Source organism: Ochotona princeps, chromosome 8 (assembly GCF_030435755.1).
Source record: "Ochotona princeps isolate mOchPri1 chromosome 8, mOchPri1.hap1, whole genome shotgun sequence".
NCBI classification, from domain to species: Eukaryota; Metazoa; Chordata; class Mammalia; order Lagomorpha; family Ochotonidae; genus Ochotona; species Ochotona princeps.
Genome location: NC_080839.1, coordinates 76,723,680 through 76,867,858, shown reverse-complemented (window position 1 = coordinate 76,867,858; position 144,179 = coordinate 76,723,680). Strand labels below are relative to the sequence as shown.

Sequence of the window (144,179 nt, the reverse complement as noted above, 5' to 3'; positions counted from 1 at the left end):
TTTTTATATTTTAATGCATTTTTTGAATGAATTTATACATTAATTACATTGTATTACGTGACAGTTTCATAGGTACTGGGATTTTCCCCACCCCTCCCCAAACCCTCCTCCCATGGTGGATTCCTCCACCCCGTTGCATAACCACAGCTCAAGTTCATTTGGGATTCCCTCACTGCCAGCATATAACAAACATATAGTCCAGCGTCCCATTGTCCAGTCAAGTTCAACACCTTTTCAGGGAGACCCCCTCTGGTCTGAAGGCAGAGGCAGCAGAGTATCATCCTGCTCCGTCAAAAGCTCCAACATACCATCAGCAGCAATCCAGGTACAATGAGGCTGGTGCAGAGTCCACTGATTGACATATTAAAGCATAACTTAAACAACTTTTACAAAGGACAAAATGTTAAGACACACATGTATGCGTGCACACACACACAGACACACACACACACTTTTGGAGACTTAAAAATACTATTCTCAACCAAGCTTAGTAGTAGTGTTCACCAGAAACCAGTAAGTGAAACGCCATTAAATCAATAGTTTTGAATCAAGAAACTCAGAATAAAAGCTTTTCAGGGAGATTCTTAACCCAATTTAAACTTTGCAGTTTATAGTGATCAAGCACAGTGATTACACAGTGATTACATCTTCTGTAGCCTTTGTACACAGTTCCCCTCCCACCAGCAGGTGCCGGCTGCAGGAGAGAGTGTGGGGGTCCAGGCCTCTACTCCTCTGTGACTGGATTGCTCCCTGAGGCTCCGAGGTGCCCAGCCACATGTCCGCTCAGCTGGCTGATCTGCATGCCAGCATCTTACAGGGACCCGTGGCTGGGAAGTGGGTCACGGCCATGGCCAGCTCCCCGGAAGCATGAGTCACCCTGTGCGTTACAGGAGTGGCGTGCGCTGCAGGGCCTCAGCTGGAACTTCCTGAGCTGCGGCCCTGCCTGTGGCCCTGCCCACTGAGCAGCTGCTCCCACAGGTATCGTTCTGGGCGGGTTTCCACCATGCAGAACGCTCTGGAGCAGGGGCTGCCCTCGAAGCATCCAGGGACGCCTCCTGGGCCCCTCCCCAGGGTCTCAGAGGGCTCATAGGCTGAAAGAGGTCAAGACCTCCCCTCCCAAACCATGCTGGGCTTTCTCTCCCACCTCAGCCCTTCTGATCCACAGATGCACAGACAGATCATGCCCTGGGCAGTCGGGGGGCAGGGAGCACCTCTGCTTTCTTCCTCTGCCCTGGGATGGCCAGCTTCTGCAGCCAGGACAGCCAAAGGTGACAGGGCTGCCATGGCCTGGCTCACAGCTGTGAGGAGGATGGGTCAGTCTCACGCAGCCCACAAGTTCACGTGTCTTTCGGGGAGCCAAGAGGGAGCTTGGTGACATCACCCTCGGGTGCAGGTGCACGGCCCGCCCGTCCCTCCCTGGGGAAGCTTCATTGTGAAAGGCTGGAGGTGGAAGACAGGTCAACAAAGACAGGCTGAGTCAGTAAGGAGTCCCCAGGGGTCGGCGCCTCCCCGCGAGGGTGGGCCAGGTGACTCACAGCAGAGATCCTTTCACTTTTCGGTGACCAACCTGGCTTACCCCAGGACAGAGCCATGAGTCAGGGCGGGCCGTCACAGTTGTGTAACCTGTGCTGTTCTGCTCTGTGGAGCTATGTTGGCCCTAGAAAGCCTTGCTGCATCTCCTTAGCATGCACCTGCATCTCCTTAGCATGCACGGATGCTGGCAACAAAACCTAGGGAACAGAATCTGTCTGAGAAGAGATGGGCTGAACAGCGATCCAGGCCCTGAGCCTGGAACAGGGAGACTCCCAGCTAGGCCCTGCCTGTTGCTGATGGCGCCCGAAGGTCTTACCATCCCCAGGCCCTCCATCTTAGTGCGAGACAGGGTGGGGATAAGGGTGGGGGCTCAGATCTAAGTGCTAAAATGCAAAGTATCGGCAAGAGGGAGTTTTCCTGGCGAATCTGTATGCTGAGTAAACGTGCAGGCAGGCTTCCCTTTCCTCCCTAAGTACACAGCAGTTTATAGGCAGATGTGGGGCCTGACTTACAGCCTGGGGCAGAGATCTGTGCTCAGATGTGGCCGGCCTTGGGGTGGGGGTTGGCCACCTTTTCCCCATCCTTCCTGTGCTATAAGGACAACAGAGTCCACAGTGACTGGAACCTTGCTCAGATTGCGGCCAGCATGGCCTGGCACTGTGGAGGATCGTGATTGCTCCCAGCACTCCCAGAGCCATGCTGGCCCCTGGACACGTCACTGGGCCATGCAGCTGCCAGACCAACCCTAGTTTCACCTTTGGTGTTTTGTCCTTCGCTTTGTGGCACCTGTCAGATATCTATGGGGACCTATTTACAGCAGTTCCTAAAAATCTCACAATGTCCCTCCAAAGAATACCTTTGTCCCACCGCTGTCACTTCAATCGCTTTGTCCAGCCTGTCTTTAACCTTAATTCACAATTTTTATCCTTTGTGTGATCTGGATAATTTCCTCCATCCCTTCTTCCAATTCACCAGTTCTCTCCTTATCTACATCTAACCTTCCATTGAACTTATTTACTTAATTTAAAATTGTAGTTACTGTGGTTTTTATGACTACAAGGAGTATCTATCGAGTCTTTACAAAAATATAGAAGAGACATTTCCTTGAAACATGACACATGACATTCACCTGCACTGTGACATCTAATACAGCTGATACTTGCGCGGAATGAATAACCTGGAACCATAAAAAGCACAAAAACAACCTGAGAAAATTTGAGGGGTTTTAGATGTACAAGTTCAGTGAACTAGAATTTCTTTCACTGCACCTAACTCAAATGTGACCAAAGGGCCTCTTGCTCTCACTTATACCAACTGTGGAGAAAGTAAAGGGGACCAATAGGGCCCTACTACACGTGCAGGGTCAGAGTACTCACACATGTACAGGGTCACAGTGCTCACACATGTACAGGGTCACAGTGCTCATACATGTACAGGGTCACATTGCTCATGCATGTACAGGGTCACAGTACTCACACATGTACAAGGTCACAGTGCTCATACATGTACAGGGTCACACTGCTCACACATGTACAGGGTCACAGTGCTCACACGTGTATGGGATCACAGTGCTCACACACGTAGGGTCGCAGTGGTCACACGTGTACGGGGATACAGAGCTCACACAGGTACAGGGTCACAGTGTTCATACATGTACAAGGTCACACTGCTCACACATGTACAAGGTCACAATACTCACACATGTAGGGTCACAGTGGTCACACGTGTACAGGGATACAGTGCTCACACATGTGCTGTCACAATGCTGACACATGTACAAGGTCACAGTGCTCACACGTGTGCCTGAGGTTTGAGAACTACAGCTGCCAGGCTCTGCTTTGTGGCCCTGTGTCTACTTTTCCATAATTGAGTGTGCTGGCCAGTGCCCCAGGGACGGGCAGTTGTGGGGTGTCGCAGCAGAATCCTGCCCCTCACGGTTCTCCTGGAGGGAGCTGGTCTATCCTCTGCTGGCTGTAACAGATTTTTTTTAAAGAGAGATTTATTGATTGATTTGAAAGACAGAGTTACAGAGAGAAAGGCTTCCTTTTGCTTATTTACTCATCAACTGACCACAAAGGCCAGTGCTGGGTCAGCCTGAGCCCAGGAGCCTGGAACTCCATCTGGGTCTCCCACGTGGGTGGCAAGAGCCCAAGTACTTGGAGTATCTTCTGCTGTTTTTCCAGGCTGTTTAGCAGGGAGTGGTTTGGAAGTGGAGTAACCAGTAACAGTGCCATAGGGAATGCCAGTGGTACAGGCAGTTGCTTGGCCTGCTGTGCCACAACACTGTCCCCACATTAGTCTCCTTGTTTCTCTTTGTCTTGCCTTCCCCCTGACCAGGGCCCTTGCACACGCTACTCTGCCTCACACGCTACCTTCCAGTCACCTACTTCAGCTCTGACAGGGCTGGAATTTCTTATGGGCTCTCCCGTCGTTGGTCCCGGTACGCCTACACTTCTCCGTCACAGCCAGCCAGGCACCCTGTCAGATCAGGAGCTGCGGAGCGCTGGACCACACCTGTTCAGCTGCTGGCTTGACAGTCACAGCCTGGCACATACAGCATGGGTTCTGGACTCACGTGAGCTGAGGGAGTGAGAAGGGAGGACTCTCAATCCATGAGCAAGACTGATCATGGCCTGTGAAACTCTCATGGTTCCAAGGTCATGTCAATAGAAGAACAAACATAATAGAAAAACAAAACAAAAAACACTTAAATGCATACATAGTTGGGAGGCACAAAATTATGCACAGGAAGGTGTATCATGAAAAAACCAGGCATGGAGTTCAAATTTTTTTTTAATTTAGTAATCATACTAAGCTTATCTTTTGATTCCATTTTTCAGGGAGCTTTTTGAAGTGTCTTTGTCCACACAATAGAACAGCACTTTAGGAAAAAAGCTCACAGGAAAACACCGGAGGAAAACGGAAAGAAACACAAACACTGGCCGCGAAGATCTGAATCACGGGCGTGCGTGTGGCTCTAGTGTGTCTGGAACTCCGCAGGTCCCAGTCTCTGCCTTGTGCTTTTCTGCTATGAAAACATAACCAGTGCGTGCAGCTTTCAGCAAAGAACAGACAACGAAAGGCCCCAGTGGTTAATGTGGCGGGCATTTGTTGCTAACTGGGGTTACTGTGGGTGGAGAGGAGCGTCAGAGGAGGGCTGGGGGCCCAGGGGACAGTGGCGGCAAGGTCAGGGGCTGTGAGGTCCCTGACAGTCTGTCCAGCAGGTTTCCCTGCTGCTGGCCCGGGCCTGGGCCTGGGGCCAGGGAAGCCAGGTGGAGAGAAAGGGTGAAACCTACATGGCTGCTTCTGAGTGTGGCTTCAGAGGGGAGTGGGCACCAGAAGGGAATGCCCTGGGTGGGGGCCAGGCGGGCAGCAGGGCCTGTCTGTCCAGATCCCTCCAGGCCCCTGCACTGCCCTTCCTTCCCCCACTCCCTGCCCTGCTACACTGTGGGATGCTGGTCACAGCGCCTCTCCTGCCAGTTCTGCACAGCAGGGCAGGGCAGGTGAGCATGGCTGAGGATCTGCCTGAGGGGTGGGATTGAGCCATGGGCAGGGGGAGGGGGTGAGGGGTGCAAGAAGAGCACTTCTGTGCAGGAGACTCCCTGTAGCTGTTTCCCTGAGCTCCAGGGGTGTGCAGTAGGTGGTAGGCGCCTCCTCACTGTGTCGGCTGCACATGGAGGAACCAGCAGCTACAGACCCATCCCAGGGAGTCTGCATGCTGGCTTACAGACAACAGAGATAGAGATAGAGAGAGAGAGAGAGAGAGAGAGAGAGAGAGAGAGAGAGAGAGAGAGAAGCTTCTCTTCCTAAGGAGACTGTCCCATCACAGGGGCCCCAGCTCACCCAGTACCTCCCGAAGGCCCAGGGTTCAAGGACATCTCATGGCAGTTAGGGCTCTCCCACGTGAGCTCTGGTGACAGTGCACGGTCACCTGCGTGCCCACAAATGGGAATGTCCTGGGGCCTGTCCACCTCCCCTCACTCTCCCTGCACTGTGTCTCTGTGCAGCGAAGCAGGGCAGGGGCAGGGAGGGTCTGCTCTGAGCACCCAGTGACAATGAGCCTGAGATCTCCAGCCAGGGTCTCTTCTCAGCCCCGCTTCTGTGTCCCTGCTCCACCAGGTCCTCTGGGCCACTCACACACCTGACCCACCGACGCTTTCTCTGATTTCAGCTTTGGACCTACCTGGTTCCTCTTAATGTGGTCTTTGTCTTGGGGAAGTGGCACAGCCTGGCCCCATAGCTGTTACTGATTCCACAGTGGAAGAGGGCAGAGGGCAACCGCAGGGACAGCGACAAGAACAGCCTGGGCGGCAGCGTGGCAGGGGTGGAGGCGGGCTGGAGCCGGGGTCAAAGAGCTCTGACAGCCAAGCTGGGGAATCTGGAACCTGGACACGGAGGGGAGGGTCAAGTGTATCTGGACACTGTGGGTCATTGTACCTGGACACGGGTGGATCAGGTGTACCTGGACACAGTGGGTCAGGGTACCTGGACATGGTGGGTCAGGTGTACCTGGGGTGCAGGTGGGTTGGGTTTCCAAGTGACCAGGAGGACATAGGGGAGGCAGGGGAAGCAAGGCTGAGACTAAAGTGACCAGCTAGGGGTCTCGGGACCCTGGAGTCCTCACTGTCCCTGGCTTCTCTGGGTCTGTTCCATACCATGAGACAGCTCGGAATGGGTGCTTTCGGGCCAGAACAGAGCAAGTCACTCTCCACGCCAGCCCAGCTTCACTGCCCCGAGCCACAAGCACCAGGCCCTGGATCTCTTCTGTGACAAGGCTACACGTGATAGTTCCTGGAGGAGGCCGAAGGCTGCTCAGGCCATGTGAGGCTGCGCGAGAGCGGCCACCCCTTGGATGGGGTACAGTGGGGAATGGGTTGAGAATGTGTCCTGGCTGTGCGGGAAGGCCAGTCAAGGCCAGAGCCAGGCTGAAGGCTGGAGGACTGGCCATGGGGCCCAGTGGGGGTGGCACTGGTGTGTGTGGCAGCGACAGTGGTGTAAAGGCAGCAAGCTGAAGCTAGAAATGAGGAGTGAAAGAGTTCCCCAAACAGAGGAGGGGGAGGAGATGGGCTGGGTGTGGTGGGAGCATGGGGGCAGGGATGAGCCAGGTCCCTGCGTGGGGGTCATTCCCTGCTGAGTGACGGCAGCTCAGGAGCTGGGTCCCAGCTGTGGAATGATTGGGGGGGGGGGTCCCAAGTGCATTTCTCCGGCCGTGCAACTGTCAGGTGGGTGACGCCATCGTGGCACTCCCTGGAGAGCCTAGACATGGAAATCTGGGGGTGTTGAGCTGACAGAGGCTACAGCCAGCAGCATCTGGGGGCAAAGGGCACAAGAGGGGCAGGGGCTGGCCCTCAGGCAGGAGCTGGGGAAAACAGAGGTGCTGGGCAGCTGGGCGTGGGCAGGAGAACAAGCAAAGGGCACAGCCACAAGGCCCAGGGAGCATTGTGCTCCCAGCCGCTCACCTGCTGCGCTGCCTCGAGCAGCCTGCTCAGGCTCTCAGTTTCTGCAAAGGTGCCAGATATGGCCATTAAAGCTTCAGGTAAGAGTGTTCAAGGATAAACCTTTGACACTGCAGGCTGGCCCAAAGCAGGTGTGTGTGCTGTCCGCACGCATGTCCAGCAAGCAGAATCCTCCTCCGACATGGCCCAGCTCCCAGGCCTGGCACCTTGCCCTTGGCCTCCTCCTGTGAGCCCTCCAGCCTGCGTATTCATGGAGGGAGTGATGGGCAAGCTTGGGGATGCCCCAGTGACTCGCCTGTCCCCTTCCTGGGTGTCTCTCTCCGCGCAGGTGGAGCTGTTGTGCGCAGGCACTGATGGGCCCCGCCCGCCCTGCTGTGCCTGGTGCAGGGAGCTCAGGCACAATGACACAGGACTCTCCTCCAGGGCAGCACAGGGAGACCCTGCTGGGGACACCCTTTAGTCCCCCAAGACAGCAACACACACCCAGGTAAAAACAACAGAAAGTAGAGCTTGAAATCTGACAGGAAAGAGCTGGCGTGGATTGGCTCATGCCTTGCTGGGTGGGACACAAAGATTAGGCACTCCTCACCATGGTGTCGAGGATTTTCCTGCACCCCCCCGCAAAAAAAAAATGTTCTGCACCTTAAATGTCGACAAATATCTTGTTAGAGTTACAAGCCAGTCTGGATTATCCCAAAATCTGTCAAGATCAACAAAATTATACTTCAACACAACAAATGGCTAAATACTAAAATGAAATAGGCATGAGACAGCTGAATGGTACCCTATAGCCATTTTAAGGTATATAGCAGCCGGTCCGGTCCTGTATATAAACTAAAATTGAGATGTCAATGAGCTAATCATAGGTTGTAGTTAGGACTTTTTTTTTTTTAATTTTTTTTTTTAACATACTGGTTACTCAAAACCATGTCAATTCCATAATATTGCAAATTGCTGTTGATGTTATATTGGGACTGTTAATTGACTGGGATGATATTATACCAGCTCTAACTTCGGACCAGAAATGGTCTCCCCAAGAAACTATTCAACCCATCTGGACAATAAGTAGCTGGACTCCATGCTTAGTATATGTTTGCAAGGAAAGAATCTTGATTGAATTTGAACTGTAATACTGCATCAAGGTGGAGGAATTTACCAGGGGGGAGGGGAGGGGGAGGGGTGGGGGGATCCCCAGAGCCTATGAAACTGTCACATAATGCAAAATATGAATAAAAATATAAAAAAATTATCTGAATAACTAAAAAAAAATCTTGCCTGTAAACTTTCCCACGGAATCACCTGTGACCCCTGCAACTGAGGGAGGGAAGCCAGCTCATGGCCCGGGCACGTCGGGTGGTATCTCTGAGCCATCATGAGGGGGGAGGCACTGGCGCGGAGTGGATCACACATGACACTGTGCATGGTCACCCCACTTATCTGAGGAGTCCAAAACAGGCAAATTCCACAGACACAGGAAATAGATTAGCAGTGGACTGGGGAGTATGGGGCATGAAGGCTAAAATTTATGGAGTTTCTGGGGGAGCCGGGTGCTGAGGACTGAGAGTAAAAGCCACAGTGGCTAGTGCTGTGGCATAGTAGGTAAAGCCACCGCCTGAGGCAGTACATCCAATCAGAGCACCACTTGGCACCCAGATGCCCAGCTCCTGGTGTAGCTCCTTGCTAACACAGCTGAGAAAGCAGCGGAAGACAGCCCGAGTGCTTGTGGCCCTGTACCCACATGGGAGACCCGGGGGAAACTCCTGGCTTTGACCCAGCCCACCCTGGCTTTCCCATCCTTTGGGGAGTGAGTCAGCAGATGGGTGGGTTTCTCTCCCTCTCTCATGGAGTTCACATGAGAGGTCAACAGGTGCATGGCGTGATGAGTGTCAAGTTTTTCTCAACCAAGCTGCGTTTCAGGGTTTTGCTTTATTTTTGACAGCTGATGCCACTGTTGTCCTGAGCTGGAAGCAGTCAGAAGGGCAGAGTGGGAGGGGCTGCCCACCCCGCCGCGCCCAAGGCAATGCACCTGCTCAGACTGGGTCTGGGATGGTCCCCCAGGAAGCAGCCCCAGTCTGGCTCCTGCCCCTCTGGACCCCCTCCTCCAAGGCTCCTCCAAAGCAGCCAGTGGGGGGTGCCAGGACTGGGGGCAAGAGCCTTCTCCCACCACCCTGCCTTCTCTTTCCCATAATGACCCCCTGCGCTCTGTGGGCCCCACCGAGCCTGGGTCTCCAAGGCCCTGCTGTTCTGACCAGCTCAGGCGCCCCCACTGTGCCAGGAGCCCCTTGGGGGAGCCCAGCTGAGCATTTCTGCCTTCCTTGGATTAGCACCAGTAAGACCTCATCCTGCTCACCCAAGAACAAGGTCAGACAGAACTGGTTTGGACAAAGGGCAGGCCAACCCCAGCCCAGGGCGCTCAGCCCTCGGCAGTGAGCTGGCAGTGAGCTCCCCCTGCCTGGCCCGGCCTCCTCCCTCGGAGCTATGGAGCCTCGGACCCTGGGGCCATCTGCCCTTCAGGAACTCAGCTAACATTGTCAGGTCACGCAGGGCAGCAGGCTGAAGTTAGGAGCTTTTTCCGGCTCCTGCACGGGCGGCAGGAACCCAGTCTCTTGGCTGTCTTTGGCTGTCTCTCTGAGGTGCATTAGCAGAGCGCTGGATTGCAAGTACAGTGACCAAGACGCAAACCAGCACTCAAACGAGATGTCAGGGTGGCAGGTCGCGGTCCCCGCTCCCCTAGCCCAGCCCTGGCCATTGCAGTCAGCTGGGGATGGAAGCTCGCTTGCTCTCTCTTTCCCTCCCTTTCCCTCCAGAATTCTTTCTAAATAAATAAATCTTGGGAAAATAGAGAGGCCTGGACTTCCATCTGGGTCTCCCCCGAGTGGCAGAAGTCCAAGCACTTGGGCCACTTTCTGCTGCCTTCCCCAGACCACCAGCAGGGCCAGGATGTCAACCAGTGCTCCGACCCGGGATGCTGGCATTCCAGGTAGTGGCTTACTGTGCTGCACCACAACACTGGCCCCAGGAAAGTAGCACTGAGGTGACCAACCCGCGGTTGCACTTTCATGCACTGTTTTCTGTCTATGAGGCCAACCCCAGCTGCTCAGCCAGGAAACACTGCTGCTGGCTTAGGAAATGGGGTGCTGTTGGATCCCCAAATGAAAGATGAGGCTGAACAGGAGGGTGAAACCAAACCACTGTTTCCTCTCACAGGAACCCCGGGCAGTGCCAAGTGAGGGGGAGTCAGAGAAGGCTGACACCCAGGGAGGTACCTCCTGGGCGTATGGGTAGTTCTAAGCCAAGGCCACAGAGGGCCTGCAGAAGCAGAAAAAAAAAAACAAATAAACAAACAGGCAAAACATAAAAGCCAGAACCCCTGTTCTTGGCAGACGGAATGAACACTTCCCAAGAGGAGGACGCAGCATCCTTTCCCCCTAGGGAGTCCCCAGGTCCCACGGCTGCGGGGAGGGGCTCAAGATGCTACCCAGGCCTCAGTCTGGCTGTGGGGCACCCTCGCTTCTCGTCTGCCTGTTATGGGTCTGCCTTGCTGGGTGGCAGGTGGGGAAGCTAAGGGGAGAAGAGATTTCTCCTCCTCCGCTAAGTTGGGTGATGCTGATGACGCACCTGTCAGAAAAAAGACCCCGGAATGAAGCCAAGACCTGGTACTTTGGGCCAAAGCCAGGGATAGGGGTGCAGGCCTGTGGAGCACGCTCGTTCCCCAGCACCTGCTGGGATCCTGGGACCTTGGCATTCAGGACTGTGGGCCTGGGGCCCTGCACCCTCCCCAGGGGACCGAGCGCTCCAGTGACAACTTGGGCAGACCCTAGAGGGGCCAGGATGTGGATGGGCCCCTGTGCCACCCAGGGCCACTGCACCTGGCCTGGTTTCATGGCGTGAGGCTCCATCACCCTGACCTGTCCCTCCGGCACATTGATGGGGAACTGCTTGGCACCCAGGGCAAGCTTTAGTGTTGGCTGGGTCTGGGAGCCTGCCTGTGGCCCTGCAGTGGCCAGCGCTGGCAGAGTTAGAGCAGAGAAACCAGGGGAGCAAATCTCGCAGGCGGAAGTGGGTAGCGAGCAGAGGGTAGCGTTGTCCTTCTACCCTCGCCCAGCAGCAGGGTGGGAGGTGAGCATGGAAACCTCAGGTCCAACGGCAAGGGCAGAGAATGCTTCACACATGAACATGGATGGAATGCTGAGGAAAGCTGGTCAGGGAGCTGTGGGGGGCACCCCGGGGGCAGAGGATGTACCCTGGGGCCGCCCTGGCCTCACCCCACACACATCCTCTGGCCATATCCATGGCACTTTCATGAGTCCTGTGTCATGTGGGGGGAGGGAAGAGAGAGCCAGGGAATCATTGAGGGCCCAGAGTGTGTGGTCAGCAGGCCCACCCTTAGCCTGCAGCTGGCGTCTGGCAAGGTCGCTGGTGTGAGGCTTGTGTCCTTTACCTTGACACTGCCTCCAGGGAGCCTCTCTGCCCAAGCCCTGTGGGGGAAGCCAAAGCTGCTTGGCCGGTGCGTGGGACCTGTGGCAGGGGCGCTGGTGACCTCCCCTCTGCTGGCTGCCACCGTGGGCAGCTGGGGCTGTTTGGGCTGCTTGCTGCACCGCTGCATCCTACGCCAGCTCAGCCTCCAGCATGACCTTCAGCGTCCAGCCACAGGCATCCCTTCCTCCGGGAAGCACGTCTCAGCTGGTTTCCTGTGACTCAGGCCTGGGCCGCCCCCACACACCCTCTGGTGGCCTTGCTCGTGTGGCCTCCGGGTGGACGTCTAAGCTGTGGGTTCCCCAAGGCCCCAGACAGCGTCAGCCTGTGGAGACCAGGACAAAGCGGGGAGCCAGTCACCCCAGTCTTCCAGGACTCGGTTTCCCCGGAGAGGAAGATGTACAAATATGTAGCCCACTTGGCCAGGGATCAGGGGGGCCCACTGGGCTGCGGCAGCCAGAGGTGCTAGTGGCACAGCTCATCCCTGCACGGTAGAATCCTGCTCCCATGCAGGACCCTCGGCTTCAGAACTGTATAGCCAAAGAATCAAAAAATCTTTTTTTTTTTTAAAGATTTATTTATTTTTATTGGAAAGGCAGATATATATAGCGAGGAGGAGTGACAGAGAGAAATATTTTCCATCCAATGATTCACTCCCCAAGTGACCACAATGGCCGGTGCTCGCCGATCTGAAGCTAGGAGCCAGGAAACTCCTCCAGGTCTCCCACATGGGTGCAGGCTCCCAAAGCTCTGGGCCGTCCTCGACTGCTTTCTCAGGCCACAAGCAGGGAGCTGGGTGGGAAGCAGGGCCGCCAGGATTAGAACCAGTGCCCATATGGGATCCTGGTGTGTTCAAGGTGAGGACTTTGTCTGCTAGACTACAGCGCCAGGCCCAAATCCAAAAATCTTAAAATAATTGCGAGTAAACGACAGGTGTGGCTGAAAGTTTTATGTTCAGGCTTCAGTTCTGGTACGGAGCTTCCAAAAGCTTCCAAAAGCTTCTGTCCCAAGTGACAGAGGTATTTTTGGTGCCACTTAGGTGACCTGCAGCGGGAGAGGTTCCTGAAATCCCCAGAACAGGGACGGGGCTGGGAATAAGACTGGGTGGACACATGGGGAGTGAACCAGAATACAAACAATTTCTCTGTCTTTCCAACAAATTAACAACAACAAAAAAATTACTACTCAATTCTTTGCAGGCTCCTAAAACAAAATCGAATGGAAATGATGTTCAGAAAGTTCTCTTGAGGTCTATTTTTCTGCGTGCCTATGTGTGAATGTGCTAATAGGAAGCGCCTAAGAGGCAATACCAGTGTGCAAATGCTCAAGTGGCTTAAAATTAAGCCCAGACCACAGCAAGCCAGAACACGGCCCTTTGTCAGCAAACACTGGAAGGCCGTGCCTAGAAATCACTGGTGGAATCTGGAAGCTTGCTGAGAACCAATCAGTCAGTGGGAAGTTTCTGTGCTGCTGGAGACAATCCCAGGCATTGTGACTGCGTCCCAAGAGGCTGAATTTCAATGGTCAAGTGCAGAAAGCACCCCTTGTTAAGGAGCACCTCTGGAGGGGTTACGGAGGTCTTTTCTCAGCTGTCAGGGACCTCTTTGCTGCAAACAGTGAATGACTGAGGAACTCTGTGCATGCTGGAGTGGCTTTGTGCTCTCAACTGAAAAGGAAAAGAAAAGAGTCAGGGTCAGGTTGCCCAGATAGCCAAGTCAGGCATGAAGTCCCCATTCCAGAGGCAGGCTGAGGCTGGGCGGCAGGGCGGTGGCCATTTCCAACCACAGCACACCCAGAGTACAGTCTTCAGCTGTGGGGTCAGTAGAGGCCACCACTCCCAGGTGAGCCGGTGATAGAGGGGCCCAAACTTGCACCACTTCCCGTCCAGCTCTCTGCTAATGTTCCTGGAAAAACAGTAGAAGATGGGCAAAGTGCTTGGGCCCCTGCACGCCCATGGGCGACGCAGGGAAAACTCCAGGCCCCTGGCTTTTTGGACTAGCCCAACTCCAGCTGCTGTGGACATGTGGAAAGAGAACCAATGGATGGGTGTTCTCTCTCTCCCTTACTCTGCCCTTCAAATAAATAAAACAAATCCTTTCAAAAGATCCATTGTGCTAAAAACAAACAGGAAACCAATGTTCTACACTCAACCTTTCTGGGCTAGCAGATGCCAGAACAGATGTACACACAACCTGCCTTCATGGTGGGGAAGCGACACCTTGGTGGGCTGGGGAAAGCAGCTACCGCAGCCCAGGAGAGCCACCTGAACCCCGGCCTGGCGCTTTCGCTGTGGCTGCGGGGTTGTCTGCAGGGAGCGACCTTCATCAGCTGTGCTGTAAACCACAGGAAGACGGGCAAGCTTGGGACACGCTGCTTCTGCTTGGTTAAAAGTCATCAAAGTGGGGAAAGCTAATGGCTCTGGGGTGTGTTTATTTATTTACTTTTAAAACAGTTATGTATTTTTATTTGAAAGGCAGAGAGAGAACAGAGAGAAAAAGAGAGAGGAGAGATGAGAGAGAGATCTTTTTTTCATCTGCTGGTTCACTCCTAAGTGGCTGATGGCTGGTGCTACTGCCGGTCCGAAGGCAGGAGCCAGGAGCTCCTTCCAGGTATCTTCCGTGGGTACAAGGGCCCAAGAAATTGAGCCACTTTTTTTTTCTGTTTTCCCAGGTGTATTAGCAAGGAGCTGAACTGGAAGTGGAACAGCCAGGACTCAAACTGGCACCCCTACGGGATACAACATCTTAGGTAGGGGCTTAATCTACTATGCCATGACTCTGGCCACTAGCCTAATTTTAAAGTCAACCAACAGATCCTCAGCATAGCAGGCAGATTTGGAAGAGATACATAGTTTCATCTGATTGGACAATCCACCCCTTCTTTCTCTTCCAGCTGTGACAGCCACCAAATGAATTCAACAATGTACAAGCCCCTCAGGTTGCTAGGCTCATTCCAACTGCAGAGGTTTTAAAGGAATAAGCCACGTGCAACTGCTTTGCTTTCCCTCTGAAAAGGCTGTGACTGCGATGGCCCCAGGAACAAGGTTGCCTTTGTGATGTGTGTGAAAGCAGGAATAGTAATCATTTCAAAGGGCCGCTATGTTGAGGCTCCATCCCATTGGTGAGCGTGGAACAGAGGAGTCTGACCATGGGTGAGCTTGCACACGAGCTCAGAGCCAACACAGCCAAGGGGCTCTGAGAGTAATCCGTGTGTCACCTGTTCCATTGTAAAGCTACCATGCTGTGTGTCCATCCCTTTGAACTTGAGCCCATGTTGACTGTGAGACTGTGGGGCAAAAGATGCCAACGAGGAACAAAGGGCTGTAACAGACAGGTGGCTGTAGCTTGGTCACCTGTTGCCTGAGTTTGCTTTCTGTTACTGTAACAGAATACTGCAGGTAGTCTACTTTGTAAGCCAAGAAGGTTATGTTGGCTCCTAGTTCTAGAGATATCTGACCCTGCTAGGCTGCAGGAGGCTCCTATCTCCCTCTCCCTCTCTTTCTCTCTCTCTCTGCAGGCTCACTCCCTAGATGCCTACAGTGGGGTAGGCATTATCAGGGCTGGAAGCCAGAAACTCCCCAGTCTCTCAAATTGGGGGCAGGGACCCAACTCCCTGAGCTGCTGCCACTGCTGCCCAGGGAGCTGGAAGTAGAGGTGGGACTTGAACCCAAGCATCTGCAACCCAGCTGGAGCTGTGGGCACCAGGTGGGGAGCCCTGGAAGATGCCCAGTGCGCTGGGCTGCTGAGACCGTCAGTGCTGTCTGCTGGACCGGATTGCAGGATAGTTGAATAGCAGCTGAGACCCTGTTCCTGTCTGTCCAGCGGGCAGAGTACAGGAATTCCTGGGACCTGTGTTCAGGAGCCAATGTCTCCGATGAGCCTCTTGTCACTGGTTCCTACTGCTTCCAGCGGCTGCCATCACCCAAGGCGGAGGGCAGGTCTCCCTGCCTGTCCTGTCCTGTCCCTTAACCATGTGGCTGACCCTGGTTGGGTCTTGCACAGTGGCTACAGGCGCCGATGGAACAGGCCCAGACCACAGAACCTCAGACATCCCCGCAGCTTCTCCACGCTTCGATGTGCGCTGCAGCTGCTGGCTCCCTCCACGTCCAACCTTCCAACCCTGCTCGGTTTCACAGAAACAAAGCTGAGGGCTGGGTTCGGATGTCAGTCACATGCAGGGCCCTGGGCGGTTGCCCTTTCCCAGTAGAGCTGCGGCTGCTGTTTTGATCCCAACACGCGTCCCCAAAGCCACGACTTTTCTAGGGGACATCACTGTCTGATCTCAGAAGGCTGTGTGTTGGGTAATCCTGGGGTTTTCTTTCTGTTCACCACTGGCTGTTTTCTTTTTAAATGCTTATTTAATTTCATGTATTTGAAAGGCAGCGCAAGGGAGGGAGGGAGAATCTTTCGCGTACCGGTTCTCTCCCCAGATGTTTGCCATATCTGGGCCTGAGTCAGGCTAAATCCAGAGGCCTGGAACTCGATCCGTGCAGGGGACAGTGGCCCGAGCACCCGAGCATCATCTGCCACCTCCCTGGCTGCCTCAGCGGGCAGCTGGGGTGGGAGCAGAGGCAGAGGTACAACCCCATGCCAGGCACTCTGATGGGGGGTGCGGGCGTCCCAAGCTGCAGCTTAACCTGCTGAATCGCAGGACCTCCTCAACAGCTTTTTTCTTTTTTAATTTTCCTTCCTTCCTTTCTTTTTTCTTTTTTTTTGAATATTTGTTTATTTTTATTTTAAAGGCAGATCTATAGAGAGGACAAGATCTATCTACTGGTTCAGTCCTCTGTCTGCAATAGCTGGAGCTGAACCCATCCAAAATCAAAAGCCTTGAGTCTCTCCTGAGTCCCCCACGTGGGTGAGGGTCCCAAGGCTTTGGGCCAACCTCGGCTGCTTTCCAAGGCCACAGCAGAGAGCTGGATGGGAAGTGAGCAGCTGGAATACGAATCAATGCACATGTAAGATACTGGTGGTGCTTGCAGGTGGAGGATTAGCCATTTGAGCCATTTGCATCCCCTCCCCCCCCCCCCCCCCCCCGCAATAGCTGCTTTCTTAAGCATCTGTTTAAAATGCTGCATTTGAAGTGACAGCCTTTGTAAAACCATAAATACGGATTATCAAGACAAAGACAAAGTGGCCTTCCATCCCTGTCCGGCCCAGCAACCTGGTGGGGGGGTGGAGGTCGGGGGCGGGGCGGACCTGAGAGGGGAGGCAGGTGAACCCAGGCCAGGGAGGAACCAGCGGGGCCATAGAAGAGCAGTGCTACTTTTCCACCTCTGGATTCCACCCAAATCCTGTTGGCCAGTGGCCCCGTGGCTGCTGTCCTGTTCCCCACCCTTCCCCATTGATGTCCTCACTGCCGAGTGGGTGTGGCCACCAGCAACGCCCGCGGTGTTGTGGATGGAGTCAGCTTTGTGGCCTGTGCTGCCCACTGAGGGCACTCTGCTGCTTCATCATGTCTCACAGGTGATGCCATCTCGGGAGAAAGGGCAGAAAGCCGCCATGTGGAATTCTGTCCCTCCCGGAGTCGCAGGCCTAATCTAGTCTCAAAGCTCAGCGAGCTGGGTGCAGGCAAGACCACAAAGCTCTCCCACAGAGGGAACTGTGGCCACCTGCCACTCATTTGGGTGGATTTTTAAAAAAAATATTTATTTTGATTAGAAAGACAAATGTACAGAAAGAAGATGAGACAGAGAGAAACATCTTTTGTCCTCTGGCTCACTCCCCAAGTGGCTACTGTGGCCAGAGCTGAGCCAATCTGAAACCAGGAACCAGGAGCTCTTCCAGGTCTCCCATGCAGGTGCAGGGCCTTGGGCCGTCCTCCACTGCTTTTCCAGGTCTCCCATGCAGGTGCAGGGCCTTGGGCCATTCTCATCTGCTTTTCCAGGTCTCCCATGCAGGTGCAGGGCCTTGGGCCATTCTCATCTGCTTTTCCAGGTCTCCCATGCAGGTGCAGGGCCTTGGGCCATCCTCCGCTGCTTTCCCAGGCCACAAGCAGGGAGCTGGATGGGAAGCAGAGCAGCTGGGACAGGAAGCAGCACCCATCAGGGATCCTGGTGCGTGCAAGGTGAGGACTTTAGCCACTAGGCTGCTGTGCTGGGCCCCATTTGGGAGTTTTAATAGCCAGATGTGGCCTCTTGTCCAGCAGTTCAGGCTACTTTCTCCTAGCTCTGGGGCTGGAGTGACTGGGAGGAGGCTCCTCCTAGCTCTCCAGGCGTCTTCCCTGGAGTGCAGGCCTTGTCCTTGTAGCCCAAGATGGCTGCTGGAGCTCAGGCCATTGCATGGAGATTCCGTAAGAGCCAGGCAGGCTCCCCTGGCTTGAGGGAGGCTGGGATTCAGTCACTGGCTAGGCAGGGCACATATACTCCAGTTGGATGACTGCAGGAAGAAGGGGAGAGGTATGTGGGACATGACAGGCATTGCCAGTAATACAGCGTACCCTCAACCAGACCTGGCAAGTGTGGAGGGCACAGCTGGCGCCGGGGAAACATGGCTGCACTCAGTGACAAAGCCAGCTGTGGTCCCAGTGTCCAGAGCCCTAGAAGGCTGTTGTGTGCCATGCCTGTGTGACCCGATCCCCTCCCCAGGCAGGGCTGTGTCCCAGTCCTGTTTTTAGAAACTGAGGAACGATCTTCTGTGGTGTTGCTGTGTGTTTGAGCTTGGATCTCCCCCTGCTGCCAGGTGAGGGTGAGGGGGGCCGTCCTGAGCTAAGCACCTGTCCCATGGAACCTGCGGGAGACCTGAGAAGGACTCTCCATCCCAACAGCACGCTCCCACGGGATGGCGGGACGGTAGGTGCAAGGAGTTCTTAGAATACCCCACCCTGAACCAGGCGCCATTTCATCTTCCTCACAGCTCACGAACTCTGCGAGCTGTCTACCAATCAGATGTAAACCAGCATTTCACCTGAGAATCCCACCCCCAATCTCCCAGCCCCTTCCCCAACTTCACCTGCTTACCAATCATCCTTAGGCAATCACCTGTGACAGTCTCAGGCACCAATCCCCTGGAGCCTGCCCTCAATCCCTCCCAATCCCCGCCCCCACACCTTGCAGGCTCACCTGAGTGACAGAAAGGCCTCCAGGTGCGGCTCTGTCTCTTTCCTTCTGGCTTTCTCTCTCTCCTCCCCCCACATCTCCCATCACCTCCACCCCGTTCCTGCCCCGCTGGAATAAACCTCCTAAGATGCCTCATTGCATCTGGTGTTTTCAGCTTATGGTAAAGAACCAGGTTGCCGGAATTAGCTGCACATAATAATAACAACGTAAAACCAGAACTTTAACTTTTTAAAATAATTAACAGTAGGTGGCACAGCAACTGGGCCACAGGCGGAGGTGCCCCCTTCCCATTTCAGGGTGCCTGGTTGAGGTCCCCAGCTCCACTGCCAATCCAGTTTCCTGCTAATGCCCACCCTGAGAGGGAGCAGGGGGTGTCTCGGGGACTTGGGCCCCTGCTGTCCGTGTGGAGATCTGATTCGGCCCAACCAAGCCCTGGTTGTGGCAGGCACTTGGGAGAATGAAGCAGTAGATGGAAGGTTTTTCTATGCCTTGCAAACAACACAAAAATAATAATATGCTTTTAAAATTAAACTAATTGCCGCAGGATGGTGACGAATGGCAAACGAATGGCACTGGACCTGGGGACACTGTGTGCCCTGTGGTGGACAGCACAGACAGCCAGGTCCCTGCAGCCACACCCAGTATCGCCTTGTGGGGGTTGGTGAGGATGCTGCCTTGGTACAGCCCGACAGGGCTCCAGTGCTCTGGGCACAGAGGCCAGGCCTGAGGTGAAGGCCCTAGGGAGCTAGGGGCTGTGCCCAAGGCTGGTGACATAGCTGCCATACCCACCAGCAGGGGCTGTGCCCAAGGTGGGTGACATGGCCATGTGCTCCAGCAGTGGGCTGAATGACATGGCCGCCATGCCCCCTGGCAGTGGGCTGCCGCCCCCATGCGTCAGGCTTTTTCCATATTTTTTGGCAACCTAGGCTATGAACAATGAAAAGGAAGTACTCCCCGGCCCAGCTGGCCCGGATGCACGTATCTGCTGGCCTTCCAGACAGAGGGCAGCCCCGGGAAGAGGCCTGCCCGCCCCATTCAGGAAGCAATCAGCCAGGTCCCCGGCCGCCTCGTGTCCTGACACTGGTGTGGAGGGGGTGGCATGTCTTTGGGCTGGCTGATGTACCAGACCAGGGCCTCTGCCACTTAGGGGCTTCCTCCCGCTTCTTCCAAAGGCCCAGGAGGGACATGGGGCCTTCAGGGCATCAGTGTTGGGGTCCCAGACCCAGAGAAGGGCCTGAGCAGAGAATGCCCAGCCCTGGCCGTACCCTCTGAGCTCCTGCAGAACAAATCATGCATTTGCATGTGAGGTAGTTGGAGCGAGACAACCCGGACAGGCACTTGAACATCAGCACCCCGGGGCCGCATCCTGGAGGATCGAGACCCAGGGCTTGGCAGGGCTCAGCTTTTCCTAATGTCATCGTCTGATTTTATTTCTATTTATTTATTTTGAAAGGCAGAATTATAAGGACATCTTCCATCTGCTGGTTCACTCCCCAGATGACACTGGCCAGGGCCGGACCAAGCAAAGCTAGGAGTTTCCTTCAGGTGTCCCACATGGGGGCAGGGCTCAAGCACTTGAGCCACCTTCTGCTGCTTCTCCCAGGCCATTTGCAGGGAGCTAGAAGGGAAGTGGAGCAGCCAGGACCTGAATCAGTGCCGTAATGGAATTTTACCCACTGTGCATTGGCCCCAGAACCACCTTCCAAAGGGAGACGTGGGTTTTGGTTCTCAGCCTAAATGCAAGAGTCTCCAGTGGCTCCGGCGTCTGGATAGGCTGGAGGATGGGGATGGGAGGAAGCCAGGAGGGCACAGGGAGCACACATGGCCCACCTAACCAAGCCTTCGCCAGTCACTCCCCAGGGCCCGCATCTGTAGCCCTGACAGGGGTCAGGCGTCTGTACTCGCTGTACTCATGCTTGTCCAACCGCCAGGAGCCCTTTGCCGGTGGTGTCCCTGCAGAGGAGACTCTGAGGTGTGCAAGGTCCAGGATGGCCAGGGTGAGTCAAAAAGTCCTGAGAGGACGGGAAGGTGGCCAAGCCTGGCTCTAGAACTTTCTGAGCAGCAGGACAACCTCGACAAATCACCTGCCCGCCTGAGCCTGGGTTTTCTCACTGTCAGTGTGCCTGGAGACCTATACTCTCATCCCCCTGACCCTCTGGGGTGAAGGCAAGAGGAAGAGGGCTGCAAGACACATGGCCAGTGACAGGGAGAGGGCATGGAGACAGGGGACAGGCGAGTGGCGCGGGGAGGGATGCCCAGGCTGGGGAGGGGAGACAGTGCTCCAGGACCATTGGGATGTGTGGCTGCAGGTCCCAGGGTTCGCTTCCTCTGGTGAGGGGCCTCCAGCTGCCCAGTGGCCTGGAGTTTTGTCTGGATGGCACCAGGAGGACCACATCCATGACAAGTTGATTCTGAATTTCTGGGCACCTACTGGGGAGCAGAGCATGGCAGTTGGCGAGACAAGATGCAGCTAAAACCCAGAGTTTCCCTGTGCCGTTGCGGGTGTGACACTTGGGAGTGGTGCCTATCAGGTGGGCCCCCTGTGGCAATGAGCAGCACCAAGCAGAAGCTCATGGGACAACAGGGTTCCCACCCAGCCTGATGCCAGCCCTCCTCGGCCCCCTCCTGCTGGTTCTTGGGGGCTGAGCAGGCAGACAGAGTGGGGGCTGGTACACATGCCTGACAGCCATAGGGGCCCTATGGCACCTGCATGCTGGAGTGAGCGCCACTCTCCATCCCAGCATGGGGGGGTCCATTGCCCGCAGCTCACCACTTCTCCCCACCTGACTCCCTGGAGTCTAGAGTGTTAGATCAGAGAGAGCTCGAAGGCCTTGGTGTGGGCACACGGCTCCACCATGGCTGGAAGCCAGCAGGCCTGATGCTGCAGCCCAGCTGACCTCATGGGTCTCCTGTACCAGAGTGCTTGGGACCAGGCCCTAGCTCTGCTCTTTTATTATTATTATTATTATTATTATTATTATTTTAACTTGAAAATTGGAATTAAATAGAGAGGGAGATGCTAGGGTCCATGCAGTGGGTGTGGAGGACATGAAGGTGTGAAGAGTATTGTTCCATTGCAGGCAGGGCCGCAAGGAATTTCCTGCTGCATGGCAGGGCCCGCGGATGCCTCTGCGACCACCTGAATGCAGCTCCACCTCCCTGTGCATGGGCACCGGACCGCCCTGCGGAAGAAATCTGTAATCCGTTCAGGCCCTGTTTGCTGCTGTGAAGTTGGCTTTTTACTACCAATGTGAGCTTGGAGGGCCTTTTATTACATTGGCTCGGCTGTCCCCACTGACCTTGCACTGATCAAGGGACCTGTGTTTAGAGTTTCGTTCTTTCCTTGATCTTTGGGTTCTTCTTTTCTTTGTGATGCATTTCCTCCCTTAACTGATTCAAGATCAAGTTGTAGAATAAGAATTGTGGTAGGAATGTGTAGCTGCTTGATATGCACCTTCTATTGAGAAACTTCTATGGAGAATTTTTAGGTGAAATTATTCTTGGGTACACCCACTTGACCATGACGTCAAAAGTCTGTGCCAGAGCTCGTGAGAGTTTCTGTATAAAGGGGACCGCTTTCTTGCATTTGCCCATTATGATCCTGAAATTATAGAGGTCCATTTCTTTCTCTACGCCTATTCCACGCACCCTTCTTGAGTTTTGAACTGGCCTCCCGGCCTCCGGCAGGGAGAGAGAAAGAGAATCTTCCACCTACTGGTTCACTCCCCAAGAGCCAGTGATGGGTGGAGCTGGATCAGTCTGAAGTTGAGAGCCCGGAGCATCTGTCAGGTCTCCCAAGTGGGTGCAAGTTCCCAAACACTTGGGCCATCCTCTGCTGCATTTTTAGACCATGAGCAAATATCTGAATAGGAAGTGGAGCAGCTGGGACCTGTGCCCATAGGGATGCTGGCGCCCCAGGTGAAGGACTAGCTTGATAAGCTTCCCCCATCCCTGCAGCTCCACTCCTGATTCCATCTGCATGCTGATGCTCATCCTGGGAGGCGGCAGGCGGTAACTCCAATAGGTGGGTCCCTGGCCATCCATGTGGCAGGCCTAGATTAAGTTTCTGGTCCCTCAGCATTTGGAGGAGCAAATCAATGGATGAGAAATCTGTCTACCTCCTAAATAGTACATACATACATATATAAAGATTCATTTATTTTTATTGGAAAGGCAAATCAGATTTACAGAGAGACAAAGATTTTCCAGCCACTGGTTCACTTCTCAAACTGCCACAATGGCCAGAGCTGCGCTGATCTGAAGCCAGGAACCAGGAGCTTCTTCCAGATCTCCCATGCAGGTGTGGGGTCCCAAGACTTTGGGCCGTCCTCAACTGCTCTCCCAGGCCACAAGCAGGGAACTGGGTGGAAAGTAGAGCAGCTGGAACATGAACTGGGACCCATATGGGATCCCGGCATGTGCAAGGAAAGGATTTTAGCCACTGAGCCATCATGCTGGGCTCTCTTTCTGTCTCTGTCTTTGTCTCTCTCTATATAGATAGATAGGTATAGATATTAGATATAGATATAGATATAGATATAGATATAGATAGGCAAGTGAGGCTGTTGATGTGTTAGAATGAGTTAAGCCACCCCCTGTGATGCTGGCATCCCATATGAGCATCAGTCAGAGTCCCGGCTGCTTTATTTCCAACCCGGTTTCCTGCTGATGCACCTGGGAAAGCAGCAGAAGATGGCACAAAGTGCTTGGGTCCCTGCACCCATGAGGGAGACCCAGATGAAGATCCAAACTCCTGGCTCCAGCCTGGGCCAGGTGCTGCAGCCATTTGGAAAGTGAACCAATGGATGGAAGAGTCTGTTGTTGTTGTTGTTATTGCTACAGAAAAGTTTATTTGCAAAAGGCCCAGGTGAGCAGGTAAAGAGGGAAGAGGAAAACACCTCTTGGGGGCTGGAAGGTGGAGTGCCTCTTGAAAGGAGAGAGGGAGAGACGCCATGAATGGAGGATTTTTGCTTTGGCTGTCCTCTGTCCATCTGTAACTCTGCTTTTCAAATAAATAGAAGTTTTTCAAAATATGGGTATGGGTAAAGGACATGAATAGACAACTCTCCAGAAAAGTTGTTTTTAAAGATTTATTTATTTTATTGCAAAGTCAGAGAGGAGGAAAGATAGAGAGCAAGAGAGACAGAGAGGAAGATCTTCCATCCGATGATTCACTCCCCAAGTGACTGCACTGCAATGGCCGGTGCTGTGCCGATCCGAAGCCAGGAGCCAGGAACCTCCTCCAGGTCTCCCACATGGATGCAGGCTCCCAAGGCTTAGGGCCGGCTTCGACTGCTTTCCCAGGCCACAAGCAGGGAGCTGGACGGGAAGTGGGGTTGCCAGGTCTAGAAACAGTGTCCATATGGGATCCCAGTGTGTTCAAGGCGAAGACTTTGGCCGCCAGGCCACGGCGCCAGAATCCCAGAAAAGATTTATAAGCAAGCAATGAATGCATGAAAAGACACTGCACAGCCATGTATGGGGATGAGGGGGCTGTATGGGAAAATCACCATGACGTGCCACTTTAAACTCACCGGGATGATTACCACCAAAACTGTTCATGGTGATAGAGAAAAACAACGCAGCAATGCCTAGCAAGATCCAGAGAGACCAGCAGCCTGTGCATTGTCTGGGCTGCGGAGCAGTGGGCCTAGCCTCCTCTTGAGACATCCACCTGCCATAGGGAAGGATGTGGGATCCAGTGGCAGACCCTCCGCTGCCTATCCGATTCCCTACTAGTGCGAACTCTGGCTGCAGCACTTGGGTCCCTGGCACCCACATGGGAGAAGGGGCTCTTGGCTTTAGCCTGGCCCAGCTTTGGTTGTTGTGAGCATTGGAGAAGCAAATTAGCAGCAGTGGATGAAAGAGCTTTGTCTCCGTGTGTCTCTCTCTCCATGTGGCTCTGCCTTTCCAATAAATAAGTCAGCATTTTTTAAAGGGTGCAAGGGCTGTAGGAAATAACTGGTTCCTCAAAAATTTCAACATGGATTGACCCTGCCATTTCCTCAGTAGGTGTAGTGAACCCCAAATCTGGGAGACAGGGGTCCACCAGATATGGCACACCCTGCTCATGGCAGCCAGCGACAGCCACACCTTTCATGGCTAGTGACAGCTGTAGTTCTTGCACAAACAGCAACAGCCGCAACCCTTGCATGCATTGCTGAGGCAAGGCAGTCCCAAGGGATTCTTCCCTGCTGTGAAACAGGCCCAGCCAGAGGCACAAAGGAGAGTGGAACCCGTGCTGCCCCTGGATGAATCTTACAAAGCCCATGAGGTGAGGCACAGACAAAGGGCAAAGGTGGCGCAGCCTGCACTGGATGCGCCCGGAATGGCAGGTGCATGGCGACAGGGGTGGATCTTCTATCTGCTGGTTAACTGCTGCAACACCCATAAGAGGCAGGGTTAGATTAGGTACAAACCAGGAGCTAGGAACTCCTCCAGGGTGTCCTGCGTGGGTGGCAGGATCCCTGTATGCAGGCCATTGTCAGCTGCTTCCTAGGTACATCAGAGGGGAGCTGGATTGAGGAGACAGCTGGGGCTTGAAGCAGGCACTGATAGGGCATGGGGGAGTCCCAAGATCGCAGTTTAGCTTGCTGTGCCAAGTGTGTACTCCTGGAAGGCAGTGGTTGCTGGACAGGTCAATAGGAGAGGAGCACAGCCTGTTCTAGCGGTGGGGGTGATGGTGGCTGCCAATGATGCACCTGTGCATTGAGTTGGTGCTACCCAAAAACAATGGGAGATGGACAGTGCTCCCCCGTGTCTAGTGAGAGGCCTTGGTAGCAGACCAGATGCCCCAGCCATCAGCATGCGGCTCACTGAGCCCAGGCCTAGGCAGGGCCAGTGTCATTATAGGGCGGGGGCCAGTAGCTGCATCCTCGAGTGCCAGCCTCCTGCATGGAAACCCTGCCCGTGTGTTAGGAGGGCCCTTCCTCCTGGAGTCCTGGACAGGATGTGGGAAGCGGGCAGGCCCTCCCAACTTGGCAGGCTGGGAGGAAGCAGTTTGATTTTCTTTCAGCCTCTCATGGAACCCAGACGCTCACCTGGGACTCAGCTTCCTGTTTCCAGACTTGACACAACATCTCTCACGAGGACCTTTGCAAACACACCGGGACAGAACCAGGGCCCTCATGAGGGACATAGGACAACTGGGCCGACTGGGCTAGTGGGGGAGCCAGGGAAACCACAGGCCTCTCAGAGCTGATTTCCTGAACTTGGTCTCAGGCAATTAAGATAGCAAAATAGGAAAATGAAATGTGGGAGAATCAAGATGGTGGAATAGGGTAAAGACACGTTTAAACGGACAGAAAAACATTTAATCAGGATGAAGCAGAGAGGGCATATTCCAGGAAATAGGAAAGGACAGAACAACAGCAGAGGGGTACCTGGAAACTGACAGACACAGGAAAGCAGCAAAAACAACGGTGTGGTGTTGCAGTGGCTGATACTCCAGCAGCATTCAGCTAACGGCCATCTGAACTCCACCAGCAGCCAGAACTCCACCAGCAACCAGGTGGGAAGGGACTTTCACTGGGAGCTTGGGAGGTGAACCCAGACAAAGAACTATCCATCCTGCTAGTCCGTTTGATTTGACCAGGAGCAGAGACAGAGCAGCAGATCCCAGATGGGCAGTGCGAGAACAGGGTGGATTTCACAGCCCAGTCAGACCCCTAGAGCTGAATTTGGCGCCATTTTGCATAAGAAGGCAAGAAGGCAAGGGCTTTAGGACTGAGCATATGCTGAGCTGGGAGTGAGCTCATTTCAGACTAGTGAACTGCAGCAACGTGTCATTCTACAGGTTCCACCCAAGACAGGTCTGGGTAGCCCTAAGACCTGACAGCCAGCAGATCAAGAACTCTAGTAGTGGTACGTCAGGCGCCATTTTGTACACTGTGGCAGTAGCTTTAGGACTGCAGGGGACAACAGTGAACTGCGCATGTGCTGAGCTCGCGAGAACTCACTGAGGTCCGTGGATTGCACTGGTCCCACAGGAAAATAATACCAACTGTGGCATCGTATGGGTCAAAATAGGTCCGTGTAGCACCAGACCTAACGTCCAACAGGTTCCGACAAGATCAGTGCCACCAACAACCTAACTATATAGGACGCCTGGTGTCTCCCTAATCCTGGTACCTGCTCCAACCGAAAGTGGGAGAAAGGTTGCAGAGACATGGTGCAGCCTCAGCACAGTATCACAGGAGGTAGAGAGTGGTGAGCCAGGAGCTGTGGCTGTAGAGACCACGGTGGAAATCTAACATAAGAACCCAGACCTGGAACTTGCTGGAGGTTGTGGCACAAGTGGCTGCAAGAAAAGTTGTGTACCAACCGCAATAAGTAAAATCACATTGTAGACCTGTGGGTGACACAGCTTAGAAACCTGCCCCAAGGAGAAGACTCTGCTAACCACAAGTTCAATGACCAAGAGCAAAAGAACAGACAAAGACACAATGAATATTACTGAAAACTCCCCTGCAAAGGAACAAAACCCTATGCCAACTCCAGAGTTAACTGAGGAAGACATCGAGAAAATGGGGCACACAGAATTCAGAAAACTCATTTTAAAGCTTCTGATCAACAATGAGAAGCACATGCAAGAGTTCAAAGAATTTAAGGAAGCAATAAAACAAATCAAGGCTGATATATCAGAAATTAAGAACACAGTAGAACAAATTAAAAGTATAGTGGAGAGTCTCCAAAATAGAATGAAGCAAGCAGAAGAAAGAATCTCAGAATTGGAAGATATTTCCTGCCATCAGGGGGAAGCAAACAAAAAGCTGGAAGCAGAGCTGGATCAGGCCAAAAAAAGTATTCAAGAATTGAAAGACACTATTAAGAGGCCAAATATAAGAGTTATGGGAGTCCCAGAAGGTGCAGAAAGAGAAGCTGAGTTTGCAAATGTATTTAATGAAATAATAAAGGAAAATTTCTCTATCTAGAGAAAGAATTGGGAAACAAGATCCAGGAGGGGCACAGAACTCCCAACAGGCTTGATCAAAAGCGATCTTCACCAAGACACATGATCACCAAGCTCTCTTCAATGAACATAAGCAAAAGATCCTTAAATGTGCATGTGAAAAAAATCAATTGACGTATAAAGGAATGCCAATTAAACTCATAGGAGATCTGTCACAGGAAACTCTACAGGCAAGAAGAGAATGGAGTGACATATTCCAGATTCTAAAAGCAAAAAACTGTCGGGCTAGGATAACATATCCAGCAAAGCTTTCTTTTGTCTTTGAAAATGAAATAAAATTCTTCCACAGTCAAGAAAAGTTAAAAGAATTTGCCTCTTCCAAACCTGCCCTACAAATGATACTTCAAGACGTTCTCTTGACAGAGAAGAGGAATAGCACCCACCAAAACCAAAGGCGAATGGGAACAGGATCCCAGTAAAATGACAACAGAAGACTAAACCAATGAACAACGCATTCCTAAAATGACAGGACCAAAGTACTCTCCATATATATTAACCCTGAATGTAAATGGCTTATGCTGAATCAAACGTCATAGATTAGTAGATTGGATCAAAAAACAAAACCCATATATTTATTGTCTAGAAGAGACAAACTTCACCAACAAAAAGCAGTGGAAACTATATCGCATGGGTTTTGTTGTTTTCTGTTAGTTTCATCTCTTCAAAACACTTATCTTCTGATTAAATCATTCAAGGTTCTTGATTTTCATTTCTTCAGCTACACGTTAATCATTTAATAGCTTGTTATTTAACTTCATGGCATTGTAAATTTCTATTTTTCTTTCTATTGTTGATTTTGTGTTATGACTTTTCATTTAAGGGGATGTACAGTAGCTGTGAAATGGAGACTGACATCCAGATGTGAGGATACAATGTAGTATGCATTTCTACTTCCAGACAAAGATGGACTTACAATGAAACTGTTTACTATATCTTGACAGTAGGATGCTGGACTCTCTGCCATTGTCTATGCCCGCAATGATGGACATATGACTGTGTATGAAGAACTATATTTTAGTAATGAACTAGGCAGGGGGGTAATTGGGGAGGGGATAAGGGAAATGCCAGAAGCCTATGGAACTGTATCATAAAATGATAGTAATAATAATAAAATATAAAAAAAAGGAAAATGAAATGTAAAATAGGAGCTTATTTTGATGTAATTTTTTGGCATACATGCATAATGTTTTCATCATATGCATTTTCCATGAATAATGATAATTATTCTGTGCCAAAATAATCTTTTTTTAATTTTTAATTTTTATTATTTTTTAAGATTTATTATTATTTTTTTAAAGATTTAGTTATTTTATTACAAAGTCAGATATACAGAGAGGAGGAGAGACAGAGAGGAAGATCGTCCGTCCAATGATTCACTCCCCAGATGAGCCGCAACGGCCGGTGCTGTGCCAATCCGAAGCTGGGAACCAGGAACCTCTTCCGGGTCTCCCATGCGGGTGCAGGGTCCCAATGCATTGGGCCGTCCTCGACTGCTTTCCCAGGCCACAAGCAGGGAGCTGGATGGGAAGTGGAGCTGCCGGGATTAGAACCAGAGCCTATATGGGATCCTGGTGTGTTCAAGGCGAGGACTTTGTCTGCTAGGCCACGCTGCCGGGCCCCAAAATAATCTTATATGTCTGTATACAGAGTGTTTATCTGAGTGGCAGAAAGACAATGAGGGGTTTCCCAACTACTGTTCCCTTCGCCCCAGATGCCTGCAATAGGTGGGACTGGGCCAGGCTGAAGTCAGGAGCCAGGAACTCAACAGAGATCTCTCCCGTGGTGAGCAGGGCCCAGTAGTTTCAGCCCTCACCTGCTGCCTCCCAGGGTGTGCATCAGCAGGAAACTGGTATGGAGAGCAGGGCCAGGGCTCAAACCAGGCACCAACAGGGATCTGGCATCTTAGATGTTCCACCAGACACCCACCCCTAAACCCATTTTCATGAACTTTCTGAAGTTTATAGAAACTCCACAGAGTAGGTGTTCCATCTGCATTGGCCTGAGGGGGTGGGGGTGCTACTTGTCCTGGCTGGGTGGTAGGTCATGCTGTTGCTCTCCCAGTGTGTTACCCATCTGCGGGTCGTGTGCCCCCTCGGATGGCTAGCAGCATCAGGTCCAGCCTTGGCCCCTGTGCACCTGCTGGCGCTCTCCTCTGTCCCATGGCATTTCCTAGCTCCAGGTGCTGCTCCCTGGCCAGGGCCCTGTGGGAGGGGCGGGCTGTACGTACCTACAGGGGGTTCAGGTCAGGGTCCCTGAGCGGCCACTCATTTTCTTTCCCTCATGTAGCTGGGAAGATGCTACCATGGCCATCACCCTCCTGGGCCTTGAGTGTGACTGGGGGGGTCCAGCCTGAGAGCAGAGGTCACAGTGGACGCCCAGGCCCAGCCTCTCCTCCCCAACAAACCTTGCCTGTATGCCCTATCTCACATCTTCAAAAGCAACTTTTTCTGTAAACTTATCACAGCAGGTTTGGGGCATCTAGGCGGTGCCATCACCCCATACCACTTCCACATTCTTGGCATCCTGCATTAGTATGGTCATAGGAACCCATGCTGGGGCATTCCCACTACCTTCATGGCTTCCTACAGATCCCCAAGTCCCTGCTGAAGCCACCCCTGCCCAGCCCCAGAACCGGCTGGACTCCACATCCCACCCGGGGCCCCAGGGGTGGGTAGGCCGCCTAGCCTCTCTCCCTGCGCCTCCCTGCTTGCACAAAAGGCAAAGAGTCACATCTCCCCAAGAGACTCGTGTGCACATGTTGTGTTTTAGTTGCTGGGCCTCAGTGCAATGAAAAGCAGTCCACAGACCAAGCCAAAGACCCCGGGGCTGGCCTTGCTGGCTTGGGATTGGCAGGCTGGAGATCAGCGTGAGGTCAGCTGTTGTCTCAATTTCATTATGAACCCCAGGGAGACGCCTGCAGAGGGGACCCCAGGATGCTAATCACACTGAGAAGAGAAAGACAGAAAGAGAGAGAGAGAGAGAGGTAGGGAGAGGTCCTGGAACTCTATCCAGACCTCCCACGTATGTGCGGGGGCCCAAGCATTGGGGTTGTCCTCTGCAGTATCTCATGCACATCCACAGCAAGCTGAAGCAGAAACAGAGCAGCCATATGGGATGCAGGCGTCACAGGCTATGACTTAACATGCTGCGCCACAACAACAGCCCCTCCAGTCTTCTTTTGAAGTAGTAATGCCAGCCAGTGGACAGATCAGGAAATCCAGCTAGCGTTAGGAGCAGCAGGGCTGTGATTCAGGGTGTCCTGCCTAAGTGCTAAGCCCGGGCTGCTTTCCTGGGCCATGCGGCATCCCGCACCTGCGGTCATCCCAGCCCCTGAATTCCACTGGGCCAAGCTAGGTGTGTATGTGGCTTGTGGTTGAATGTGTTGTCATCTTGGTTACAGGAAGTGGCCCGGGGTTCTCACCCTACTACCCGCTTGGTCCAGTTCACCAAGATCAGACCAGCAGGCAGACACTCAGCTCCTTGAGGGTAGTACCCTGCTCTGCCTTGCCCATGGCCACCAATGTCACCAGTGTGTGCTGGGCAGAGCACTCCAGCCACCCCCCTCCCAGCTGAAGCCTCAGCAGATAGAAAGCAGCTTGGCCTGCGACCTGCCAGGACCGGAGGTGGCTAAGCTGAGGGTTAAGGGTCACGTCACAGGCCTTAGGAACAGAGGAGCAAAGATGCAAAAATAGCAATAAAAGCAGAGGAAGGACAGGGCGGAGAACTGGGCCAGGGCTGTGGGATGCATGTGGCCACCTCTGGGGATGAGCAGCTGTCTTCCCCGCATTGCACGTGGCACCAGCCACGCAGCTGGCTTCCCCTGGCTGTGAAGAGGGGCGCGGTCCTCCCTGCCAGCATCCTTCTCCAGCAGAAACCCGCAGCTCCTGTTCTGGGCAGGAGTGGGGCAAGAGCAAGGTGCTGGCCTGGGGCATCCCTGCCACTCAGTCGTGGCCCAGCCTGCTGTCCAGCCCCAGGGGCCCTGCTTGCCACCCAGAGGGTTGTCACCTTGTTTCTGCATTTCAGATTTTCCTGCCCCAGCTGTGCCCCAATTTCTGGTCTTCAGCAAAATCCCAGTGCTGGGAAAACCTGCTGAAACTCCATGCTCAACTCGGCCCATTTTGCCCCCTCTTGCCTTCTGTAGTTTTGTCAGTCGCCAGCCCTGGAGGGACCCAGCTATCATCAATTGGTGACAATCCCAGGGCTGGCAGTGTACCCCACTGCCTTCAAATCCCGGCTCTGTTCCCAGCTGGCTCTCTGTCTCCACTGGGCTTGCTGTGCAGGGTCCTAGCCACCTTCAGAGGGTAGGGCCATGGGTCAATGAAGCCACCTCCGAGCACAGGTGGATTTGCTCTTGGCACCCAGCTGGCCTTGGCCACGGGTGGCCCGTGTCCTTGTCTTTCCTGCACACAGCCAGACTCCTGAGTCTCCAGTCCGCCCTGCTCCTGCTGCATCCTGAGGAGCTGCTCACCTTGTGGCTCTCCTTGCCTTTGCAGCCTGTGCAGTGGCTGGGCCCTCGCTCATGTGTCACCACGTGCCTACGTGGGCAGGACACCTGCTGTGTGCAGGACGCCACTGTGCATTCTGGACCCCTCTTCCTGTGAGAATGCAGAGCCCCAGGCCCACAGCCCTGCGGCCAAGGGCACCGAGCATCTCAGCTGCTTACAGAGGAGCTGGACAGTGGTAGGGCATGGCTTGGGCCCCATGGACACAGATAGTCTTGCAACCACAGTTCCAGAGCAGGGGGAGCCAGTGGGACTTGACTTTCTCATTTGAGGTTCATTTCCTGTTCAAGAAGGGAAACCCAGCCCACAGCAAGGCAGGTGCTCAGAGCTGGGGTACCCCGTGGCCCCCCAGCTCACCTGCGCCCACCCAGCCCAGACTCCTGAATGTGACCTCCAGCCACGACCTCCAGCCATGACCTCCAGCCGTGGCTTCCGCCATCCTCTTTTATCTCTGCAGTCTTTAGGTTTCATCCAAGTGGCTTCTGAGTCCTAGCTGGTCGCTCAGAATCTTCCCTGGTGACCCCAAGTAGCCCCCAGCATTTGGCTGAGCCCAGTGTGTGTCCACGGGTCCATTTATTCAGCGATGATCTGCTCATTCATTCCTTTATTCATCCAATAAGGCTAGATGGACTGAGGACCTGCCATAGGCTCCAGCCTGGGGATTGTGCAGGGGCCAGAGCAAAGGCAGGGAAGGAGACAGCCCAGAAGGACACATGGTCCGTGCTCCAGAAACCCTGTGATGCCAGGATTGTTCTCCACCCATCCCTAGCTGTTTTCACTCTAGGTCATCTCAAGGAAGCTGTCTAAAGGCTTCCTGGTATAAGGAATATCTGCCAGGGCCTGGTGCTGTGGCACAGTAGGTAAAGCTGTTTCCTGCGATGCCAGCATCCCATGTTGGCTTTTCCACTTCGGATCCAGCTCCCTGCTAATGCACCTGGGAAAGCAACAGAAGATTGGGCCCCTGTATCCACATGGGAGACCTGGATGGGATGTAGTTCTTGGCTCCTGGCTTTAGCCTGGCCCAAATCCCAGTTAAAAACCAGCAGATGGAAGCGCGTTCTTTCTTCCTCTTTCTTTGTATCTCTGCTTTTCAAATAAATACATCCTAAAAAATAATAATAGCAGAAAAGTCTGCCAACCCTACATCGAGACTGACTTAATCTGACTTGGTCATGCCAATGATCCCATTCATATGGATTTACTGTGGAGGTCATAGGGCCGCGGGTCCCTGGTCCAGCTATGTGGCTTTGAGGCCTCATGGCGACAAGTATAGATGCTTGATCCAAATACTGGAATAAGTCGTGGCTCACTCCTGACACCGGGCACAAGCAAGGGCATCGTGGGGCTCCCGGTAGACCCTGGAGACAGCAGCAGTCTCGTGGGCTATAGCAGGATGTGTGCACCTCAGTTTGTGGACCTGGGGCAGGCCCTGAATCTCCCCTTAGAGATGTAGATAATAATCCCCATGGGTCCCGTGCTGCCTGGCATGATGGCCAGGTGGCCAGTGCCAAGCCTTGGCAGCACATTTTCTCTTAGATTTAATGACTTGGGAGGCAGGCACCCTCGGCCCGGAACTGGCAGATGGAGCTTGACGCAAAACCGTGGGCCAGGTGAGGAGATGCTCCACAGTGGGGCTGGCACATGCTAATGTGACGGGCAACTGTGCGCATCAGCTGGGCATGGTTGTGTTCAGAGACGGAGCAAAGCATACTGGTGCCCCTTGAGGTGCCTGCTTGGCTGCACTGAAGGCCGGGGCAGAAGGCGTGCTGGCGTGAGGGGTGTCTGCTGCCCACCTGCCTCACACTCTCCTGCAACTTGAACAAGGGGGTTCTGCTTGGATCTGGATCTTTCCAGCTTCAGATGCACACGCAGCCTACGCCCTGGGCTCTCCTGGCTCTGGCCATAGATCTGCAAGTTCTCAGTACCCATGGTCTCACTTCTTTGCATGTACTCTCCATGTGTGTGCACACATCCCATTGGCCTATGAGTTGGCACTGGCCATCCCAGTCCCAGGTGTTGGGTACTGCGACCTCATCCATTTGGCGATGCTCGCTGCCCACTGGCTCCAGGACTGGGGGAGTCACCGTGTGGGCCTGGCCTCTGATAGTTGGTTGTCACTATAGGACTTGATAGAGGTCGCTCAGCACCCAGTTACGACCAAAGCCAGCAAGAGAGTCCACTTGGTCTGGTGAGAATGATGCTGGGCCTTTTGCTCCTGAGCTTGTCAAGCAAGCCAGTCACCATGGCAACCCTCTTAAAATAAGACATGACCTGGCACGGAGAAGCGGGAGGTAATTACAACGGTGCTGGGCACTTGGCAGCTCCTCTCTGCTGAGGTGGTTAATGGACCTCACTCATTAAGGCCCCCAGACAGCCTCTCAAGTCCTCAGGGGACAGATCCTAGTAAACCCACTTTACACACGCAGACAGCGAGGCATGGACGGGTTAAGTGACTCGGCCACTAACTGGCAGCTTCATCGTGGGCAAGTCAGGGCCGGCCGCCGTGCTCTCTTGCCTCCCAGCTCTGTGCTGGTCTTCCAGCCTGGGCTGTGAGGAGCCCTGCGGTGTGAAGGCCACAGAATCTGTTGCAGCCTGTCCTGGGCAGGAGGGGTGAGGGTGGGTCCCCACATGCTGTCGCCCTTGGATCCCATGCAGTGAAGCAGGAGAGGTGGCGGCCGCTGCAGGGGACATGGACTGGGGAGGTCTCCACAGAGGGGGCTCAGGACTGCAGGGCCAGTGGCCAGGAACTAGCCTGGGCCCTCACCCAGCCTGAGGGCTGGCCCTTAGCATGCAAGCAGTCATGCCATGGGGCCTCTACCCTAGCCCCTCAGGCCCTCTGCTTGCAGGGCTCCTCCCCAGGCTGTGGCCAGCTCACTCCTCCATCTTTGCAGCAACTTCAGCTTCACCAGGGGAGGGGGACGTCCAGTCCCCTGGCCTTCCCACCTCTCTTCACTTCCCATCCCAAGCACATCTGTGTCACACACTTGGAGAGCAGCTATCTCCCTGGGGAAGATGCGAACGAGGATGGGGCAGTTCCCACAGCAAGCTCGAGCGACAGTGACCCAGTGACCAAACAAACCACAGCTGTAGCCTTGGTCAGATAGCTGGAGGCCTGGGGAGGCGTTGCAGCCAGGAGTTGGGTGGATGGGACACATGAGTCTGCCCCCAGCACGCTGGACTTGGAGTGTCAGAGAACTGGCACTCGGTGGGAAGGTAGCTGGGGAAGAGAGCAAATGGGAGACGGGCAAGGCAAGGTTTAAGGCAGAAAGCCTGGGGCATGTTGGGGGTCCCCATGGGAGTGCTGCAAGGAGCCAGTGGAGAGATGCCCCTCAGAGTGGCCAGGGGCAGGAGTAGCCACAGGGAATGGGAACTCCTCTGCAGCACCCTGGGAGACCAAGCAGAGAAGAGGAGGGGAGAGGAGGGGGCTGAAGGCTTCAGATCCCAATCCAAGTTCCTGGAAGGAGAGCCAAGCTTGGCGATTGATCGGGTGTGTGAGCGGAAGCTGGGCAGCCGAGCTGAGCGACAGGCTGGGGAACCCAATCAGCAGGTGTTCCGGGCAGGAGTCCGGAGTCCGTCCGGCATCCGAGGGGAACCCACGGCTGGCTTTCCGCCCGCCTGCAACTTTGAAGTCCCACCTGGGTTTAAAAAATAGTTGCAAACAGGGTCAGGGCAGGCTGCCGACAGAGAATAATGACTTCCTCCTCTGCCCTGATGCGTACGGGAACTCTCACTAGGCAGGAAGCCCACTGAGCATGGGTGGGAGGGGGGCGTCCTCTACGCAGCTGCAGGAGAGGGGGCCCAGGAGGCTGGCCCAGCCCAGGACCCATGGCCCTCCTGCGGTCCCTGCTCTGTGACGGCACCATGACTGGCCCAGACTTCACAGCTGGCAGCTCCTTCTGCGCACCGACTGTGCTCACTGTGAGCAGGAAACACAGCAAGCAGCAGGCAGCACGCAGATCCCACTCAGGGCAATTGGAGAATTTTTAATTCTCAAGTTGGCATTGATGCCAACTTGGTATGTAGGAATGTTTTAGTGACGTTGAAATCTCCAAATCTGTAATCACGGTGCTTCACACTGCAGCAGGTGCAGTGGCACAGTGTGCCAAGCTGCCTCAGGCGAAGGTGGTTCCTCCATTGTGGATACATCCTGGCGGCCAGCACAACCTGTGTATGGGCCCCTCCACCCACGTGGGAAACCCAGATGTTCCGGGCTCCTGGCTGTGACCTGACCCAGGCCCAGCTGCCGGAAGCATTAGGGGAGTGAACCAGACGATGGGTGATCTCTCCCCAGACCTTGCCTCTCTGATTCTGCTATTTATTCTAAAGGCAGAAACCCAAACACTCATCTTCCACTGCTCCCCCAGGAGCATTAGCAGGGAGCTGTATTGGAAGTGGAGCAGCCAGGACTCAAACCAGCGTTCACATCCGACTAGCACCGCAGGCTGTAGCATAACTTGCATACCACAACAGCCTGCTAAAAATTCGGACACTTTTACATAAGCTTTACTTTTTTTTTTTCCTTTATCTTCCTGCCTGCCTTTCTCCCTCTTTCATAAAATACACTGTGCTACCTTTCTGTCACTGTAACGAAACACCTGAGGCAGGCTTCGTTCACAAAGAAAAGGGTTGGATGGGCTTACGGTTCTGCAGGTGTGTGGTCCAGGGCCAGGCAGGTATCCCGGGTTCAGTCCCTGGAGCCTGACTTGGCAGGGTACCCTGTGGCAACAGAGGGCCTGACTGTCCCTGGGAGTTCCCTCTCCTCCTCCTCCTAGCACAGCCAACAGGGGCCTCCCAATTCTACCTCACCTGAGCGCCTCACTTCCCCAAGGCTGTCGGCAACGCCCGTGTCGCTGCGTACCCCGAGCTGAGCGGAGGGACTAGGGTTACAAAAAGACAACACACAAGACAACACAAGACAACATGCAGTGGGTCACTCTTGTAAACAGAATGCCATTTATTTGGGGTAAGCAAGCCTCTTTTATAGTCTTCCTAGTTCCTCCCAGTATTATTCCAATGCTCAGGCAACTCCTAAGCTCCCCTGGGGGCATCTTAAAAAAGAGAAGCAGGGAAGAGGAACTTGGGTCAAGCGGGGGGGGGGGGGGGGGGGGGGGGGGGGGGGCTAAAATGCCTTAGGCCAAGATTGCCCATTCTGTTACCCCTTAGAAACAAGCTAAGCTGTGGGGTTAACCCTTGGGAGACCGGGGCCTGCACAAGGCCTTACCTAAAAACACCACAGCTCCAGTAACTCTCTGACCCTCTTAATACTGTTGACATGAGGCACTGGGATTAACTAACCACTGCCAAGTTCAGAGGGCTGACTTATATCCACACAGAATGGGCAGGTGCGTTGGGTTCCGTTCGACGCACAGGACAATTCTTCTGTGTGTTAGATTGAAGGTACTGGTGCACCAGCCGTCTCCCTGGCTGCTCACAAACCACGCACTGTGGGAGCAACTTCAGGGCTACTGGGCCAAGCGAGGCCGGAAAAACCACTTCAGAACCAAATTCATCAACTGACACCCAGCCGGGTCCTCAGGACACGGACAGTTCATCTATTCACACATCCCTATAGCCAACATTCCTCTCACGGGCCGCATTAACTATATTCCTGCCTCTCTTCCTCAACTCTCAATGATGGTTCTCATAGAACCATCGTCTGGAATGAAATCCACACCCTTGGGCATGAAGGAGGGTCAGTTTCCGGTCCACATGCAGCCTGGTGTGTTCTGACATGTTCACTCATTTAGGAAATGTTCTTTGCAGCTGTTCTGGACGCTGCACATAGAGCAGTGGGCACACGGACGCACACACACGCCCTCTGAGTGTACGCTCTGGTTTGTGTGTGTGTGCAAGGGTGCTGGTGGGAAACAATAACCGGGTGGTAGTGACCATGTTGGGGATCAAATATCTCAAAACACTAAGGTGGTGGAGAGGAAGCGAGTGGTTGATGAGGCCAGATGTGGGGCCCACAGTTCACTGAGCTCTTCCTGGCTTGGGTGGACATTTATCATGTTCCATGCTGAAAGGTTTCTTTTATTTATTTATTATAAAGATTTATTTATATTTTATTGGAATGTCAGATATACAGAGAGGAGAGACAGAGAGGAAGATCTTCTGTCTGCTGATTCACTTGACAAGTGGCCGCAACAGTTGGAGCTGTGCCAATGCGAAGCCAGGAGCCTAGAGCCTCTTCCAGGTCTCCCACATGGGTGCAGGGTCCCAAGGCCTTGGGCCATCCTTAACTACTTTCCCAGGCCACAAGCAGGGAGCTGGATGGGAAGTGGGGCCACTGAGACATGAGCCAGCACCTACATGGGATTCTGGCACATGCAAGGCGAGAACTTTAGCCACTAGGCTACTGCACCAGGCCCTCTTTCTTTAGATTTTTAAGCCACATCACCAAGGCAACTTGTTTGTGGGAGCCGGCCTGTCCAGAGGGACAGAGGCTGCTGGGGCAATGGCAGGGAGAAGGAAGCTGAGGGGAGACCTGAAGAGATAGGAGGAGGAGGAGCAGGGTGAGGCTGTGAGCTGGCCCTTCCTGGGTGCAGCAGATGAACCTGTGCTCTACGCCTTAGGCCAATAGCATTTCTGGAGAGATCCGACACTCAGCCCAGAGTTACATTCTCAATAATTGTACATAGACTTTAAAACCCTATAAATGGGGGCTGGTGTGGTGGCAAGCCATATGGGACGTTGGTTCCTGTCCCAGCGGCTCCACTTCCATCCAGGTCCCTGCTTGGGGCCTGAGAAAGCAGCTAACAGGCTGTGTCTTGGGGCCTCTGTGCCCCGGAGCAGCCTGAAAGAAGCTCCAGCTCACGACTTCCGCCCAGCGCAGTCCTGCCAGCGTGGCAATTCGGGGATGGAAACATTGTTTGTTCTCAAGAGGCATCCAAACATATTAATCGCCACCTTTCCTCCAGCAAGATTCTCTCTATCGCCTTTAAGCAGGAGAAGGTCTGTGGCAGGCCGAGGGAATGGCCAGCAGCTTCCGTCCGGTGCGTCACCACTGACACACCCTCTTTGGTGCCACACTGCTTTGGGACAACCCGCCGACCTGTGACCGAATCTGGATCAACTCTGAAAGCTAGGCCAACACATGCAGTGGCACAACAGGGAGATTTCCGGGGGCTTTAATTGTGAATGGCAGCAGACACTGCAGGTAAAGAAAGTCCCGAGGTGTCAGGCTTCCAAATAGGTGTTCACTTCAGCACCTATTCTAAGTAAGCCCGGGCAAAGCATCATGTTTACGGGGACCACAGGACCCTGAGCAGCCCTGGCACTGTGCAACGGGCAGCTGCGGCACCCAGGTCACGAATCCTGCCTTCACCCACAAGCGCCAGGTGGAGCGTTAAGTGTGGGTTCCGCTGTCCTGAGACACGATGACTCGGCGGGGGACGCAGTCTCCCCTGCTTTCCGCAGGTCACTCTCTGCTCAGTGGAAGGGCCGGCCTCTCCGGTGGCGTGACCTCAGGTGGCCAGCTGACCGCCGGAGTTTTTTCCTCTCCTGTCGGTGCAGTTTCTCAGCCTCCTGCTGCTTCTTCTGCTGTTCAGACTGAAAGAAAAAATTCTGTGAGACGAGGCAGAGGGCAAGAAAACACCAGCACCTCCTTTACTGCGGAATGTTACCTACATTAGCAGCCACCGTGACCCAGAAATGTGACCCTGGGCTCAGAGCAGTGGGCTGGCTGGCCGGCCCACTGCTCTGGCCCTGTGGCCCTGCCTGGCCTGGCAGGACGAAGGCCAGCTTTCCTCATGACTTCCGGAGAAGCAAGCTGACCCGTCTGGGCAGAAGTAGCCTGACCACCCTGCTGATCATGAAGAAGGAAGGAAGGCAGGTTTGCAACCGAAGCACACACATCAGTGGGCAGCCTCAGGCGGCCACCTGCAGGAGGACACGGCCTGCTTACAGACGTTCACACTTCGTGCTGAGCAAAGATGTGGCTCGAAGATCTCCGTGCTGCTTGGGGGTGGGATATGGGAGCTGGCATTCGTTTTTGTAATTAATGTATTCGTGTGGTAAGAAATCATGATCGCCTTAAATGCATTAACTTGTTAGGAATCAGAACCCAGTCAGAGTGCCAGACATGATGATGTTCTGGGATGGGCATTCTGGTGGAGCGAATTAAGCCACCACCTGTGACACCAGCATCCATATGGGCCGCTGACTGGGTCCTGGCTGCTAAACTTCCAACTCTACTAATGCACCTGGGAAAGCAGAGAAAGATGGCCTAAGTGCTTGGGCTCCTGTCACCCACACGGCAGACCCAGGAGCTCGGAGCTCGTGGCTTCAGCCTGGCCCAGCCTCAGCCTTCGCAAACGTTGGGGGAGTGAACCAGTGGATAGAAAAAAATCTCTCCTTGTGTGGCTCTCCCTCGCTCTGTTTTTCAGATACATACATATGTATATGTATTTAAAAAGAAATAATAAAGACATCTTCAGCAGAAAAATCACGTCCATGCATCTTGCACAAGGCTTCTGTTTATAAGCCAGGACTACTGCTTTATACACATTGTTTTAAAAACACAAACATCCTGAGGCACACACAACGTGTATTATTACCCATGCTTGACTCAGCACGTTCCCCAGAAGTGGTTCCAAAGAATTTTTAGTTCTTTCCACAAAAAAAAAACCCCACCCCCCTGGAAAGCAGAGCCCTGCCATCGATAAGCACCGCTAAGAAGGCGTGGGAGCAGACGAGCAGGCCTGGCTCACACAGAACCGGCGCTCTTCCTGCGGACCCTGGCCCCAAGTCCAGAGGCCTCAGAACAGAAGCTGTGCAGGGACATGCAGTGTGGCTCAAGGGCTTATACTGTTACTTGTAACAACCCATGTTGGAGCAGTGGTCCATTCCAGCAAGCTGTGCTGCTTCCTGTGTCCTGCTATCGCACCTGGGAGGAGAGGCGGCCCTGGCCCTTGGGCCCCTGCCACCTGTACGGGACTTCCGCATGGGGCTCCTGGCTCCTGACTGGCCTGGCCCCACCCTGGCTGTTGAGGACGGTGGGTGTGATACTGAGGATGGTCAATGTCTGCCTCTCCTTTTCAGTCTACTAAAAAATCTAAAGACTCAGCACAGATTTCACTAGGAAGGGAAGAGCTACAGGACAATATCAACTCAGGACAATGGCTGCTGGTGTGACTGTAGGACTGGAAACTGTGAAGATGCCTTGAGTGGGCACTGTGGAGCGCCAGCAAGGGAGGGAAGGCACGGCCAGGCTGACCTGGTGCACCTGCTAGCTCAGGCCTGCACCCTCACAACAGTCACCCGTATTTGACTCTTGAAGACAAACCTCCACAATGACCTCCCACGGGTTTTGCTGTCTCCTCTCAATTAAGGAGGTGGGGTGAGGAATATGGGGAGGGAGAGAGGGCAAAATGTGACACCCAGGAAGGATTCAGGCCCCCCAGCTACAAAGCCCCTTACTAGGTTTCTAGTGTCTGCTGGTGGGAAGCCCACAGGACGTTATAAGCTCCTGAGGCTTCATGCTCCCGGCAGTACCTGCCCTCGCCCAGCTCCGTCCCTGCCTCCACCAGGCAGGAGGGCTTGCCCCCCTGAGCCCCAGGAATGAAGGGGCATCAGACTGCCCTCCTTTTGGTGGCTAGCACGGCACCATGTGGGGAGGCGCACACTGCTTCCCACTGACCTGCTCCTGAGAGTCAGTGGGATGCTTCCTCTGCAGTGGGGGGCATGAAATGCCCAGGTGGGCAAACCGAGGAGACAGATGGAGAGGAGTGGCTGCAGGGGCTAAGAGCTGGTGGGGCTGCAGCTGCTAAAGGGTATGGGAATGGGAGTCTTTCTGAACGATAAAATGCTCTAAAATAAGATTGTGTGGTGGTTACAAAACTCAGCAAGACAAACTAAAAGTCACCAAGTGGTATATTTTAAAAGGATGAAGTTTATGTTAGTAAATTATACCTCTGTTTAAAAAAAGCAATGGGTAAAATTTGTAATTTTTTTCTACTTGTTGCCTATATTGAAAACTGACTACAAGTGAAAACAAAAAATGAGAAATAAAACCACGCTGCTTCAGTTATAAGCTCACAGCATACTCTTCCTGCGAAGTGTGTCGGCCAGCACTGCAGCTGGCCAAAGAAGCAGGTACTACAAACGGATGAGAGCAGGGCGGCCACTGACATGGCTGCTGGCCTTCACAGAGGCGCAGGACCCGCCAGGCCCCGGTCTCCTTCAAGGGCCATGTAAGTGCAGGACATTCTTTCACACCCTTGGATGGTCAGCCCTTCTGCTCTATGAGCCAGCACCTCACTCAGGCCACACAGTGACCCAGAAAGCGGGGCGGCTGGCCCAGCAGCATGGAGGCCCTGCAACATCCTGGCTCAGGCCCGCCAGGGGCTCTGGCCACAGGGACCAGGCCAGCCTTCCCTACGGCTGGGGTCCACACAGCCAGTCTCTCCTTTGAGCTGACCAGTGACTTTAAGAGAACGACTTACCCTCTTTAACGTGAATGTCAACTGCTTGCTGCCAACAGTTGTGTCTGATACACTCAACGTCCCATTTTTCGCTTCAAGTTTCAAACGATCTTCAAGGGTTTTACTGTAGGGAATTTAGGAGAATGACATTAGTTAGCAGTATGTCCTCAAAAATTTTTATTTGAGAAGCAAAAAAGGGAGAGACAGAGAGCTCCCACTTGCTGGTTCAGTCCCCAAATGGCTGCAGTGGCTAGAGCCAGAGCCAGGTACTCGATTCAGGCTCTGCGTGGGGAGGGGACGGGAACCAGGAGCTGCAGGTGGGGCTTGGAGCTGCGGACTGCGACAGGGAACACAGGCGGACCCCGGCACCATCACTGCCCTACACTGTGCTCTGACTGACCACCTGAAGTACAAGTTTTGATGAGGACTCACCACATGAAGAAACATAATTTACAGCTGTGATAAACCCAGAAAACATCAGTCACTTAACCCAAGGAGCGAAAGAATTCATGTGAACCCAGTTGTTCCTCATGTAAGCAGGTGCTTGGTAAGAAGCACGGTCGGTAGAAACAGCCCCACACTGGACACTGAAGAGTCAGTATCTCCGACTATTGCCCTCGTTAAATCCCGTTTCTGAAGCCATGGAGCAATATATTCCTGAAGCCTGTCATTTACTGCAATGGCCGAGGGAGTTTGACTTGAAGGCACTTTCCGTGTGGACCATGCCTGAGCGAGCACGTGGGCCTTTGCAGAGGAGTGCACAGACGAAGCCCCTGGGTCAGGCCATGGAGGACAGCGCTAAGGCTGTCATTTCTCGTCATCTAAGCAGGATGAACAACGTGAACCATGAAGCGGTGTGATCACATGCAGGAGGGAGGGAACACAAGCTGCTGCACTCCAGAACATTCTGCCTGTGTCAGCTGGGTCACTGCCCTCTCTCCAGGCAGCATGCCTTTCAACTTCTGACACGCTACGTGTCACATGTCTGTCTCACCACACTCCTGATCATGCTTCCCAGCATTGCGAGGGTCCCTTACACATTGGTGTCTCTGTTAGTCTACTGTAACTGACAAGAGCCCACCTCTGCTTCTGAGCATGATGTTCCATCAACTTGTGGGCATGTCACAGAGTACTTCATTGCGGACTGTTACCACAGTGTTCTATACCAACCACAACCCTGGCCCTTTTTGTGAACTTGCTTAGCGGGCAACAGTATCTGAATTAAGCCTAAAGAGAAATACCTTCAGTACGTCTCAGCAGTGAGCTCTAACTCTTGTAGAAATGGCTGAGGCAACATACTGCTTCTCTCCCTGATGAGACGGGAGAGGAGAGAGCGTTAGCAGCCAAACCTAACATACCCCGTTAGCGTCAGGCCCAAAGCTTTTGGTTGAATAAAAACTGAAACAAAGGCCTTTTTTCCCCTGAAAGCTGAGCTCTATAATAATTATGGCATGGAACACAGCTCCTGAGCCACCCCCATGACAATGAGATGTGTCTTTGAAATCCTGAAGCTCGTGTTTGATGTTCACACCGTGAGATTTACCCCTGCTCTATAACTATCAGTAAGGCACTAAACCTACCTGCTTTCTGTAATTTGGGACATAAAGTGGTTAGCATAAAAGCTGTACTCTTTTCTAAGCAATAATGTGATTAAGAAGCACTTTTAAAATGTGCTTCATCTTCAAAGCCTTTTACAGACCAACTAATTAATCCTTTCAACATCCCTGAGACACAGTATTTATCCTTTATAAAGGGAGAAGAGGAGGCAGGGTGCCCCACAGCTCGCTCACCCAGGCCCGGGGTCCCGGTCTAACGCCCTGGGCCCTGCTCTGGAGTCTGTGGTTGACACTTCAGTTCAGGAACTTGGCTGTTAAGTACTCTCAATGACCAGCTTTTACATGATAAGCTGGATGACATTAAGATTTAGCTTAGTTAAAACAAACAAAAAAACCCAAGAATTTAAAAGTGGAGTGTAAGCCAACTCCAGCATGTGTGTGACTTAACATTAGCTGAAGTAAATTCCTCAACATGCTCATTTCATTTTTGTTCTTTCCTCTCTGAGTTACAAACTCGGGGCTGACAGCTGGAGTCTGGATAACCACAGAGCCGCTGAGACAAGGCAGATGGGGAGGACAGTCATTTGGGAACAGAAGGACTTTTCAAGTCAATTATGGGAAATGACTCCTCCGACATGACCTATCCTCTTCCACGACACACTCTGGGCTGCCGCACTCTCCGCGGGCACCTGTGAGGGCTTGTCCGTCTCGGCAGCCTGCAGACACCAGCGGGCCGAGGACGGGCAGGGCACGAGATCAGACACGGCTGGGGACTGTGCGTGCCCGGCTCCACATGAAAGCAGCTTCCGCTTCCCGCCCTCTGGAAGGCGGCTCTCGGCGCGGGCCGCTGCCCGGCAGGCCCACCATGAGCTCTGTCAGACAGCACTTTGGCAGCTGGAGCCGGCTGCAGTGACCAGGGACAGGGAGCTGTGCCTGCCCCGCAGAGAGCAGCCACAAAGCCCCCGATGCGTCCCTGCCCCAGACCAAGCTCTCCTCCTCGCCCTCCCCTGGACTTCCATCTGCGAGGCTCGGAAACTTTCCCCCTTGAAGCCAAGTGTTGTAGAGAAAAATCTAAGTGAGACAAGACGAACAGCAAGACAATCGCCGAAGCTGTGGTGACTGCTAAGAAACGAGATTGAGGCTCTTGAGGGTATGGAAGGGGGCTCAGCTCTGAGGGCAGGGTCTGCAGGAAGCAGGGATTAGCATTGGGCCCACACCACAAATGGAAGCTGGCAGACTACAAGGGGAGACTCCAGCTGCATCACTTCTTGGGGGCTCCAGGAACATGGGACACTTTATTTCTTTGAGCCCTTAAAATCCACAAATGCTGAAATGTCTTTAATGAGAAAGACTGCTCCAGAATGCAGTTTCCAGCAGCCATGCCCGGAGGGGAAGCAGAGCGAAGGGGCACGTGCCACGGGGTTTTCAAAGGACGAACAGGAAGACTGGAATTAACAGGCCCAGAGGCGCATCAGTCCTTAGACAAGCAGCTCTGGTCGTGTCTGTGAGACCCTGAGACTGGCCCCACCACCCTGGACTCAGGGTCACTTTGAATACCTTGAATGCTGGCTTACCCAGCACTGTCTTAAATCCCCTAGGTCTTGGCCCCCTTGAATACCTCTTTACCCAGCACTACCGTAAATCCCCTAGGTCTTGGCCCCCTTAAGTCCCACTTGCCTAAGTAAGCTTAATGACCTTCAGGTTCAACCGTGGGCTCCACCAATCCCCTGGGCATTTATCCCTGGGGTCCACCTACAGCTGCATCTGCCAGTCCCAGACCCCACACTCCCCACACCCACCTCTAAAGGTGCCCCTTCCCTTTGTGCTCTCTCCTCCTGCTCTCTGTCTCTCTCTGCTCCCACTCTATCCCTGCCCCTTGCATACCTCCCCTGCTGAAATAGACCTCTGTGAGTGACTTGTTTTGTCTGGCTAGCAGTATCTGCATCAATGTGGGCTGTACAGGGTACGAGGCAGCAAGCCCAGGGTTGGCCTGTGCTGCAGCAGAGACCCTAAGTGAAGACATACATTTAAAAAGAGAGAAAACAAAAAACCACCTGTACATGCACAAGTGGGGCAAAGTCACGTGACGTGTTGCAATCCACCTCGAGGAGCGCTCCCATGGCCATAGTAGACCGGCTGTCCTTCTCCGCACAGGCAAGGCCCGGCAGCCCAGCAAAGGGAGCAAGTTCAACGACACGACCAGAGCCACCCACTCATGGCAAGGACATGAGTGCAGGCAGAAACGGCACCTTAAAAAGGATGCCCACTGGGGGCACATGCAGGCGCACCCAGCTGGGACCCAAGAGTTGGCTGAGACACACTTCTCCCCATACTGTTAAACACTACAGGGATATGATGCTTATGTGTTCTTGCATATGCATGCTTGAGAAAGAAAAGGTCACTTAGAATTAAATTACCTTCACAATTAGAAAGATTTTTAAATACCTCCATTGGAACCAAGTTAGCTGCAGAGTAGACTGGTCAGCTCTCCAAGTGGAGAATGCTGCAGACACGTTAAGTGGCTCACACTGGGCTGCAAAATTCACTTCTTCAAGGCATCTGTGCATCTCTCTCAAATAAACAAACCTTAACAACAACAACAACGACAAAGGCCCTCGCATAGTAACCTAGTGGCTGACATCCTCACCTTACATGTGCCGAGATCCCATATTGGTGCCGGTCCATGTTCCGGCTACTCTACTTCCCTTCCAGTTCCCTGCTTGCGGCCTGGGAAAGCAGTGGAGGATGGCTCAAAGCCTTAGGACCCTGCACCTGCGTGGGAGATCTGGAAGAAGCTCTAGGCTCCTGGCTTTGGATCAGCTCAGCTCAGCTCAGCTCTGGCCACTGCGGCCATTTGAAGAGTGAACCAGCAGTTCTGTATCTCCTCTCTATAAATCTCCCTTTCCAATAAAAGATAAATAAAACTTAAAAAAAAGAAAAAGAAAAAAACTTAACCAAAAAAAGAAAAAATAAAGGAGGATACTAGCATTGTTGCAAAGCAACTTAAGCCTCTACTTGCGATGCCAACACCTCATATGGGTGCTAGTTCAAGTTCCGAACCAGTTTTCCCACAATGTGCCTGGGAAAGCAGCAGGAAGATGGACCAAGTCCTTGGGCTCCTGCTGTCCACATGGGAGACCTGGATGAACTCCTGGCTCCTGGCTTCAGCCTGGACCAGGTATGCTGTCTTGCCACTTGAGGAGTGAGTCAGCTGACAGAGTTCTCAGTTTCTTTCTATCCCTGTAATTCTGCTTTTCAGAGAAGTAAATAACAAATAAACGAACTGTGCATTGGGCCCACCACTGGGCAGGCACACCGGAGAACACTTCCTTCAAGGCACTGGAGAGGCACCTGTCAGCTAGCATTTCCAGGGCCCCCTCAGTGAACTCGGGGGTCTCTGTTCTATGGGTCCCCTCCCCAGGGGTATGCTACCCAGCCTCTGGGAGGCCAGTGAGCAGGGACACCCGCACACATTTCCTCTTCCCCCACTCTCTGGAGCTCTTTCAAACAGGTACCCTGAGGCTCTCTCCACCTCACCAAGGACTCCGCCCTCCCATTGCTCTACTGCTCCGATTTGGGGCTGGCTCTTCTCTGCCCATTAACAAACTAGCTTCCCCAGCCCACATCCTCTGCCCCAGCCCTGGCCCTAGGCTCCTCACCTTCCCCACCGAGCTCCTTGGAAGTCCCACCCCCAAGATCTGTGTGGTCACCCTCAGCCTGGCTGCAGGTCTCCCCTGCCCAGAGCATCTCCCCCAGTCGGCACCCTCTCCAAGGGCAGCGTCCCCCAGTCTCCTCTACTTCGCTGACAGCGCCTCACTGTTTCCCACCACTTGTCTTCTCCTTTGAGTCCTGGCTGACTGATATATCTGTGATGTCTCTATATTTCTGGGACTACTTTGTACACATCTGTAGTTTTCTAAATACAACTTTTTAAAAAATCACACACTCAAGAAAAACCCTGATTTTCCACTGTGAGTCCTTGTCTTCCCCTACATGGTGATAGCCAACCTTTCCCATTCTGTGGACTGACCCACACAGTACTGCGAGCCTGCGCCCATGGATGCCTCTAACCCCCTGCTCATGGCCTACCCACACTGCTCAAGGAGGGTTCCAAGCTGACCTTCCCAGGCCCAGTCTTCCCCAACATCACCTTTCTAAACCTGAGAAGCTCTCTCTATCAGCAGGCTTCTGGGAAGCATGTTTTTATTTTCTACAACTACAAATGTGCTATTTTTTTTATGAAGCATTGAGATTATTGGGAGGATAGACTGGATCACCATGACCTTGGCTTAAACATCAGTCTTCCAGCCTGGGCAGGAGCTCCCCCACACTGCACATGGGCCCCGGAAGCAGTTCCGAAATGGCCTCCCCCAAGGCTGCCTGAAGTTTCACCCCACCCTCATTCAGGCCCCCTGCCTGTCCCATGCTTCTTCCTGCCCTGTGCACCTGTTAGAATGTGGGGACAGTGGCACAGGGGCCATGGCGCCCCTCCCCTGCATGAGGTCAGGACACCAGGTACCGGGGAATGGTGAGTGAGTGGACAGACAGCCGAGGTGAGGGATAAACTCACAAGTAATGCTAGCATGCTATAAGGCATAAACAGACACTCAGCCAGAGCCAGAGGACTTCGCCAGGCAAAGTGGCCAGCTCTCTCAGGCACTGGGCTATCTCTCTATTTACGCTTCCTTAGACAAAAATAAGATTCAAAGTTAGGCCAAGGCCAAGTGATTTTAAACATTATACACTCCATTTTGATGCTGTCCCTGGTTGATTGCCTTGTGGTTAGCTCGGAATCAACATGAGGAGTCACGCTGGTCCTCTGGAGGGGGAAGGCTCAACGCTTTGTTAGAATAGTCTCAGGACACTGCAAGCCTAGGATGTCATGACTGGGATCCCATAGGCAGTCAGTGCCAAACACCAGCAGGCTGGGAGCTGGCCACACCAGGTGGGCATGACTGAACAGCAGGGCTCTGCTTTGAAGCATGATGATTTACACAGCTCTGTTTCTTGAAGACAATGTTTAACTTACAAGAAAGCTTCGCTGCAGTGTGTTTACTTAGCTTTTGCTTATTCTTGAATACGAAGTCTTTCATCCCTTTTGTTTTTCACATTAATATCCTGTTGCAGCCCACAGCAGCAGAGGAATGTTGAGGGCATTTGTCTCAGCCCCTACCCCCAGATCATGGTCTTTTATTGCCATGGTTACACGCACAACAGCAGCACCTGGATCTTCCTCATCAGTGGGGTACTGGGAAATCAAGTCTTTTGCAGCAGACCTTGGAGGGGTGGCTTCCGGAGCTGCATGCTGTCTGGCCAAGGCATAAAATATTCAGATTTTTCAACCAGTATCTAACAGGTGTCTGCTGTATTCTAAGTACTGATTCAGGAGCCAGATATTACAGGGCCAGCCTAAACGAGAACATGTGCAGGCAAAGATGTAGGTACGAATATTCTACACAGCAACATTATTTATAAGACCCCCAAAGCGTAAACAATTCTGCTGTCCATCATCAGAGAAGTGGATACCCGAGATGTGGAATTCCACACAGCAGAATCCTACTTGGTAACAAAACAAATGAAATACAGACATCCACTGTGACACAGATACATTCTCAGTGTGCTAAGAAGGTGGACACAAATGCCAGTCACCTTGCAGCTGCACTTGCGTGAGGTGTCAGAACAGGCACATCAATGGATGGACCAGCGGGACAGCTAGGGGCTGCCCTGGTCTGGGAGATGGGGTGGGGGAGTGAGGGGCACAGCTCATGGGACAGGGGGTTCCTTTCTGGGGTGATGAAAATGTTCCAATCTTGTGGAGAAGGCAGCACCATCCTGAACATCCTGAACAACAATCCACCTCACTTCAGGCTGGTGGACCCGCGGCTATGTAAATGACACTCCAGGAAAATCCTTTCAAAAGTGAGCAAGACCCAGAGTGAAGAAAACACCATCAGGCCAACGGGACACCACAGCACCTTTACTCTCTCACATCCCTGCCGGTGAGCAGCCCGGGCCTCGCAGAGAAGGATTCTCCCGACAGTTAAGACCCAGGTAAGCACTAGAAGCTGGTGGGTGAGCAGGGCAAGGCCTGCCTTTGCCTTCCCTTCTGGAGGGAGGAGCCGTAGAAGTTGCCCTTCCGTCAGGTGGACAGCTCAGTACAGCTCACCTCGGCTCCCACACCTCCCAGCTCTCCTTTGTAAGTCCTGCCCCCTGCATCAGCGCTTTGCTTTAAAATCTCCAAGCACAGCGTTCGGAGCCTAGAGCTTACACATAACCTGGACTGTACACTGGGCTTGCTCCTTAGACTCCTGAAAACTGTTCAGATGACACCACTGTTCCAAGGTTGATTTTTTCCTACTGTGGTAAATATTCATAGCATAAAACTTACCATTTGAACTATTTTTTAAGTGGACAGTTCAGTGGCATTCAGTACACATGTTGTTCTGCCACTGTTACCACCTTCCACTGCCAGACCCAACAAACACCATGTCCTCATTCTTCCCTCCTCTAGTCCCGGGCAGCCACTATTTGACTTTTTGTCTCGATACAGCTAACTATTCCAGAACATCCTTCTCTTTTGATCTCTCAACTTCCCTGTAAAAGGCTTAAACTTTGAGGCAAATCTTCTAGGTAATCTTTTTAATAATCAGATAAATTGAGGTAGGTGAAATTAAAGGGAAGTGAAATTCTCACATTAAAAAGTAACTTCTGTTACGAGAATTTACTGCCTCTCATTACCACTGTCCAAAAAAGTCAAACCACTTATCTAGGCGCTGAGAAAGAGCAGTGTGTGTGGGGCAAGGAACCAACGAGAGCACAGTCTGAGGGGTGGGGAGCCAATGAGAGCAGGGTCTGAGGGGCAGGGAGCCTGATGGGAGACCAACAGGCACAACAGAACAGGGCGCTGGAAGGATGGAAATGTTCTCATGTATACTTACCAATACCTATATGACTACACCCTGCACTTAATTACGTGTAAGTCACAGCTCACAAAGTCGTTCAAGAAGCAAATAAACTAGGGACGAGTGCACTTCAACGGGACACCTCCCTCAGGTCTGCTTGGTGCTTGCCTTGCACTGCCTCCTCCCTCTGTCTTCACCAAGACAGAAATGATGCCCCAGGGGCAGGTTCCAGGGCCACACAAGCAGGGGCTCCATCAGCCAGTCCCCTGGACACGCAGGCAGCGCTACTCACTTCATCAGCTTCTGCTTTGTGGCAGAATCTTTGAAGCTTCGGAACTCCTCTCCAGCTTTGATCTCGTAAAACTGGGGCTGCAGGACTGTCTGCTGGTCCTCCTTGAGCCGCTCCTGCCGCTTCGCTCTTTCCTCCTGCTGCAGCAGTCTGCGCTGCTTCCTGACCTCGTCCACCCAGGCTTTTTCATCATCGGAACTCTCCGAACTTTCTGCATCACTTGCCTTTCCTTCCAGTTCTTCCTCCTCTTCCTGGAATATAAAAATAGTAAGCAGTAGCGCCTGACCCCAGTCCAACGCAGAGCCATTATTTTAAGTAGCAGCAGTCCGGTAGCGTACGTGCCGGCTGCTCCAGCACGTGCAGTGTGTCAGAAGAAGCATCCTGAGCCAGATAAGACACACTCCAGGCTGATGTCAAACAGCTCGGGTGTCGTTAATCACAATGCAGCACAAAGACTTACAGGGGAACAGTCAAGGGACAGCAGCAAATTCTAAACAAGAAGGAACACATTACTTTTTCACGAAGTTCTTGTTGCTCTAGAAGTCTCAGCTTTTTCCTCCTCTTCTCACTAATTTTTGAAACAAGTGGATTCAAAAGCCTGAATTCTTCGCTCTCCTCATCTACTTGGAAGTCAGGGTTCTCAAACATCACTTTAAACCGGTCATCAGTGAGGATATTAGGAAGGCTCTGTAAGAAAGAAAGAAACTAGGTACAAATCTAACATTATGGGTGAATAAAATATGACCAGGGAGATGCCCTGAGATTTCTCACTCTATAATAAAAAATTAACAAGCTACAAACAGTATAAATTAGTCATTCATTATGAAATTTTCTAGGAGTCTAGAAGCTTTCTTATTGCCGCTGGGTTTTACTCCACCCATCCACTTTGCAAGTGACCTACATTACTTGGTTATTACATATAATGAGCAAAAAAGGAGACTTTTTGGGCTAACTTGGTGCTTAACAGATTAACATTTTTAAAATAAAGATTCGGCTTTTAAAATCCAGCTTTTACAACACAGCTGCTCTCCTGAGGTCTTTTAAGCTCAACAAACCAGGAGAAAGTGAACCCAGCACGGTGGCTCAACCAGCTCATCTTCCTCCACCTCCAAGGACCAGGTTCCCATATGGGTGCCAGTTCCTGTCCTGGCTGCTCTACTTCCCATCCACATCCCTGTCTGTGGTCAGGGAAAGCAGTGGAAGATGGCTCTATGCCTTGGGACCCTGCACCTATGAGGGAGACCAGGAAGAAACTCCTGGTTCCTGGCTTTGGAAGGACTCAATTCTGGCCATCATGGCCGTCTTCTGTCTCTTCTTCTCTCCATAAAATCGAATCTGCCTCCCCCCCAAAAATAAATAAAAAAATATTTAGAAAACAAAAGACACACTGGGAGAGAAGGTGTATGTCCCCAGTGGTATACAAAGCTAGAGAGGCTGGTGTGGTAGGCAGCTGGGAGACACTGAGGATGCAGCCCCGAAGGCCATGCCCATCTCTTAGAAGATGGCTTCTGCAGTGTTTTTCCCTGTTCTAGGGTATAGGCCAGCCTCTGGCTGCTGTGGCCCCCTGGGTTAGCTCAGGACTGTCATCGTATGCCATTCTTACTTGCACCATTTTAAATGGAGTCCACTAAAATGTATTGTAAACTTCCCAGCTCTCTTATACTGGTGATAGAGACCGTTACACACTCAGGGCCTTCTTGCTATTCCATCTCTACAAGCTATAGGCCGAAGACAGCACCTACTCAGAATAGCTTGTACATCTGAGTGAATGGTCCTGAATGTGGGGCATGGCCGGCCTGCTGGGGCGGGCTCGGTTCCCCACTATTGAAGAGACTGCACAGCTGGTGTGCTGAAGCTACACCAAAATTTGGTAAATCATAAGACATTAAGAAGCTTGGCCTGTTTATTACTTGTACAGAGAACAAGTGTGTGGAAAACCAGAAGAGAAAAATTGATTTTGTGACAAAAAAAATTTTTTTTGAAGTCTAGGTAAGTTTGTTCGTGCAATACATTTTTTCCCCCCAGAATTTTAAAAAAAGATCTTCTCAATGCATGGATTCCAAATATTCTTGCACTAAATGAAACATCTTTTAATTCCTTTAAGTACAGACTTTTCAAGTATCTGTGAATGTATCTAAAAACTTGATACATTTTCACGTAAAACCCCGTGTGACACCGACAGGCTGAATTCAACAAGCCTTCCTGACTAAACACCATTTCCAGGACGGACTTAGGGCCAGGGAAGAAGCAAAGATAGGAAAGATCCAGTTGCTGCTCCCAAGCCAGTGAGGAGAAAAACGTGGCAAACACGGATGCTGCAAGGCACCTTGGGAAGGCTGTGCTGGTGGGGAGCCACGTCACACCATGCCAACCCGAGATGCTGCAGTACGGCCCAGGCCCACACAGCACCAGGCAGAAGGCAAAGTGAGGATGGGTGGGGAGACTGGAGCTATCAGAAGAATGGAGTGATTTCGGAAAGTACTTTTGACCAGATCAGACTGTAAAGGATTCCAACTGCCATGACTGTTACTCTGCAGGTAAAGGGAAGAGGGAATGGGGAGGAAGGGAGACGCAGGGACAGGAGGGGAGATGAGTGACTGACACCAGTGCTTCAGGGACAATGTGGGCATGAGGAAGATGAGCAGCACTTTAGCAAAGGAGGAAGGAGTAAAGGGGCCTGAGCTTGGGCAAACACAATGTAAAGGTAGGCACAGATCCACTGGAAAAGAAATCACCGAGAGACACACTTTTCAGTCAGAACTAGCAGGTGCAGCTACGGATGAGGCAGCAGGGCTATTAAAAACAGAGTTAGAGGCCTCACTCACACATCCAGCTCCCGGGACTAGAAAGCTGACAGCCTGAGTTAGCAGAGACCACAAGAAAAGGCTCAGCGAAAGGAGTGCTTCAACAGGTGTAGGCGGCCCGGGGAGCATGAGCTGGCGCTCCATTTAAGGCATCTGTGCTATGGAAAGCCTCGTCGGATTCTTTTTAACGTGCATTTATTTATTATTTTCATTTATCTGAGACAGAGAGGGATCTTCCACCGCTGCTTCTTTCTCCAAAGGCCTGCCACTGTGAGGGCCAAGGCCAGAACCCCCAAACTCCACTGAGCCATCTCCTGCTGCTCCCCAGGCCTGCTGAGCAGGGAGCTGAGCTAGCAGTCGAGCTGGGACTGAACACAGCACTCTGAAGTTGAACATGGCATCCCCGGAAGTTCCCTACCCACTGTGCCAACATCCACCCCTGCCTCTAGATCTGCTCCACCCAGCAGGCTGAGAGACAGACTGAGGCAACAGGGCACACTCCGGAGTTATCCAGAAGAGAAAGGGACTTCAAAATGTTGGTGAAAATGGAATGAAAACCTAAATCGGCTTTGGGCAAATGTTCTGCGATTGATACCTATGTATTTTTCATGATGGGTGTTTTCTACGAATTTCCTTGAAGTTCTCCCATCTGAGACAGTGAATACTGTCAAAGACCAAGACATCTCATCAACAGCAAGCCTGTGTCTACTGTCAGGTCAAGGGGCAATTTTTCTTTCTGTCTCACTACATTTATTAAAAATGTTTAATAAATACTAATGTTATAAAAAATGTTGCTGGTGTTCTTTAAGATTTTTTAAAAATTTATTTATTATTACTTTATTCGAAAAAGGGAGGGACAGAAATCTCCCATCTTCGGTGTCAGTCCACAGGTGTCGCCAACAGTCAGGGCTAACTCTAAGGGGACCAGCAGTCCAGAATGTCTCGGGTCTCCCCCGGCACACCGGCGGGACACAGAGGCGCTGGGCTGAGCTGCCCGAGCCGTGACTCATGCGCACCCCGAGGATTCCTGCCTCAGTGTAACACAGCATGCACTGCCAAGAGAGAAGGATGCTTGGGAGGAACAATTGTAACTTAATTTATAAACAAAAATTCTTCTAATCTAGCAGTAAAAATACTTTGCCCAGGGATTTTCCTAGTCCAATTGCTTGTTTTCACGGATGTCTTAAAAAAAAAAAATAAAACAAAACAAAAAAACCCAACTTGGATATGGTGTAGGTAGCAATGTTCTGGAGTAATTACAAATATCTAGCCAGAGGTCTGTCCCATAAACACACATACACATGCCCAACACTTAGCCATTAAGATGTGGGAAGCACCTTAAAGCATTTTCACACTGTTTACAGCACAGCATACCTCAAAGAATTACATTTGTAGATTTGACTAGACTGCCCAGTGACAGGGGAGGAATGTTTGCCATTTGAAACACTGATTTTTTCAGTGCTATAGGATCCAAGAAATCAAGTTGGTACTGACTTCTGAGTGAGGACGAGAGCTTGAACATAAGCATCTCCAAGCTGCTACTCCCCCACCATAAAAGACCCTTAGGACGAGGGTGGGAGAAGACAAGCGGCCATTACATTTTGGAAGCAAGAAATAAAGATCCTTTCAAATCCCCCTCTGGCTTTGTGTGGCCAGAGGATGGGGAGCAGTGTGGGCTGGGACAGGCCCTGGGCACGCAGGGAAGTCTGCTGGGCCTGGAGAGGCCATGAAAGTGAGCTCTGCTGCCAGCTCTGAGAATGCTAGCTGCCAGGCCTTAATCCCTGAAGCACGAGGATCTGACTGGCCAAGAATGAGACCTGCAGCACACACGTGGCTGAGCTCTCTCTGACAGTGGCCAGTCACCACACCGTGAGTGAGCCACTCTCCTCTGAGTTTTCACACAGTTTTTAACTCTTTCTTTTCTTTTTCCTTCCTGTTCCCTCCTTCCCTTCCTTCCTCATTCTCTCCCTCCCTCTTTCCCTTCCCTGCAATTCTTTCTCTTTTTCTAAAACACTGACTTACTTACTTAAGACGCAGGGAGAGGGAGGACAGGGAGAGGGAGGACAGGGAGTAGGAGGACAGAGAGATCTTCCACCTGCCAGTTCACTCCCCAAATGGCTTAGAAGGCCAGGGCTGGGACAGGCTGAAGGCAGGAGCCTGGATCTCCCCGAGTCTCCCGTGCAGGCGCAGGGGCCCAGGCTGAAGGCAGGAACCTGGATCTCCCCGAGTCTCCCGTGCAGGCGCAGGGGCCCAGGCGTTTGGACCACCTTCCACTGCTTTCCCTGGTGATCAGCAAGGAGCTGGGCTGGAATGGGAGCAGCCAGGACTTGAACCAGTGCTCACATGGGATGCTGGTGTTGCACGAGCAAGTTAATGCACTGCTTGATAACACTGGTCTCTCCCACATTCTTTATTATCAAGAAATGACCAAAGATTAGGGAAGGAAATTTAAAGTAGGAAGAAAATCCCTCAGCACAGCACAACTACATTACACGCGAGACTTCCTCTGACGCCCCCTCCTCCTGCGTCCATGCTCCCATGCTGGAAGAGATGGTGTGAGGGCAAGAGCAGTCAGCTTGTCCTACACAGGTGCTGGGTACAGTGAATCCCCAGGACAAGGTGAAGTCAACCAGTCCTGAATGGAGCAGGGCAGAAAAAATCCAGAAGCAGTTTCTTCCAGAAGATAAAGGAACGCAACATGTGACTTACAGTTATCTTGAGATGAGAGTTCGACATGGTATGGAGCTGGGGTTGGGAGCTGCACCCAAGGAGGGAGAATGAAGGCTGTGGGAGATCACTGCCGCCTCTGGCTGGCCTCGAATGGTGGGCATAATGGTGACAACACAAGCAAGCCGTGTGTGGGGACACCAACGGGGGCCCCACTGGGAGTGACAGCCAAAGGGAACGCCCACTAAAAGGGACACAGAGGTTTACACTAATATCAGCTCAACAGGCAGAAGAGGTGAGAATGAGAGAGGGTGGGAAGAAGAGGGGGATGATGGGAAGGCCAACCTCTCAACTGAACAAGGCAAAACATTTCATTTTTAATATTGAACAAATACAAATGTTTAATTGGTACTAAGAAAGCTTTAAATACTCTGGGTGATAAATGGATGTGGTACAACACAGTGTCTGTACAGAGACGCCTCGCCCTGGGGGGTGAGCAATGACTTCGAACCAACTTTTCCCGAGGCTCCACCACGGTCTCCCAGCCACAGACAGCTCACCACATGGGGAGCTCACACACAGCCCCGAGCTGTGACACTCACAGGTTTCAAGGCCACGGAGGAAACTGGCAGAAAATGACACTTTCAGGAAAAACAGATCTAATTGAAAGTCAGAGCCTTAAAAGCTGACTGGGCACAGGCGCCTATGTCTCCTCACATGGCTCAGATGTACTGGGAACTCAGCAAGTAACTGTCATAGGACAAATGAATTAATCCTTAATTAGAATGATCACCCCCCCCCCCCAGCAGTTTCTCAGTCTGGACAATGTCCAGATAATGCTTATTGACATTATGTGGTGAGTCACTTCCCACTGCAGGTTCCACACCAACGGCACAGTAAACATCTTATTAGGTTTTACTATGTTATCACTGAGAGCAACACTGAGGAACACAGCTCACTGTCTGTCTCCATTAAAGTTCAGTTGTAACCAAAGCAGAACATAACTCTAAGATACGGACTTTCAAATTGGGAGATATCAGAGCCATTAAAGCTCTTGAAGTTTTAAAGAGTGGAGTTCAAAGACAACACTAATGACTTGCTGACGGATTTAACAATTCTTTCAAGTATTTTTTTACAACTGTACTGAAGTATTCTTAATTCATAAAAGATTTCTTAAGATCTTCATTTCATGTAATATAAAATTGTTAAATAACACATTATACACACTTTCCTAAGTCCAGCCTCATGTTTTTAGAAGGCCATAAGTAAGAAATTTATGGCATGAAACTGAGCTCAGATAGTAGTGCCTGCTTTGGGTCAGCAAGTCATCAACCAGAAAACGAGGGGCTCATCTTAAAATACCCTTTTTCAGCAGAATCCTGTTATCAGATGACAAGGCTACCAAGATCCTAAATGCAGGCCTGAGCCGCTAGACGGAACAGCTGTTTGAACATTCAGGATTTCTGAGGGTTCCCTTCCTGCTCTTGCACCACAGCTAATGACAGAGCTGACAGTCATTACAGGCTGATCCGACAAAGATTCTAGACCCGATAAATGTTCCATCTTGACTCTTAACTAGAGGGTGTGTGGCAGCAAAGATGAATGGCAGTTTCACACAGAACTGATTGCAAATACATTCAGAGAAATGCTCGATTCTCTGCGACTGACCACCTTATACCTAGATAAATACCAGGACCGCCAAAGATACAGCTCCGATTTCAGTTACGTCTGTTCATCAACAAAGTATGAACTAGGCTGCCAGCTCCTGGCCACAAACCCTAGTGAATAAGAGATGTGCACCTGAGCTGGAGTCACTCATGTCACCTGTTGCAGAGCTTGTCCCCAGCCAGGCCGCTGCAGCTGTGTTCACATAAACTAGGAACACGGAGTGGTGCTGCCCCCATGTATCTCACAGATAAACCATGGGACACTGGATAAAAGTGGGTGTTACAGGCGGCACCTGGTCAGTAAACACAACTCGGGCGCAAAGCAAGCACACTCAGGAGTTGGGGAGGAAAGGGCTGGGGGCGGGGTGTGGATGTTGCCACGGGCGGGGACGCTAGGCTCTCGGAGGACCGTGGGCAGCTGAGTATCTCCAGATAAGTAAGCAAAGACGCTGTGACAAGAAGAAAAAGGTCCCAGTAGAAGGGACACTGGCAAGAAACTTCACACTAAGGGAACTTTCAGAGACATTTTATGATACTGAAAACACAAAGAATAAAACATAGGAAGTCAGCCAAACTCAGGAAAGAGTAGAGCAAGTTGCTAAATAACGCTGGCTCTGCAGCCCAAGTTCACTGTGAGGAAGAGAAAGCAAGCAGGGTTCAAAGCATTCTTGACAAGTTCTAGCTCTCACAAAGAAATACAACACTTGCTCATGTCTTGTTTCGGACATTTCGAATAACACTGAGTCTGCCTGTCGATGTGCTGACAGTGACATGCAGTAACCGTGACCCCCCACCCCCGCCGTGATGAAGACTGCTTTGTGGTGCTCAGCGTGTCACCTATGCCACCCTGCCTCATGGTGGACTCTCTTGGCTGGCCATGCCCAGCCTCATCAAAGGTCGGGTCCAGCAGAGGGGAAGGGACTTCCGTTCCAGCTCGGGCCCTGGATGCCCCAGAGGTCTCCCCCAGGGAGCTCACAGAGACCCAGGACTGCGGGACTGCAGCCAGCTCTGAGGCGAGGGAACAGGAATGCGCCGGAGAAAGACTGTCCCAACAATGTAAAGGGGATGAAGATTCCCCAGATAAGCTCTGCACCCCTGCACTCTGCTTCCCCAAATCTACAGTCAATGTGGGTGAGCATGAGTTGCTGAGGAAAGTTATAGAGCTGCTAAAAAAGGGGGGTGGGGGGGAAACAATTAAAGTTAAGGAGATCTCTGCCTCTGCATAAGCACAAGGCCCCCCAGAATGGCCCTGCAAGGCACGCTGCAATGAGCTCACACTTGAACGTGAGTAGCCCACAAGGACTCAGGCTTTGTAAAACCCAGGTGGGAAGGCACACACCTGCAGCTTCGGTGAGCCCCACTCTCTTCCCATCAAGGCTTTAGGGCTCATTAGTCCCAACATCACTTCTACAACTGAGCAGCCTGTGAAGTGACATGGTGACCCTGAAAAGCTGCTCCCTAGGCACCTTTGGCTAGCAAGATCAATGTGCATACTGTAAGGACAAGGTCAACCCAGTGGAAACCCTTGCATTTAATAAACCCTTAAAGTCCACAGTGCCCTCGCACAGGCGGCGGTATGAAGCAGGAAGCTGCACAGCCACAAAGCAGGAAGTTTACACTGATTGTTCCAACACTGATGCCCCATTCACGTAGAGAACATGGAGACTTAACCATCTATTTACTTAAGAAAGGGCTTCCAGAATTGATATGCAAATAACGCACTGAAGACAGTAGCAGGCCAGGGTATGGGGGTCCTGGGGGAGGCCAGTGAGAGGAGAGCAAGGGGGAGTAGACGGACGGCCTTAGAAGGCCCAGCACAGAGAATACCTCACTTGGTCCTGGTACGTCATAGAAAGCCATGGCCCCGTGAATAGGTAAGGAAGTCAGAACCAAGAGCCCCTGGCTGAAGCTCCCGGGCCTTGGCAGAGCCAGGAGGCACAGCAGCAGGCCTTGCGCGGCTCTCTCTTGCACAGACCATGAAGAGCAAACCAGAATCCCCCCACCTCCCCAACCAGTACACCCCACAGCAGGTCCAAAGCCACGCCAAGGCTAGGGCCCTGAAGGCTCACAGGCACCCTGCAAGCTTGCCTTCCTGCCTGCCTGCTCCAGGAGAAAACAGGGTGCATGTGTGTGAGGGTGGGGTGCGGGGAGGTCCCCCCCAAATCTTCATATGGCTGAGAAAACCTGACAATGTCAGTTTGAAGCATTTTTTGACTTCATGACAGATTTTCGTCTATTTCCACTTAGTAGAGGAAGGCAGGTACCAGTCACCTGGCAGCCTGCACACTCGCAGTGATGCCAAGTGTTAAGATTCCATTCCTTCAGCATCATAAACTAGTCAGTAGGAAGAAAACAGGACATAACCTAAGCACTTAACAATAAAAGGATTAAGTAAACCACGATACATCCTTAAGACAGATTGTGCAGCTGTTAACAAGATGGGAAACTGGCATTTTATTGAACCAAGATAGATTATTTATACATACAAAACTGTCTTGCTATTTAAGTTTATGATTTTAAAACACATAAAACGGAAAAAAAAATATATAAAACGGGAGAGACTCCCTGATGTATTAATGATACCTTTCAGTGGGAAGAGGAGTTCTATGGGGGGCTTACTTCCTGACACTATTCTATTTCCTGAACTCCCACACACTATACTATCTTCCTAAGGTCCTACACTAAACACATACTACCTTACACGTAGAAAGTCCAACCCTTTCTCACCACCCCCAAACCTTACACGTGTTTTTAAGTAGGAAATAAAAAGATACAGCTTACCATATTTTCTCTGCTTTACAAAAGCTTACCTTAATTTTCTTTTTCCATGTAGACTTTTGCTTCTCCTCCTCTTCTTCAATCAACTTAAGTGCCAGCTCTTTGTTAACTTTCGGCAGTTTCTGATAGACATGGAGAGGGAAAAAATAGCTGTAACTAAGAGCAATCTAGGTATCTAGTTTAGTTTTGAAGATTAACACTTCTACAAGTTGAAAGTATTCAGGAAGGAGACATTCCATTATTCTCAGAGCAGGGAGCAACTTGGGCACGAGGGGTGCTGTCAGGGGCAACCTGCACCTGCCATGGGACAACTCGCCCTCATCCTGCCTCCTCCCAACACACGGAGGAGCAACCCGAGAGAATCTGTACCTGGCCTCCGACAGCCAGACAGGCTAGGTCCCCCACTGGAAACGAGCAGGCCAGCAGGGCTAGGGCTGCAGGCTCAGGCGGCACTGCAGGGAACGGTCAAGATGCTACTATGAATGCTGGCAGCACCAAGGGAACTTGACGTCCGAGCCTGGCCTCTCAGGTCAAAGTTCTGAGCTGTGTATCTCCATCTACCACCTGGTGCTGCATGCACCACGTGTGGTGATTTAAACAGACCCTGGGACGGGCAGAGCAAAGAGCTGGTGCCAAGGGCTCCCTCCTGTCGCCTCCCCTGCCAGTGCATACACACTCATCACAGAGATTCTAGAAAAACGGAAAAGAACCGAGTCCTTTATGCTGAAGGCACACATACACACACACACATGTGGTTTGTTCTAAATTCATCTTTACCCCACGTGGTGACAGCACTTAGTAGGGGCTGCTGGAAAGAGGCTGGCAGGCAGCAGAGGGGACATGACACTGGCTTTCCTGTCCACCTGCCTACCTGCCTTGCTGTTGGGGTAGGCACCTGCCCTAGAAGCAACAGCTGGCTCCTGGTCTGCTGGATCCCAAATTGTCAGGACTATCCCGTGGTCCCTCAAGGACCCAGCACAACCTGTGTTGCTTCTCAGAACCTAGGCCCCAGCTCCAGGGCCTCCGCTTTCTGCCTGCAGACCCTGAAGTGCAGGTACTATCTCTAACACAAACCTTGGCATTTTTGCCTTTTCACTTCTTGTATAATACCTGGATAAAACCTGTCTGCTCTAAATTCACTCTACTAGCATGGCAGACTCCTGATTTGGTCTAACGATGTCTCCATGACCAGAGACCCGCCAAAAGTCAGCAAGAAGTGGGAATTGGTAAAGCTCAACCTACCAAAACACTGAAAATTCACTGGATAACCTCATCAGACTTTACTTCTTAATTTAAAATTGTATTGTATTTATTTCAAAGGCAGAAAGACAAAGATACAGAAACATATCCTCTATCCACTGGTTCTTTCTGCAAATGCCTACAACAGCCTTGGCTAGCCCAAGGCAGAAGTTAGAAGCTTCCAACTCCATCTGGGTCTCCTATATGGGTTGCAGAAACAAGAACTTAAGCCATCACCTTTTGTTCCCCAGGATACACATCAGCAGGACACAGGGCTGGAAGCAGAGTTGGGACACTCGGATATGGGCGTGGTCATCTCAAGCAGCAAACACTGCCCCAGCCCAGGAGATTTCTTCATGACAAGCGGTCCTTCTACTACCATTGTTCCGTTAATACCATTACCACAAGTTCATAATGATAAAGCTGCAAAGAGGGCCCAACCCCACACCCAACAAAACACTAAAACTGTTAGTAAAAGGTGGGAAAACCATGAAAAGAATAGCCTATTTTCTTTGGAACAGAACATGAAATGAAAGCTAGGTATGTCTCTGGAGAACACAACCGTGAACACAAGTTGTACCTTTAACTGGACTCTCTGTGCACGCGTTTCTTCTATCTTCTGCCGAATTCTGTCTTTCCTGTATTCTTCATAAGCAAATGGATTTACCATCGATTTTACCTTTTCAAAATGAACAAATGATTAGCAGCATGTTTAATATACACGATGACTGTTACGTCTAAGAACAGATTCTTTGCAAATCCTAAGAACGCTTTCCTCATTTATTTATTTTCAACACTGAGTGACAGGGATAGAGAAAAAAAGAAAGGTGCAGGGAGGAAGATATAGGAAGTGGAGGGGAGGAGAAGGAAGAGATCCCTCTACCACTACTGGCCCACTCCTCCAGTGGCTGCAATAGTTGGGCCTGGGCCAGGTGAAACCCAGGATCCTGGAACTCCATCCCAATCTTGCATGTGTGTGGCAGAGGCCCAAGTAATTGGGTCAGCTTCCCCGTCTCCCTAGGGACACCAGCAGAAAACCGGATGAGAAGCAGAGCAGCTGGGACGTGACCCAGCACTGTGATGCGGGAAGCTGGAGCTGTGGGCACTGGCCCAACCTTGCACTGCCAGTGTTGACCTTGTCAGTATGTTTTATGAAAGTGCAAATAGAGAAGAAACAGCTACAGATTGCCCACTAGCATCTTAAAGCAACATTTTGTATGCACCTTGTGATAGAGTCTTATATCCATGAAAAATCCATGCATATATGCCCGGAGGAACGGTGATCCGATGAGATGTGTGAGCCCTGGAGGAGTTAGAGAGGGGACAGATTCTGATGAAATTCTGATCAAAATTAAGGTCTTTCCTAGACAACAACTTGATGATAATAAGCTTTTACTTCTGGAAAAAAAAAACCTTAAGGATTAGAATTTTTATATCTACACAGAAAATTTAATTAATTTCATTAATATCATCCTTATATTAAACACAACATTAAGTATCAAAATAGTGAGACAGTCATCACAAACTCTGACAGACTGGTAAAGAGGGTTTCTGGATCCTGCAAACCAATGCAACTTAAAAACATATTGGGAATCCACATGAAGTTGTTGATTTTCATATCCCCAAGTAGAAAGAGCAGCCAACATTCACTCTAACACATGTAAAAACACGTGTGTACGTTAGCTGCACATGCTAACACACAATGAAGTCACTGGGGAGCGAGGACAGTCTACACACAACAGCGCCTGGGGACCCGGGTCACACACCACCTTCCCTCGGCCTCTCTGGCTCCAGCAGGTAGCACTGAGAGTGGTGCTGATGGTCACATAAGGACCCTGCACTTCGGCCACAGAGATAATTAACTGCAGAGTTTTAAACAGAAAAAGTTGTAAGACTACCATCATCTAAACAAGATGACATGTAATAAACCAACACAATAAGCCCACATCAGGCTACTTGAAATGTTCAAGGTGTCAGGCACTATGCTACCTACCTAGCCCTTCTTACAGTAATGTAACAGGGAATATTCCATGGAACACTGTGGGGATAACAAACTAAGGCTTGCCAAAAGCCATAAACAGGAGAAGAGTTAGAACTTGCAAGCATTCACTGCTACTAAGGCTGCACTAAAAATAACCCTGCGCTGAGCGTCTGGCCTGCAGGTTCTGGTATCTGTGTCCGAAGCAAGGCCCTGGTGCAGTTCTGGCTCCTGGCTCCCAGCAGGGGACAGCTGAGCCCACTGGGCCCCTACTGCCCACACAGCCACACCTGGACTGAGTTCCTGGCTCTGCAGTTCTTTCTGTAGCTCTGCCTTTCAAAAAAAATAAAACAAACCCTTTAAAAAAGTATTAGCAGATATTAGAATTACCTAGGTACAGAACCTCTGGGTTCAGCCCCAGCCCAGGTATGCTACCTGCACCCTGCTGGTCCTCAGTTTCTTCATCAATAACATGGACTCCTAAGAGTTCCCACTGCACAGGCGGTGAGGATTAAATGCACAGTATGTAAACTGTTTAAATGTCACAGGGCAAGCAGTAAGCTATTCTGGGAAGACATGTTTTAGCCTGTATCCCTTAAACATAAACTACTCAAGTGGTACTGTATTTTCAGATTCAATCTGTGGGTTCTCAGTTTTGGATTATGTACTTTTAAAATAAACCTACAAGGGGCCAGGATTTACTTCTGATCTGAGATATTTTCAAACCCTTATACTCAGCACTTGAAAATCAACCACTATTTTTCTGGCAGAGATTTTTCTATATGTAGCTAGTATGGGAACAGAAACTATTCCCCATTGTAGGAATGAAAAAACCTTAGTAGGCTAAATTTACCTGAACCTCTTTTCTATGCAGACATTACAAGTCTGACAATGTAACACGTGTAATACCTGACCTGGCCTGTACAGAATGTTCAAAGTACAGCATTAATGTTTAATGTAATAGCTACAAGGGAAGGTTTTGAAAACTGCAATAACATGGTTCAGTCAATTCTAATGTTCAAAACTCAAAAAAGAAAATATTTCAAGAACACTATATATATTTATATAAATTTATACACACACACACACATATATTTTTTTACCTAAATTTTCCAGGTCTTTCTTGGTTACAAATTTGTAATCATCGTACACGGTGCTTTCCGGGTTCTCTTCTAACTCTTCGGTCAGGTTGTCCAAGAAGGAGCACCAGCGGGGGGCAGGACCCAGGACCTGTGGGAGGTGGGGTCAAGATGGAGCTCAGCGGAGGCAGGAAGAGCTCCACAAATGTGAGTTCTAAATCCTTGCTCCCATTGGAAGTACTGAAAACAGATTGCAATATGTATAATGAACAGGTGATGAAGTCAGAAAGAAGAGCTGAGGTCTAAGGAACGCTGGGACATTAACCACCATTCACACTATCACATACAAGCAGATTATCCAGGTACCTTTTAACAACACGCATTCATTCGCCCATCACCTCCCTCACGCCACAAGAACAGGGTGGGAAAACCACGGGGAGAGCTGAGGTTCTTGGAACCACACGGCTGTCTGCTGCCAATTAGCCTTTTTAAAGATTTATTTATTCTTATTGGAAATGTACATTTACAGAGAGGAGAGATAGAAAGATCTTCTGTCTGCTAGTTCACTCCCGAAATGGCAGCAATGGCTGGGGCTGAGCTAATCTGGAGCCAGGAGTTTCTTCCGGGTCCCCTACACAGGTACAGTGGCCCACTGTCTTAAAGCTGCAGATCCAAAGCTTTACCACAGAATGAAGCATTCCCCAAGATGCAGTCCTGTCTTCACGCAGACAGGAGGGAAGTGCATTAGCACCACTATTCTAGAACTCACCATAAACCTCTCGGGTGTAAGAACACATTGTGGTGAGTCCACTCTAGCTCGGCTCCTCTGCCAGGGGACACCACTCACTCAAAATAAAGGAGAGCCACTTCCCAGTATGCTTGGGGGCTTGGGTCCAGACAAGCCACACGTGTCCTTTCCCACACTGTAAATCAGCTCCACATTGATTACAACACAAGCGCTATACAGCTTACTGTTGTAGTACTTAGGGAATAATGAATGGCAAGCAAACCACCTGATAATTATTTTTGCAACGATTTCCAGCCGTGAGCTGACTTTCAGTCAGCTGCAGATGGGGGTCCCTAGACATGGACACCCATGTAATTTCCCCTTTAAATCTGCCATAAATGCAGACTTCGGTTGCAGTAGAAAGGACACACTGGGCCAGGGCAGCACCACAGCTCAGCAGTCTTTCAGTCTTCTTTGCAAGGTTCCACAACATTCCTTTTGATTAGTTATCTGGGTCTTAATGGAATTGTTCTTTTTTTTTTTTCTAAAATAAACATTTAAAAAATTATTTATTCATTTTGAACACCAGAGTTACACAGCAAGTGGAAGAGACAGAGAAAGATACTTCATCTGCTCTTTCATTCCCCATGCGGCCACAATGGCCACTGTTGTAGTAGACTGAAGCTAGGAGCCAGGAACTTTGGGTCTTCCAAATGGGTGGTAATGGCCCAAACACTTGTGACATCTTGTATTGCTTTTTCAGACCATTAGTAGGGAGCTGGATTGGAAGAGCATCCAGGATAGCAAACAGTATCCATGCGCATGGAGGTATCGTAGGCAGGTGCTGTGTCTGATGTGCCCGGTGCTGCTCCCAGGATACATCTGGCCATCAGTTGTATGTAAGCTGTTCCCATCAGACATGTACATTTCCCAAGTTCTGTGTTCAATAACTTGCATTTCGAATGTTTCTTTTGGCACTATTCTGAGGCTCTCCGTAACTTCCTTTTGGCAGTGGCTTTTGCCTTAGTCCCCAGCGTTGGGTGCAGCCTGGCTGCGGCACCCACCACAACCACCACCTGGCAGGGAGCTGCAGTTGTCCCAACCCCAAGGCCTGAACCCCTCCCAAACTCCAGAATTGTTTTCAATTGCATCTCAGGGGACAGATCTAGCCATGGCAAGTTATCCCTGCAACCAGATTCGTGGCCATTAAATCTTACAGGAGGAAATCTTTCCATCAAAAACAAAATTAAATCTAGTGGTTGACTTTATTAATTCCATTTCCTCAGTTCCTTTTCAGAGAAAAAAACACCGGATCCACCAAAACAAAGCTGAAATTTCTGATCTGCAGTGGTATTAACTGCATGCTTATAGCTACCAGAGAGCTTTCCCTGGAGGCCTGCCAGCCAGTGCAGTGCCAACACAGAGGTCAAACAGAGCCAACAAGGAGGGCTTACCTCAACAAGGAGCCAACACCTCTGTCTTACCTACAGTGGTCACAGAATTAACATGTACAGATACCTACTGCCTTCATAGCCATAGCGTACAGTAAACTTCAACTGATCTTTAAAACTGCAGCCGTGTTCTTCCTAAAGCTCAGGTTCTGCACTTGAGGAAAAGACCTCTTTTAACCATCAATGGACTATTACTACATTATCAAATGTTCCAGGCTTCCTGCATGCAATTATATTGCCACATTTTATACTTCAGTCAAAACTGATCATTATACACTATTACACGTATCCTGAGTTCTGCTTCAGCACACTGGTGAGGACTGTTCCAGTCCCATCACCTGGTAAGGACCTTCCAGTAATAACCGCTAAGGGTATCTTTAAGTCAGGTACTAGGGTTGGGGCCCGGTGTGTTAAGCCACTGCGTGTGATAACAGCAACCTACAGTGGAGGGCTGGTTTGAGTTCTGCTTCTGCTCCAGTGCCCTGCTGTGCACCTGGGAAGGCAGTGAGTGATGACCCAAGGATCTGGGTCCCGGCACCTACATGGGAGAGCAGGCTAGAGTTCTGGGCTCTCAGTTTGGGCCTGGCCCAGTCCTGCTGGTTGCAGCCATTTGGGGAGGTGAACCAGTAGAAAGTCTCTCTCTCTCTCTCTCTCTCTCTCTCTCTCTCCCTCTCTCCCTCTTTCTCCATTACTCAACCTTTCAAATAAAAATGTTCGGCCTCCCCCAGGGCGGCCAGTGCACCATGTGGTGCCAGGCTCTGCCTGCTGGCCGCCCGGCCAGGGAGCTCTGGGGTACTGGTTGTCTGAATCGCTGCTTAGGTAGCTACTTGAGTCAAGGACGCTAAGTCACACTGTCTAAGGCAGAGGCCAGGACAAGTGAGGGACTGAGATAAGATGAGTCAGACCAACCACTGGCAGGCGCATGATCTACGGCTAGGGACAGGCCCAGTTGGGGAGGCATGGGGACACCTTAACTGGGTTGAGGTTCCCACTAAGGGGCACGTGTGCTGGAATGGGGGATGCATTCTATCTAGGAAACAGTTGTAGTCACCAGAGGCACTAGTGTGGGCTGGGATTGGATCCACCAGGCCAGTTCAGATCCCAACACCATCTGGTGTCATGGAGAACCAGAGGGTAGATGTGGGACTGATTAGGCTGGGTCTCACTCCCCTCTTGAGCCATGCGTGAGCTGTATGTGGGTATGGACGAGCCATGGCCGGGCTGAAACATCCAACAACAAGAACCAGAATGGGGTGAAAGCCAGCCAGGAAAAGCCACTGTTCCTGCTAGGACTGGAGGTGAACTGGGTAGGGTTGGCTCAAGGAACCCCTGGCATGCGCAAAATCTGCCGTTGGGAGGGGTTCTGATGGAGGAGCCTGGGCAACTCCTCTGGCAGGACATAGTCCCTGCAGGTTAGCGCAAGAAGCATGATAGGAAACAGCCCAGAATAGGCTATGGAAAGTTTCCCAATGGCACACATTCAGCATGGGTCAGGAGCAGACCAGGCTGAATCAGTTCATGTCACCCACTGGCAAATCCAATCACCAGAACAGAGTGTGGGATGAGCCAGGTTTGGTCACGACAAAACAAGCACACATTACGGAATGCCAGGGCGTGGGTGCCTGTACTGGATATGAATGCAGCATCCAACCAGCACACGTGAGATCCAGGAAGGGAGGGGCAGAACCGGCAGGGGGATTAAGGGGCTGGTCCCCTCGCTGGACAGCTACTCCCGCTGGAGAGCGTGGGCTGGGATAGAGACAGACCAGACTAAGCAAGGCTACATCACCTGTGCGCTGCATGTGGATTAGACCAGGGAAAAGCCAGGCTGGGCTGATTATTCCTGCTGGTGCAAGCATAAATTAGAGTGGGTGAGGGATGTATGGACATAGCTGCAGAAGCTGGCACTGGGGACTAATTCTGTCAAGTCAAACCACACAACCACCTAAAGAGTGCATAAACCGGGACAGAGAAACCTGAGAGGGAAAAAGTGGGTTCCCCTTTCTTGGGTCACTATTCCCGTGGGAGGGCATGAAAACTAGGATGGGAGCTGGGATGGCTAGATAGAGAGGCACTCAACAACACCCGTGAGGGCTGGATGGTTGAGTTGGTTAGATAGAACTAAGCTTTAATACCCATTGACAAGTGCCAGAGCCAAATGGGATGGGGGACAGACTGGTCTTCTGCTACACATACTGGCAAACCAGGGTAGGGGGCGGGCCTGGTGGGGGTTATTGTGGGTCGCCCCAACTAGGCTGCAGCTCCCACTGGTTGATGTAAGGGACGAACCAGACTGGACTGCAACACCCATTGGATCCAGTGCAACTCGGGACTGAAAACAGAACCAACCCAGCAATTGAAACCACCAGCTGATTGGGGTGATGGACTGTGCTGGGCCCTGCGCTTGCTAGAACATACAAGAAACTAGCCTGGGAATACCTCAAAGTTTCTTTGGAGATCTCCCCAATCGAACTGCTGGACTCAGAACTCTAATCAAGAAAAGACAGAAGACAGAGCAGATCAATCATTCATCTCAGCTATATGTTGGCAGCGAAATATGGGGCACACGGAGACTTTATAATGGACCATATCAATCAGTGGACGACCCCATCGAGCGAAACTGGCAGCGATTCATAACCGGAGAACTATTAACACCACTCGAGCACATATCTCAGAGCATGCCCCACATCCGGGACTTGGGGTGGGCGGGAAACCGGGTGGGGCTTCTCCCTCAATATCCCCCTTTACCTCAGATACATGATGGAAACAATATGGACATAACAGTATTACCCACTTCCCTATCCCCCTGAACCTTTTTTTTTTCCTTTTTCTTTCTTTAACTGTAATTAACTATATAAAGATTGTCAACAACAATACAATAAAATAGATAAAAACAAAACAAAATAAAAAAAAACCTTTAAAAGAATAAAAAATAAAAAAAAATGTAAATCTTAAAAAGTCTGGCTTTTTTCATCACAGGTCAGTGAAATCAGAAAAAACAAGTGATTAATCACATAGCCAGAAGAGGATGAAGATGCTCACATCCACCAAACCAGGTGAGGATGCCTGCATTTCCAGACAGAAAAGGACCTGCACCTACTGACACCCACTGGGACGGTCACAACTATTGGCACTCAAGTATCTGCATCTCAATTCATTCCAGTGTAAGAATCAGTTTTATTTATTTCTTTATTTTAAAGATTGATTTATTTATTCAAAGGACAGAGTGACTGAGAAAGCATGGGAGACAGGGACTGTCCCCAAATTGCCGCGACAGCTAGGGCTGATCCAGCCAAAGCCAGGAGCCAGCAACTCCTACGTGGGCCAAGCACTTGAGCCATCATGTGTTGCTGTCCAGGCACATTCGCAGGGAACTGGACCAGAAGTGGAGCAGTCAGGGCTTGAACTGCTACTCAGATATGGGATGCCAGTGTTCTAAGCAGTGGATCAGCACACTGCACCATAATGCTGGTCCAGGAAAAATCAATTTTAAATTAGAAAAAAACACGTGCCATAAACCTAGGACAGCCAGTCAGACCGCTGCAATTACAACCCGCCTTTAAGGTCTACGTTACACATGCTTAATTCCAAACTCAAGATTCCAATAATTCTGGTGATAGACAAAAGTGACTAAAGGTGGGGAGGAAGCACAGTGAAACAGGGAGTTGACAGGATACCCCTTTCTCTGCTTCAGTTTTCCAAAACTGCCACACCCGACGCTGTGCTGAGACAGAAACCCAAGACTCTGAATAGATGGTGTGAACAGATCAGGGGTTACTAAAGCAAGAACAATGTGCTGTTACCATGACAGGCAACCAAAACATACTAAAGCAGCAGCATTCCACCAACAGTCCTCCCTCAGTCCCTGTGGGGGCTGACCCCAGGACTCTGCCATGGCCATCAACACCCGAGCATGTACCAGTTCCTGATGTGGGCCTATACTGAATCTGGGCATTTTTTCTCATCATTATTCCCTAAACAACTCAGTTTAAGTATTTGAATAGCTTCTACACAGCATTAGGTAAGATAAGTTATCTAGACATGATTTAAGTTAGGAGGGCATGCACAGGTTATACACAAATACCCCCTCCCCCCATTTTAAGTGAAGAGCCTAAGCATGCATGGCTTTTGGAATTTACTGGGAGTCCTAGAATCAATCTCCATTGGATATTGAGGCGAAAATGCTATTGCACAGAACCTACATACATCCTCCCAGACACTTTAAATCAGCTTTCCATAGACAATTTTTAAAGTTCTATTAATATGAAGGTCAGAGTTACAAGGACTGAAGGAGACCCTTTATCCACTGGTTCACTCCTCAAATGACCATGACAGCTAGGTCTGGGCCAGGCCGCAGCCAGGAGCCTCACTGTGTCTCCCACATGGATGACAGAGGCCTAAGCACTTGGACCATCTTCCACTGCTTTCCCAAACTGCAAGCAGAGAACTGGCTGGAAATGAGGCAGTTGGGATGGAACCTGTGTCCGGATGGGCTGCAGGCAGTGGCCTTAACCACCAGTATACCACAACGCCAGGGCATGATAAGATAATTTCATTATTTTATATTCTATTAATATGAAAGATAAGAAAAAAATTGATAATACATCAGCAAAGGAACTGGAGGCTATCACCAATGAGTCAACCAATGATTTAAAAGACAACAAATGAAAAACTTAACTACTTCACTTGTTGGAATTATAGCAACAAACAAATAACAACAAAATGAGCTTATGCATGGGAAACTTTAACTGATACATTTATATTAGCACAAAGAGGAGTATGATATATCCAAGGACATGCAGATTATTTTAAATATTCAATTATAAAATTTCCAGAATGAACAATAGCACACATAGTAAAGAGCAAAGACGAAAGATGAATGAAAAGTTGATGGTGTAGTGGAATGAGCCAGGGGAAAGACAGAGGATGTAAAACTAGAAGCACTGAATGCATAAAGGCCAATTTATGCCATTTCCATTCACTGCATATTAACTATATTCTAAGTGTAACATATATGTTCTAAAAACAAGTTCTAGAATGAAATCTGAAAGTAAAAAGAGCTGTTTCAAATATAGTAACACTTTTTGGAAGCACAACATGATTCTTGCTAACTAAGAGTTACTAAACGCTAAGTACCAAATGACAAACAGGAGTAAAACAACAGAGAGAAACAATACAGTATGTCATGGGATTGTGCCGGCCCTGAGTTCATGTACAAGTTCAAACCTCAGGTCCCAAGCCATGATGCTAAGAAGGTGAACACTCAATTGCAGTATTTGGAGCTGAGAGCTTCCGGCAGTGACTGGGTCGGCTTAGGTTGTTCCAGTGGAGTCCCGCAGCGGCTTCCCAAGAACAGATGGACTGGGGCCCGGCGGCGCGCCCTAGTGGCTAAAGTCCTTGCCTTGAAAGCCCCGGGATCCCATATGGGCTCCGGTTCTAATCCCAGCAGCTCCACTTCCCATCCAGCACCCTGCTTGTGGCCTGGGAAAGCAGTTGAGGACGGCCCAATGCATTGGGACCCTGCACCCGCATGGGAGACCCGGAGGAGGTTCCTGGTTCCCAGCTTCGGATCGGCGCGCACCAGCCGTTGCGGCTCACTTGGGGAGTGAATCATCGGACGGAAGATCTTCCTCTCTGTCTCTCCTCCTCTCTGTATATCTGACTTTGTAATAAAATAACTAAATCTTTAAAAAATAAAATTAAAAAAAATGCAATCTTTAGGTTAAGTTAAAAAAAAAAAAAGAACAGATGGACTGACATGGACATTCCCCTCTTGCCTGTGATGCTCTGTGCCTCCCTGGACTCTGCCAGCAAGGAGGTTGCTACCAGGTACTCAAGCACTTGGGATCCTGGTACCTACTAGGGATAGCCGGGTGAACTTCTGGGCTTGGCCCTGGCTGCTGTGGGCATCTGGAGGTGTGAGCTAGTGGTTGGAAGATCTCCACCTCTCTGCCCTTCACATAAAAAACAAATAAAGCAATCAAAACCAAAATACGATGGTTCAACAGCTGCTGAACCAATGGGGTGCCAATTTTGGAGTGTGACCCTCCCAACTCTGGCTTGGGGCGGCCACTGGTCTTACCGCTGAGACGTCAGGACGCCTGCCTCGCCCGTCCGGGCCCGGGTCAGACACTTGGCTCCAGCTACTTACTTCAGTTTTCTACTAAAGTCAACCCTGAGAGGCTGTGGTGATGCTCTGCCACCCACATGGGAGACCTGAATAGTGTTCCCAGATTTTGTTTTGTACCTGACCCAACTCCAGCTGCTGCACGCATCCGGGAAGTGAACGAGCAGGTGGGAGCTGTGTTTAAAAAACCAGCAACTGGGGCTACTGCCGTGGCATTGTAAGTTAAGCCTCTGTAGCACTGGCACCCCACGTGGGCTGCAATTCAAATTCCAGCTGCTTAGCTTCCAATTCTTGCTAATGGCTTGGAAAAGTAGCAGAGGATGGCCCAAGTCTTTGGGTCTCTGCATCCTAATGGTGTTAAGAGGTGCAAGATCATGCCAGACTAATCTAGGATATATTAGGGAGTCTTCATTAACCAAGTTCGAAGACAGCAGAGCTCATTAGAAATTAGCAAATTACAAGCCTATGTGGCAATCCAGTCTGAATTGAAACCCTGAGAGGAACAACTGGTCATTACCATGAAACCTGTCCGTTAAATTGAAGACCTATATTGCAGCTTCCCCAGCAATTCTATTTTCTAATTTTGCTAAGAGATATGCAGCAAACAACCTGGACCTACCTACAAAGCTATAAACATTCACCTTTTCCTTGCTTCTCTGTTTATATCCCATTACTGCTGGGCCTCGCCTCACCTCTCCTAAACTCTTGAAAGTACACAAATTAGAAACACAAAGCGTTTGCATCTTCACTGACTCGCTCAAGCACTGAACGGAGGGTGAAGAGGGGCCACGGTCGGGGCTACCTGTCCTTGGAGTCTGTATGCAGGAAGCCAGAGAGCAAGCTGCTCTTGGGGAGGCCAAGAGTTGGAATGCTAGAGCGATGATAGCACAGGACCAAGAAACAGCCCCTCCCTACCATGGGCTTGTGCAACAACATAATCCTGCCCCTTCCTGGTTTCCAGCTGATGACAGGTGAGGGACACAGGTGGGTAGAACGGACCCCATAGGTAGGGGAGGCATGGCTTCCAAGCTTGTGACCCTGAACTAGCTAAGACTACAAAGGTGACAGCCCTGGATGAAGTTCTAGGCTCCTGGCTTCAGACAGATCAGCTCTGGCTATTGCATCCATTTGGATGGAAGATCTCTCTTTCTCGCCTTCTCTCTCTGCAACTCTGTCCTTCAAATTTTAAAAACAGGGCCCAGCGCGATAGCATAGTGGTTAAAGTCCTCACCTTGCACGTGCCAGGATCCCATATGGTTGCCAGTTCTAATCCCGGAGGCCCTGCTTCCCATCCAGCTCCCTGCTTGTGGCCTGGGAAAGTAGTTAAAGACGGCCCAAAGCCTTGGGACCCTGCACCCACGTGGGAGACCCGGAGGTGCCCCTGGCTCCTGGCTTTGGATTGGCTCAGCTCCAGCTGTTGCGGTCACTTGGGGAGTGAATCATCGGATGGAAGATCTTCCTCTCTGTCTCTCCTCCTCTCTGTATATCTGCCTTTCAATAAAAGTAAATAAATCTTTAAAAAAATTTAAAAATAAATGTAAATTTAAAGATTGCAAAAATTAAAAACAAAAACAAAACACAACCCTGCAAGCTGAAACCAACCTGTTTCCTGTATGAGTAATCGATTTTAGGTACTTCCCTGGGATAACAAATACTACCTAGTACAGTGTTACAACACAGAAATTTAAAAATGGGCCAGAGAGCCCTGACAGGAGGGACATCACGCTAGGCCTCGGAAAACTTGGAGAGGTTAGGGTTTTATATTCACCACGCTAAATAGCTTCTTTCTCTCTCTCTCTCTCTCTCCTTTTTTTAAAGAAAGGCATATTTATACAGAGAAGGGGAGACAGAGAGCTTTCATCTGCTGTTTTACTGCCCCAAATGGTCAAAAAGGCTGGAGCTGAGCCGATCTACATCCAGGAGCTTCTTCAGGGTTTCCCATTCAGGTGCAGGGTCCCAAGGCTTTAAGCCATCCTCTATTGCTTTCCAAGGCAACAAGCAAGGAGTTGGATGGGAAGTGGAGTAGCAAGGACATGAACAGGTGCCCATATGGGATGCTGATGTTTAAAGGTGGAGGACAGCTCCGATAGAATGCAATGCTGTATAAACCTATGTATTTCACTCACTATTACATATGAGTGGTTTAATTTCAAGAACTACCCATATTGCCTTTAGTGATCCTACATGATGTCAATCCTAGAAATGTGCATGAAATAATCTTATGTTATGACACCATTAAACAGATGTTACAGGTTGGCACCACTATCACCTAACAGCCACATGAAAACTGCCTGTTGCTTTATCACAGAGCATCTTCAGGATACTGTGAATGTAGCCTGCAGCACCAGGCTACTAAGGGCAGTAATAACAGAGCAGCAGCACTCGGACCTACACTCTAAAGGGCAGGAGGATTTAGCCCCCTACCAGAATTCAAACCCAGGGATGTACCTAGACTCTTTCATTCTTACAAGGAGGCCATCAACTCTTTATTAGAATGACTGGGGCGGGGCTATTTAAAGTGACACAGCTTGTCCATTGTAAACAATGTGTGTCCTGAGGCCCCACAAGTAAGGAGTCCACTGCTAAACCCCCATACGCTACACTGTGATCTGGGAAAAGACTAGAAAGAACCTCATATTTTGGGTCAGATTTAAGTCCCAGGGAGTCAGATTAGGCCAATGATCTAAGAAACACATCCTAGGGTATTTTTATTTCAGAACTGCAGATAAGACAGAGCTATACTGTAAACATATACATGGGCCCAGCACGATAGTCCAGTGGCTAAATCCTTGCCTTACATATGCTGGATCCCATATGAGTGCTGGTTCTAAACCCAGCTGTTTCACTTCCCATCCCAGCTCCCTGCTTGTGGCCTGGGGAGGCAGTACAGGATGGCCCAAAGCTTTGGGACCCACCACCTGCATGGGAGACCTGGAGGAGGTTCCTAGCTCCTGGTTTCAGATCGGCTCAGCTCTAGCCTTTTTGACCATTTGGGGAGCGAACAAGTGGACGGAAGATCTTTCTCTGTCTCTCCTCCTTTCTGTAAATCTGCCTTTTCAGTAAAAATAAATAAATAGGGCCTGGCGGCGTGGCCTAGTGGCTAAAGTCCTTGCCTTGAAAGCCCCGGGATCCCGTATGGGCACCGGTTCTAATCCCGGCAGCTCCACTTCCCATCCAGCTCCCTGCTTGTGGCCTGGGAAAGCAGTCGAGGACGGTCCAATGCATTGGGACACTGCACCCGCGTGAGAGACCCGGAGGAGGTTCCAGGTTCCCGGCATCGGATCGGCGCGCACCGGCACATTGCGGCTCACTTGGGGAGTGAAACATCAGATGGAAGATCTTCCCCTCTGTCTTTCCTCCTCTCTGTATATCTGACTTTCCAATAATAATAATAAAAAAAAAACTTTAAAAAAATAAATAAATAAAATCTTTAAAAAATGCATGTTAAACACAACTGTGTATGATAAAATATATACTAAATATAGTTGTGCTAAATGTAAATATCACTGACCAGGATTATGATTAAGCATAAATTTTCTAGCTGCAAGGCCTGGGTTACCAACAAGGGAATCACAGCTTACAAATCGAGATGAGTAACTCTGTAATAGATTAACTCAAAAGAAAATTTCTTTTTCTAGCTTTTCCTTCATTATTGGTTGAAAGGCCTCACTAGCACCAGCATGCATTTTCAAATTCTGACAGCTGAGGCTCAGTAATAAGAGAGATGACTGGGTGAGCCAGAGGGAGCGGCCGTGTCTGTAAGGTGTAATTGTTCTGTAGCATAATGAGTTGCCTAATTGTAGAGCCAAGTTTACACACATTTGTGTGAGTAATTATGACTCAGTTAAAGGCACTCGACTTGTAGTGTTTTGTTCTCTGTTCCTAAAAATCAGATTAGCAAAGGGCAATTTGCTTTGAACATTCTAAAAGACTGACTTTTAAAAAGAAGAAAAACTGATGAGAAAAAGCAAGCTGAATGATAGAAACACCTAAGCTTGCCTGCGGTTCTGTGTCGCTGGGAGCCAGCCCCTCACACACAGAGCAACTTGCCTCTGCCAGGCTCCATTTGTCCACAACCTGCAGAGCTGGGGCAGACAGCCAGCCCAGGCACACAGGGGAACAAACATCAAACTGCGTGAGGAACCATGCATTTGGGAATGACGGGACCCCCGCTTACCCCAGGCCTGCTGAAAGGGTGATAAATCAACGGGAGAAGGCAGCAGCTGGACAGAGAGGTGGAAAGCAGAGAAAGGAGAGATTGTTCCATGAGCATCCTCTAGACCAGCACCTCCAGCTGCCAGGAATGGAGCACAGGCTGAGCACAGGGGGCTTCCGACCACCCCCACAGAGAACAGATTCTTCTTTGGAGAAGGGAAACTAAGGCTGCCCCCCTACACAGGGTGGGGCAGGGCATGTGGATCACTCCACACACAACGGTGGGACTTGCAGCCGCTTCTCCCAGTTCCCAGGACGGCCGAAGCCAAGCAGATGTAGCAGTGCTTCCGCATCAGCCCAGCCTCCACCCCTCACACCCCCAAAGAAACTGGGGGGGGGGCGTCTTTTCTAGAGAGATTGAAGGTCCTTGAAGACAGACTTCAGCCTCTGATGTCTGGAGCTGGAGGCTCAGCATGAAAACCACCTGAGGACAAGCCCAGGTGCACACAGAGCTGCCACTCGGCAGTGCAAGGCCTCGGAGGGAGGGGGAGGGGACGAGGAGGCGGGGAAGCCTTTGTGGAGTCACCACCAGACAGACCCCAAAGGGAGCAGGCTGTGACAGGTGAGGTTCTCTGGCTCAGAGCAGCTTGGTATCTCCAAAGGCTCCAACAGAGCGAGTCAAGGCAAGGAAGGGCTGGTCCCGTGGGGTCCTCCCCCACAGGTCTCAACAGGGGGAGTCAGGGCAAGGAGGGGCTGGTCCCGCGGGGTCCTACAGGGTCCTGCTGGCCACTGCAGCCTTACCTTCTACCCTGATAAAGACAGCAAGCCTGAGAGGGCTCAGAGCAGAGGGTGCATGTGATGTGACACTGCACGGACAAGGACCACTCTGGCAAAGGCTGGCACATGTTGAGTCTGGCAGTGCAGGCCAGACCTCAGTGGCCACACGTGGCAGACACTAGCTTGCATAAAACCGACCCAGGAGAGTCATGGACCAAACTGACAACAAAAGGGTATCAAGGAACTGAGCGCCAGTTTCCAAATCTATCTTATTTAAAGTGCCTGGTTCTAAACAACACAAACAAGAAAAGCAGAGCCTATATGCAGAGGGACACAGCAGTCTATAAAATCTGCCCTGGGCCCAGTGTTGTGCTGTGTAGTGGGTTAAACACTGTTTGAAATGCTCTATCCTTTGGCCACACTCTCTGCACTTCCAGAGCTCAGCAACTGCACAAGGAAGACGCACAGCGCAGGGCAGATCTAGCAGAGTTCTACCTTCACAGAAACGCCAGGGGAAGGCTATGGCGGCTCAGGGGCCCCGAGGAACACGGCTGAATCCCCAGAGGCTTCAGCAGGGAGCTGAGTAGGAACTGGTGCTCCTAGAGGAGCTCACACTGCAGGCAGTGGCTTAACGTGCAGCCTCACAACACTGACCTCAAAGTTTTAATCTTTTTAAAAGCGCATTTATTTCTAAAGCAAAATACTCTCAAAAGGATACAAGCACAGATATGGATAGAGACAACAAGTAATTAAAAAGGCGCTGCCAATCAAACTGAAGCATCACCTACTTCAAATATACTCTTCAGCAAGGAGCACGGGGCCCATGCACACTTCCAGGGGAGGCCAGTGGCAGGCACAGCTACCCGTGCCACTGACTAAGGGAAGCCAGAGCGTGGACAGCACAGATGCTTCTCTTTTCCTCCCAGAAAACCCAAGGCCCCAGGTGACAACATTTGAGCCTTTCCAGACAGACGAACCAGAAGAAAACAAGAAAGAAAAACTCCGTCTGAGGACACAGGGCAGTGGGAGTGGGGTCACTCCCGTGTTCCTTTCTCCCTGCCTCCCCCACACTGCCAAGCACCACCACACGCCACGGAAGTAGCTCCTCACTTCTTCCCCCACACTTGCCAGGCCAGGGACTTGGTCCTATCCACCACAAGATGTCTTACCCTGCCTCCAGGTTGAATAATCTGACCCACACACCTGGCCTCACGCCTCTGGATAAAACCTTTTAAAACAGTCACTCCACCTAAAATTGGAAGCAAACTAGCTGACATGGTAGAATGGCAGTAGGCCTAGGCCCTGACAACTCAGCACTGTTGGCCCTGCAGTTTTCTTTCTTGGCCTTTAGTGCCTACGCTCCTCCGAGCAGACTGCACTGACGGATGCCCATGGATCTTGGTGCACACACACAAAGTCACTCACTAAATGCGTGTAGTGCCTGACCCAGCCACTCCACATACTCAGGCTAAAAACTAATTCATACAGTGTATATACTTCAGCCCACAAAAGTAGAATACAGAGGATGGCATTTTCGAGTGACCAATATAAAAATTAATAATACTTCCAAACTAAAATAACAATGAAATATCACTACACACGCCCATTAGAATAACTAAAATGCAGAATGCTGGGTGGGTGTTGTGATGCAGTGGTTAAGCTGCTGCTCAAGCCAGCACAAGCCCTGGCTACTCTGCTTTCGGTCCAGCCCCCTGCTAATGCCATCTGGGAGGAGCAGACAAGGACTCAGGTATGCCAGTCCCTGCTACCTACCTGGGTGACCTGGATGGACCTCTGGGCTCCTACCTCTGCCCTGCTGAGACTGACATATGCAGGCATCTAGGGAACGAACCAGTGGATGGAAGTTGGTTCTCTTTCTCTCTTAGTCTCTGTGTCTGCGTGTGTGATTCTGCTTTTCTGAATAAATAACCGCTCCCCCGTCACTGTGGGAATCCAAAACGGTGCAGACACTTGGGATGAGAGCAGGGCAGCTTCTCACCAACCAAGCACGACTGTTCCCAGCAGTCAGCCAGTCAGATGCCCTGACACCCAACAACTCCACACATGGCTGTTGGGAGCAGTTGGCATCCTGCCCCCACTGGACTGGCCCAGCAGACTGTGCGGGCTTCCACAAGCAGCCCAGCCGCAGCCTCAAAGGGCACGCGGGAACCTCCCCATCTTGGCCATGGAGGAATGGTGAAGGGGTCAGCCTGCCAAGCCCCAAGGAGCGGGGAAGATGCACACGTGAGGAGGCAAGGTCAGGGCTGAGTCAAACCAGAACATGAGCAGGAAAACAGGCAGGAGGATGTGTAGCTGTTGAAGCAAAAATAAGTCATCTGACACGTCCACACAGCACAATGCGTGTCATCTGTGCGACACATACTTCCACACGGAGGTGACATGAATTGGTACCTAATCAGAACTGAAATTAACATCTGAAAATGTGACAGGATGCTCAGAAAATTACTTCCTGATGGTCACACGTTAATGCTTTGTGTGCGTTTGCTGTTCTCATGACCCAATAAATCGTGATGGGAAATGGAGAGGATTTCCTTTGTTGAGAAAAACTCCACAGATACTGCTGCTGCCTGAAAGTGTTTAGATTAAAATAGGAAGCCCATGTTTCCCCTTTTGTCAAGCTGTAAGCCACTTGTTTGTAGGACAGAGTGTCTGTTCCCCACCTGACACTTGAGCTCTGCTTTTCCCACTTGAGAATGCCCTTGGGCAGGACCGCAGCCCCTAAGGCAACCTGACTCACTCAGGATCAGCCTGGGCTACCAAGGAAACCACCACAGGAAACCCCTCTCCCTTTCCATTAATCAGGAAAGGGAAGCAAAAATATAGCGCTGAACTCCAACCCAGAAGCCTGCTCCATTTTGCCTCAAGTACCTCACATTTTTTTTCTCCATAAAAATAGATCTTTTTCCTTCTCTAACATGTCTTACCTGTGTAGGGATTTTTCTCTTTCTCTGTCTTTTCTGACAGGCAGACACAACACATGCTCTTCCATCCACTGGTTCGTTTCCTAGAACGTTGGTTCAGGTTCAATCCCTGAAGCCTGCATCAGCTAAGCTTGGCCCAGGATAAAGCCAAGATGCCAGAACCCAACTGGGTCTGTGAAGTGGATGATGGGGACTTCGCTGTCACCGGGCGCCTCCCTGGGTGCAATTAGTGCATTGAGCTAGAACTGGAATGTACCTATGAGATACATGAAATTTGTTCTCTTTATAGTAATAAAATAATAAAAAAATAATAACAACAACAACAACAAAGGACAGGAAGCAGAGTTAGGACTCAAATATGGGCCAAATGTCTGTCATGGGCTTTATTTGTAAAATGACTTTTTTGTAGAATCAAATCAAACACACATCCCGAATGCACTAGATGCATCAAGCTGCCTAAGAAAGAACCATCTCTCAACTCGGGCGAAAGGGAACGATGTTTTCAATCAGCCCGCTTTTCAGAAACTGAACATTGTGCGCTTCCCTCCCTCCGTCTCATACCTCTTCTCACACTGCCAGTAACAATTCCCCCTTCAGTCCGATGCTCCATCGTTTCAGAAAAATGCTAATTTCTCATTTGGAGGAGGGTGCAGTGAGTGCACTGATTCAGCCTGGAACTCAACCCAGACCCCATGTCGGGGGCAGGAACCCCATCCCACGCCATGTCGGGGGCAGGAACCCCATCCCCAGGCCGTCACGTGCCGCCTCCTAGGGCACAGTGAGCAGGAAGTTGGAGTCAGAAGCGAAGCCAAGCCAAGTACTGAACTTCACCCAGCACCCAGATACTGGATGCAGGCATGCTAACTACCCTTGTAATGTTCTCTATCTCAGACAAGATGCCTTTATTTCACTGTTTATTCTTTTGCTACATTCTAAAATCATGCCTCCTCCTATATGGTGCCTTATAACACAACTGCTAAAATCTCCTCTCCGCTGTCTCCAACTCATACCCACTGACAATACTCCTGTTTCTCATCACACACCGATGGGCTCAACACAGCCCTTCTGCCACAGCACCTGTCCTCCATTACCACTCATGGTGGGGGGCAGGGGCTGGGGGCACACAGCCACTCTAACGCAGCACCTGTCCTTCTCCATCACTGTTCACGGGGGCAGCAGGGGCTGGATGGATGGGTGTTGACCAAACCTCCAAGATGCATTCCACAGATACTGCTGCAAAGCCCACTGTGCCAGGCTGAACTCACTAACCACATTTTAAATATTTTTTCTCGATCTGTTAGATTTAATATTTCTGGCATTTCATTTCATTGGCCAAACTTATTAATAGAGAACAGGTTCCAAAGTTAAGGCGGGCAAGCGCCCCCAGGATATAACCAATCACAGGATTTCATTTTAAGCCTAATCAATAACCAATAAAATAGTTTCAAATGCAAAGAAAATGTAGCAAAAATATCAGCAAAAATCTCTGGTGAGACTAAAGCTGCTTTTTTTTCTTTTTTCCAAGCTATATTTTTAAATTTATGTTAAAGGCAGAGTTACAGAGAAGGAGAGACAGAGAAGAGAGAGAGATTTTTTATCTTCTGGTTCACTCACCAGATGACCTCAGTGGCCAGGGCCGGGCCTGGAGCTCTTCCAGGTCTCCCACAGGGAGCAGGGGATTCAAGGACTCTTCTGTTTCCTCAGGGGCATTAGCAGGGAGCAGGTCCGGCACAATGGCTCAGTGGCTAATATCTTCACCTTGCACGTGCCGGGATCCCATATGGGCACCGGTTTGTGGTTTCCCATCTACCTCCCTGCTTGTAGCCTGGGAAAGCAGTGGAGGATGGCCCAAAGCCTGCAGCCATGTGGGAGACCCCCCAAAAAGCTCTTGGCTTCAAACTGACTCAGCTCTGGCCGTTCCAGCAGCTTGGGGAATGAACCATTGGACAGATCTTTCTGTCTCTACTACTCTCTGTAAATCTTTCCAATAAAAATACACAAATCTAAAAAAAAAACAAAACAAAAAAGTGGAACAGCCAGGACCTGAACCTGCAACAACCAAAACTGGAATGCTGGTGATACAGGCAATGGCTTAACCTGACAGCCACAATGTCAGCCTTTCCACCTTTTTTATCCCCGACTGCCACACATTACAAAAATAACTAAAATTACTTTTATATCCACATACAAATGTGTCTCTATTACTTTCAAGAGTTTATGAGAACACAGGGAAATATTAAGCAAAGAAGAGGATATAAAATGGTATCAACAATGTTTCAGATTAAATATTGAAAACATATAGCTAAAAGTGCTTGCCTTTGGGTGGATGACAGGTATTTGTGTTTTAATCTAATTGTCTTTGCCATATTTTCCACAAAGAATCCACCTTGATGACAGAATGGGATAAAATGGACTTCACTTTTTTTTAAAAAATCATATTTTTTATTTTATCAACCAGATTTTCACTATTGTTTTCTGTTTTAATATTAAATGGCAAAATCAATGGCATTCAAGGGCTCCCTTGCACCTGCATTTTATAGAATCTAATAATAGACTTAACAATCCCAAAGAATATTTCTGAAATTTTCTTGGCTCATATTTAGGATTTTGTCACAACCTGTTCAAAGTATTTTTATTTTGCTTAATATTGTATTCCTTTCAAGACCTACATGAAAGCCCGTGCCCACATAATGCCATAATTTTTATTCAAAATCTCTTTCCCACCAGGCTCCTCAAATTCTGCTTATTCCAAGAAATCATTCCTACCTTACAACTCTCCTCTTTTTCGTAAAAGCTTAAGATGCTGGGCTTGGGGGCCATTGTGGCGCAGCATGCTAAATCACTGCCTGTAACAACAGCATCCCAGATCAGAGCTTCTGCTACTGCCCCTGGGAAAGCAACAAAAGATGGGTGCGTGGAGTCCTGCCTCTCGTGGGGGAGACCTGGCTTCAGCCTGGCCCAGGCCTGGCTACTGTGGCTATAGCTACAGTGGCAATAGAGGGGAATCAACCCCTCTTTCTTCAGTGTATCTCTTTCTGCCTTTCAGATAAATAAATCTTTAAAAGTAAAAAGTAACTTACTCGAGGACACACAAACTTTAAGTAGCAAAGTTAGTATTCAAATTCGGATCTAACTAATCACATCTAGGCTTTATCCATTCTGCAGTGTGGAATTCAGAAACATCTTCTTGGGGTTGGCATCATGGTACAGCACTTGCAATGTAGTATTCCATACTGGGGAGCTGGTCCAAGAACTGTATGCTCCATTTTCAGGCCAAGTTCCTGCTGCTGTGCTTTGGGAAGGCAGTGGATGATGGCCCAGGTGGCTGGGCACCAGCCGCCACACTTGCCAACATGGAGCTCTGGCTCCTGGCTTCAGCCTGGCCCTGCTCTGGTCATTGTGGATATCTGGGGGAGTGATCCCATGGGTGGAACAGCAAATTATCTATCCATCCATCCATCTTCCTGTGGCTCTCCCATTTCTCTCCCTTCCTTTTCCCTCTCTCTGTCACTCAGCCTTGCAAAGAAAGAGACACATCTTAAAAAGGAAAGCTCTCAGGAGCCAGCTCTGCTACCAACTTGTCATCTGATCCTGAACGTGTGGCTTGATTCTCCAGCTGGGAGTTAGGGATTGGATTAGGAGACCTCAAAGATCCCTTCCACCTCCATTGCTCCAGGCTTCAAAAGCTTCCTCCTTCCTGTGGAGCACACTGAAAAATCCCTAGGTGGGAACATCACAGCAACTGCTTGTCTAGCTTATGTTCTGTCTTGTACATCCTTTGTGTGTTGGCAAATTCCCCCAGGGACAGTTTTCTTTACATCTGGCACTACATCCCCAAGCCAAGAGACTCTGTTGTTACTGGCACTACAAAACAGCAATTCCTCATGAAATGACGTCTGTCACTGTCCTACAGCTCTGTGCTTCAAAGACAAACATGTCCTCCATTGTCTCAGGACTCTACAGGGACACTGATACAGTCAGGGCCATTCCAACACACACCAGTAGGTGAAGACATCTCTCAGCTGGGAAATTCTCCAGAATATCAATTTGTAAACCTAAGTGAATCTCCAGTGTTGCTTTTCAACAGCAATGCACCAACTAGACCAGTCATGGCCGCCTCCAAACCCCAACCTTGAGGAGCAAGCACAGCAGCACCAGGAGCTCAGCTGAAAGCAGACACGCACACGAGCAGAGGCCAAACTCTGCCTGACTAGCTGCAAAGCCAATTTTGTACACGTTCCAGAAAAGCTACAACAGCCAATACCCTTAGCTTTCACATTTGCCTGCCTGTCTTACCTGTCCAAGGGAATTTAACTATCGTCCTGATAGAACCTCAGTACCGTTTCATTTGTGTCCACTCATCTTTTATCTATTAAGTGAATCTGGGATTGTATGGTAAAGGACAAGAGGAACAAATGTCAACGAAAGGCCTGCCCAAAAGCCACTACAGTGACCTGGGTAAGGAACAGGAAAGAACACCAAGAAACAGCTGGCAACGGCTGAAGTGACTTGCTGATGGGTGACGAGGCAGGGGGAAGTGGAGGGTACAGGACAGGCAGGCGGTTCCCACACTCTGAGCCCAGGACGGGAAGCCTGGCAGGTGAGGGTATGTGCGGGGAGCTGGGGCTGTGCTCTGCTGTAGTGATGCCGAGTGTACTGTGCTGTCAGACGTCCAGGCGGAGCAGCCAAGCACATGCACACCCACAGTCCTGCAGCCTGGGCCATGGGCAAGGCTGCCCTGTGGGAAGGCACCCCTGGGTGACTGCACAGGCAGCTGTGAGGCCTAGCCGGCGGGGAGGAGGGGCAGAAACGAGCCTCACCAGCAACAGGTGAGCAAGGGAAGAGAGCCTTGGACATACCAGAAGGAGACAGCGGCCTCCATCGACTCAGCCACTTATTACTTCTTTGTGCTAGTACTCATGCCAAATCCCCTCTACTGGGGTCAACACTGGGACACTGGATGAAGCATCCACTTACGACAAGGACATCCTATACTGGAGTGCCAGTTCAAGTTCCAGGTGCTCTGCTTCTGGTCCAGCTTCCTGCTAACGCGCCTGGGAAGGCTGTGAAGACAGCCCAATTACCTGGGCGCCGGCCACCCATGTAGCAGGTGTGGACGGAGTTCCTGGCTCCTGGCTTTGGCCCAGCCCAGACCTGGTTCTTGTGTGCTTTTCAGGGAACTGAACCCCCATAGAAGATCCTTCTCTCTCCATCCCTTCTCTGTTTCTCTGCCTTTCAAACAAATAGACAAATAAATCTTTTCTTAAAAACATCCTCTTGGCCAGCCGTTTCAAAATAGCCAACGACTGGTCTGCTGTCACCCACAGTTATCCCACCGTCCGAGGAATAATTATTCCTCACTGTTCCCTCTCCAGCCCCACCTCCCTGCACCCTTCCCAGGCTTGGTAGTCATGCTGTATCCCCAGACTTCCTGCAAATCATGCCAATCACACCAGCAAAATAATATTTGGACTCCTAGACTAGAAAAAAAGATGTTCTCAGACCACTTAGGGATGATCAAAAAGTAATCACATACATCTAAAACAGGCAACCTAACATGGCCATAAAGTTTAGGACTAGAGTAACAAATTCAGTTCAGATTCCTGTCCACCTATCTCTCCCTGAACAATTAAAATACTTTCCACTTAAATGTTTTTATTGCAAAAGCTATCAGAGGAAAAATACTGATCAGAGTAACTATGTTATCAAGAGCGGCTATTCCGCCGCCAGCTAAGCCACTGGTTCTCATACACAAGGGTCGGAATCCCATTCGCAGCTCTGAGTCCTGCCTCCAGCTTTCTGCCATGTAGATAATGTGGCAGCAGTGATGACATCTCAGGTGACACCTGCTTCCCTCGGGGAACATCAAGCTCCCAGGTCCTGACCACAGGCAGCTGGGGTCTAAACTGGCAGACAGAAGCTCTGTCTTCTCTCTTTATGGCTCTCTGATTCTCAAAACAGAACAAAACCTACTTTTATTTATCTGCCAAACTGCAAAGATCCCTATATTTACAACACACATTATCCATCCCAAGTTCCTAACACTGATCTCCAAATACCATAACTAATTTATTTCAAATCACCTCCTGACCATCTGCAAACACCTCCCCAGGCCCTACACACACAGAGGTCTGTCCCTAGATAGACAGGCAAATAAGCCCGTGAGTCCCAGCAGACCTTGGCCCTGCCACAGATCCCCACCGGAGAGTGTGGTAACCCTCTGGGTTGACAGCCTTCGAGAACCTTCCAGCCCACCCATGTAGTGACTCAAACTTTATGTGTTACCTTTGGCTCTGCATGCCTCTGGAGGACACATTTTAGGATTCAGTGACGCAAACACTCCTGAGGGCCTAGGTGTCTTAACAACTACTCTCCTCTACCTGTAAGAGCGCTGTGGTTGTTAGGAACCACACTGGGTAAGGTCCAGGGCTGTTTCCTAAGAGGAAACTAAGCCCAACTGCAGCCGATCCAATCCTTCCTGTTTCTAATTTCAACTCATTTGCAGGTAGTTCCTTGGGCTCCAAGAGTACACATTCCAAATAGTGAACACATTTAAATGTGTTTTGTCAATCTATTATAATTAACTAAAGTATTTCAGTATAAATAATGCAGTAGGTTTTTCCTAAGAAAAACACTTTAAATAAATACCTAGCTGCCAGTAGTTGCAACCCGGGCTCAGTGACATTCACTGCATGTGATGGTGAGAGCAGCTTTAATCTATTAATTACAGCAAACAAAACAACCACTTTTCATTAGCCGAACTACTGATATCTTGGTCAAGTAGCTTCCAAAACCAACAACAGTATTTGTCTTCTCTGTTTGCCCCCAGGCCCACGCACCCATTCAAGACACAGCGGCGGCTGGAGCTAGGTGCTCAGCAACATCCCACCAGGGGCAGTGCTGCGCGGGCTGGGTGTCCCTGGGACCTGGAGCCCCTCAGCAGCCCACACACTTGCCAACGGTGTTCATTGTAAAGAGCCAACCAAAGATTAAATCACAGCTCAGCTGCTGGAGTCAGTCTCTGGAGCTACGGACGTAGGAGACCCCCTGAAGGCAACACTCAAATGAAGCAACAGAACCGGGTCTCGAGGCGAGAATAAGCCATTTTGGGTGGTTCTGAGAGGACACCACACAGGCTGGAGCTACCCACTCAGTCACAGAGGATCAGTGATCAGTGTGGGGGAAGCACAACCCAGGAACTTCGTCTACACAGATTCCTAGAACCCAAGGAAGATGGGGTCAGACTGGCAGGCAAAGCCAAGCAAGCTAAAGGGACACGAGACTGTCTTCGTTTCCAGCCCAGCCCAAAGGGGAGAAAACGAGTTTCCTACTTGATTAATGGGATGTTAATACAAATCACAGCCCACGCCTCCTCAACTTGGCACCAGGCGTGCATTAAACACACGCCTCTCTGGCTCCATGGGCCTCAAACATGCCTCCGAGCCAAATGTCAGCCCTGTGAGTTTGATAAAATCTCCTGGAAAATGGCAGGCTTTCAGACCCTTGGGCTCTCTCTTGGCTTTGAAGGAGCATTACAAAGATGGGCTCCAAGCAGCACCATAAAATACGGCTGGGCGCAGTGGCATCTGTGCAGCAGGGAGGACAGGCGAGCACTCCCAGCCCAGCTCTAAGCACAAGGAGGGCAAGGGAGAGGGCTCCTGCCTGCGGGGCTGTACAGCCTTCCCCCACAGCTCCCCGCTCAGAGTCACCAGGGCTCCCAGGCAGACTAGATGCATCCAGAAGGCGGCTCTCATCACTGCCCCTTTTGCTCATGCTACTGCAGTCCATGTTACCTGCAGTAAAAAGCCCACTCTAAGAATCAGACCCAGAAATCAGCAGCGAGTGGCAGGTCTCCGGCAGTTTCAGAAAACAGGCATGTTCTAAGCCATGCGATAAGGTGCAATGGACAGAATTAAAGTGCATTAGGTAACCATTAACTCCTTGAAATCAATATTTCTAAGACTAACTGAAGAGGGCCCGGTGCGATGGCCTAGTGACTAGGGTCCTCGCCTTGAACATGCCGGGATCGCATATAGAGCACCGGTTCTAGTCCTGGCAGCTCCACTTCCCATCCAGCTCCCTGCTTGTGGTCTGGGAAAGAAGTCGAGGACGGCCCAAGGTCTTGGGACCTGTGGGAGACCCAGAAGAGCACCTGGCTCCCGGCTTTGGATCGGTTCGGCGCTGGGCGTTGCAGTCACCTTGGGAGTGAATCATCGGACGGGTGAAGGATCTTCCTCTCTGTCTCTCCTCCTCTATGTATATTTGACTTTGCAATAAAAATAAAAATAAAATAAAATAAAAAGACTAACTGAAGAAACAGGATACAATTTTCATAAAAAAGACGACTCACACACAAACAACACTGCAACATAACTGAAAGGAAATGTATCCCAGTACTAACAGCCATAGTACTACCCAGGCGGGCCTGGTGGTTCTTCACCATACTTTAAACACAATCAGAATAAAACAGGAATGTGTCCTTATCGTTGGCTTAACTTAGAAGCTGTGTGTGTGTTTCCGTAAAGGGCCATTTTATAAAGTACAGAAAATACTAACATAGTTTTCAAGGTGTCCCATGTCCCCCGGGATGTAGAAAGCCGCTAGCAGTAACACATCTGCCCAGACACAGGGGTGCCATCCTGGGCTCTCTGCTTGGCTCCCACTCAACATCAGTCAGTCACCAGCCCCTCTCATGATGTTCTCACATCTTCTGGCTCCCCCCTAGCTGCCAGCAAGCTGCCCACAGACCCCAAACAAGGCTCTCCACCTGGAGTTTCCTCTGCTGGCCGCAGTCCCGCTCACTCCCTCTCCAAAAGCGTTCCCTGCCCACGAGCTGGTTCTCCTGACTTGTGTCGCAGGAAAGGGATGTAAGACTGGAGGCATCAGCGGGCAGTCACTGAAGATCAACACATCGGGAGTGCTCCCATGAGGAAGACGGAACAAGACCTTGGCCTCGACTCCGGGGTGAGTGTGGGCAACTGGACTGCTGCCACCTCCGAGTGCAGCACTGGCCAAAGGTCTGCAAGGTCACAATCAATGCCACCGAGACCCGCGTGGGCAAGTCAGGAAATCACACTCTGAAATGACCGCCTGCCAGAATCAACCTCTATTTTTGAATCAAACCAGGACTCAAAAGAATCCAGGAGGTCCGCCACAGGTCCCATGGGTGCCTTCACCTCTTCTGCGGACTGCATAGCCTAGGGCCAGATTCCAGACTGAATGGATCCGATCTGATCCACTCTCCTTGTGCAAGCCACAGCATTTCTCCCAAAAACACAAGTCTGATCCTACCATTAGTCCTTTGCTCTCCACACTCCCAGGCTCCTGGTCTGCAGGCCACCCTGGTGTGCAGGACCTTTCCTAGGGTGGCTCTCAGCTTCCTGCCCTCCTCTCTCTAATGCTGATCACATATTTCCCCTTCAGAGCTGAGACACCTCTTGCGTTCCTTATCCCAGCCTGCCTGAACATGCCATCCAACCCCCTCCACATGCAGATTCCGCCCTCTCCTCAGAAGCTCTGAGTACCTGCCACACTGCTCCCTGGACCACTCCCCTGTGTGCCTTCAAAGTTTAACTCCTTACTACTCTCATAGCGTTCACAGACCTGGGCTTGGCTCAGGAGGTTAAGGGGCGGCTTGGAACACTTGCACCCAGTATCAGAGAGCCTGGGTTAAGGTCCAGCCACTCTGTCCATCCACCCAGCTTTCCACTGGGAAGCAGCACAGGTACGGAGCTTCTGCTAGCCTCATGGCAGACTCGGTGGAGTTCCTGCTTCCTGGCTTTGGGCTGGCCCAGTCCCAGCCGGTGTAGACATTTGGGCAAAAATCAGAGGATGGAAAATTTCTCTCTCTCTCTGACAAACAAATAAATAAATAAATAAATCTTCAAAATGAAAATAAATTTAAAGCTCACCTTAAAAAAATAACAAAGAAGAAAGAAATCACCTCCTGCCTTTACTTACTTAGCAGGAACTCCTGGAGAAAAGAGGCAGTGCCCTGCCCACCGGCACCTGCTCAGGTACAGCTCAGTGCCTGAACACTCCACAGATGTCTGGCCAAACAAGGCAAGAGACAGAGAGGAATATGGAAGGATTCTCTGTGGACAGCCTGAAGGACAAGGAAAAGATGACACCTTGGGGAAAGCAAAATGCAGCCTGCCAGGCCTTCATTCCACTGTCATCCAAAAGGAACGGCCACAGTCCTGCCGGTCACGTCATGAGGTTTCCAAACCCACAGACAGGCGACAGCAAGAACACTTCCCAAGATTCCCCTGAGCTACCCGGAAAAAACACTCCATGCAGCAGGCTCTGTGACTGTGGAAGCGAACACGCTTGCTCACACCCCTCAAGGCCGGCCTCCTAGGCCCCACGTCTCAGACAACGGAGATGCCTTCCAACCACTCAGAAGCCTAACACCCCCACACCATGTGTATTTCCGCTGAGCAGATCACACTGCCTTGTTTCTTTCCCACTGGAGACTAAATAACAGAAGGAGAAACTTATGGAATGTATGAAAAGAATTCTCGGGGGGAAAAAAAGGAACATTGCTAATTATATGTCACCACTGATCATGTCGATCTAAAATGTTTTATTTGTATGAAATTTACTTTTTTTTAATGCAACAAATTCACGGTCTGTCTGAGATCTGACACAGAGGAAAAACCCTAGAAAGGCAATGCAAGTGGAAAACACCTTTTGGTCCAAAGTAAACTTCAACAAACATCAGTAAAACTACACAGGGAAAGCATTCTAAAAATGTAATGAATGTGGAAAAACCCTTTGTTGACAGGCATACCCCAGCAGGTTTTAGGGAATTCACAGGAGGGATAACCCTGCAAGACAGAGGCTGGCCACGGGTGCCTCAAAATCCACCTGCTTCTCTGAAACCTGCAGGCTGCGTTTCTGGCTGTCATTTCTTTTGAGTGAGAATATGTAAATTGGTTAACAAACATTCCCTCTACAACACTTATTTGACAAAACAAAAAAATAAAAGAAATTACAATGAGAGGACTGGAAGAGTATTAGGCTTTGGCTTGTGAATGAGATCTCTGAACCACTCACAGTTGAAAGGTTAAGATTCGAAAACACTTGGAAACAAAAACAAACACAATGTGAAGAAGAGCTGCGCATCTGTGCCATGGACACGGTGCTAACGGCTGTCCCTGGCGAACACTGGGGGCAGCACTGGGGGCAGCACTGGGGGCAGCACTGGGGGGTAGCACTGGGGGGCAGCACTTGGGGCAGCACTGGGGGCTGCACTGGGGGGCAGCACTGGGGGCAGCACTGGGGGCAGCACTGGGGGGCAGCACTGGGGGCTGCACTGGGGGCAGCACTGGGGGGCAGCACTGGGGGGCAGCACTGGGGGCAGCACTGGGGGGCAGCACTGGGGGCTGCACTGGGGGCTGCACTGGGGGCAGCACTGGGGGCAGCACTGGGGGCTGCACTGGGAGGCTGCACTGGGGGCAGCACTGGGGGGCAGCACTGGGGGCAGCACTGGGGGCTGCACTGGGGGGCTGCACTGGGGGCAGCACTGGGCCTCAGGGACACGGCCTTGCTGAGCGCCCAGAGCCCACAACACACCCAGGCAAGGCCCAAGTGTCCTCGCTCATTCCATTTCAAGTGCTTCTCCTCTGCGCAGCACTTACCGGAATGTAATAGATGCCCATCTTGGGGGCTTCATTGGCAGTCAGCAGCATTCCTGAAAATAAACACAATGAAAAAGGTGAGCACACGGCAAGGGTCAAGTACCCTTCTCTACAAAGGAACGCAGTCCTATCGTCCGAGCAAATGAGCGGAACCAGGGGATATCGTGCTGAGTGAAGACAGTCAAGCACAGAAAATAAACACCCCCATGCATGAAAGCGGCAACAACAACCACCTTAAAACTTAATCCCCCAAAATGCTCATTACTAGAGGCTGAGAGAGCCGAGCGGAGTAAGAGTTTGGATTAAAAAGATATAACTGGATGTGGTTCATAAACTGTGAGAAATACACTAACATTAGATGATTCTACCAAGAGAAGTGCGGAGACTGACATATGAGAACTCTGTATTACTATCTCAAAATTTCTGTTTTATAATACTTAAAACTATATTGAAAATGTTAACTTTTTTTAAAAAATGGCAAATACTACCCATAAAATACCATGGCAAATTCCTTTCTGCCTTCCAAATAAATTAGATCAATATATTTTTAAATCTAAAAAAATCAACTTGTAAGATACAATGGAAGAGGGTCTGGTGCGGTAGCCTAGTGGCTAAAGTACTCGCCTTCCATGTCCTGGGATCCCACATGGGAACCAGTTCATGTCCCAGGTGCTCCACTTCCCATCCAGCTCCCTGCTTGTGGCCTGGGAAAGCAGTTGAAGACAGCCTGAAGCTTTGGAACCCTGCACCCACATGGGAGACCTAGAAAAGACTCCTGGCTCCTGGCTTCGGATCAGCACAGCTCCAGCTGTTGCAGCCACTTGGGGAGTGAATCAACGGATGGAAGATCTTCCTCTCTGTCTCTCTCTTCCTATATCTGACTTGCCAATAAAAAATAAATAAATAAATCTTTAAAGAAACAAAAAAGATACAATGGAAGCACCCACAGAGGGAAGACATAAAGATTATCAGAGGGCCCAGTGCGATAGCTTACGGCTAAATCCTTCCTTGCATACGCTAGGATCCCATATGGGCACCAGTTCATGACCTGGCTGCTTCACTTCCCATCCAGCTCCCTGCTTGTATCCTGGGAAAGCAGTCGAGGATGGTCACTTGCCAGCAAGACCAGGAAGAAGTTCCTGGCTCCTGGCTTCAGGTCAGCTCAGCTCTGATCATTGTGGCCACTTGGGAAGTAAACCAACAGACAGAAGATCTTTCTCTCTGTATTTCCTTCTCTGTAAATCTGATCTGCCTTTCCAATAAATATAAATATATACTATTTTTTTAAAAAGCCAAAGCATCACATAGTCCTGGCCATTCCCCAGTCATATTCCCATCTCTCAGATGAAGTCATTATCCATAATGGCTCTTAAAAAGAGGGGGGGTCTAGGGCGTGTTCGGCCATGGGCTTGGATGAAAGGAGCCCACAGCAGCATGACAGCTGCTGAGTGTACCTGAGCCAGGTCGGACCCAATTCTAGGGACTCAGGCCATGGCCACTGCTGTCATGCCGTGCGTGAGTCCTGGGCTTTGGGTAGCCAGTGTGCCAAGTGGTGCTAGCTCTCCCTGCTGGCTGCCCGGTGGTGAGCTCTAGGGTTTTTGGGGTATGTAATTGCTGCCTGGGGACATCCATGGATAAGGCCAACGTGAGTATAGGCAAGGGATGAATCCTGTGTGACTCCCAGAGACAGGGTCACTGTGCTTGCAGGTAAGTGAGGGGGCTGAGAGCTGCTAATTTGGCAGGGAAGAGCCCATAGGATATGTTTGGGTCAGACTGATTCACCGGCCCACATGGGAGTCCTGAGATGGGCTGTTAGTGTAGAACGTTACTGTCTCACGCCAGTCCACACGAAAGCTATGGCTGGAGGCCTATCTGGCAGAGCTAGATACCAGTACCTGGCTGAGTGTCAGAACAGGGGATTGGTCACATTAGGCAGGGTCATGACACTTATCAGCAAGCGAGAGAACCAGGTCTGGTGTAGTTTCTGTGGGGGATAAATGGGCCCACTCATGTGGAAATACAACTCCCACTGGTTAGCTTAAGAGCTGGGGTTGTGATTGGCTGAGCTAGGAGTGACCATGGAACCCGTTGACACTCACGGGTGCTGGGGCTGAAAACAGGCTGGGCAGGTCCAGGCTACAGCACCTGAACATGCATCCTACAACTGGGTGTGAGGCGGGCCAGGCCGCAGCATCCTCCAACTCATACAAAGGCTAAGATGGAGTGGCAGGCTATGCCGGGCAAGGACCTAGCACCTGCTGGAGCATGTGAACTCTGGATCAGGGAGTGGGTCAAGCAGGGGAACTTGGAAACTTGGGGAACCTATTGGGGGCCACAGCTCCCACTAGTGAGAATGTGTTTCAGGCCTGGGTGTTGGGCAGCATGAGCAGGGTAACTCCAACTGTTGGCTAATGTGTGGGTTGGTTTTAGAGGGGGGCGACCTGGCAGGGCTGAGCCAACCTTACCTCACCCACCAGCAAGAGCAGAAACCAGGCTGGAGCACAGGTCAAGCTCAGCTGGGCTGTCACACCTACCAGGTTGCATGAGACTGGGAGGGGAGCAGACAGAGCAGGGCCAGGTTCCAGTACCCGCCAGCAGATAGTGGGACTTGGGGTAGGCTGGGTCAAGCCAGGCTACAGCATCCAAAGCAAAGGTCATGATAGGTGAGGGACTAGACCAAGCTGGGTCAGATCAACCACTGCCACTTGCAAGATCTATAGCTGGGAACAGACCTGGTTGAGGAGCTAAGGAGACGCCCTGGCTGGGTTGGGGTTCCCACTGGTAAACACGGGGCTGGAGTAGGAGCTACATTCTGGTCTGGATACAGCTGCAGCATACCTTGGCACAAGTGTGGGCTGGGGCTGAGTGAGACAGACTTGGCTAGACCCCAGCACTCACTGGTACTCGTGAGAACAACGGTAGGTGTAGGACCGGCTAGGCCAGGTTTTTGCCCCCTGAGAAGCAGGGTGTGAGCTATGTCTGTATGTGGACCAGGCTAGACTGGACTGTAACACCCAACAATAATAACTGGAATGAGTTGAAGGCCGGTCAGGAAAGGCCATTGTTCCTGCTAGGTCAGGAGGTGGACTGAGTAGGGCTGGCCCAAGGACTCACCCGTGTGCACGAGATGTGGCACTAGGAGAGGTTCTGATGGAGGAACCCAGGAAACTCCTGTCGAGACACAGTCCATGCAGGTGAGGGCAAGAACCATGATAGGGAGCAGCCCAGAAAAGGCCAGGGAACGGTACCCAGTGGCATAATTTGGCGCAGGTCAGGGGTGAACCAGGCAGGGCCAGTTCACATCACTTGCTGGCAAATCCGAGCACCAGAATGGAATATGGGTTGGACCAGGTTTGGTTGCAATACACAGCAGTACACATGAGGGCTTGGACTGGGTGCTGGCTGGGTTGGGCTAGGCTTTAGCCTCCACGAACCTGAGCTGGAATTGGGGCTGGGCTGAGCTGGGCCAGGCTACATTACCCACTGGCAAAAGTTCAGGTGAGGCAGACAGGGCCGCGGCACCCAACCAGCACATGCAAGACCCAGGGGCGGGGCAGGGGGAAGCTGGTAGGGGGAATGTGGAGGGCTCCCCCGCTGGATTACCACTCCCACTGGAGAACATGAGTTGGGATGAGGGCAGACCAGACCTGGCAGAGCTACAACACCTGCTGGCCTCATGTGAGCTGGGTCGGGGAAAAGCCAGCCTGGGTTGACTGTTCATACTGGTGCAAGCATAGGTCAGTGTGGGTGTGGATTGGTTGGGCTTTGCCACGGCATCAGCTGGCAGATGCTGGCACTGGGGGCTAATTCTGTCAAGTCACACTGCAGAACCATCTGGAAAGCGCATGATCCAAGAGTGGGAATGGGCCCAGGAGGGAAACAGTGGGCACCTCTTTCCTGGGATGCCACTTTGTCTGGTGAACATGAGAACCAGGACTTGGGTGGGCATGGCTAGACGGTTAGTGGCACCTGCCAGCAGTGTGTGGGCTGAATGGTGGGGCTAGTTGGGTTGAACTAGTTCTTTAATGCCAATTGACAAGTATGAGAGCTGCATAGGATGTGGGACAGTCTGGACTAGTCTGCTATACAAACTGGCAAGTATGGAAACCAGGGCAGGGGGGCGGGCCTGGTGAGGGTTATTGGGAGTCGCCCCAACTAGGCTGCGACTGGTTTACATGGCCAAGTGTATGGTGGGTAGAATTGGGATGGGCTACAACACCCATTGGTTTGTGTAGAAGACAGGGCTGGAAACAGAACTGATCTAGCAGTTGCAACCACCACCATATGCATAGGCTGATAAGGGCGAAGGACTGTGCTGGACCCTATACTGGCAAGTACACCTGAGAATCTGGTCTGGGATCACTTCAGACGAAATTTCTTCAGCGAAATGCCAGACTCAGAACCCCAACCATGAGCCTCCTCAGAGGCTCAGAAAGAGCAGTGGACAGCATATCCAGGTGCACCTGGAGGATGTGGTAGTACACTGGAGCCTGCAGAGGACACCTGGTACCACAACAGAGGACAGAACAAATTGATCAACTAGCCCAGCCAAGTGTTGGCAGTGACATTCTGGGTGAGTGGAGACGCTAAGGTGGACTATGTCAGCCAGTACATTCTGAAGAGATTTCATCGTGCTTGGAAGGGCGAGATTGGCAGGAATTCAGAAGAGCTGAACTACTGAAACCACTTGAGCAGTGCCCTCAGAGCATACCCAGGTCGGGGACCCTGGGATAGTTGGGAGGCTGGGTGTGGCTTTTCCCTTTGTTCCTCTCCTTCACCCAGATACAGGAATGAAAAAAAGAGAATGTAGAAATAATGGTCTCACCCACTTTCCTGTAGCCCTTGACCCTTTGTGCCCTAATCAACTATGTAAAGATCATCAAAATAAAAAAATAAAATTAAAAAGAAGAAGAAGGAGGCTAGGATATTTTATGCTGTGACAAACTGAAATGCTGAGTGAATGAGCTCAGTTACCACTCAGTGGTCTCTCTCATCTTGCCTGTCTCGTCTTACCAATGGATCATCATCATCATCTCTCTCTCTCATCATCTCTTTCTCTCTCTCTCTCTCTCTCTCTCTCTCTCTCACACACACACACACACACCAATACAATCAATGGATTGTCACAAACACAAACACAAACACACTCACACCCAATACAATTAGTGAACTCCTGGCTTCAGCCCTGGCTGTTCATTCAGGCAATGAACCTGGGAACAGAAGACCTCTCATTGCCTGTCTTTCAAATGAATGAAGATAAACAATTAAAAAAAAAAAAAGTAATGGAAGTATAGGCAATCCCCAACAGCCCTGTAAGGTAGGTGAGAAAGCTGAGGCTGGGTAATTTGCATAATCAATAAGCCTTAATTAGGTCTTTTGGACCCCAAAATGCACCTTCTCTCCTCTGCCGATAGTGCTGAACTCGCTGGTCCTGACTGGGCAGACAGAATGGGCCTCAGATGCAGGTAAGGCTGCTAGCTCCCCAAGTCACCAGCATGATACGCCCCAAGTTTCTGGAGCACCAGGTGCTGCCCGCCCCCAGCAGCACACTGTGAGTGAGCATGAGCCTGGAAAGTGAGCCAGCAGGCAGGCCGCTTCAAGGCTTGGGGTGCCTCGGGGTCAGGAAACCATTACAAAGCAAGAATCCTCACAGAGCTGGGATTATTCCTAAGTGAGTCAGGGAGCAGATAAGAAAGAAGGTTGTAGCTTTCCTAAAACATGATTAAGCAGACTATGATTAAGCAGAAAACGTAAAGCACAGAGTGGAAGGAGGAAGGTATGGTAAAGCAAGCAGACAGCAATGTTGATGAATTCACAGCACACAGGCCCAGCCCAGGCCGAGTGGGGGCTCGGCTCCCCGCCTCAGCAAGGATCCACGGCACACAGGCCCAGCCCAGGCCGAGTGGGGGCTCGGCTCCCCGCCTCAGCAAGGATCCAGGGCACACAGGCCCAGCCCAGGCCGAGTGGGGGCTCGGCTCCCTACCTCAGCAAGGATCCAGGGCACACAGGCCCAGCCCAGGCCGAGTGGGGGCTCGGCTCCCCGCCTCAGCAAGGATCCACGGCACACAGGCCCAGCCCAGGCCGAGTGGGGGCTCGGCTCCCCGCCTCAGCAAGGATCCACGGCACACAGGCCCAGCCCAGGCCGAGTGGGGGCTCGGCTCCCGGCCTCAGCAAAGATCCATGGCACACAGGCCCACCCCAGGCCGAGTGGGGGCTCGGCTCCCGGTCTCAGCAAGGATCCAGGGCACACAGGCCCAGCCCAGGCCGAGTGGGGGCTCGGCTCCCCGCCTCAGCAAGGATCCAGGGCACACAGGCCCAGCCCAGGCTGAGTAGGGGCTCGGCTCCCCGCCTCAGCAAGGATCCACGGCACACAGGCCCAGCCCAGGCCGAGTGGGGGCTCGGCTCCCCGTCTCAGCAAGGATCAACGGCACACAGGCCCAGCCCAGGCCGAGTGGGGGCTCGGCTCCCGGCCTCAGCAAAGATCCATGGCACACAGGCCCACCCCAGGCCGAGTGGGGGCTCGGCTCCCCGCCTCAGCAAGGATCCAGGGCACACAGGCTCAGCCCAGGCCGAGTGGGGGCTCGGCTCCCCGCCTCAGCAAGGATCCACGGCACACAGGCCCAGCCCAGGCCGAGTGGGGGCTCGGCTCCCCGCCTCAGCAAGGATCCAGGGCACACAGGCCCAGCCCAGGCCGAGTGGGGGCTCGGCTCCCCGTCTCAGCAAGGATCCAGGGCAGGCTGTGAGTGCTAGGTAGCCTTCTCCAGGCACTGCAGTTAAGTCACTCCACCACACAAAGTAGCTGTCCGAAAATGCTTCCTGTTCAGAAAATCTTGCTCTCTAAGGGTGGGGCTTTCTCCCAGGGGGCCAACCTTCTCATCAATGCAGGCCTGATCCCCTGGGAAGGGATTTGATACGGAGAAACCCGCAGCCAACACACCAGACCTGCCCGAGATCTTGAACCAAATCACCTGTCAGCCCTGACCTGTACTTGAGGTAAAACATTGGCTACAGGTAAAAGTTAACGAACATCCTGAGAAACTACCACACACTCAGATATCTGGGATGAGGGATGTTCTAGAAGACCACTGGCCTGGTCTAGGGAAAGCCAACCTGTAGAGGAGGAGAAAACGGGGAGGGTGGGATGCAGTTCTGCTGGGGTGAGCTCTCTCGGCACTGTGGCACCCCTCAGGCAGTCCCTCCATGACCACTGCTCTCTGTCCTTGCCCCAGTCACACCCGTGCCTGCCTCACTCATCCTGGTACTTCACCTGAGCCCAGTAAGGTATGAGCACACGTTCCTGAGCTCCCCAGAATATAACCTCACCCCACTACTCTGACATAGTCCTTCCAGCTCTCACAGATGATACAGGCAACAAAGTCCCAAGCTGCCCATCTCCCTGGGACAGCAGTGTGTACCTGGAACAACAACAGGCACTAGAATCGGGCCCTCCCATATACCAACCTGCTGACCCCTACAGCATACACCAACTGTTCTGACCCGCCTAAGAGGCAACAAACGAAGAAAAAAACCACAACACTGACTGCAGGCCATGACCTACACAGCTACAAAGGCAGACAGTAACACTGCACTTCAAGAGTCTGAGGTCTCTCCCCTCTGCCACCATGGCTGCAGCAATACCAACTGGGCTACGCTGACCACACCTCCTGCCTTGGACACCCCTGCTCTCCATGCAGCTGGTTCTGTCATTTGCCCCCAGAGGAGCCATTCCAGCCCCACTGTCTCCCTCCACATGCTCCCCACTGTCCCTGCCCCATCTTTAAGATCTTGTGGATTCCGTGGCTGTTCTCTTTGTCCGCAACTGACCCTGAGGACCAGTCTGCACTGTGCACCAGCCGCAGCTCCAAGCACAGGCCTGTGGGCAGTACAGGGCGTGAGGCATGAGCAGCACTCGCATGGCATGTTAAAGATGCACATTTCTGGGTCCTACCCCTGGACACCCTGAGATAAGGCCGAGGGGTCTCTCCTTTAAGAGTCCCCTACAGTGGGTAGGCAGCCAAGTCAGAGAGCTTAGGTATATAGCGTCCCGTCCCAACTGCCTCCCCCACTGCTCCAGTGTTAGAAAGAGAAGCCCTGGTCTCGCTTGCCCACTCTCCCCACCTAAGCTCACAATGCCACCTCTCCATTTCAGTTCCAAACCCATGTACATGCCAATGACAGGCAGACCTGCAACCAGCTGCAGAGTTGGAACAAGCCCTCTTTGCAGCAAGCAGGGCCACACCCTTGGCTTGTTTCTGGGATCTCGACCACCAGCCTTGTCTGCACGCCACCACAGCCCTCCCAGAGCCACAGTAGGCCAGCATCCCCCATGCTGCTCCCGAGAGCCTTATCCATCACACCAAATTCAGGGTACATCCAAATCTTCTCCCCCAGCTGTGGGCAACAGCCTAGGTTGTGTTGTACCTAGGTAAGTGTTGTAGTGCTGGGAGAAAAGCAGCTCATAGCTAATGGGCATCCTGGGCCAGGCTAATGCCAAATCTGTGTTAACTGTACCGCGTGCCAGCACAGCTGCCTAGCCTATTCTCTTTTTTTCTAAAGATAAGGGATGGGAGGTTGGGGGAGGGTGCCAGGTCCATGAGTTCTGGAGGGCGGGGGTCCAGTGGGGTTCAGTGGAACCCAGGTTGCCTGGCCTGGGTCCTTAGGCCAGCCTGCACAGTGGGTGCAGGGGTCGGGTGGGGGCCCAGGTATCCTGGCTTGGGTCCTTAGCCTAGGATGGGCTATATGGGTGCCAGATCAAGTCCAGGCTGCTCTACTTTCAAACTAGCTTTCTGCTAATGAACCTGGGAGGCAGCAGAAGATGGCCCACAAGCATGGGCCCCTCCACCCAGGTGGAAGGTCTGGGTGGAGTGTGACAGCTCCCAGCTACAGAATCACACAAGAAAACAACTGAACCCTCACAATTCCACTGTGAGCTGCCAGCTTGGTAGCTGGGGTGTATTCAATGCATTTTCAGCTTACAATGATTTATCAGGTGCTAACTCCTAAAGCAAGGAGCATTTGTAAATAGAAGTCGTTATACCTTGGACCTTTCAATGTTAAATACTTGGGTCTTTGTGGATTTATCCAAACCAAGCTTCATAATACACTATTTTTTTTTTTTAATTTTTATTACAAAGTCAGATATACAGAGAGGAAGAGAGACAGAGAAGAAGATCCTCCATCCGATGATTCACTCCCCAAGTGAGCCGCAACGGGCTGGTGCGTGCCGATCCGAAGCTGGGAACCAGGAACCCCCTCCAGGTCTCCCACGCGGGTGCAGGGTCCCAATGCATTGGGCCATCCTCGACTGCCTTCCCAGGCCACAAGCAGGGAGCTGGATGCGAAGTGGAGCCACCGGGACTAGAACCGGCGCCCACATGGGATCCCGGGGCGTTCAAGGCGAGGACTTAAGCTGCCAGGCCACGCCGCCGGGCCCAATACACTATTTTTTTACAAGCTTGTTTTGTTAAGGTGGAATCACAATATCTCTCTGAACCAGGGACTCACTTGTAAAACAGAAATTGACAAAAAAAATATTAAAGTAGAAAATAAATTGCTAGGGGCCAGCATTACAGCACAGCCAGCTAAGCCAATGCCTGCAATTGCTGGCATATCATATGAGCATCAGCTTGAGGCCCAGCTGCTCAGCTCCAACCCAGCTTCCTGCTGGTGTTCCTGGGAAAGCAGCAGAGGCTGGTCCACGTGGTTCAGTCCCTGCCACCCATGTGGCAAACTGGCTTCTGCCTGGCCAAGCCCTGGTCCTTGTGGCCATGGGGAGAGTAAACCAGCAAATGGAAAATTTGTTCCTCTCTATCTCTGTTTTTAAAATAAATGAATAAATGTTAAATAAAGATCTGAGGAAGGTATTGCCAGAGAGTAGACTGATCTCATCTTTTTCTCAGACCCTAAAATTCTTCAGATTTGCCTCAAAGGCCTTACCAATTTCTGAAATCTACCACGCAATTTGCTGAACAGCACACAACACAGAATACAGCAAAGCACACGGGCTCTGTGTCATCTCTGTATCATCAGGCTGCTCCGGCCTTCTCCAATCCCTAACCTCAATTGCCACAGGCACTACTGCTAATCACATAAAAGAGCTAAGAGCACACTAAAATAGCACTGCACCTGCCACATGCCTGTATATTGTTACCTGTTTCTACTAATAGCTAGGCAGGCTGAAGACTCACTGAGTCATGAAGAGTGCCATTTTCTGAGTCATCAACATCAGTTCCTTTTCTTGGCTTCTCCATGTAAGAATAATATAGCAAGAACTGTCCAGACCAAGTCAAATTCTGCCTTAAGAAATGAGTTTAAAACCAAACACACAGTGCCTAGACTTGCCTCACCGAGTGACCGCCCACCACACACTGCATACCTGAACTGGGATACAGGCACACGTCGTTGAGGTCGTGCTCTGGCTCCAAGGAAGTAAATATTTTCCCCTAAAATGTAAGCAACAATGAATAAGGATAGTTAAAGGCAGGCAACTCTTGGAAATGTCACATCAAGCAAGCAAACTAGAGGGAGAACTCAACCACCTACACTTTGCAGAGAAAACAAAATAACCACAGAATTTAGATTTGAAAAATCTTAGGGAACTCCTTTGACAAATTTATCAAATATTCTCATTTCAGAGATGAAGAAACAGGGGGCAAGAAAAAAGGCAACTTGTCAAAAAATAAATACAGGAATGTAAAGCTGTAGACAAGGCCTCCCTTTCAGGACATGGCAGCACTTACAATCTCTGTGCATTAACTTCTGGAAAATTTCCCATCTGTGCAATATACTCAGGTGGTTCCTGAGTATATTGCAGGAGACCAGAGCAGGAGAGCGAGCCAGTGGGGAAGGCCAGCAGTTCTGCCACACTGCCCCCCAGGCTGAGGAGCAGGACACTCACTGAAGACATACTCCTGCCCACACTCGGAGACCCACACGGCAGGCGGGCAAGGACACACATCTCCACTTCAAGGGCTGAGCAGATGTGTTGTAGTTGAAGAAATTAAATGAGAAGGAAAGTAAAAAGGAAGAAAAAAGAAGACAAGAAGGTGGGTGTGGAGAAAGCAATGAGAAAGATAAACAAGGCCAGTAAGTCACGCAAAGCAAGGGAACCTGGGTGTTAGTCAAGAGGAAGTGTTTAGTCATAGGAGACAAAAAAATGCCAACATCAAATTTATGGCAGTGATGATAGCATAATGATTTCATATGAGAGCAGCAAAATTTCTGCAGGCTCTTAAGCTTGTAACTTGTTCTTGGAAGCCAGACTAGGACAAGGTGAGCTGCCAGGGCAAAGAAGAGAACTGGATAGATCCGGTGCCAACTCCACACTCCTCGATACCAAGGAGTGAAACACACACAGCTGCCTCCTATTCTGCTCAAGGGAAAGGAAAAGGAAGGAAGAGCAGCATGGAACAGAAGTTAAAGGGGATGGCACCGTGGCATAGTAACCTAAGCCTCCACCTGCAGTGCCAGCATTGACACAGGTGCCAGTTCAAATCCCACCTGTTCCACTTCAACCCACCTCCCTGTTTAAGGCCTGGGAAAGCAGTGAAAGGTGCCCCAAGTCCTTGGGACCCTGTGTCCATGTGGTAGACCCTGAGAAAGCTCCTGGCTCCTGGCTTCAGTTCAGCTCAGCTCAGCCTCAGCCACTGCAGCCATCTGGGAAGTGAACCAGCAGATGCAAGAGCTCTATCTTTATCTTTCCTTCTCTCTGTAACTCTGCCTTTCAAATAAAAATAAAATAAATATTTTAAAAAAAGAAATGAAATGGAAGCAGTCACAGTTTCTAGCCAATCCATATGCTGGAAAACTGCAGCAGGTAAACAATCTGGAAGCAAACTGGTCCCAGGCACTGTCTTTGGCAGGAAGTATGCACACCCTCCTTAACAGAACTTCACATTTTCAAAGTGTGTGTTACAAACAGACATAGTTTCGGATGGCCAGAAACACAGCAGAGAAAAATTCTGGCCAGACACTCCTGCTACAGGTGACCGACGCTGAGGCCGGAGGATCTGTGCGCCAACTTCATCTCAAATGCGAAATTTTTCGCCCAACTAGTTCATGCCCTCAAATGCTCAGAGCAGCCGTGACTGAGCCCAAGCAGGCATCACGCTACCACATGCTTCTCAAGGTCTATGTCAGCAGCAAGCTGGCGTTCAGAGCAGGAGGTGGGTACCCATCCCAGGCATTCCAAAATAGGGCAGGAGTGTATTAACCACCAGGCTCAACTCCCCCCTTTCACAATAATTACATATCAACTGTAAAAAATATATAGGTTTTTAAAAGATGCTGTTCCTAATGACAGTAAAGAATGCTTAAAAACAATTGTTATTGGGCCCTGTGGCGTGGCCTAGCGGCTTAAGTCCTCGCCTTGAACGCCCCGGGATCCCATGTGGGCGCCGGTTCTGATCCCGGCAGCTCCACTTCCCATCCAGCTCCCTGCTTGTGGCCTGGGAAAGCAGTCGAGGATGGCCCAAAGCTTTGGGACCCTGCACCCGTGTGTTAGACCCGGAAGAGGTTCCTGGTTCCCGGCTTCGGATCGGCGCGCACCGGCCTGTTGCGGCTCACTTGGGGAGTGAATCATTGGACGGAAGATCTTCTTTTCTGTCTCTCCTCCTCTCTGTATATCTGACTTTGTAATAAAATAAATAAATCTTTAAAAAAAAAAATGCTATTCTCGATGTGTTTTCCCAATCATTTAATGAGCCAACTTTAAAAAAAGGCAGGTGAAAAGGCAGACAGACTTACTATGCACTGAGGGACACCACACAAAAGTGAATACCCCAATAAATTAACCTTTTGCTATTCTCTCACACACCCAAGACATACCCAGGCTTAAAATGAAAAGCAGGGGCTGCCATTGGGGTACAATACATTAAGCTGCTGCCTGCGGTGTTAGCATCCCATATGGGCGTCAGTCCCAGCAGCTCCACTTCTTACCCACCTGCCTGCTAATACACCTGGGAAACCAGCAAAAGATGGCCCATGTGTCTCAGAAGGAATTCCAGGCTCCTGACTTCGGCCTGGGCCATCCCCAGCCATTGCTGCCATTTGGGGAATGAATAAGTAGATGGAAAAATCTGTGTGTGTGTGTGTGTGTGTGTGTGTGTGTCTGCCTACCTACCTTTTTCTGTAACTCAGCCTTTCAAACAAATATTAAATAAATCCTTAACAATATATAGGTAGATAAATAAAATGAAAAGCAGAAGGTAATTCAAACCAGCATATATTGCTATATTCTATATGGACTATCATATTTTAAAATGACACTTGGAGTTGAAGGAAGGGAAAAGCAACAGACTCTTCAACAATGATTTTCACTCAGAAAACATCTACAATACATGCCAGTTTTAGCAAATCAGAATTTCTTCATAGGGAGAAAATGACCACTTAACCTAAAGTGACTATGTCCCAATTAGACACTGAATACCTCTTCCTGAAGGTCCCAACATTACTCAGAAAAGGTAATAGGAGAAGAAGCATTAGGAAGCATACGAGTAATCAAGAAAGCAATTAACCAAAAATACGTACTGTATTCTTGTTCCACATTTTGATAATCCGAGAGTCGGCAGACAAAATCAAATCCATTGACTCCTGGAAGTGCACCGACTTGATGGGCAGTCCGTACTGGTGGTCCTTGACGAGCAACGGCTTGTCAGACCGAAGGTCATACAACAGAACCTCAAACAAAGAAGAGATACTCTGTTAGCAGCAAACCAAACATTTTTACCTTAAAAACAAAACAAAACAAAAAAACAAGCCATGTAAAAGCAGGACTGTTTCATTACCTTCTTCTGAAAGAATAAAAATCCTCACTCAAGGTACTGACATTCTAAAGACAGCCAACAATTTTCTATAACAATCTCTTAAATGACTCTTAGAGAACATAGCTTTATGAATTCAATCCTGGGCATAATGTTTGGGGACACAAGTTTAACAACTACTGAGCTATGCTAAGAAGGAAGTTTTATTTAAAAAAAAGAAAAGAGCAAGTCTTACAGAACTTACTTCATTTGCTGATTCAGCAAATACACACGGAGGGCCTGTCCCATAGCAGACAATGACATGGCAACTGAATCAAATGGGAAGGCCTGGCGTTGTCAGCAGAGTCGTGGTGACGGCCATCGCTGTCCTGCCGGGAGGAGTGGCCTACTCTGACCTGGCTGTGAGAAGCTTGGTCTTGGCGACGAGAGACAGATCTCAGACCACTCTGGGGCAGCGTTAGGGCTGGGCAGGGAGGGACAGGGCTGCACTGTAGTGCGCTCAGACACACTGCTGACCCTGACCGCTCACAGCACAGGACGTGACTAATAGTGCCACCACGAGCCCACCTGCACTAAAGCCAAGGCTGCAGGACTTCTCAGAGCCTCCCACCTATACTCAAACCCACTGCGAATCTCCAGCAGAACTCCAAAGTCAAACCACAGAACAGTGTTCCACACAATCAGGAAAATTCTCTAAGGGGCACTGGACCAAAGCCCTGGGGGCCAACAGAACTGTCCCTCTAGCCCCAGCACATCTCAGGTCACCACTGAGCAAAGGCAGGGCTCCTGGGGAGCCGGAGGAATGCGGCCTATGGGGGCCTCCTCTCCTCTCTGCCCCAACAGGAACACCTCATCCTGAGTGCTCAGAACACAAACTTGCTTCCAGCTTCAACAGTTACCTGCCCCGTGGATGTTCCAACGGCCATATTCAATGCCCCGTGAAATTTCAAAGCAGAGATGGTTGGCAAAGTGCTTACCCTGAAAGGAAAAATGTTCACACTCCATGAACATATGGTCAACCTCCCACCAAGTTCACTCAATCCTCACCTCCACTCTATAATGCATAGTCATCCTCCCAGCTTTCTGTTTAAACGGTAACTACACCCAAACTTTCATCATCAAAATATACTCTTCAGGGCCCCGGCGGCGTGGCCTAGCAGCTTAAGTCCTCGCCTTGAACGCCCCGGGATCCCATATGGGCGCCGGTTCTAATCCCGGCAGCTCCACTCCCCATCCAGCTCCCTGCTTGTGGCCTGGGAAAGCAGTCGAGGACGGCCCAAAGCTTTGGGGCCCTGCACCCGTGTGTTAGACCCGGAAGACGTTCCTGGTCCCGGCATCGGATTGGCGCGTACCGACCGTTGCGGCTCACTTGGGGAGTGAATCATCAGATGGAAGATCTTCTTCTCTATCTCTCCTCCTCTCTGTATATCCGGCTTTCCAATAATAATAAAATCTTTAAAAAAAAAACAAACAAAAAAACACAAAATATACTCTTCATATTCAAATGCAACCCTCTTCACCTTTCATTTAACTCTTTTAACTTCTTAATTGAGGCAGGCAGGCAGATGGTGAGCTCCGATCTACTGATTCACCCCCAAATATGTCCAACCTCTGAAGGGGAACGAAGGCTAAAATGGGGGCCCAGGGATTCAAGGCCGGTCTCCCGGGGATGACAGGAATCGGGGGGCTGAGCCTTCACTGCTGCACCCGGCCTGCGGCAGCAGCAATGCAGAGCCAGGAGCTGGGGCCAAGGATCCCAGCCAAGCACTCCAAGTGTAGACAGTCCCAATCTTAGCCTAAATGCTTGCAATGTCATTAAGCCAGAACAAGGTATTTTCAGAGACATACTTTTTTAACTAACAGAAATTTTCTAATTGGACATGGCTATAACAATCATTTTAAAATTAGCCATGCCCCGGTAAATCAAGATAAATCACCAGGAACCAGTGCTGTGGCACAAGCCGCTAAACCACCACCTGTGATGCCGGCATCCCAATCACAGCACGAGTCTCACCTACCCTGATCTTAACCCAGCTCCCTGCTAATGTGTTTGGGAAAGCGGTGGAAGGCAGTCCAAGTGGTTGGGGCCCTGCCACCCCAGTGAGAGCAAGATGGCATCCAAGGCTCCTGGCTTCAGCCTGGCCCAGCTGGGCCTTTGCGGCCATTTGGGGAATGAACCTACCAGCTGGCAGATTAAAGATCTCACTCACTCTCACTGCCTTTCAAATAAACAAAGAAATCTTTTTTTTCTTTAAAGGAAAAAGACCAATCACCGAATGAGGCCACTAGAATCTGTAGAAGACAGAACGAATGGTCTGACCACTTCTCACCCACCCACCATGCGCTTGGCACACAAGCAATGCCCTACTGTGGGCAGAGATCCAGGTGCTGGGTCACAGGTGGACAGCAGTCCTGCTCTCCACAGTGGTCCATGCTTCTTGCCCAGGCCAGGCAATGGCAGTCAGCTTCCTTCAGTCTCTACTGCCACCTACAGCCTCAGTCTGGAACTACATGAAACATGCAGACCCTTGAGGTCCCACTTTTACAGCTGATTGGAATCACTCACTCTCAGGGGCTGGGGTTCTGGTACAGCAGGTGAAACCAGCACCTACGCCAACTTGAGTCCCAGCTGCTCCATTTCCAATCAGCTCCCTGCTAAAGTGCTCGGAAAGGCAGCAGAAGATGGTCTTGCACTTGAACCTGGCCAATTTTGTGGCAAAACTGGCAAGCCAGGCTCATGGCTAGAGCCTTTGTGGATAGATTTCACTTTTTGTCTCCACTCTCTGTAACTCTGCCTTTCAGATATATAAACAAACCTTTTAGACAAATAATTTTTCAATATAGTGATAAACTTTCTCTACTAAAACTTTGTTTCCTAATAAGAATGATGTTATTTTCTTCAGTCCTGTGGTTATGAGAGCTTTTCCCACGACATCTTTCTGACTGCACATTGCTGAAAACACCTAAGCAGCCACCCCACTGGTTCTGAAAGGCTTCCAGCTGACTCAACAGGGTTTCTCAGGCCGACAGGCCCACCATCTTGGCACCACGCCGGCCTCCTCCATCCCAATGCTGCTTTCTCTCACTCTCCTGGTTCGACCTTCCAGAGCTTGGTTAAACAATGAAGTGGCAGCTTAGAACACTCAAAGGACAAAAGCAAACCTAGTATTAAAAATTAAATCAGTAAAATCACCTGAAATTAACTGAGCAAGAAAAACCATGCACACCTTGGCATATGCCCCACCTTTTTGCCCCAATCACACTCAGGGGCTCACGGCTATCCTACCTAATGGCACTACAACTCCACCGCCAACCGCTGGTCTGCCTGTCCCCCTGGTGGCCTGGGTGGAGCATCCTTCCAGGACTCAGGCCATCGATCAGCAGTGACTGTGCCCAGCACAAAGGGAAGGCAGTGAGTACTCTGGTGAAATACTTACGGCCTGGCAAAGGGAAGGCACACCCTGTCAGCCATTTTATCTAATCAGCGCCCCCAGACTCTCCCTAACATGTTCCCATTAGTGACAGCATTGGGACACCTGCCACAGGCTGAGGGGCCTGAGGGGCCTGAGGGAGTGAGGCTTGCTGTAATCAGGTGGGTACATGACTTCCTGCAAGGCGAGTTAGCCTGTCTCCAATATCTAAAAACACGGATGGTCGAGGTCTAGATATTCTCCCTAACGGAATGAAGGCAACACACGACTGCACACCGTGAACGTCCTGCGTGCCCGTCGTGGGGTGATTATTTCAATCACTGCTCCCTCGCACTGGGAAGTCAGGCTGCTTTTTTTCTCACGTTCCTTTTTAGTATTTTTCAAATATGCTATCATTTTTATATTCTGTATAGATCATCTTTCTAAATAATAAAATTATCTTTTCAGGTACCAAAAATATACAAGCGCTGGAAAGTGGTCTGCCTTCAAGGACAAAGGAGACCACCCAAAATGCTTAAAAATCAATGTTCTAGTATAACAGGAAATGGAATAAATACCACCCTGTTTCTAAATACCAAAGTTAAGAATTTGTTTTAACTCTCAGGTGTTATGTATTGTGCTAGGCATGTGCACCCCATTTATGCTGCCCTTTTTTTTAAAGATATTGGAAAATCAGATATACAGAGAGGAGAGACAGAGGAAGATTTTCCATTCGATGGTTCATGCCCCACGTGCTACAGCAGCCAAAGCTGCGCCAATCCAAAGCCAGGAGCCAGGAGCCTCTCCTGGGTCTCCCATGCAGGTGCACGGTCCCAAGACTTTGGGGCATCCTAACTGCTTTCCCAGGCCACAAGCAGGGAGCTGGATGGGAAGCAGGGCTGCTGGAGTTAGAACCAGCGTCCATATGGGATCCCAGCAAGTGCAAGGCAAGGACTTTAGCTGCTGGGCTACTGCCCCGGGCCCCAAAGATAAGATTATTTTCTTGCCTTCTTTCCTTAAGTTTCCTACAATGTTACTTCATTATAACCACTACATGTAAAATAAAAAGAGCCTACGACATATTGCGAATCATATCTGCTGGCCTAGCTTCCATACACTTCTACAAAGTAATGCTCTTTTTTAAAATTCCAGGACAAGTTACTGGTTAAGAACAAAGGAAGGGCTCAGCAGCATGGCCTAGTGGCTAAGGTCCTCGCCTTGATCCCATATGGCCGCTGGTTCTAATCCCGGCAGCTCCACTTCCTCTCTGTCTCTCCTCCTCTCAGTATATCTGACTTTGTAATAAAAATAAAATAAATCTTTTTAAAAAAAAAAAAAAGAACAAAGGAAAAGTAAGCTCTGTTTTCTAGGAAATGGATCTCTAGCTTATACCTGACTCCTCTGCCTCCCAAAACTACACAAGCTTCTGATTCATTTTTTTTTTCACACCAATACACTGTCTGCATTTTCATACCAATACACGGTCTACATTTTCCACTGGCTTATTCTGTTACCAAGCACAGAATAAGCAAGTTGTCCAATTTTTTTTTTTTTTTTTTTTTTTTAGATTTTATTATTATTGGAAAGCCGGATATACAGAGAGGAGGAGAGACAGAGAGGAAGATCTTCCATCCGATGTTTCACTCCCCAAGTGAGCCGCAACGGCCGGTGCGCGCCAATCCGATGCCGGGAACCAGGAACCTCTTCCGGGTCTCCCACGCGGGTGCAGTGTCCCAATGCATTGGGCCGTCCTCGACTGCTTTCCCAGGCCACAAGCAGGGAGCTGGATGGGAAGTGGAGCTGCCAGGATTAGAACCGGCGCCCATATGGGATCCCGGGGCTTTCAAGGCGAGGACTTTTAGCCGCTAGGCCACGCCGCCGGGCCCAAGTTGTCCAATTTAAAATTGTTTAATGTACTATACTTCAAACCAGGAGTAACGAAGCTGCTTGCTAGTATTACTTCAGTGAAACCCAAGCCTAGCCAGGAGAGCGTCCCTGGGTTCACCTTCAATGTCATAAAACACAGATGAAAAATACTCTCCTCTGCTTACCACAAGGGACGATGCAATCAGACAAAGGTCTCTTTCATGTTCAGCACTCTTAATTTCTTTTCTGGGTAAGACTGTTTTATATAAACTGATTTCTTTAAAAGGTTTATTTATTTATTTATTTATTTATTTTATTGGAAAGCCAGATTTACAGAGAAACATCTTCTGTTTCACTCCTTAAGCAGCCACAATGGCTGGAGCTGCACCGATCCAAAGCCAGGAGCCAGGAGCGTCTTCCAGGTCTCCCATGCGAGTGCAGGGTCCCAAGGCTTTGGGCCATCCTCCACTGTTCTCCCAGGCCACAGGCAGGGAGCTGGATGGGAAGTGGAGCAAGAACTGATTTAAAAAAGGAAAGGAAAGGAACCAGGGTCCCAGCATGGTGGCCAAGCGGCTGAAGTCCTCGCCTTGCATGCGTCAGGATCCTATACTGGCACTGGTTGTATCCCAATGAAGCTCCTGGCTTCGGATCAGCTCAGTTTTGTCTGGCTGCTGTGACCACCTGGGGAATGAACCAGCAGACAGAAGATCTTTCTCTCTGTAAATCTACATTTCCAATAAAAACAAATAAATCTTTTTTAAAAATTAAAAAAAAGGAAATGAATCCTCCTTTGTTCCAAATGCAAAATACACAACATACTACAGCACTTAAGAGGGCTCCCAGCACCCCCTAACACCCTCCTGCACAGCACCCACGCGGCCCTGAACTCCCTCCCGCACAGAACCCGGCAGCCCTGAACGCCCTCCCGCACAGGGCCCGCGCTGCCCCGGATGCCCTCCTGCCCAGGACCCGGCAGCCATGAGCGCCCTCCCGCCCAGGACCCGGCAGCCATGAGCGCCCTCCCGCCCAGGACCCGGCAGCCATGAGCGCCCTCCCGCCCAGGACCCGGCAGCCATGAGCGCCCTCCCGCACAGAACCCGGCAGCCATGAGCGCCCTCCCGCCCAGGACCCGGCAGCCATGAGCGCCCTCCCGCACAGGGCCCGCACTGCCCCGAACGCCCTCCCGCACAGCACCTGAGCAGCCCTGAACGCCCTCCCGCAAGGCTGAAAGAGGACCAGCAGGTAAAGACAGCACTTTGAGAACCCCGAGCCGGGAAGCGTTCCCGGGCTGACGGCAGCAGTCAGCCTCAAGCGCAGGGTCCGAAGCAATCTGCCTGTTCCTCCCTCCTGTGTTGACAAGGCCAAGGAACATGCCCAAGGCTAGGGACCACTGGGAAACACCAGGCACCCTGGGGAACAGCGGAGGAATGGGGACTTCAACGTTTTTTGTGGTGTCCCCACTTAGTTTTTGAGGTTTGCACCCCCAAGGCAAACAGCAATGAGAAGCATGAAACACAGTCCCTTCCGCCTTCGGATTCACAGCGCATCTCTTCACCCGATTCTGTCCCTAGTGGCACAGGGCAGGAGCACCCACCCTTGCAGAGACCCCGGCGGCGGAAGTGAGGCACTGCGCAAGGGACCAGCAAAGCCCCCTCCCCGGCTCACCCTCTTCGTGCTACCTGACAGCAGAGCTCTCTCTCAAGGGCTTCACTGCACTGACGTGTTTGAACTCAGTTCTGAGCCACTGGCTCGGGGTGCCGGACAGCCTCCCCGGGTTAGGGTCTACTCACTCGGAGTCCGCCGTGACGCTGCTGAGCGCGCAGTCCAACACACCCACTCTCCTTCGCGTCCTGGGGTCCCAGCACTCCACTCGGCCCTAAACAGAGACCAAGGGTGAATGAAAGCCGCAGCTGGCAAGCCTCTCCAGGCAAAGGGCCGCCTGACCAGCAGGGATTCTTTCACGCAGAATAAAACTGAACTTGTTACCTTATTCCTGTTTAAACACTTTACTGTGGCAGGTGTTTTGTGCGGCAATGTAGGCTGCACTTGGGCTGGCCACTTCCCCCAAGGGAGCACCTGGTACAGTCCCAGCTAGTGCAATCCTGGCGGGCAGCAGATGGTGGCGCCACTTGCGGCCCTGCGACTCACCCACAGGACCCACCAAGTTCTGGACTCCTGGCGTCAGCCTGACCCCGTCCTGACCTATGCACGCATGTAGGGAGAGAACCAATGGATGCAATAGTTGTCTATACTTATCTCTGTCTCTACATCTCCCAAATAAGAATAATAAATAAGTTTTATTTTACTATGAGCTAATTTTCTTTTACAAAATAAAAACAAAAAAATTCACTTGGGAATAAAGACTTAAAATGCAATGCATGGGGCCCGGCAGTGTGGCCTAGCGGCTTAAGTCCTCGCCTTGAACGCACCGGGATCCCATATGGGCGCCGGTTCTGATCCCGGCTGCTCCACTTCCCATCCAGCTCCCTGCTTGTGACCTGGGAAAGCAGTTATGATGCCCCAAAGCCTTGGGACCCTGCACCCACTTGGGAGACCTAAAGGAAGTTCATTGTTCCTGGCTTCGGATCGGCTCAGCTCTGGCCATTGCAGCCACTTGGGGAGTGAAGATCTCTCTCCCCTCCTCTTTATGTATCTGACTTCCCAGTAAAAATAAACAAATAAATAAATTTATTTATTTCTTAATCATGATGTCATGATTGTATAGGTGAAGACATTCTCTTAGGGCTGGTGTTGTGGCCTAGCACGCTAAGCATCCCACACAGCTGGCAGGTAAACTTGCAGCTGCTCTGAATCGGAGCTAGCTCCCTGCTAATGCACCTTGGAAAACAGCACATGATAATCCAGTGGGGCCCTTGCACCCGTGTGGGAGACCTGGATGAAGCTCCTGGCTCCTGGCTCTGGCCTGGCCCGGCTCTGGCTGTTGTGGCATCTGGGAGTGACGCGGGGGTAGAAGATTTCTCTCTCCTCTCTCTGACTTCTTTTAAATAAGTAAATAAATCTTTCAAAAACATATTGCCCTTAGCAGTCTTAAGAAACATGACTTAAGCATAACATTCTAACACACTCAAGGCTTTACATATTTCTCTAAGTTCAACCTCATAGGCCCCATTTCAAATCCTCATCTCCTAACATGCAAGTCATCTGACTTAATAAAAAATTCCACTTCCTCCCTATGGGCCTGGTTTAGTAACTCCCAGTACACTCACACAGTGGAATCCTACCCATCAGTTTTAAAACATTAATTTTACAGTGTGAGTGGCTATCAATAGCAACACCTGCAGGTGGAACACCATGGCATACTGCACAGCTGTGAACTACAGAGCACAAGCCCTGCTGAGGCCCGGGCTCGCGCCCGTGACGTCACAACTGAGTCGGCTTGACTGCGCCAGGATGCTCCCACACTGTGAAGCTGCCAGGGACACACCTCCCAGAACGTGACGTCACTGCAAGCGTGCACACCTGCGATTTCATTCGTAAAAACTTCAAAACCAACTCTTGTACACACATGCGTACTAGCACATACGGGGGAAACACCTGAGGGGCTACACCTCAGAAACATCCCAGGCACACGGACCGGGTGGCCAGAGGCTGCAGGGCACACCTTCGAACCACTTGCTTCCGAAACGCTTGCATTTCTCTTTTTTACTGTATTTATCATTGTTATAAATAAAAAATGTAAACAGAAAAATTCCTCTCCAGCAAGGACACTAATCCAGAAGCATCGCACACGGTGGGCAATGTGCTTGTTCAGGTAGTGCCCAGCAGAGCCACGCCACAGGCCGCCCGGATCCCGGGGTCACTGCACGTGGTTCTCAGCCACGTGGCTGCGAAAAGGACCCGGAGCTCTGTCAGCTCAGTCTCCCCAGCGAGAGGTTGGCCCGCAGCAGCACCCCACATTCAGAACCAAGTACCTGCCATGTGGGGAAGGAGCTGGGAGCCCAGAGACACTGTCTCCAGAGGAGGCTAGGCGGCCGAGTGCAGCAGGGAGGGCAGGCCACGCTCAGCCCCCAGCCCTTCAGATGCAGTCTCTGAGCCCCGTGTGGAAGCCTGCCCAGGCAAGGGTGTGCGGAAAGATCAATGACCCCTACACACTGGAAATGCACACCGCATGGCTGGCCTGCTCCCAGGCACCCCATGCCTCACACCACTCAGGCGCAAACGTAACACAAGTCCCAGGAAACAGCACGCCAGCACATGCTCACCTCAATGGTTCCTGTGGCAAACAGGCCATGCACAGTGTTTATGTCGCAAACGTTATTCTCCCTGAAACAGCAAAGCAAAGGGGGAGAACACACTAGCTGGCATCCGCTTCAGGGGGAAGCGGCATTCAAAACCCTCCTGCACAGTCCACCCAAACTGAGGAAAGAGAACACAGATTCTCATTCTTTGGCATGAAAGGGTTAAGGCACCGACCGCAGGCTCTGTCGTGGGGTGCTGGGGTGCTGTGGGGTGGCAGGTAAGGAGAGGCCACCCCCAGAGGTGCTCCGGCAGCTCAAGGGGAGGACCAGAACTCGGCTGGCCCCGGCTCTGATCCACTGCCTCATGCCACAGCAGCTCCGAAGCACCCAAGGACAGAAGACGCAGGGATTGCGACAGGAAGCTACGAGTCAGTGGGCAGACAGCTGTTGGATGCACCAATGCCATCAGGAAATCTCTACAATCTTTCGAAAGAAAATAAAAACATTTTAAGTCAAACAGAAAGACGTCAAGAGTTTGCTTGGTTTTTATCCCAAGCTTCCTGGAACCTGGAAAGCTCCTCAGGGATCACTCGCCCTAGCGGTGAACAGAGAGGTTGGGACCTGTACAATCCACCTGCGAGGGTCTGGGTTCAATACCCGCCTCTGGCTCCTCACTCAGCTTCCGCTACCGCGGGCCCTGGCAGGCAGCTGGGCACAGCTCAGGCAGGTGGCTTCCTGCCATGCCCAGGGGAGACCCCACCTGGGTTCCCAGCTCCAGCCTTCAGCCTGGCCAGCACCAGGCATCACAAGCAGCAACAGACCCCTCGGTCTACACACACACATCGCTTTGTGTCAAATAATTCTCTAAAGTGGCTGCATAATACCTGGCCCATAACATACATTTCTACTATTGAAGTCACTGCTCTTATTCATTATGCTGGATAATAAAGACAGACGCACTGCTTAAGCATTCCCCTCTGAGGGGAACATAGACTATAACATATGATAAGAGAGAAACAAAAACATTGAAATGTCTGCTAGCCAAAAAAAAAAAAAAAAAATTAAGATATAACTTCATTCAAAATTTCTCCGGGGGGAAAATAACACAAAAAAATTATGACAGAAACTTGAAAGCACACTGCAAGTAATAATAATAACTAAGTTACTAAGTAAGTTTTATATAATTTTAAGATCACCAGGACTTTCAGTAAGCTTTTTGGGAAAAAAAAAAACACATTAAAAAAAAAATACACGTATTTGCTATCTGCCTGAACAAGCTAGGCCAAAGCTCCACTTCTGGGCGAAGCTGCTCGCTGTAGCAGTGTGAGCATCTGGCTCCATCTCCTGGTCAAAATAAGAACAGCAAGCAGCATACTCACGCAGCGTCTGTTTGCAGTGGATTCAAGTACCGGCCTTGCTCTAAATTCAATCTATAAACTTCAGAGCTGCAAAGCGATAAAGGAAATTTTAAAACTCAGTAATTTAGAATAAATTTCTAATCCATATATTCAAGTAAATACACACATTTTATAAACATAAGTATGTACACAATTCATAAGCCATTATTTATCTATAAGCCAACAGAAAAAAATGTATCCAAAGCCTAAAAATGTCTTATTTCTGAATTTGTTTACATATAAAATTGATTTAAATCACTCATCTGCCAAGGAAACATTATGAATCAACTAAGCAGAATATTTACAGATAACACACAGAATGCAAAATCCCAAAGTATAATGCGCACCTAGACGCGTGTACCAGGCTTAGGAGATCCAGTAAAACACCAGGAAAGCTGAATGCGAAGCGGACGTGGAATCCAAATCCAGGGACTGAGCTGAGAAGCAAGTGGCCCAAGCTTCGCCTGGCACCACAATGCCTGCAACTTCTTACTCGCTGCCGTATCTTCCCCATTTTCCACCGTGAACGCGTAGTTTTATAACCATGGAAAGGGTAGCATTTAAGCATGCTAAGCCAGCTATGAAACTGACCTGCCCAGTCGGAGCACCCCAGCAGCTTACCTACGTACCACTAACAGAAGCCAACATTTCAAGCAGCCAAGGCAGGCATCACATCATTTTTTTTTCACATTTTATTATTATTATTATCATCTTGGGTTTTTTTTTAAGATTTATTTATTTTATTACAAAGTCAGATATACAGAGAGGAGGAGAGACAGAGAGGAAGATCTTCCGGACGATGTTTCACTCCCCAAGTGACCGCAATGGCCGGTGCTGTGCCAATCCAAAGCCGGGAACCAGGGACCTCTTCTGGGTTTCCCACATGGGTGCAGGGTCCCAAGGCTTCGGGCCGTCCTCTACTGCTTTCCCAGGCAACAAGCAGGGAGCTGGATGGGAAGTGGAGCTGCCGGGATTAGAACCGGCGCTCATATGAGATCCCGGGGCGTTCAAGGCGAGGACTTTAGCTGCTAGGCCACGCTGCCGGGCCCATTATTACTATTATCATCTTAAGATACAATTTCATAGGCTTCTGGCATTTCCCTTATCCCCTCCCCAATTTCCTCCCCCTCACCTAGTTCCTCTATATAATTACTAAAATATAGCTCTTCATACACAGTCATATGTCGATCATTGCGGGCATGGACAATGGCAGAGAGTCCAGCATCCTACTGTCAAGATATAGCAAACAGTTTCATTGTAAGTCCATCTTTGTCTGGAAGTAGAAATGCATACTACATTGTATCCTCACATCTGGATGTTAGTTTCCATTTCACAGCTACTGTACATCCCCTCAAATGAAAAGTCATAACACAAAATCAACAATAGAAAGAAAAATAGAAATTTACAATGCCATGAAGTTAAATGACATGTTACTAGATATGACAGTCTCCATTACACAGCTACTATACATCCCCTTAAATGAAAAAATGCAAAACAAAATCAACCTCAGGGAGAAAAAAGAAATTAACAACACCACGAAGTTAAATAACATGCTACTAAATGACTAACGTGTAGCTGAAGAAATGAAAATCAAGAACCTTCTTGAAGAAAATGATGCTACTGTATGATCTAGGAGTCATTGAATGATTTAATCAGAAGAAAGAGTTTTGAAGAGATGAAACTAACAGAAAACAGCAAAACCCATGCGATATAGTTGCCACTGCTTTTTGTTGGTGAAGTGTGTCTCTTCTAGACAATAAATAGATGGGTTTTGTTTTTTAATCCAATCTACTAATCTATGACGTTTGAGCATAAGCCATTTACATTCAGGGTTAATATATACGGATGGTACTTTGGTCCTGTCATTTTAGCAATGGGTTGTTCATTGGTTTAGTCTTCTGTTGTCATTTTACTGGGATCCTGTTCCCATTTGCCTTTGGTTTTAGTGGGTGCTATTCCTCTTCTCTGTCAAGAGAACATCTTGAAGTATCATTTGTAGGGCAGGTTTGGAAGAGGCAAATTCTTTTAACTTTTCTTGACTGTGGAAGAATTTTATTTCATTTTCAAAGACAAAAGAAAGCTTTGCTGGATATGTTATCCTAGCCCGACAGTTTTTTGCTTTTAGAATCTGGAATATGTCACTCCATTCTCTTCTTGCCTGTAGAGTTTCCTGTGACAGACCTCCTGTGAGTTTAATTGGCATTCCTTTATATGTCAATTGATTTTTTTCACATGCACATTTAAGGATCTTTTGCTTATGTTCATTGAAGAGAGCTTGGTGATCATGTGTCTTGGTGAAGATCGCTTTTGATCAAGCCTGTTGGGAGTTCTGTGCCCCTCCTGGATCTTGTTTCCCAATTCTTTCTCTAGATAGAGAAATTTTCCTTTATTATTTCATTAAATACATTTGCAAACTCAGCTTCTCTTTCTGCACCTTCTGGGACTCCCATAACTCTTATATTTGGCCTCTTAATAGTGTCTTTCAATTCTTGACTACTTTTTTTTGGCCTGATCCAGCTCTGCTTCCAGCTTTTTGTTTGCTTCCCCCTGATGACAGGAAATATCTTCCAATTCTGAGATTCTTTCTTCTGTTTGCTTCATTCTATTTTGGAGACTCTCCACTATACTTTTAATTTGTTCTACTGTGTTCTTAATTTCTGATATATCAGCCTTGATTTGTTTTATTGCTTCCTTAAATTCTTTGAACTCTTGTATGTGCTTCTCATTGTTGATGAGAAGCTTTAAAATGAGTTTTATGAATTCTGTGTCCCCCATTTTCTCGATGTCTTCCTCAGTTAACTCTGGAGTTGGCATAGGGTTTTGCTCCTTTGCAGGGGAGTTTTCAGTAATATTCATTGTGTCTTTGTCTCTTCTTTTGCTCTTGGTCATTGAACTTCTGGTTAGCAGAGTCTTCTCCTTGGGGCAGGTTTCTAAGCTGTGTCACCCACAGGTCTACAATGCGATTTTACTTATTGCGGTTGGTACACAACTCTTTGCTTGCTGCCACTTGTGCCACAACCTCCAGCAAGTTCCAGGTCTGGGTTCTTACATTAGATTTCCACCGTGGTCTCCACAGCCACAGCTCCTGGCTCACCACTCTCTACCTCCTGTGATACTGTGCTGAGGCTGCACCATGTCTCTGCAACCTTTCTCCCACTTTTGGTTGGAGCAGGTACCAGGATTAGGGAGACACCAGGCGTCCTATATAGTTAGGTTGTTGGTGGCGTTGATCTTGTCGGAACCTGTTGGACGTTAGGTCTGGTGCCACACGGACCTATTTTGACCATACGATGCCACAGTCGGTATTATTTTCCTGTGGGACCAGTGCAATCCACGCACCTCAGTGAGTTCTCGCGAGCTCAGCACATGCGCAGTTCACTGTTGTCCCCTGCAGTCCTAAAGCTACTGCCACAGTGTACAAAATGGTGCCTGACGTACCACTACTAGAGTTCTTGATCTGCTGGCCATCAGGTCTTAGGGCTACCCAGACCTGTCTTGGGTAGAACCTGTAGAATGACACGTTGCTGCAGTTCACTGAGTCAGAAATGAGCTCACTCCCAGCTCAGCATATGCTCAGTCCTAAAGCCCTTGCCTTTGCCTTCTTATGCAAAATGGCGCCAAATTCAGCTCTAGGGGGCTTACCGGGCTGTGAAATCCACCCTGTTCTCACACTGCCCATCTGGGATCTGCTGCTCTGTCTCTGCTCCTGGTCAAATCAAACGGACCAGCAGGATGGATAGTTCTTTGTCTGGGTTCACCTCCCAAGCTCCCAGTGAAAGTCCCTTCCCACCTGGTTGCTGGTGGAGTTCTGGCTGCTGGTGGAGTTCAGATCGCCATTAGCTGAATGCTGCTGGAGTATCAGCCACTGCAACACCACACCGTTGTTTTTGCTGCTTTCCTGTGTCTGTCAGTTTCCAGGTACCCCTCTGCTGTTGTTCTGTCCTTTCCTATTTCCTGGAATATGTCCTCTCTGCTTCATCCTGATTAAATGTTTTTCTGTCCATTTAAACGTGTCCTTACCTTATTCCGCCATCTTGATGTCCCGGCAGGCATCACATCTTAAACCTTTTTAAAGCCAACCACCCCCGATTTTTCTAAACTACGGTTCATAGTTGTATATGACCTAAATCACTAACATCTGGACAGAAATTCATCTTGATACTGAACAAAGATTAGGAACTACAAGATATAGGAAGTAAACAGACATCTGGAACAAAAAGAAAAGCAAAACAAAACAAAACAGTATTGTGAGAGCCGCCTCCTCTGGCCTTGGGGGGGGGGAGAGCGATAGGAGCCCAGTACCTCAGCTACTGTGAGCAGACTCTGGCCTGGGGGATAGGACCCCAGCATCTCAGCTACTGTGAGCAGACTCTGGCCTGGGGGTTAGGACCCCAGCATCTCAGCTGCTGTGAGCAGCCTCTGGCCTGGGGGTTAGGACCCCAGCATCTCAGCTACTGTGAGCAGACTCTGGCCTGGGGGATAGGAGCCCAGCACCTCAGCTGCTGTGAACAGACTCTGGCCTGGGGGTTAGGACCCCAGCATCTCAGCTGCTGTGAACAGACTCTGGCCTGGGGGTTAGGACCCCAGCATCTCAGCTGCTGTGAGCAGCCTCTGGCCTGGGGGTTAGGAGCCCAGCACCTCAGCTACTGTGAGCAGCCTCTGGCCTGGGAGTTAGGACCCCAGCATCTCAGTTACTGAGAGCAGCCTAAGGCCTGGGGGTTAGGACCCCAGCATCTCAGCTACCATGAGCAGCCTCTGGCTGGGGGTTAGGACACCAGTGTCTCTGGGAAGTGCCTGCACTCACGTCTGGCTCGGTTCTGACGTCAGCTTTCCACTAACCAGACACTGATAGGCAGCAGGTGTTGGCTCAGGGACCCAGGTCCCTAGTGCCCACGGAGCTGGGATGAGTGTCTGGATCCCATCTTTGGCCTAGCCCAGTCTTGGCTGCCACCAGCATTTAGGGAGTGACACAGCACACAGCAGCTGTCTCATCTGCCTGCTGGTCTCCATTTTCTCTCTCTGCCTCCTTTTTACTAAAAACATATCGACACCATGGACACACATTAGCAACTGCACCATACTAACCGGACTTCCACAGTTCTGATGAGTAGCTCCTGGTTTAACCACTGGGACAGTAACTATCACAGTTACTTCTGATGTTAGAAAATCTTTTATTAACAACAGGTGTCAGAACTACAGGAGAGCTGGGCATTGTAGAGCAGTGGGTTAAGCCACTGCCCGAGACGTGCGCATTCACTCTGCAGTGCCCCACCACAACCTCTCCTGCAATGGGGAGGCAGCAGAACATGGCCAGGCAGGTGAGCCTGCGTCCCACACAGGGGATCCTGACGCCCGGCCCCAGCTGGTGCAGCCTTTTGGGGAGTGAACCAGTGAATGAAACTTTATTCTCTTTCTTTCTTACTGTATCTTTCAAATACAAACATAAATAAATGTTCATAAGTAAATAAAATGCATGAATATGTAAAAAAGGTTTTTCTTTTGCTTATCCCTTATTTTCTAAAATTTCTGGCTTTTGCAATAACCACATTAATTATTATTATTATTATTATTATTATTATTATTAAAGTAAGCAAGCATTTAAATAGAAAGAAATATATAAGAAATTCCAGAGAAGAAGCAGGTTGGCTGGCAGGAGAAGACATACCTCGCGCCCACAAAGTACAGGTCGCATGACGGGTAGTGGTAGGAGAAATCCCTCCCGAACTTGGGTATTCTGGTTTTGTAGTAAAAACCTGACTGTGAGTGGAACTCAATGTATCTATCATTGTGTAAGAAGACAATCTGAAAACAAAACAACAAAGTTAGTTAGCTCAGCTTTCTAGGCAGAACGTCTACTCCACCAGCACTAAAACTGAGGCGGGAAGCAAGCCTTGGCCTCTGCCCTCTGGCCTCTGCCCTCTGGCCTCTGCCCTCTGCCGCTCCCCCTCTCTCTGCACACAGGTGCTCAATTAGGGAATGCCCCCTCCATCCAGCCAGCCTTGCTGCAACCCCCGACGGAAGGGCTGGGGATGCCCCCTGTACCTGGCGCCTGCACTTCACAAGGCACCTCAAGGGGCCACCTCCTGTCTAAGGAACACACCACATAACCCTGAAATGCCACACAGGCCTTGACACATGGGTTCCAATTCAACTTTAGTGCACAACAAAGAAATCTTAAAAATCTGTGGGTGATACAGCTAAATTTACCAAGATTTGGAGAAAATGTATTACAAAATTACATGTGTCAAAATGTGATAAACAACTGCCCTAGACAGAAGGGTAAAGTGTATCCCAGCTTCCAGAACTAAAGACAATATAGAACACAGATCAGCTAAGGACACTAAATCTGCCTTTGGCATCACTAAAAACCGGTCATTTTAAATTGAGTAAGTACTTAACTTGCAATTCTGTAACTGGCAAAAAACAACAACCAGAGTCCAAGATGGACTACTGGTGTCAAGAAAACAAACAAATGTAACTGTGCCGTGGACCATTCCAGAATATGTAATGGCCATGGCAGTGTTAAAATAGTTAAAGTTACTTTATTGTTTCTTTTCTCATGAACAAGAAAATGAAAGCAACTTGGGAAATCAATTCTCAGATTCACAAATCTATTTTTTGAAGAGACCATTATGCTCAGTGAAATGAGCCAATCACAAAAGAACAAATACATATGTTCTCTCTTATATAAGGAAACCAACACAGAAAGTGTAACTTCAATAATCTGATCCATACTGTTTTTTTTGTTTGTTTACTCTTTTGGCTATACCCCATGTGTTTTGATCTTTTTTATTTCAGTTTTGCAATTCCAAATAATTCCTTTTCTCTTGTCGAATTCACCATTGGCTCATTGATTACACGGTGCCATCATTTTTCCCAAGAAACTTTTGTGTTTCCTTTTTGTCACTCACGTGTTGGATACTCAGTGGCACGTTTTTTCATGGTGCTGTAATTTGTTGTTGATGTTGTGGGTGCAGCCAGTGATAGCCAGCAACCATTGACAGTGGGCTAAGGAGTTGATTAGTGCTCATTGGCCTGGGCAGGAACAGGACCTGGGCTTGCGGCTAAAAACACCGAGACTAACTGGACTCATCTGTACCCAATATCCTGCTAAATTAGGACGTGGGGGCACGAGTATAGAAGGAGAGCAATAAAGCAAGACTTTGCAGACTTCTACTATCACTGGTCTCCTGTCGGTGCTTCATCCCCAGACCCTGTCCCTGTCCACGTTACTGGCTCTGCTGGTGGGAGCAATCATGGTCCCTGTGTACCGCTTAGATGGAACAATGGATATAGTAATGTTGTTCTGGTTTGTATACTATCAGGGGATCTAGGAGAGGTGAGGCCTAGCAGTGATGGAATGTGGGCAGAGAAGCCAGGGAAAGGTGAATGTCTGCAGCTTTGGAAGTGTGTCCAGGTCATCTGTTGCATGTCTCTTAGGCTAACTTATACTGTTGGGGAAGCTGGGACATAGGTCTTCAGCTTAACGGATGGACTTAAGGATACTGACCATTTGTTCCTTTTGGAATTATGTTTGGTTGGATTATGACTGGTTGGACTGCCATATGGACTTGTGATTTGCTACTTCTAGTATGCTCTATTATCACCAAGACTGGTTAATAAACACTCATTAATAAACCTTAGACATGTCTGGAGTGATCTCGCTTGCACCCCATAACAGCTGATGCTGGTGTCATGGCTGTTCTAACTCACACCAGTTGTTTACTTGGTTTCATGGCTTCTCAATTATGGAAATGTAATAGTGATGGAGTCCTGGGGTCTATTATATACAGATGAGGGGGAATAATGTAACATGCACCCCTGCTTCCGGACGAAAGATGGATTCTCAGTGAAACTGTTGGACACTGGGCCCAGCAGCATGGCCTAGCAGCTAAAGTCCTCGCCTTGAACGCACCAGGATTCCATATAGGCGCCGGTTCTAATCCCGGCTGCTCCACTTCCCATCCAGCTCCCTGCTTGTGGCCTGGGAAAGCAGTCAAGGATGGCCCTAAGCCTTGGGACCCTGCACCCGCGTGGGAGACCTGGAGGAAGTTCCTGGTTCCTGGCTTCAGATTGGCGCGCACCGGCCGTTGCGGCTCACTTGGGGAGTAAAACATCGGACGGAGGATCTTCCTCTCTGTCTCTCCTCCTCTCTGTATATCTGACTTTCTAATAAAAATAAATAAATAAATAAATCTTTAAAAAAAAAAAAGAAAAGAAACTGTTGGACATGTGTAGACAATGGGATGCTGGACTATCTGACATTGTCTGTTCCAAAAATGTCAGGGTACACTTAAATAAGAGACTGATAGAATTATGATTTCTTATGAAGGACTACACCATTGCAGTAAAATGGGGAAAATCTGTTGGGGGTGTGAGTTTGGGTGGGAATCCCAGCCTACACGAAATTGCACCACATAATCCAAAATTCAAAATAAAAAATATATTTTAAAAAAATATTTATTTTATTTTTATTGGAAAGGCAGATATACACAGAGGAGGAGAGACAGAGAGGAAGACCTTCTGTCCAATGATTCACTCTCCAAGTGGCCGCAACAGCCAGAGCTGAGCCGATCCAATGCCAGGAACCAGGAGCTTCTTCCGAATCTCCCAAATGGGTGCAGGGTCCCAAAGCTTTGGACTGTCCTCGACTGCTTTCCCATGTCACAAGCATGGAGGTGGATGGGAAGTGGGGCCGCCGGGATTAGAACCGGTGCCAATATCGGATCCGGGTGGGTACAAGTCGAGGACTTTAGCCACTAGGCTACCACACCGGGCCCCAGAATCACAAATGTTACATGTCAGCTATTCTAAGAAAGAAGACAGCCATTGATCCTTACAAATACCAAATGGGCAGGTGCTGAGGCACTGTGGCACAGCAGGCAGCCTGTACTTCCACATCCCATTCCAGCAGCGGTTCACATCCCCGTTCTACTCCCTGTCTAGCTCCTGCTAACAGGCTGGGGCAAGCAGAGGAAGATGGCCCAAGTACTTGGGCCCCTGCCACGCACGTGGCAGTCCCAGAAGAAACTCCTGGCTCCTCAGCCTGCTCACTGCAGCTATCTGAGGAATGAACCAATGGATGAAGATCTCTCTCCCTCCCCCCCCCTCCCATCTCCTTTTGCTTGTAACTCTTTCAAATAATCAAATTAACTAATAAATCTTTATCTTTAAAATACAATACATTCAGAAGTCAGTTTCATGATGCAGCAAGTTAAGCCAAGGCTTGTAACGCTCGAATCCCATGTAGCAGCCCCAGGTGCTCTGCTTCCAGTCCAGCTCCCTCTAATGCTCCTGACAAGGTGGGGGCTGACGGACCAGTGACCTGGGCCCTGTCGCGCCCGCGGCAGAACTGGATGTAGTTTCAGGCTTCAGGCTTCAGCCTGCTGCAGTCCCAGCCACAGCAGCCTTTTGGGGAGAGAAGAGAGGATAGAATATCTCTCTCTCTCTCTCCATTTGTCCCCCACTCACTCTCTGTCACTCTGTCTTCAATAAATAAATGTTTGGGGCTTGGCAGTGTGGCCTAGTGGCTAAGGTCCTCGCCTTGATCCCATATGGCCGCTGGTTCTAATCCCGGCAGCTCCACTTCCTCTCTATCTCTCCTCCTCTCAGTATATCTGACTTTGTAATAAAAATAAAATAAATCTTTAAAAATAAATAAATAAACAAATAAATAAATATTTGTAAAAAAAAAATAAATGAATAAGGTCTGAGAGCCAGCGTTGCAACACAGTGCATTAAGCTGCCATTTGTGAAACTGGCATTCCATAATCAGAGTGCCAGCTCAAGTCCCAGACGTTGCACTTCTTACCTAGCTTCCTGTTACCATGCCTGGGGAGCCAGAGGGTGACGGCTCAAGTCCCTGGGCTCCTGCCACCCGCATGGAGACATGAGTAGTGTTCCTGGCTCCTGGCTTCAGCCCAGATCTGGCTGCTGGAGCTGTTTGGGAAATGAACCAGCAAATAGAAAATCTCTCTCCATCTTTCTCAGTTGTTCTGACTTCCAAACAAATAAACAAATCCTTAAACAAATAACACCCCCACACACAACTGGAAAGGTAATTTTAATATTAGACTAGCCAAAGGTTGTCTTAATCACTGCTGTTTAAGACACTGGGTATCGGGCCCAACGCCGTGGCCTAGCGGCTAAAGTCCTCGCCTTGAAAGCCCCAGGATCCCATGTGGGCGCCGGTTCTAATCCCGACAGCTCCACTTCCCATCCAGCTCCCTGCTTGTGGCCTGGGAAAGCAGTCGAGGATGGCCCAAAGCTTTGAGACCCTGCACCCTTGGGGGAGAGCTGGAGGAAGTTCCTGGCTCCTGGCTTTGGATCGGCACAGCACTGGCCACTGTGGCCACTTAAGGAATGAATCATCAGATGGAAGATTTTCTTCTCTCTCTCTCCTCCTCTCTGTATATCTGATTTTGTAATAAAAATAAAAATAAATCTTAAAAAAAAAAAAGACACTAGGTATCATACACGCACCAAACCAAAAACACAGAAGAACATGATAGATTACTAGTCATTTTTCATTCAATAGTAATATCACAAAAATACTTCTTAAAAGAAACTCCACTCACTCATTTCATAGGTAAAGCCCGTACAAACCCATGCTATCATACATACCTTTGAATAGTCATCAGACAAAATCTCAAAGGTGACAACTAAAAGAAAAATAATGCAAACTTAATACAAAGTGCTTGTTCAACTTAGAAATTACACATGAATACCACTGTAAATTTTCCATTTTTGTCTAAATAAATGAGAACAAAATTGCCATATGGCCACCAAAAAACATCAACTGGACAAGTAAAAGTACATCACATCAACTAGACTTTGGCAGAAGTGAGGCAAAGTCGCAAAAGAAACTGACTTCTCAACTTTTGCTACTATTTTTCTGAGATGTTCAAAATAATCATCAAGACTTTCAGATGTTTACATTCAAGAACATTAAAAACTTGCTTACAAAAACAGTAACTTTTTACTGTTTCACAGCTGACCTGTTAAACAAAAACTGCGAAAACAGCTATTTTTAGACAGTGGTACACAGATCTGCAGCTTTCTAAACAAGGAGGGCCAGCGGGCTTCCTAGCGAACACACTTCCCGTCAGCTTCTTTCCCTTCACTCTCCAGGCCCAGTGGCAAAAGCAGCTGAACTCTCCCCACTTGAACCTTCCCTCTCTGCAGGCCAGAAATGTCAATAATGACCTCCAGTGGCCTTCACCCTTACACCTGACAACGTTCCTGTGGAGCAGAATTCAAAGGGAAGGCAGGCTTTGTGTTTAAGACAACCACCGAGAGGCCTGCATCCCCTCCGGGGAGCAGAGATTCAACAACTGGCTACAGCTTTCTTCTAGGGTGGACTCGGGAGGCAGCAGGTGATGGCTAAAGTCACTTGGGTCCTGCCACCTGTGCGGGAGGCCTGGACTGAGTTCCCGGCCCAGGGGTCGGCCCAGCCCAGTCCCAGCTGTTGCAGGTATCCGGGGAATCAACTAGTGGACTGGAGTGCTCTGTCTCTCAAACATCTGTAACATATGCACACACATGCAAAGCCTCTGCTCTGTGTGTCAGAGTGCGGCAGGGAGGTGTGCAAGCTTTCCAAGCAGCTTCCTCTGGTTCGCAGCAGAAGGGCAAGTTGGGAGGCTTGAAGCGGGCACATCCGATGGGCCGCTGCCAGCCTCATGGCAATTGTACCCCAGGCAAGGAGTGCAGGCAGCCCACAGAAGCTGAGACTAATAACACAGCACCATCCCAGGCTGCCCTCAACCGCCCTGTCCTACAACAACAGCACTCGGGAAGCAGGCTCTGGTCCACTGTCTCCACATCTGAGCAATTTGTTATTTAACAAGAGAAAATGAATATACAATCTAGTCCCATATCAAAAGCAAGAAAACATACAAACTTAAACTGTTTTGGGGTGGGCGCTGTGGCACAGCAGGTTAAGTCACTGCTGGGTGGACCACGTCCCATATGGAGCACTGGTGAAGACCCAGCTCCTCCACTGCCAATCAGGTTCCCTGCTAACGTGCCTAGGGCGCCAGTGGATAATGACGAGGTCTCGGGTCCCTGCCACCCACCTGGGAATCCTAGGCTCCTATCTTTGGTCCGGCCCGGCCCTGGCTGTGAGCGACAACATGGAAGATCTCCATCTCTGTCTCTGCCCCAACCCCACCTGCTTTTCAAAGAAATAAATCTTAAAAAAACCTGTTCACACGAAGTCTTTGTCTCTTACCCTCTGAGTCCAAACACCTTTCAAACTTCAAGGATAACTGGTAGGTGTCATAGCATCGAACCCGAGGTTTGTATGTTCCTATTAAAAAAAAAGGAATGTGATGCAAACGCAAAAAACCAAGACATACTTTTCCGAGTCACAGTGCTGCACAGCTGGCTAACAAAGACAGCCCGCACCAGAACCAAGCGAGAGCGAGGGACTAACTCGGCCCCTTCCAAACAGCCAACGAGGAAGTCACAGAAAATGAAAATACAAATAATAAACTTGACAGTAAGTCCAACAAAAGCAGATCAACGCATGCACACCTTGTTTAAAAATCTAAACATTCAAAGAGGAAAATGAACATAGAATCAAGGAGGCAATCACAGAATATGAAAATACAAATTATTAACTAATAAACATTACAATAAGTTCAACAAAAGTAGATTAAAATATGCAATACCTTTTAAAAAATATCTATTTGTCTATTTGAAAAACAACAATAGACAGAGACAGAGAGAGCTCTTCCATCCACTGATTCATTCTCCAAATGGCTGCAATAGCCAGGCCTGAGTCATGCCAAAGCCAGGAGCTAGAACTCCATTTGGGTCTCCCACATGGATACAGGGGTGCAAGGACTCATGCCATCTTCCACTGCCTTCCCAGGCCACAAGCAGGGAGCTGGATTGGAAGTGGAGCAGCTGGGACCTGAACTGGAACTTTGATATGGGATGCTGGATACACAAGAGGCAACTGAACTCATGTTTTCACAAGACAGGACCCTGAAATACTTTTTAACATATCAGAACAACCAAGATACAAAATATAGTTAATATTTGTGTTGGAAGGGTTAAAAATGAGTACTTCCAGGATCATGCCGTGGGTTATGATGCCGGCAGCCCATATCGGAGCACCAGTTCACGTTCCAGCCGCTTCCCTTCCCGTTCGGCTTCCTGGTGTCCCTGGGAGGCAGGGAAAGTGGCTCAGCTGAAGCCAAGTCTCAGCTGGAATTCTCCCTCTCTCGCTCTCTCTGCATCTCTCTCTGTCCCTCCCTGCCAGCCTGCCTTTCAAATAAGCCAATAAATCTTTTAAAATAAAGAAATAAGCACTTCCACACTCTGTGGTTGATTAGCACAGACTTCCTTAGACAACCCAGTAGTATGTTGGTACTGACAACTACACGACCCGAATCCATACAGCAACTTACACAAGAAACACCCACAAGTGTACCGAGACACAGAGGAAGCTACATGGCTAGAGACAAACCGAATAAAATGTCCACCCACAGGGACATGCTGAAGCCAGCGATGGTAAAAGCACACAGGGCCTGGCACACAGCTCATGAACAGGAGGTGGCAGGCCCACCCCCTCGTCCCACGGAAGGCTGCCCAAGCGCACAGCCACGCGCAGGAAGAGGGAAGGCGGCAGGGCCCCAGTGAGCGCTGTGATACACACACACGGTCCCAAGGCCTACAACTCAACCCGTGTGCTCTGCATGGTGGGAGCCAGAGTTGGAACACCAACTAGCTGCCTTGGTGGGCTGCTCCTGCACCATTCATTCACACATTTCTGCAACGTCTGCATTTTGTGTGAAGTCTGACCCATTCCAATCAGGGGAAAGTAAATGTCATTTTTAAAACCAATACAAACAAAAGAACAAAGCATTACCACACTTTCTGGTGTGATCAAAGTCCAAGATCTCATCTCAAGAGAAACCTAAAAGCCAATGAGCTGCTGTATGATAAGCATTTTATGAATATACATAATTTCCTATACTTCTTCCCTACGTACCAGCAGAACTAACAATATCCCTAGGAATAGATTTAGCAGCCATGCCATAGCATACCAAGCTAAGCCTCCGCCTGCAGCACTGGCATAGCATATGAGTGTCAGTTTGTGTCCCGACAGCTCCACTTCCCATCCAGCTCCCTGCTTGTGGCCTGTGAAGGCAGTATAGGATGGCCCAAAGCTTTGGGATCCTGCATCCGCATGGGAGACCTGGAGGAATCTCCTGGCTCCTGGCTTCAGATCAGCTCAGCTCCGGCCATTGCGGCCACTTGGGGGGTGAACCAGCAAACAGAGGATCTTTATCTCTCTATCTCCTTTCTATAAATCTGTCTTTCTGAAAAAAGAAATCTCCCCAAAAATAAATTAATTAAATTATAAATAAGTTTTTTAAAGGAATACATTCAACTTTGGCACAATCTCAAAGCTAATTTCCAAAAAGGAACCAAGAGCCTGGCTAGTCCCATCAGCAGTCAGTCTTTGCACTACCCCTGCTTCTAGTCTACTGTGCCAACCAGCCTGATACACTTCTGACTCAAACAGCAAAGGAAAACCCTCTATGGGATTCAGCAGCGAAGTGAGGACGGCCCACATGCCCCCACCCCAACAGCTCAGAATGGACTCTGGAGAAGTCAAGCCCAAAGACGCTGGCTCTCACACCCGGGGGTCCCATGGACAGCCAGCAGCTATGGCTAACAAGATACAAGTGCAAATGAGATAAAATTTAAGGCTCAGTTCCACATTCTCACTAGCTATGTCTCATATATTCTCTGAGGAAAAAAATTTAAGATAAAACTAAAACCAAGCATTCTGAATAAGAAAAGCAGGGCAGGCATTTGGCCTAGGCAGCCCACAGCGGATTCCAGGTGTGATCCCGGACACTGGCTGCAGAGGGCAGCCTCTCCCACTGCAGGCCCTGGTGGCAGCAGTGAGGGCTGCAGGCCGCCTGTGGGAACCCACACACCTTGAGGACACCCCAACTCACAGCCACAGCAGGCAAATGCGGAGTTAGCCAAAGGATGGGTGCTGTCTGTCTCCCTGTCCATCTGTGTCTCTCTACCTCTGCCTCCCGGATAAATCATCATCTAGAGGCTGACTGATTTATCTGAAAGGCAGAGTCACAGAGAGACAAAGAGAGCATCTTCCAAACACTGCTGAACTTCCCAAATAGCTGCAACGGCCAGCACTGGGCCGGCCAGAGCCAGGAGCTTCTTCTGGGTCTCCCACATGGACGTGCCTTTCAAATAAAGCAGAAACAAGAGAAAGGGAGAGCGAAAGAGAGGAAAAAATATAGACCAATATTATTTTTTTTAAAGATTGATTTTATTTTTAATCACAAAGTCAGATATACACAGAGAAGGAGAGGCATAGAGGAAGATCCTCCGTCCAATGATTCACTCCCCAAGTGAGCACAATGGCCGGAACTGCGCCGATCCAAAGCCAGGAGCCAGGAACCTCCTCCAGGTCTCCCACACAGGCGCAGGGTCCCAAGGCTTAGGGACTGCTTTCCCAGGCCACAAGCAGGGAGCTGGATGGGAAGTGGAGCTGCCCAAGTCACTAACATGGCTGGGTGACACACAGGATACAATGCCCAAGTCACTAACATGGCTGGGTGACAGAGCTCATCGAGACAGCACACCCAAAGCTCCCCTTTGTGACTTCTTTTTAACCACAATTAACATCGCTAATGCACAATTTTATAATATATATAAAAACAGTACTGATACATAAAATCATAGGGAAAGTGTGCTGTCCTGTAACCCTAACTCACTGTTGGTGGGAGTGCCCACATCATGACCACCTGGGAAAAGGCCTAGTGGTTTCCTATAACACACGCTTGCCACACAACCCAGCAATTCCACTCTAAGCAATCAACAAAGACCAGTGAGAGCATACACAAACCAACCTGCCTGCAGAAGCACTGCCCACAGCACTTTATCGGTAAGCAAAAAGCAAAAACGGCCCAAGCACCCACCACACGGAGAAGGGGAAAACATACTGAGGTCTACTCCCATGCTGGAACACTACCTAGTGGTAAAGGACAAGCTCCGCCACACAGTGCAACAGGGACGAGTCCATCACAGACCAAAGCCCAGGGGCACTGCCCGACGCAGAGCAGCTCACAGCAGCAGACTCAGGGCAGAGGGTGCGCTGTGGCAGGCGAGCAGGACCGTCTGCAGCGGCAGCCTTGCCAGGAGAAAGGAGTGCTTGGCATCCCAACAGGCCTTAGTTCTCAACACTCACCCACCAGGAAACGCAAGATCCATACATTTCACTGGATCTACGTTTTACTTCAAAAAAAAGACATGAATAAATACTGACACTTAAAGTGCAGCTGATGACCCACATGCCAAAGCATTAGGGGTAAAATACAGTTTACTGAAATCTGCAATGTGCATTGAAATCCATCAGAAAACGGGGGTGATTGGAGGACAGAGAGATCTGTGCTGAGTCAAATACAGTAATTACTTACTGCAGAATCTACTTTGTGGATAAATGGATAGTCATTGTGCAATTTTCTCAGTATTTGTGTATTTCTTAAAATTTTTTATATTACAATCTCGGAGAAAAACAGTGATCTTTGTCACCACAATATGTATTTCCTTCTATAAAAGGAAGGTAAGTCACACCCAAAAAGATGCTTACCCGTTGCTAAAATATACTGTCCATCTTTTGACACCTTAATAGTGGTACACACAGTAGGCATTTCAAAATCCTGAATAAGTTCGATTCTCCTACGGACATCTACAAAAAGAGAAAGCAAAGTTAGCTTAACAGATGCAGGCTCCTTCCTCATCAGAGCACCCCACAAACAGGTGAAGCACACCCCCCAACGCTTCCCAGCCATGGGAGCCACGCCAGGAGTCCACCATGGAACATCAAAGAAAGTGCATACATCTGACACCAGCGCTAAGATGGCCCTTGGGATACCCATAGCCCCAACCAGAGTGCCTGGGGTTGGGTTCCAGCTCTGCTTGCAATTCCAGCTCCGTGCTCACGCACACCCTGGGAAGTAGCAGGTCATCACCTGCTTGAGCACTTCGGTCCCTGCTGCACCGTGAAAGACCCAGACTGAGGCTCCTGGCTCAACCAGTTGTGCAGATTTCCAGGAGTCAATTAGCACATGAAAAGACCTCTGTCTCTTTCAAATAAATAAAAACGTCTTATTAAAAAGGTTTTTTCTTAGTTCTAAGTTAAATTATTTTTTACTTTCCAGAAAAGAAAAAGTATCATTTTAATTAAAAAAAAAGTTCTATGATAATGATAAAGAATCCAGTTTTAACAGCTGGATAAGAAGTGGACATAATAAACATTCAACCACTACCATTGCCCAGGTAGGTCAAGACTGAAGCATCTCTTACTGACATGCTTTCGACCAAAAAGAAATGTGTCAAATTTCAGATTTTGGAGGACTTTACAATAGCTGCACATACATAAGGAAATACTGCAAAGAATCCAAGTCAAAATCGGAGGCTCACTTGAACTTCGCGCACACCTGACACAGCACTGTCCCAACGTTGCTCCGGGCAGCTTCCCAGTGCTCCTGACACAGCGCCTGAGCTCACTCCATGTCAGCCGAGCACGGCATCTACCATCAGTGGCGTCAGGTCAGCGAAACCCGTCAGACTTTGCGGCATCTTAGATTTTAGATTTTTTGCTGAGGGCATGTCAACTAATGAACAATTTCTTTTCCTGTAAACAGTCCCTGGCTGTTTTGCTGTACACAAGAACACTGGAACTGGAGAACCAGATGAAATCAGAATCTATAAACAGTACTAAAGCAGCTCTTTGTTTTATTTTGATTTCAAGTTTTAACTTCCTGGCTTCAGTACTATAACAGGGCTATTTTTCTAAGATACTTATCCTGGGGCATTTAGCTGTTATCTTAGAATAAGATAAACCTACTTTTATATATGATAAGTTGTATGGAGAAACTTCAGTAAAAATTTGCTCACCAAAATAATTTGTATTATAAAATGATATTCTATTCATACCCTCTTTGCTGAAGTTAAATCAAAATCTTCATTACAACACCAACTAGGACACCCACATCCCACAGCCAAACACCTAGGTTCAAGTTCCAGTGTATTCCACAGTGCAGCTCCTGCTGACATGCGCTGCGAAAGATGGCGGGTGACTACGGATCCAAGAACTAGGTTCCTGATGTGACTAGGAACTGGGTCCCCAATTCCCAGAATGCCCCACAGCAAACACCGCAGGCATTTGAGCAATGAGCCACAGGGTTGTCTGTCAGCCTTCACTGCCCCTCAAATAAATAAATAACTTTCTACAAGGATCTTTTATGATTACACCCACATTTGTATAGCCCATATGTAAAGCTACTTTGTCCAAAAATAAAATGCTCATTCTCTCCATCTCTCAAAGACTGACAAATGGATTTGATGACCAGAAAGAGAATCGGATGCACAGGGAACACACGTGTAAACTGCTCCATCTGGGTGTCTTGTCCCCTCTGTACCTGCTGGGGGTGACGCCAAGGCCCTGCTATATGAGCAAGGGGCACCGCAAGTTCAGGACTCAGCAACACAACCCCATTGAGTGCTCAGCGCCCCCGGCTCAGTCAGAGGGGAATGACAGGTTGCACAGCTGTGTAATTTGCTCCTTGTTCCCAACCTATGAAATGGTAAGAGACTAACAGGGAAAAATCAAGTCCTGTGTCCACTACGGCACAGCAGTCACACAGAAAGATTCCCTCAGAGGGAAAAGTGGACACACATTTGGTTCCCAGTACATTAATTCTACTGCATTGCTGCAACCCTTTCTGTACTGGTGTACCAACAGTCCCTGAGCAACAGCGTGCTGCCTGGACGGGCGGCCGACGTAGCCAAAGCAGGGGCGCTCACCACTCACCAACATCCTTCTTCTGCAGCGCTCTCTTCTTCCTGTCGGAAAGCCACTAGAGAAAACAGAGACTAGCTGAAAACAAATGTAACTGTACAGCTTTCTGCTTGCAAAAAAAAAAAACCCAGTATCTGCTCAGATTACAAAATTCAAACCACATAGCAATACACAACCTAGAAAATGAAGTGATTTTGTAATCCTAAATCAACTCTAACAAATCTTCCAGATTTGTGTTCTTGAAAATATTTTCATTTATTAAATAATATTCTTTTGAGCTACTCTGTTTAATACGAGAAAACCAATTCTCCTCAAGCCTCACATACTATGGGTTAGACTAGGGTATTCAACAGCTTTGTGTTTTCAGTCAAATTCTCAAAAGAAGAAATTTCTTCTAGAAATAACTTTTTTGTTTTTTAGGAAAGAATAAAACTGGATGGATAACTAGTCGAGACACTGGAACTGCTAAGAAATAAAGAGTGCTTTTTACGGCTCCCTGAGCTGGCGCAGTTCTGCTCAGTACCTCAGTTTGGCAAGCAGGGCGACTCCACGGCAGGCCAGATGGAGCACTTCTCTCAGGTCTGTATTAACACAGCGGTGCTCTCCCGGGCAGAGGCCCCTCAGCACCATCAGGGGCATTCCTTGTCCCAGGCATAGGTGCGCCCTGGTATACAGAAGGCAGAAGACAGCCCACCACGCATAAGGTGGCCCACACAACAAGCAATGGTCCAGCCCAAAATGTTACCAAGGCTAAGAAAGTCCACCAGAGAAGATATGAAAGAAAAGCAAGCTAAAACACAAAACAAAACCAGCCACCAAATACCATTTCCAAAAGCCCAGATGCATTGCTTTTGGAAGGTCATGGCATCCCAACCCTCAGGTTGCCTGGTCCACATGGCCACGTGGGACCTGAGCATGAGACCGGAGCCTGGGAAAGGCAGAGGACTGTGCCTTCAGAGCCTGGGCTGAGTTGCCTCCAAACAAATCCTGGCACGCTAGCGTTCTTGTCCCTCCACTCCTCCGGAGGGAAGGTGTTCTCACCACCAGGGCAACGCTCTCCACTTGGGATGCTGTGTTGAGGGGCGTGGCAGGCCTGACAGTAGCAGGGTGCCCCAAGCGAAACCTCAAGCTGGACATCGAGGTGGGGGGAACGAACGTGGAAAGGGGGTTCATTCAGGAGGTGCCAGTGCTCCAGGGGAGCACAAGCCGGGGCGCTGCATGGCACAGGAACAAGGGGCCTGAGTCTGTCAAAGGCTTGGCTCAGGTGATGGTCTTTTTCTTTATTTGTTTGAGAGGCAAAGTGACAGTGAAACAGACAGAGAGAGACAGAGAGGGATCTTTCATTCACTGGTTTGCTCCTGAAACGCACACAACACCCTAGTCTGGGTAAGGCCAAAGCCAAGAACCAACTGCTGGGGAGTGAGCTAGCAGATGGAAGACCTTTCTCTCTACCTCTGCCTTCCAAATAAACAAATAGGCCTTAAAATAGTAAGAATAATCCTAAAACCCCACAGTGAGCCAAAACAGCACTAGGGGTAAGCACATGCTCTCCGTTGCCCAAAAGGGCCACCTCGTACAGGACTCAGCCTTCCCACTCACCTCTCCCCATTCCAGTCCTCCCCCAGGCCAAGGGCACTGTCACTCGGGGACATCTGCGCATCCTGCTCTCTCAGCACTGGGCTCTCACCGACATCAGCACAGGACTGGCTCACCCTCACCCTTCACTCTTCTGAAATGAAGCCACGAGGAGAGTGGCCACTTTGTCCAAAGCCCCTATGCTCAATGCTGAAGCCACCACAACTGTCTTCCAAGCATACAAAGCACTCTTAAGAGATACACCTATTTAGTTGAAAGGCATAGCGACAGAGAAAAAGAGGGAGAAATCGCGAGGGGGGGACCTCCCACCCTCTGGATCATCCCCTCAAATGTCAGCCACCACCCAAGCCCAGCCGACCAAAGCCGGGAGCCTGGACCTCCGCTCGGATCTCCCACGGGCAGGGGTAGGGACTCACGAACACGGACTATCACCCGCTGCCTCCCCAGGCAGGTCAGCAGGAAGCTGGACTGGCCAGCAGATGCAGGATCCCGGGCAACCCCACAGGGGGCCTGAGCACGCACTCCACGTGGCCCCTGCCTGGCACTCACCCTCCCACCCACTCACTTTCTTCAGCCCTTTTCCCAGAAGGGACCCCATCCGACACAAGCACTAGGCACCCCAGGGCTGACAGGCAGCGCTGCCTACACATCACCATTTCAGAACTTCAGAACCTGAAATCCTGATGAGAAATGAGGACTCTGGCCACTGGTCCCCACGTTTCTGAAGGAAGAGCTGTATGCATTCTAGCTAGCAACCCACAGTGGCACGCTATCAAGTGACAGGCTTTTAAACCACCTTCCCAGGAGCACAGGGTCTCAACATGGAAAAGAACTCGCGGAAAAAGCCTCCCCTCCACGGAAATGCCTGGCCTGAGCCTCCATCATCCGTCAAGGAAAGAGAAGCCAGGCTTGGCCGTCCCAGCGTGTGACTCGGCTACCTCCCCCTTGCTCCCTGGATCTCGGCCCGGCTCACACAGAGGCCGGGGAGCGCCTCTCAGACAGAGGCCCCGGGGGACAGCAGAGAGAGGACCGGACGCCCAGCACGAAGGAGCCCCGAGAGATCGGAGTGACTCACCTCCGGCAGAGACTTGCCGCAACTCAGGCTGTAAATCTTGACCTCGTTAAGGCTGGAAACCTGCATGGCTTCGGCGACAGACAGCGATCGCAGCCGGGGTGCCGGGTCCCCACGCACCTACACGCCGCAATACCCGAATCCCAGACGCCCGGCAGCACGGCGTGCGGCGCCGGCGCAGGACGATGACGCAATTCCGGTCCGCGGGACGCGTGTGCGTTCCCGGAAGAAGGGAGGTGGCGGATCCGGCAGGCGCGGTGTCCGGAGAGCTGAGGCAGAGTGAGGAGAGCTGGCCAGGTAGCCGGGGCTACAGGGCCGGCCGTGGAGGGGCGCCGGGTCCTTGGGCCGCTGCACCCTCGTGGGAGACCCGGGAGAGGCTCCTGGCTTCTGCCTGTCCCCGCCTGCATTGTGATGATCACCTGGGGTGTGAATCAACAGCGGGAAGCTCTCTCCACTTCCTTTTCGTTAACTCCGTCTTTAAGAACTCCCTGAGGGGGAGTTCTTTTGAAAGACTTACTCGGTTTTATTAAAATGCATAGAGACCTTCCCTCCACTGGTTCACTTCCCGGACGCCCTCCAGAGACAGGCGTGCTAGGCTGGACCGGGACCCTGGGACCCTGGATCCTGGGACTCAACCACATCTCCGTTGGACGGCTAAGCCGCCGTCGGCCTTCCTCAGCACACTCGCTGGCCGCTGACTCCCGGGCGAAGGAGGGCCTGCAGCCAGGCTGCTCCACCATACTTCTGAAAGATCTCTTACCACCTCGTTCATTTTCATTTCTCCTGCCCAAGTTCAAATAAGTGCCATTTTTGGATTCTCAGATTCCCGGCTGGCCTCCCTGCCTCCTTTTTATTTGCACCCGAAAGGCAAAGTGACAGAGAGGAAGAGACAAAAACATACCTTTTATCTGCTGCTGCGCACCCCAAATGCCCACTACAGGGGAGCTGGGCCAGGTGGAAGCTGGGAATCAGAGGTCCAAACTCTTGGGCACCTTCTGCTACTTTCTCAGGCACAGTAGCAGGGAGCTGGTTAGGAAGTGGAGCAGCGAGCGCTCAAATCAGCACCCATGTGGGATGTGGGCATTGGAGGTGGTGGTCTAAACTGCAGTGCCACAGTGCTGCAGCCCTGGCCATCTTCTGAGTCGGAGCCTGGTGGAAGTCACGAGATGTAACCCACCATGCAAACACAGTGTAGCAGTTGGCCAGACTGAGGTCGGGGTGGGAGGAGTTAAATTGTGCCAGAGAATTGATCAGTGGGAATAGAGAACTCAGAAACCCTCAGGTGAGGTGACTGTGTTCCCTACCCAGTGCAGGGCAGCTGATTCCCCTAGAGCAATGCGACGCCTCATAGTAAGTCATGAAGTTTTAAAGTTTGCCTGCAGACAATGCACAGGCTTATTTTTGGTTTATAGTAATACAAGAACCAGTGGCATAATGCATTTTTTCTAAAGAGTTATTTATCTGAAAGGCAGAGTAGCAGAAGAGACAACCTGCAACAACCAGGCCTATGCCGGGCCAAAGCCAGGGACCAGGTACTTCATCCAGGTGTCCCAAGCACTTGGACCACCTAAAAGCAGGGAGCTGGGTTGGGAGCAGGGCTGCTAGTCTATGAACTGATTCTCTATTATAGGCTGCTGGCATCACAAACAGTGGCTTGACTGCTTTGGGCATTCGGGGGATGAACCAGCTGAAGGAAGATCTCTGCTGCTTTGCCTTTCAGTTAAGTGAAAATAAATTGTAAACAAAGACATTTTTTTTAAAGTTGACATATGGCTTCCTCACGTGCATCCTGACCTGGTCAGTGGGGGTTCTCTTGAGTCTGTCCCCTGGATAAATCTGCCACGCGCACCCTTGGTCAGCACGGAGGGCCAGAACTCTGTCCCTTCAAGGAGTCCTGAAGTCTCCCTAAGCTGAGGAAAGGTATCTGGGTATGTGCATTGTTCCGTGGAGGAGAGGCAGCGTCCTCATTGATTTCAGACAAGGTCAGGATGAATTGCCTGTTTTGGGCCTTAGGAGTAAGCCCCGTCCAGCGTTGCCAGAACCACTCGCCTGGGCAAGGCTGGCCAGATAAGGCCAGCCCACAAAATTTCTTTCTTTTTCTTTTTTTCTTTCTTTCTTTCTTTCTTTTTTTTTTTTTTTTTTTTTTTTTTTTTTTCTGTTTCTTCACCTTCTCTGCAGGAAGCAGTCCAAGAGACCTGTGGGTAGATTTCCCACCTTAACCACCCCTTTGTTCCTCCGCGCCCTTATCTTCTGGGTAGAAGGGTTCTGGTCAAGCACAGAATTGCCGCTGGCCAAGGCAGAACTGCCAGAAGGTCTGACCTGCCCGTGTCTCCAAAGCAAGCTTTCTGGGTTTCCACATCATCATGGCTGCCCTCTGTCCCTTGCCACCGCTGCCGTGAGAGCCAGCTGCTTAGTCCCCTAGGTCTTTTTTTTAAAGAGTTATTTATTTTTTATTACAAAGTCAAATATACAGGGAGGAGGAGAGATAGAGAGGAAGATCTTCTGTCCGATGATTCATTCCCCAAGTGAGCCGCAACTATGCCGATCTGGAGCCAGGTGCTATGCTGGTGCTATGCTGATATGGAGCCAGGAAGTTCCTCCAGGTCTCCCACGCGGGTGCAGGATCCCAAAGCATTGGGCCATCCTCAGCTGCTTGGGCCCCAAGCAGGGAGCTGGATAGTCCCCTAGGTCTTACCCCTCCCCTGTGAGGCCAGTTCCCCCATCCCATATCCCTCACAGGCATGTTATAAAACCAGTGCATCAGGGCCCAGCGTTGTATAGTGAGTAAAGTCTCCACCTGCAGTGCTGGCTGACATCCCAAGCAGGTGCCAGTTTGAGTGCCATCTGCTCCACTTCTGATCCAGCTCCTTGCTAATGGTCTGGGAAAGGCAGCAGAAGACAGCCTAAGTGTTTGGGCCCCTGCCACCCACATGAGAGACCAAGAAGAAGCTCCTAGATCCAGCCTGGCCCAGCCCCGACTGCTGCAGTCATCTGGGAAGCGAAGCACCAAAGGGAAGATCTGTCTCTATATTTCTCTCTCTAATTCCGTCTTTCAAATCAGTAAAGCTTAAATGAACAAACAGTGCACCAGGCAGCATGGCTTCCCTGCTTATGGCCCAGAACATTCATAGGGAAGCCTAACACTGGCAGCTCCCCACCTGAATCTGCATGGCTCAGCTTTGTCATGTCTGATAGATGAGATTCATCGCCATTTGCTGCTTTTCTTACCTTGGTGTCTTTGCACTTGTTCTTCTTTGTCCCAAATTCTCTGATCTCAGCTTTTGCGTGGTTGGGTGAATCCAGCTGAAATGTCACCCTCGCTTGGAGATGCCCCCAAAGAACCTCTCCCTCATGCCTTCCTAGCAGCCTCTGTCTTGTCCATGTACCGACTTCCTTCACTGCCTGTGTTGTTTGAAATGTTTTCAGACCTGGCACAATTTTTCAATTGGCTAATCCTTCCCCTGCAAGTGCTGGGATCCTTATGGGTGCCAGTTCATTTCTTGACTGCACCACTTCCCATTTAACTTCCTGCCTATGGCCTGGAAAAGCAACGGCGGATGGCACAAAGCACTGGGAGCTTGCACCTGTGTGGGAGACCAGGAGGAAACCTCTGGCTCCTGGCTTTGGATGAGCTCAGTTCTGGTTGTTGCAGCCATTTGGGGAATGAATCTATGGATGGAAGATCTTTCTGTATTTCCTTTTCTCTGTAAATCTGCCTTTCCAATAGAGGTGAATAAATCTTAGAAAAAAGAAAAGAGGGCCCGGCACAGTGGCCTAGCGGCTAAAGTTCTAGCCTTGAACACGCCGGGATCCCATATGAGCACCGGTTCTAATCCCGACAGCTCCACTTCCCATCCAGCTCCCTGCTTGTGGCCTGGGAAAGCAGTCAAGGATGGTCCAAAGCCTTGGGACCTTGCACCCGTGTGGGAGACCCGGAAGAAGTTCTTGGTTCCCAGCTTCAGATCGGCGCAGCACTGGCCTGTTGCAGTCACTTGGGGAGTGAATCATCAGACGGAAGATCTTCCTCTCTGTCTCTCCTCCTCTCTGTATATCTGACTTTGTAATAAAAATAAAGAAGTCTTTAAAAAAAAAAAAAAGAAAAGGAAGAAATGTGTTCTTACATTGATTCCTAAGCCTGGCGGGCACACATACCCACCACCTTGCCCATCTGGGTGCCCCACTGAGGCATTGGTGGCCTTCACACCACTCAGCCCCCGACACCCATCAGCTGCAACTGAGTCTCCCCTCAGCTCTGAGGTGGCCAGCCAGGAGCACCTGCCCAGCCCCTCCTGTTCCCAGAACCCCTTGTGCCTGTAACCTGCAGAGGAATTGTCCATATCTTTGTGAGAACAGTAGCAACTGGATTGGTCTTATTTGTGTGGAACAGTGACTGCATACTTTGTGGCTTGTGACAATAGCCACCAGCTACCTGGTGGCCCTGTGGGGCAGTCTGACCCTGCTGGCTCCTCGGCTCAGGGTGCCAGGCTGGAACAAGGCTGAGTGGCCTGCAGGGGAGACTGGGGAAATCAGCTGTCAGCCAAATTCAGTCTTTCCTGGCTGTGGGACCAGGGTTCCCATTTTCCCGCTGGCTGGCACCTCACTTCCTTCTGTCCTTCCACCATGGCCCTGCGTATAGCACACAGAGGGAGTGTGGCCAGCCAGCACCTTTCTTGCTAACCGCTCTTCTGCAGCAGGTTAACTCCTTCCAAAGGGTTTATGTGACAGGTTAGGCCTGAACTAGAGGTAAACTGATCAGTAACCTTAACTACATCTGCAAAATCTTTTCCATCCCAGGACTTAATAGAAGACCCTTTTGTGTCCACAGGA

The 144,179-nt window shown here is 50.2% G+C and overlaps 1 protein-coding gene across 1 annotated transcript; it reads right to left on the bottom strand.

Annotated features, from left to right (window-relative positions):
• Positions 1–39,195: 39,195 nt before the first annotated feature.
• Positions 39,196–139,522, bottom strand: NOL10 (nucleolar protein 10). The gene is made up of 21 exons (XM_058668279.1): positions 139,356–139,522; positions 136,697–136,742; positions 134,471–134,569; positions 130,061–130,138; positions 128,455–128,492; positions 123,497–123,633; positions 117,814–117,879; positions 116,459–116,519; positions 114,026–114,111; positions 107,859–107,937; positions 106,727–106,876; positions 103,575–103,641; positions 93,200–93,252; positions 65,403–65,529; positions 63,545–63,624; positions 62,902–63,000; positions 61,115–61,204; positions 51,680–51,853; positions 51,170–51,417; positions 42,441–42,543; positions 39,196–39,546 (listed from the first exon to the last, which is right to left on the bottom strand). Exons 1-21 carry the CDS (start codon positions 139,419–139,421, stop codon positions 39,427–39,429), a joined length of 2,067 nt encoding a protein of 688 aa, XP_058524262.1. The 5' UTR covers positions 139,422–139,522; the 3' UTR covers positions 39,196–39,426.
• Between the last annotated feature and the right edge of the window lie 4,657 nt (positions 139,523–144,179).

Bases quoted from the DNA above. Each gene is read 5' to 3' on its own strand.
- NOL10 (XM_058668279.1), bottom strand. From the start codon at position 139,421: ATGCAGGTTTCCAGCCTTAACGAGGTCAAGATTTACAGCCTGAGTTGC. The intron at 106,877-107,858 runs GTAACTGTTGAA...TCTTTGTTTGAG, and splicing joins TTGGAACATCCACGGGGCAG to GTTCTGTTGTATGACCTTCG. The intron at 63,625-65,402 runs GTAAAAAAATAT...TAACTCCTCCAG, and splicing joins GAAAGACCTGGAAAATTTAG to GGCTCACACATCTCATCGGA.